The following is a 144,179-nucleotide window of genomic DNA, read 5'->3' on the forward strand; positions in this document are numbered from 1 at the left end:
AAGGAAGAGGCTTTAAAAATATGTTTATTATTACTCTCTGAGAAGCTGCCTTGAGACACACACACACACACACACACACACACACACACACACACTCTGGCTAGAGACTGTAGGAAACAGGAAGGATCCTTTACTCCCCATTTTATATAAAACTATCTCTAAACTATCTTTAAGCCCTGGTTATCTCATAGACTTTATCTCATGGTTATCTCATAGACTTTTTTCATCTGACACCAGATGAAAACCCACTTTTAGCGTTAGAACTATTCACCTTCTAAATTGATAAAGTAGCATACAAGAAAAACTGTTTCAAACTCATGGAGGAAATTGTGGCATATATCAATTTTTATCTGATATTCATAAGGTAGCTGGGTTCGCTACCCATGAGTTAAGCATGGAGGAATTTAGGAATGTTGGGTGGCACATGATTCACAATTTTTTAAAAAAGACACAAAAGACTTTGATTACACTTGTTTTTTTTTTTTTTTTTTTTTTTTTGCTGCTTTTGAAGTGAATACACTGAATTATAATGCTTCTCTGTAAAAGTAATATAATTTTATATAAAAGCCAGTGCATTTGAGCTGGACAGCCCCATGGACAATTTCTTGTAACATATACATCTGTATATCCATCTGTGAAATACATGGCATTTCCTAGCAACTACCAACTTCAGAACAATACTGTCATCAGTTTGGGCTCACAGTGAAAATCTGAAATGAAGCAATATTCAAGATCACGTTTCACTTGATCTTTACTAAAATATTCCCTTTCCTTTTTAACCTACATCAAGAGATATATGGATGATTATCTAGATAAGAATCCTCCCTCAGAAGTCACATAAAGAAACGAGTTGGAAAGCTATTCTTGTAATCACCTTATTGCCAGAAGTCTTACTGAGATGGTGTTTGAGGACATGATGTGTTCCTCTTGTGAGAACTAAAAATGATCTGCAAGCCTGGCTTTCACCTAGATGGGCCTATGGGGGCCATGCCTTTGAACATTAATATATCATTAATGCTCAATAGCAATTACCGTGCTGAAAAATAATTGGAAAAATGGAACTATCCAAAATTGTTTTCCCTGTGATTAAGCAGAACTTTTTAGCCTTCCAAATCCATACCAATAAACATGAATATCATGCTCTCATTAGGTTTAAAGCCTATGCTCTGACAAGATACATTATTTCATAACTGACATTATTGGCTAGTAGTCAGATAAAATGCTTGAGATCTTTTAAGATTAGAAAAAAATGAACAGTTACATGGTAACAGATCTATTACAAAGCGGTGACAACAGAAGAGCAGAGCCTGTTTTTCAATTGGGAGATTATTCTAATCTTCAGTTTGAACTCTGGGCCTAAATTTTAAAATGATTCTTCTTGATGTATATGTACCCCAGACATGTCCACTTTTGGAGTTTTGAATGTAAATACCCAAACAAAATACCCTATACTATAGAGAATCATGCAGGTACAGAGGGATGAGTGATTTCAGGTACATTGTGCCACAAAACTCTATTGACTATATTTCCTTGTACAGGGAATTAAATTTGAAAGAGGTGAAGACTAATGGTGAAAGCTGGAGAAAGCTATGAAAAATTGTTCTATGTTTTCAATTTCATCTCGTTCTCCACTCTTGGACTATGAAGTGATTTATTCGTGTGAAAAAAAAAAAAAGCCCTCAGATTCACATTTACTGATGCCCAGTTGAATTTTAGGGACTGCTTTTTTCCAAATTCCAACCACTGAAAGCAGATCAGGACACCAGACTTTAACAAAATCAAATACAGCAAGTATTTGAGATTCAAAGTTATTTTACCCATAAGGTTACATTCTTTTATTAATCATATTATCTATAGAGTTTTAAGAATATGGCATTTTATTTTTAAAGCCAAACTCCAACTTGTTTTTACTTGGGAACACTTTTTAAAGCAACTTTCAAATATACAATATAGTATTATTGACTACAGTCGTCAATACAGGTAAGTAGCTAAATAGTGGGGACACTTCTAAAAAACATTTTGTGTTCACTGATGTTGTGGTAGGGGCACATCATTTACATGCTCATGATAACGTTCCTCTTGATTTGCCTCTGCTGTAGTTATGTAATAAGAAATCAGAGGGGAGGGTTCAGATTGCCATCACAATTTGCATTAATGAAACAGATGTGTTGAGTGACATTGCTTGACATTGGTGTTTAAGTCATTGTTTATCAGTGGAAGACACAAGGTGTGTAGCCAGGTATGGTAAACATTGATTGCTCTCAGGGGAAAAAATAACTGTCAGTGAAGTTGAAAGGAACAGTGGGAACTCACAAAGGACAAAGATTCTATGACAATAATGTAGAATAAAATAGAGAATAACAAAAGCCAAGCCAAAGTGGATAGCTGTTACATATAGGTGGGTATACATATGTTTATGGTTTTCTATGGTCCCCTAAGAGGAGAATAATTTCATTTGCATTTATGAAATCTAGCTCTAAAATGACTCTCTGATTAGAAAGCGTTTTCTAGGAGAATGCAAAAGCCTTGAAATGATTCTTATCAGTTGCATTCTTTTTGAGCAACATTCCAAATATCAAATACCACTGTGATGCTTCAATGATGGGATACAATTATATTTAAGCCTCAAGGCACAATGAAAGTGCTGAATGGTTTAATCAAGTAGACAGTATTAGAGGATGTTTCTCAGCAATGTCTTCCTTTAAAACCTCTTCTACTTGCGTAGATCCCTACTGTGGTGTTTATCGGACTCTTCTCCATCTCTGAAAAACCCAGTGATTTTCCCAGAGTGATCTTATTTAGGTTGATACTCTTCGGAGGCTGATTCTGCTCTCAGCTAGATGTTGTCAGGAATGTCTACTAGTGAGCCTGGTTTATTTTCATTTGACTTTACTTGCTTGATTAAAATAATTTATATTTTCTGTTCCTTAGCCTCTGCTACTCACAGCTCCAGAAGATGGTAGCCATAGTCTCTTCTCTCAAGGTCTCACACACGCTTAGGGACTTGGGGAAAAAAAGAAGAAATCATTACTATTTAATGATAATTATTTAAAATGAGTGGTATATTTGTGATACCCTTCATTAATGAAGGAAATTTTTTTGAAGGTTTAAAAAGCACTTTTAGGATCAATGTAATTCAGGTTATTTTCTTAACACTAAAATATTTAAAATCCTTATGAAAAACGTATATGATTGGGACTAAAACAGCTTGGATAGAAATGTATTTGCTGACCAATACTTCTAATTTCAACATTACTCAACATTTGATGGAATATATCTATGGATATTATAAGATTAGAATACAGTACTATCTGTTTACTAAACTTTCTAAGATATTTATAAGTTTCTACCACGTATATATCATCCTAATAAAGGTAATAAAGAGGACAAAAAGTAAAAAAAAATTTAAGGAAGGCAACATTTGAAATTACATGGTTGTTCTGACACTTTACCCCATGCAATTTTATGGGAATCAGCATGCAGCCTGTAATTACATACCCTTAAAATCAAATATAACAAGAAATAATTGCCACACAAGGTCATTTCTTGTCATGAGGAAGGTTGAGCAAAAAATAACGTATTACTTGTGAAGTTTATAAGGAGTAGTCAAAAAACAGGATCCAAATACATATAGAAAACACAATAAATTAATTAGCAGTTGCCAAAAAGTGATGTGAATTTTATTCAAATTCATTTTTCTTTGTTTCATAATGAAGAATTATCAAGTAACTAATCAGGTATCAAACTGCTTTTAGTAATTACCACCTTGATAATTTCTGTGTAATGCTAGTGGGTCAGCTAATTCTAGGTCATAGTAATCTTAGCAGTGGATTATGGTACATTGCTATTATTTCTTCAGGACTACAAATGGTTGATTTAGTATAATAAAAGACTACATTCACTGAGCAAGGAGTATAGCGAAAGAATCAGGTTGTACTTCGTTACCTGGAATATTCCCTGATACACAGAGAAGTGAAATTAGAAGGCAATCCATAGAGCTCAATTCCAGACTCTACTTTGGCCAGAATTATATTGTATTTTAAGAATGGTAACAAAAGCTATTAGAAGAGGGTTTGAAAATATAAATGGATTAATGTGAAAATAGCTTTTCAAATTTCTGCTTCACTTTAGCTTAGAGATCAGGGCTCTGCTAGCTTGATTATAGCTTCCAGTTTCCCCTCCTAACTTGTATTTGTTGCATATATAACATAAAAAAGAAATATTTTAAAAGTTGAATAAATAATTAAAGCTTTCACTCCCTTAACAAGTCTTTGCTGATTCCCCTGTGAACCATAACATTTCCAAACATATTATATCATTATTTTTATTTATATTTTCAGACCTCATGATCTAAAATGTAGGGTGTCTCTGACCTTTACAAATAACTGAATTGATGTAGCAATTGCCTTCACTCTATCACCCTGATCTAGTCATTTTCCCCTGTCTCAGCAGCTACTAGTTTTATCCTGGATTGTGCAACCTGTTCCCTCAAATATACCAATGACATTACAGATCTTTGTTTTGGGTCATCCTACTATCTGTATTATGCATTGTTGTCCCATATTTCTCTAATAACTTTCTCTGCAACTTTGTTCCTCTCTTCAGAACCATAAGTTGATTCCTGAAATGGTTCTATCTAATAAAAACCTTTGATTCTTTTTAGGTTTGCCTTTAACCTCCAGGCTTATATAGAGATTGTTCCATTAAACAATTAATTTCAATAGGATTAGGTTGCATAGAAATACTTGACTAGGCCTAAGTGGCCTTTCAAGTCATTAGGGTAAAGCTATTTGCAAAATAGACCTCTTTCCTGATCAAAAGCGTTGTTTATCACTGGGACTCATTCTGTACCTGGAGGTCATTACTCATTATTTTTCTAATTACAGCTTCATTGTAGTCTGTTCAACCTTAGTCTACAACCCCATCTTTTCTCTCATCTGAACTTTTATCATAATCTTTTGTTCTGTAAGTAGTGTCCACACTTTTTCCCCTTTGAAATATTATGAAACCATTTTTCCTCCTAAAGATCTTAAGTTTTCTTCCATCTTTAAGTTTCTTTATGCTACTTAAATTATATTTCCTAGTATTTACTAATACACATCTTCATACTGATATTTTATTTCAATGTCCCTAAAATCAGAAAGAGGGAAGTGAGTCGATGCAAAGGGACTCACATACTTGTGATAATTGTGATTTATAATAAGAAATAGGTATTTGGTCTTTGTTACAGTAATGTGGCACAGAGCTCCTAAAACCACTGGAACTTCCAGTGATGAGAGTTATATAGGTTTTTTGTTATGTTAATGAGGTGACTTTTGGATCCCATCTAAGCATGGGGCTGCTTGCTAGGTGTGATTAGAGGATTGGAACTTCCAGTCCCATCTCAGGACCTTCTGGGAGGTGGAGAGAGAGGCTAGAGATTGAGTCCAATCAATCATACCTATGTGATGAAACCTCCATTAAAAAAACCAAACAAACCCAAAAGTCTGGTTTGGAGAGCTTCCAGGTTGGTGAATATGTGGAGATTCTGGGAGAGTGGTGCCCTTGGAGAGGGCATAGAAGCTCTATGCCCTTTCCCTATATCTCGCTCTATGCATTTCTTCCATCTGGCTGTTCCTGAGTTATATCCTTTTATAACAAACAGATTATCTGGAAAGTAAAATGTTGTTCTGAGTTCTTTAATTGCCTTTAGTAGGTCAATTGAACCCAAGGTAAGGTCTTTGGAACTCCGGCTCTATAGCCAATTGGTCATAAGTGCAGATGGCAACCTGGACTTGTGATTGGCATCTGAAGTGGGTGGGGTGTGCAGGTACGTTTTTGTGGAACTGAGCCCTTAACCCATGGAACCTAATGCTATCTCCAGGTAGGTAGTGTTATAATTGAGTTGAATTGTAGGATACCCTGCTGGTGTCCTAAAAATTGCTTGATGGTGTGGGAAAACTTCTCTCTCCTGACATACACTGGAGTTGGGGATCAGAATAGTTGGTTATCAAAAGAGGGATCAGTCAGCATCAGTGATATTTATGTCCTAACTCCCTAGATCTTCAAGACAAGTATGTGTTATTCCTATTGTTCAACCGTAAACCAGTGGTTCTTAAACTTTTATTCCATGTAAAAATCCAGGCTTCCAAATAAGGAGGCCTTATTTAAAATGTAGACTCTGTTCCATCTGTTCCATCTTCAGAAAGACTGAGAATTTGTGTATTTAACATCACTGCAAGTAGTCTTTGGGTTAAGACTACTCTAAGACTCATTCAAGGATGCTTGATGTCTATTGGAGGAAATGAGATTCAAAAAGGAAAGAAACAACTTCAAGTTTAATGTACATAAGGTATTCAGATGAACATATTAATACGTATATGTGTGTGTATATATATGTAAATCTATTGACTGCTTATTTTGGCACATGCTCAGTCAGTTTGCCTGCCTCATTTCCCTTTGTAAATTATATTTTCTTCAGAAATAGGGGATATTAAACTCTTTAAAAATCTTATGTCACAAAGATATTACGTATACAATGAGCTTTAAATACTGTAATTATATGGGCGCCTAGATGGTTCAGCTGGTTAAGCATCTGACTCTTGATTTCTGCTCAGGTCATGCTCCTCACTGAGCATGAGGTCTGCTTCAGATTCTCTCTCTCCCTGCCCCTCTGTACCTCCTCCCACTTGCTCATGCTTTTGCTCTCTCAAAAATAAAATCTTAAAAAAAAAATACTGTGATTTTAGTACTGACTTGCGTCTTGCTGAACAACTCTTACCCACCAAACCTATTCAATATTTTTTCAATAAATATATTGTCTAGTTGACCAAAGAACCTTGTAAAGTAAGTGTAACTTCATTCCACTTTTACAAAGAAATTGAAATCCCTGCAAGTTCATGAACATATCCTAAGTAAATAAATCTCCCAAGTAGCTGAGCCAAAATTCAAATTTGGCTCCTAATTCTATAATTTTCTTGTAATGTTGTGTGGTTAGTTGTATTTGATTGACTACTTTGTTATGTAAATTATGAGTTTACCGTAAGCCTTTTTCAGTGATGGAGTTAAGTATTTTTAAAATCATTAAATTGATTTATTTTCAAATTTAGGAAAATATAGACTTAGATAAGCCTCACATATCATACTGAAGAGAATTTCAAATACACTGAATTTAGTTTTTGTGGGGATCAGACCTTAAGGTGGCACCACAATCCCTGTCTCCTGGCATTCATGCTTTTTGTTTGTCAGCTCCTCAACAGTGTGAGTGGAACTGGTGATTCCAAAAGGTAGCATGTGCTGGTAATGTGTAGGTGGTTCCATGACATTGTAGTGCCTGATTGCCAGAGTTTCTTTCTGTTCTTGTCTTTGAAAAAGCAACTTTTTGTACCACTGCAAGGAAAAGAATTCTGCTAATACTCTGAGGGAGTTTGGAAGCAGCTCCCTCTGTCCAGCCTCTGATGAGAACCCAGCCCCGGCATGGGTCTAATTGCATTCTTGTGAACTGTAAGTAGAACACCTATTTAAACTATGACCTTTCACCCACAGCAACTGAGAGAGAAGAAGTGTACATTGTTTTAACCCACCAAGTTTATGGTAATTTGTTATGCAGCAGTGGAAACCTAATACAGTTTTGGTTTGTTTTCATCCTTTGCATCTAATGATTGATTATCTAACCAGACACTGCAGTTTTCTGCTGTAAGCGTATATATTGAGAAAGAAGGTTTTTTCTCCCCCTAAATACTAAAACCATTAATTGAAAGAATATTTCTATGTTATATTTGACTGCCAGTGGGTATCGTAACCAATTAATCTTTTTGTCTTTTTGCTCCTTTAGCCCCCATGAATCCTTCATTAATTGAACAGGTTGAGCATGGCTGTATGCCTCAGTGAGCCTATTTTACATTAGCTTTTTATTTACTTTATATTTCCCTACAGTGATTTTTAAAAATCGTTTTTCCAACTTCTGGTAATGGTGAATATATTACATTTTTTTCTGTTATTTGAGCTGACAAACATTTCCTTGTGTTCAATAAACTAGAGCTCGGGAGAGCTCTCATTTTTATGGCAGCTTTATAATTATACTTTTGAAATGACTGAGAGAGAAGATGCTCTCACCAATGATACTCCTGACCTCTGTCAACCTTTCTCTTGTCCTCAAACATTTCTCCAACATCTACCCGGTGGGATAGGGGATTTAGTATCCAAATAAAATGTGGGTGGGACATGCATGTATTTACTCTACATTAATCCTACAGTCTCTCACATCATCTAGTTTTTGGCCTGGGAAAGACTGTGGGCTAAATTTAAGGTGAAAAAAATAATAAAAAAAAAATGGCCGGCATAGAGCACAGTGAGATAAACCAAATAATCCTTCAATGTGGTTTTCCTCCACTACAATCCTTTTTCTTCTTGAATATCCTCTCTTTATATAACCTCTAAGGCCTATGCTTCTCAAACATAATATTCATCCCTACCCACATCATGGGCAAAAATGAAATACTAATGCATTAAGGAGGTTTTTTTTTTGTAAAAACTAAAATATAAAATCATCAGAGAAAATAAAGGCAAATATTTTGACCCTTCAGGAGTGGGAAAATCATAAGAATGTCTGTACACTCAGAAGACATACAAAAGATATACTAATTTGACTGCTTATTAAGAGAAAAATAGCAAAGGGTTAACAAAGTCAACAAAAGCAAGTCATAAAGGAGAAGGCTAATATCTTTAATAAACAAATTTTATAAATACATTGTTAAAGAGGAATAGGTTTCAATATAAACATAGAAAAGAAGTGTCCATAGATATTCATGGAGGAGAAAAAGCACGTGAGCAATAAATACATAAAAACATGATCAACCTCATAGTAGTCAGGGAAACACAAATTTAAGAAAAAGTTTTATCTGGAAGATTGGAAAACTATTAGAATATTTGCAAACATAGATGCTGATGGACTTAAGAAAAAACAATTTATTGCAGATCTGAATGTGAATTGCTATGACCTTTTTTGGAAGACAACCTGGTAAGATATATCATGATTAAAATTTCATATTCTTTGACTCAAATTTAAGGAGTTGCATCCACAGATTTTTCAGCATATCAGAATGTATGCACTTGGCTGCATTTGCTATTTTCTTGATTCCTGCTGATTCATTCCAGCTAAAAATAGGTATTGAGATGTTGGTAGGAATGTGTCGGTAGCGTAATACATTGGTAGTGTGATCTAAGGATGGAAATGGAGATGCTAGGCAGGGATTTATTTGGCCCCCTATGTTTACAGTTTATTAGGACATCTCTTTCACATGCATACCTGTTTTGTTTTGATGTGTTTTCAGGGGTTGGGGATGGAATCCAGTATGGCCTTTCTGCTACACCTGTAACTGTCAGCACCCTAAGACCTGTAAGACTGGGTTGCCAGTCCTAGGGACTCCATTTGTAAATAGCAGATTTCTTTTTAGATAACTTGTTTTTCCTTTCTGCACTCTGTTGTCCATACTTGTTCATTCTTACATAAGAAATTTTATAGGCCATGCCTTTTGATTATGATTCTAACAAAACCAAAAACAAAAAATAAAACTATGAATAAAAATATATTTAAGAAAAAATCTTCTTGAAAGAATGATACCTCTATCATTGATTTCATCCAGTGCTGTCCTAGAGTTCCCAGCCATTAAAGTGAGGCATGAGTAAAATTTTGTATAAATTGCATCTTCCAGTGTTAGCTTGAAAGTGTATAATAGTTTAGACTTCACTGATGAGATACTAACAAATGTCTGTTTTTTTTTATATTGTATAATAAACGTGCCAAAATTTGAAAGATCTAACTCAGTAAACTGTAAGTTGGGGAGCTGTGAAATGAAGAGGGAATCTGAAAGGTGTACACCATGAAGTCCCGAGACATTAGAAACCAACAGAGAAAAACTTGAGTTCTAAGACTGGCAAAGCACCAGGATGCTGGTGGGCCTTTCAGTCTGGCTTGAGATTTGAACGCCAGCCTGTACGTTTCCATGACTGAGTGTTCTCTGCAGAGATGCTTTTGTGTGTTTCATAAGCAGTGATAAGTAAAAAAAAAAAAAAAAAAAAGCAGTGATCATTTACTTAAAGCAACCAACAACTGCTCTAATCATGGAAACTCTTCAACGGCTCCTCGGTCCCTGCTTAATAATGGATTTCTTGGCATGGCACAAGGGCTTCTTTTTATCTGGTCTAGTCACATCTTCTGCCCTTTTATGTGTTATTTTTCACCCATTAATTTCTATTACTCAAATATTTTTCACTTTATCACTTGTTTTTTTAGTATGCCTTTTTTCTGCTTGAACTTCCATTCACTGTCTTTTTTTTTTTGAATGAAAAACTCCAGGTTTACCTAAAGCATCTCTTCTTTCTCTGTCATCTTTGCATATCATCTATTCCCCAAAATAACATTTACCTTAATAAATCTTATTTATCTTCACTGATGGACTGTAAGAATCGCCCAGGGGTAGTTCTTTTTTAGATTAGCATTCCTAGCATTTAGCATTATTTCTTGGTATATATAAGCAATGTACATAAATGAATAAGTCGATGATAGCAGATAAAAGGAGGGACATAGTGACATTAAGCTTTGGGATTCACTGTTGTCCACAGAGTCTACAAAGGAAAGATGTTGGAAGAGTAGGAATAGAAATTAGAAGTTGAATTTTCTCACCTTTCTACACATCCTCAACAACATCTAGTGGAATCAGGGATAATGAAATACTTGATTTAGCAGAGAGATCCTGCTGTCAAGTTAAGATAACAGAGAAAGTTGAATAAAGGAGGGAAAATTGGCTAGTAACAAATTGTTCCTTCTGAATAACAAGGTCGGATGATCTACAAAAAGTAATACAAAGGTCAGCAAAGTGTTTTCTCTAGAATTTAAGTTTTTTTAAGTTAGATTTTTATTTATTTATTCATGAGAGACACACAGAGAGAGAGAGAGAGGCAGAGACATAGGCAGAGGGAGAAGCAGGCCCCATGCAGGGAGCCCGATGTGGGATTCGATCCCAGGTCTCCAGGATCACGCCCTAGGCCATAGGCGGAGCTGAACCGCTGAGCCCCCGGAGCTGCCCTAGAATTTAAGTTTTATTTGGGATATTTTCTCCCCTTTTTGAATTTTAGTTGTAAGTATTCATGAAACTAAATCATATTTTTAAAATACTTTGATGTAATAATTACGCTGATTTGTGTTTTGTTTTCACTAGTTTTTCTCTCACTGAATTCCCTCCACCCCTCTCTTGATCTTCTTTTTCCGATTATAGGCCTCTATGCCATTTTTATTCTCATGTGAGCCTCTCTTTTTGGCTACTTCCCTAGCTCTTTTCCATTTGATACCTTTGATAATCTCAGGATTCCACCGATGGGGATATAATTGATATGGAACCAGTCATTATCACCTCTCACTGAGAGTTCTGTGATAGCTTTCCAAATAATCTCCCTTCTTTTCTCTCCCATATTTTGGAGAATTGTATTTTTATTCCAAATATTTGCATGCCTTTCTTGAGGACTTGTCCCTACTTGTGGGAGGATTATAGATGTGTCTTTTGACCCCATGGCTTGCTGTGGTCAATGAAATGTGATTAGAAGTAACTCAGAGCACTTTTGTACAGAAACTTTAAGAGCCAGCTCCTGGTCCAGCTTATCTTTTTTTTTTTTTTTCCCCTTTGATATAAGACCGGTATTGTCCCAGAGGGCAACTGTTCTATCAGAGGAAAGTCAACATGGAACAGAGCTATAGCTGACTCACAATGGCTGTGTGATGTGAGAGAACAAACAAACAAAAAAACCCTTATTTTTCTTTGCTTTTTAAGCCTCTGAAATTGTAGCGTTGTCTGCGACTATAGTAGAATTTAGTCAACACTGAGTCATCGTCTCTCGCTACACCCAGTCTTTTCTCAGTGTAGTAGCCAGAGTATTTATTAATTATTTATTTTTTTTTTTATTAATTATTTTTAAAGATTTATTTATTTGAAAAAAAATTATTTGAGAGAGCATGTACACACAGAGTCTTGGAGAGGGAGAAGCAGACTCCCCGCTGAGCAGGCAGCCCAGGTGAGCTTGATCCCAGGACTCCAGGATCATGACCTGAGCCAAAGGCAGGCCCTTAACCTACTGAACCCCCCAGGCGCCCTGCGAGAGTGAGTTTTTAAGACTAAATCAGTTTGCCCAGTTTACCTTATTTAAACTCTGACATGCTTCTCCATTCCACATGAGTAAAAGACAAAGTTTTGCATTGACGGAGGAGACCCCTCTGATGGGCCTCCTCCCTTTCAGCCTTAGCTCTGTGACTGCAGCATTTGTTTCTCCCCTCTCTCAGGGAGCATCAAGCCACCAGGCCCTCTGGTTCCTCCTTGAATAAGCCCCAACTTCAGGAATTTTGCATAGAGCGTTCCCTCTGCCTTCTGGCTGGCTCCCTCACCTGCTTCCTGCCTTTGCTCAGATGCTACTTTCTCAACGAGGCCGAGGGGGAATCATCCCATTTAAAATTGCAACCTGTCAACTAATCCCTCTCCCCACCAACTGCATATGCCATCTCCTCTTTAGCCTGATTGATGTTTATTTTTCTATTATTATTTATTATTTACTGTCTGTTACCAGTCTACAGAATGTAAGTTTTGTGAGATCAGGACTGTTGGTCTCTTGTTCACACAACAGTGAATAGAATATCTCCTGATACCATGGTAGGCGCTTTTTGGTGATAAGCATTGGGACAGAGGAAAAAAAAAACGCTAGCTACTCACTACTTATTTCACGTTGATCTCAGTTGATCTGTGAAGTCCTAATCTATCTGTCTTTATTAAAACCAATTTGCCAAAAACAAAAAACAAAAAACAAAAAACAAACCCAATTTGCCAGAGAGGAGACTGCGTGTGTAAGGCCAGAATATATGACACACACACACACACACATATTTGGCAATCTGAAGCCTGCTGTTATGACAAGAGCCCTAGAAAAAAAATGCCAGATAAGTGAAATGTGCATTTGGCTTTTCACTGCCTTCTAGGGACTCATTATTTTTTTTTTTTTGAATAAAAGAGGGAAGAATTGTAATTATTCAGGTGACCAAATGTGATTTTTTGATATGTTTTATATATGAAAAAATAAAGGGACCAGCAACACTAAGTGACTTTCATATTGCTCTTCTTTCCTTCACTCTAACCCAAAAGTCAAACAAATGAGTCAGGAAGCAGGGTGAGAAGAACAGAGTGGGGAAACTGGAAATCCAGTCATGGCCCTCTCACATTGAAGATTTCCCATCCTAACACAGGCCCAAGTGGAGAGAGCAAGAAAGCTTAGGAGTAAATGAACAATTAAAATCTTGATATTAGGTCTATCAGACTGGATTTTTATTACTAGAAAATAATTTGGTGGAGCTAGTTAGAAGGGCTATGATTTCAAAAAAAAAAAAAGGTTAAATTGTTGTCCTTGAATGCTGTTGATGCCAGCTTTCACTAATGCGGTTATATTATTTTAGAAAAGTATATTTAAAATTTTATTCTATTTAATGATGACTTTCGAATTGGTCTTTGCAAGTTAGTCATTGAACCTTCCTTTTTACAGACCCTCTTAAAACCAAATGTATCTGTAGAGGCCGCTTTTAGGTGACCCACTTGAACAATGGAACCCCGAGTGGGGTAGAAGGGCCCACGGTGACCCACCTGGAATACAAACACACCCATTAGGGCACCCACCTCCATTATCCAGAAGCCCTAGCTGACCAACGCGTTATTTATACCCAAACACAGTTATCAAGAAAGGAAAATTCCCTAGGTTTCCCTACTTCCTCACCTTCCCCCTTAACTGTAGCCTCCCGAAGTTCTCCTGGCAGACACAGGGTCTCCTCTGCTGTCCTGCCTGCTGCTCCCTGCAGTGTATTCAGTAAACTCCTATCTCCTTTGCCTCAGGTGAATTCTCTCACCACCCACACCACTGGCTTTCACCACATAGGGTCACCCCACAGTATCCTGTTTTAATTAGTACCTTGTATAATGATAGGGTGGTATTAATTTTGCTTGATTTTTGGTAATCCTCTGGGAATCCTTAGAGACTGTCTTCTTGCTTTTGGCTTTTGGCTCAGAGGAGGCAAAGGGGCAACTGTCTTGGGTCATCCTGCACCCGGGTTCATCTAACAGCAGCTGCCTCCACCATGCTGCCTTGGTCCAAGCCCCGTGAGATCGAAGCATGTACCTGAGACACTGGTGGCAGTGCCGGTGCCACATGTTTCCTGGCCCCAAAGATCGGCCAACTGCGTCTGCCTCCAAAAAAGGTTGGTTTGACTTCACCAAGGCAACCAGTGATTGGAAGGGTCTGAGGAGTACAGTGAAACGGACTCCTCATAACAGACAGGCCCAGATTGAAGTGGGTCCTTTTGCTTCTGCCCTGATTATCAAAGCCCTCAAGGACCCGCCAAGAGACAGGAAGAAGCAAAAACAAAACAAAAACATTAAGCACAGTGGGAATATCACTTTTGATGAGATTGTCAACATTGCCTGACAAATGTGGGCCCACTCCTTACCCTGAGAACTTTCTGGCACCATTAAAGAGATCCTGGGGACTGCCCAGTCTGTGGGCTGCATGTTGATGGCCACCACCCTCATGACGTCATAGGTGGCCTTAATAGTGGTGCAGTAGAATGCCCAGCCTAGGTAAGAACTACAAAGCAAAGCATTTCAATAAAGGATCATTAAAAAAAAAAAAAAAAAGTAAAGAAAATATCTTAATTTTCTTTCTTTCATCATGTTCCATTTCACGGTTATTTTTGGTGTGTAATCTCTCAATCAGATTATTTGAAATCCTGACACTTGTTCCTGTTACATGTTCCTTCACACGGAGGATGTATTTCACAGTATCCATTGCCACAGTAGTGCCCAGTGCCTTTAAGAGACCATTTTTTTTTAAGATTAAGGAAATGTCTCTGAGAAAATAAAATTTGATTGAGAAAGATGAATATGGGATTATAAAAGCAATTATAGGGGTATCTGGGTGACTTAGTGAGGCAGCTCATTCTTGATTTTGGCTCAGGTCATGATCTCTGGGTGTGAGATCAAGCCCTGCAATGGGCTCTATACTCAGCAGAGAGTCTGCTTGAGACCCTTCTCCCTTTGTCTCTCCCCTTGCTTCCGTGCTCATTCTCTCTAATGTAAATACATCTTTTTTTTTTTTTAAAGAGTAATTATAAAGATTTCTGACTGGATATAGAAGGAAAGTATTATTTAGCTAGTTTCATTTAGGTCTTTCTACAATGCACTTCAAGGCCCTTGGGAAAACCTAGTCATAGATGATATAAAAATTCAGAGATGTAATATTTTTATAAGAGAAGCTAAGGAGTTAGTTTGCTAAGCCATTCTTTTGCATAAAATCAGGAACTCTTCACATTTAAACATTTTTATTTTTATTTTAAAAATAAGAATGCTCTTAGTCTGGTTAATGATGACCTCTTCTATTTGTCAAGAATTTTATGATGGAAGGAACAATTTTACATTGGTTTCTGGGATTTATTTCATGACAACCAGATGGAGAATGGTTGTTTTGAAATTTACCTAAAGTCTAACAGGAACTCAGGCTTTGTTTTTGCCACACTTCACTACTTTCTTACCATGGGAAAGGAAAGTGGTGATCCCATGTCTTGCATTTGGGGAAAAAAAAAACACCACAAAATTTGACTCTCTCAGCCGTGAAATTTGAGGGCATCTTAAAGATTAAAGTATACTGTGCCTTAGAAATTCTAATACCAATCTGATACCAGGCCGAAGGATATAAAACACGATTTGAATATTACAATAACCTCAGGCCATTGGCTGATACAAAATGTTGAACTGTATTTGATTTCTAAAATATCTTCAACACGAAGTCATCTGTTTAGGTCTTTCCTTCCATAAAGTTATAATTTAGGTGAAATTTGTCTTTAGTACACTCTCCTTTTACTCATTTTTTATTCTAGCTAGACAAATTTTTTTTTAAGATTGCTCTTCAATTCGTTTTTCCCATATAAAAACTTACTCTGGCAAGATTTGACAAAAGTATTAAAAATGATATGTAAAAGCCTAATGAGACTTAATGCATTAGCTCTCCGTGATATCTGCAGTTATTTTAAGACAAAGAAATGTTAGGTATTAGCAAGATAGTTAAGAGAGATCTGAGGTGAAAATCAAGTCTTTATTCTCTGAATTTGGACAACAAAGTAGTTGCCTATTCTGCTTAATATTCCTGGCCCATGGGCAGCATGCATTCATGGTCCCAGGGGTTTGTTGGGGGCAGTCTGGAAGTTCAGAAACAGTAAAGGAAAAGAATTTAAAAAGAAAGATCAAAGATCCAGACAGAATCATACATGTACATATTATGAAAGACCCTGTATGATAATTGTATGGTCAACTCAACGATTGGTTCTCTCTTCCCTGTAATGGAGCACCTCTTAACTCATTGACTTTGCTTTGCCATGTAATGGTAAAGTAAGCAAGCAAACAATAAAAAAAGAAATAAGCATTAAGAAGGATTGGTTGAAGAATTTATGATAAATATATAAGATGGCATATTATGTAACTAGTTTTAATGAAAGCTAGATTTAATTAGATTTAATGAAAATTAGATTAGACATATTTCCATGAAGAGATGTCATTTGTCTATTATATGTGGGAAAAGAATCCATATTAGATGAAACTATATAATACAATTCATTTTATAGAAGAGTAGAAAATCATGATGTATTTATATAGATAAATATTTCAAAGAGCAGACACCATAGGGGACACTGATTACTTCAGGAATAGTGAGATTGGAGGAGGAAAGTTAAGATTACTAACATTTTCTTTTTACATCTTTGCACTGTTCACTTTCTTAAAACTATATTTCTTTCTATAATTAAAAAATTAATAAAAACAGGAACACACAAATAATAACTTGAAAAACTTTAAGTTGATATTTGCTGACTGACATGAACAGAATCAGGGGAGCAAATATGACCACATACCAGTCACTTCTTCCCATGTTGTTCCCAAGGAAAGCATTGGGGAAAATCTGGACGAAGACGGAAAATTCCATTCTGACCTAGTAACTCCCACCTAGTTCTGCAGGAAAATTCTTGTTTGCCAAACGGTTCTTTGTTCTGTCAGTTAAATTAGAAAAAAGAAAAAACAAGAGCGTAGCATAGGATTAAAGGCTGTAGGTTAAGGGGAAGTATGTGGGTTTGCAGGGAAGGATATTTGGTGTGAGCAGTGGTAAGGCCAGCTTACCATACGTGGAGAGAAGATGGAAGAAAGAGGGCACATTATTAAAATCCTTGCATTGATGAACATATCAGCCTCAAAGTGTTGGAGACGTACAGATAAAGATCCATAGTTTGATTCTTTGGCTTTCAGACTTCATGTTTTTTCTTTAATACCATGACTCTACTCTGAAGAGAGACCATCTGAGTCATGGCCCTGATGTTTTAAAAATAACACTTTTCTTAGATTTGTGTCTAGTCAAAAACCATAATGCAGACAACTTTGTAATATGTTGTTTTAGTGAGTTTTGCACGATAAACCTGCCTAACAAACAGCCCAGCTGGGCCAGTGATTTACGGTGAGAGACGTGGTCTTGATGTCTGGGATGTGGGCGGGGTGGCTGTTCTTCATTCAGCAAGTCATCTTCACATCTGCTCTGCAGATCTTTCATTCCGAGGCCCAGGCGAGATCTTCCGATGGCAGATGGCAGAAGCACAAAGGCACAAACCAGGCCACGCCAGCTGGTGTGACACTCTTGTTAGATGCGGCGCATGTTATATTCACATGGTGCTGGTCAGAGCAAATCCTAGAGATAAACCCAAAGTGGGAGTGACAGAGGAGTATGCTCCACCCCAAGAGGAAGGCACTGCAGAGGCTAATGGAAAAGGATATGAAGTCCCTAATTCTATTACAGGGAGAGAGTGGAGAGCTGATAGCAGCAATCCAAGCTGGGGCTGGATCACACGAGAGTTATTTCTTCTTAAACTAATTAGGCTTAAAAGGCTTCAGTCCTAACTCTATGGCAAAGATTGCTCTTTTCCCAAATTCCCCGTCCACTACAACCTCAAAGCCTTGGCTAGGCTCTCACCCACCATGATTTAAGGTGGCACAGGAGAAGCAGAAGAGAGAAACATGAGAAATCCTGAGAAGTCCAGGTTTTCCTGGACTTCCTGCCACTTACTATTTCTGTCCTGTGGACAGAGAGACAGAGTCGGAGTTGGAGAGAGAACCTTGTCCATGTAAAATGTAGAACCGCGTTGTGATTGGATGTGCTCCTGTCAATGTATTGGAAGATAATCCATAGCAACTATTTCTGGGATAAATTGGAAGGTAAAGAAAGTTTGGAGGCCCGAAACTTTTCTCTCTGCTTAACCAGTGCACTAGAGCACTAGAGGACATCTGTCCTTTTTTTTTTTTTTTTTTGGCTTGCCCAGCACTTATTTTCACATTTTCTGGCAAAACCATTATTTCCCCATTTGTATTCTATGTGTTTTGAGTGAGATTGATTCAAACTCTGTGGCCATGTGACCCAGGCTTGAGTAATCAAAACATTGTATCCCAGTGATTAATTCAGGGGTGAGAAGGTGACTCAGAGCCCTGGAAACTCTATTCTAGAACTCTTGTTGGAACAAGTGGAAAGAAAGCGTCCTCTCTACCTGCCTACTGGGGTTGGTGTTAGGATGATATATACGTCGACAAGTATAGGCAACCATCTTTCCATTGTGTGGAGGGGAGTTGAGAATTTAACCAGGCCCAGCTATATAGAAAATGGAATGGTGAAAGTGGTGAGCCCTTGTGTCATTATTTTATTCTCTGTATCCAGACATGCCCGAAAATACCCGAGGCTTTCAAATTAGATGAGTCAAGCTTTCGTGGTTTTGGTTGGTTGATTTTGTTGGGGTTTTTTTGCTTGTCATTTTACTACGAAATGGCTTCTTGACTAGTTAGTATTAGTGTCTACATTTTATGTAGTTATCATTAGTATCTAGCAAAACTTTATAAAGCCTATGCCTATAATAAAAAAAAAAAAGTGCACACAATTGGGAAGGAATTACCACAAAGTAGATTTTTTTTTCTTTTTAAAACACAATTTATCCTGATTCTAAGTGAAAAGGAAAGGGAGTGACAGTAACAAACAAAATTTCACTCCTGGATATTGTGATGTGACTAACGTGGTCTTAGATTTGAAATTCAGGAAGGAGACAACTGCATTTCAAAACAGTTAAATATGCAGATCCAAAAAACAGAGGAAGCTTTTTACACTGCCACATTCACTCCAAAGCTCATTCATCTCCTTCAGCGTCCCAAAGATTAAGCATATGTTCTGCTTAGCTGTATAATAAGGTGGCCAAAATGGTGTACCAGTCCCATCATAGGACAGCTGCCTATAAATCTAGACTTCAGACCCTGGGCTCCAGCTGCAACTTTCTTATAGGTTGTCATCTGGGTGAGCAGTTGTCTGAGCAACCTCTAGATTGTGCTCATCCTGTGTTGGCAAAGCTGAGTCCAGACAACGTCTGGTGGGGCAAGAGCAGTCATGGCAACCAACTCCAAGTTAGAGTCTCCAAATGGTTTTCTAGAAAGACAGAGGAAGGGCTTTTCAAAGTTGTAGTTACTTCTGGCAGAAATATCCTAGTATTATTGAAGGTTCTTCTTTGGGTGGAAGACAATAGATTTGGCCTTACCTGTCTTGTGCTTATTGTCCACTTTGTGGCCACACAGCACAGAAGGGATTTTCCACGTACTCATACCAGATCTCTCTGTCTCTATGCACATTCTTGTAAGCAACCCTTGCTGTTACATCAAGAGTTACGATGGCACACTGGGCTCGGAGGTGGTACCTACCACCCGTCAGCCTAGCACATTTCTCCTGACCAGCCATATCCCATACATTGAACTTAGTATAATGTAAATGTGATTATATAACAAATATTTTCTGTGATTGAAAGTTATAAAAGCATTTTTCTCAAAGAGAGATTGATAATTTACCTGCAGATTTGGGCCATTAGAGGGCCTGAGTTCTAGCCTAATTCCATGCTTTGTGATTTTGGAGAAAATCACCTAGCTTTTTGGCTAACAGCAACAACTACAGAATAAGGGGGCCAAATTAAATCACTTCTAAAGACGTTTCCATCTTTAAAATGCTATCATCTCTGCCATATTGCTTCTATTAGTTTCACTTTAAATATCATGCTTTCCTAAATAAATGGAATATTACCTTCATATTTTCATGAATGCTCATATACCCATAGAGCAAAATCTGTCATTTATTTCAGTTTTTCAGAAATAACTATGTTCTTAGGCAGATAGAACTGAGTAAGGGAATCAAAACATGACAAAGTGGTTTAATTTACGTAATGTCAACTTTTGTCTCCTAAGCAGAACAGAATGAAGATAATGCTGACCAAATTGCTCTGCATAATGCATTGTGTAACTCTATGGCTCGCGCTGACACACTTATTTATCTGAGAGAGAGAAAACTTATGCAATGTGTTGATGCCTTGAGAAGTATATTCTCAAACATTTTAAGTGCTTAATTATAAGTTAAACACTGAAATCATGGCACAGAGAGGTGACTTACTCTGGGACCATTGTAAACTTGAATTATTATTGAACAAACTGGAGAAGTTTGAAAGTGGATTACCGAGAGATTTCTTAAGACCTAATTTTCTATACTGGATTAGTGAAAGTTCTTATGGTTTATTAATTTGTATCCCCTTTAGAAATCTTTTTATTTATCTTATTTCTTACATTTGCTTGAAAAAATCCTTATGAGTATTTGAGTTAGAAGAAAAATAAAAGGGCTTTTAACGTTTTTCTTGTTGCCTAGTTCAATAGAAATTGCAGATAAGGAGAATGCTATTAAAATAGTTTTAAGTGTGTCTTTATTCCTGTACAAACTCATTGGGTATTAAAATGCACACATGCACATATGTATCATTAAAGTATTTAGATAAAAGTAGATAAAATAGGAACAAAGTTTCCTTTAAAAACGTCGTCTGATAATATAAATATTACTAATTTGTACTTGTTTAACAAAGGAATTGAAGCTGCTTAAAATAATGGGTACCATGAAAATGATTAAAATAAATAGTTGAGGGCAGCCTGGGTGGCTCAGCGGTTTAGCGCCGCCTTCAGCCCAGGGTGTGATCCTGGAGACCTGGGATTGAGTCCCACGTCGGGCTCCTGCATGGAGCCTGCTTCTCCTTCTACCTGTGTCTCTGCCTCTCTCTCTCTCTCTCTCTCTCTCTCTCTCTCTCTGTGTGTGTGTGTGTCTCATGAATAATAAATAAAATCTTTAAAAAAATAAAAATAAATAAATGAGAAATTAGGTAAATGAAAAATAAGGTTAGGAAGAAAACAAAAGCAGGGATTCAAAGAACACAGGTAGAAATGCACATCATAGGTCTTACATAGTTATTGGAGGTGGGGCACACATTTAACCCTGTTTTACTGAAAGCAAGATAAAAATACAAAATATGTTGTTAGCAAGGTAAATTTAAACCTACTGTTAATGAGAAAACAGGTGTTTCTGGAACTGAGACTCATGAGTAATACGTTTCTTTCGTGAAATCTTCTAGATAATGCACGAAATTAAAAGATGCTTTGTGTCATAATGGACAATATACTCAATGGAGCCTTATAAGTACGATCATGCATTTTGGTGTTTGTTTTGAGAGAGGGAGAGAGAGCATAAGCAGGGGGGAGGGGCAGAGGGAGAGAGAAAATTTTAAGATTAATCTTCATCTTAATCTTAAAATCACTAAGCCTGGAGCCCGACATGGGACTTGATTCCCATGACTCTGAGATCATGACCTGATCTGAAATCAAAGAGTCAGACTTAACCCCCTGAGCCACCCAGGCATCCCAATAAAATAATGAATTTAATACAACTTTTAAAAAGTTAATGTTCTTTTGGATTGGTTGATGACAAGACATTGTAGTGAAGTCCAGTAAGAGTGATTTTTTATGTTGAGCAGAAATAGGGCAGCCTGTTTGCATTGACTTCAAGCTATTAAACACTGAATATTTAACCTATTATGATAGTCTTTTGGACAAGGAGCTGTATTTCTGTAGATTATGAGTCAAACAGCATTCTGCTTCCTTCGTTGTAGTACGTGCAGTTTGATTTTTACCCCTGAGCGAGCTGGATGCTATCTTGAATACAATTAATTTCATAAGACACAAAGCTTGCTAACCTGTTAGGTAGTTGGTTATAAAGATGGAAACTCCAAGATGCTTTCTTTGTGCTTTGCAGGTGCTTGAGCTCTGGTATTGAACAGAAAGCTCCCAAAAGCTTGAAGAACGTGGTTGCCAATATGGGCTCATTGGCCATTTTGTGTGAGGTGGTGCATAAGACATCCAGAGGAAACTCCATTCTTCACGGCTGTCTTCCTAAGAGCTGCATTGGAAGCTTAATTCACTGGGAATTAAATTATAATCACACACACAATCTAATAATAATAATCTCTTTGAAAGATTTAGATAAAAATGGAGACGTGAAGTTTCTTCTGCAGTATAAATTAATCCAAGTGTACTATGAAAGAAATATAGTGTTCCTTACAAACTTCACAGAGGTAAAAAGTGGAAATGTAGCAGGAATGATGATGTATAACTGGTCTATGAGTTTGTCTTATTGAAAATATACGTGCTTAGAAGGAGTGGAAAAAAGTGGGCTGACAATGTTTGCAGTTGTTGTCATTTGCAGGATTGGAGGATTTGGACTATTTTTGTTATTGTTAATTTACGTTTTTGGAGTTTTTCCCCCATATGTTCTATACATTTTTTGAGTTCTCTATGATGAACATGTGTTCTGCAATCAGGGAAATTAATGATGACTTTTTTTTTTATGACTCTTACTTCAAATTGATCATCCTGAAAAATATTCACAGCAACCAGATTTTGTGAAGTCACTATTAAATTTATGATGATCTTTGGATCTTTTAGCTGGAATGCTCTAGAACTAGAGTATGCTTTTTTACATCAAATCAAACCTATGATTTTCTAAGTTGAAAGTAATGAAGTAAAAGAAATAATTCCATTACTTATTTAGTGGGAGATAAATGCAGTGCAAGCCAAAATACTTGTTAATGAATCTATTTCTGGTTCTCTTACACTAGGTCAGGGAAGAAGATCCCTAATGTTCGGCTGAGGAATGTTAATTTCATAGGAAGTAGAACTTTCATGAGGCCCAAGAAAATGGGTTAGAATTGAAAATCGTTCCTAAGATCTGCCTCACCTTTGTAGCAAAAGCCCTTTGTGATCTAAGTGTCAAGCCCCTATTTCTATTTTGGCACAGTCTAGATTTCACCTGAAATAATTAGGGATACTGTTTAGTAACTTCATTGGTTCTAATGATGGTGTTTCAAGATAGTGTTCCAACCCTCTTTCTGTTGGTGTCATCACAAGAAGGATGAGACGTGATAAATAAGTGTCATTAACTAAATGTGGTGCCTCCATATAATTCTTTAATTACATTGATCATTAAATATGAAATTTTCGTTTTAATTTTGTGTTATTAAGACCCTTTTAAGTTAACCAGTTCATGTGAAGGTAAAATTTTGTTTTTAAAATATTTATTTTTCTGAGTCTACTAATTATCATCTCTGAAATCTATTATTATTTTTATTTTTTAGATTTTTATTTATTAGAGGATAAGTAGGGGGAGCAGTAGGCAGAGAGAGAGGGAGAAGCAGGCTCCCAGCTAAGCAGAGAACTCGATGTGGGATTGATCCCAGGATCGTAACCTGAGCTGAAGGCAGACACTATAACCAATTAAGCCACCCTAGTGCCCCAATTATTATTATTATTATTATTATTATTATTATTATTATTATTATTAATTTTAGGATTCATTATATTTTGAGAGAAAGAGAGTGAGCAGAGAGAGGAGCAGAGGGACAGACTCTTATTTATTTATTTATTTTTTTTGGGACAGACTCTTAAGAAGACTCTCCACTGAGCTCAGAGTCCAATGTGAGTCTGGATCCCATGACCCTGAGATCCTGACCTGAGTCAAAATCAAGAGCCAGCCACTTAACCAACTAAGCATCCCTCACCCCTGCCCAGGCACTCCTGAAATCTATTATTTTTTTAAAAAATATTTAATTTATTTATTTATGAGAGACACAGAGAGAGAGGCAGAGACACAGGCAGAGGGAGAAGCAGGGGTCCCAATGCGGGACTCGATCCCAGGACCCCAGGATCAGCCCTGGGCCAAAGGCAGGCGCTATATTGCCGAGCCACCCAAGGATCCCCCAAATCTATTATTTTTAAGGCATAAATAAGCAAGTGTGTTTTCTTTAGAAATCTCATAATCTAGTTGGCCAATCTATTTATAATTAGTTACTATTTTGAGGGGGAGAAGTCACTGTGCCACAAATGCAACATAAAACCCGTAAGTGATTTTAATTAGAAATTTATATTGTCCAGGGGCACCCGGGTGGCTCAGTCTGTTAAGCCTCCGACTCCTGATTTTGGCTCAGGTCATGATCTCAGGGTCCTGGGACTGAACCCTGCTTCTAGCTCTATGCCTAGTGGGGAGTCTGATTGAGAATTTTCTCTCTCTCTCTCTCTCTCTCTCTGTCACCGCCCTCCTCCCAATAAATAAATTAGTCTTAAAAACAAAACACAACAAAGAAATTTGGATTGTCCAGAAGTCATTAGGAAGAGATCTTTGGGGTTTATTTCAAGTGCTCCACTTGAATAAAAAAGTGAGAAGAACCAGGAGGCTTCTTACCATACTAGATTTCTCTTGGTCACAGATTGTTTAAATCTTTAACAACATTTATTAGAATCCTAGTGCCTCTAACTTGCAAGGAATATGAGAAGGTTTTGTTTTTGTAGGTTTTTTTTTTTTTTTTTTTGTAAAATAGTGTGAACCAAAAGAAAAGTAAAAACACTCTCCATATTTATAATTAACATTTCCATACTACAAATAAGGCATATTTCACAATTATATAGTTGCCGTTCATTACCTCCTACTCACCAAGTTAAATAGTTTATTAATTCCTGGCTCTTAGATTTGATTTTTGAGATTTGATGCAGAATTGATGCAAAAAAAAAAATGGTTTGGCAAATCTCTATTCTATGTAGTATGATATAGCTAAGGGCCAGATCTTCGTCCTGTTAAGTATGTTTTTCAAAATCTTGCCTCAATACACGGACCTTACTTCTGGCGAGTGTAATTCATCAATAATGTAAGCTTGGGAGACACACGCGTACCTTAGGCAGGGTATTTGATATAAACAAGTATGAGAGGGTGATGCAGATGAATTCTATCTGGAAATTAACCTCTTTAGACATCTCTCTCTCTCTTTTTTTTTTAGACATCTTTTTTATATAAAAGCAATGGATTCACATTTTGGAGAACATTTTTGGCTTATGTTAATTGCTCTATCTTTTTCTGTCTCTGTAAAATTGTTTTTTATTGAATTGATTGCAGTCAACTCAACTCTACTACTACCACTTCTCTCGTCATTATGCACTCTACCTCTTTAAAAAGCATTTTGTTGTCTTCAGGATCACAGATATTTAGTAAATTGACATGCATTGAATTTTTTACCGTTCAGGTTACTGCTGTACAGGGAATTGTCACAAAGCTAAGAAGAGACTTTGTTCTGCCTTTAAAAACTCATTACCTAATGGGGATGATGGGACAAAAACAATTAGGAAACATAAACCATTCATGAGGATAATGGACAGAACCTTATATGAGACTCAGGAGGCTAGAGTGTCAAATTTCCCACCAATTAGAGAAGTATAAGGAAACAAGTCAGTAAACTTTCTGATTCTCAGTTTCCTCCTCTGAAAGGTAAAAGAGACAAAATATACATATTATTTCAGTGGTTCCTTTGGTCTCTGGTAATTTTATGATTTTATTGTAATTCTTATCTGTTCATATTTTCTGATTTCAATTACACTTGTAAATACCTATAATTTCAGAATAAGACTCTTCAAATTATAGAAAGAAGAAAGGCTTAAAATGTTAAATATTTTAGATGATTTTTCCCAAAAATATTCTAAAAACACAATGCATATTCATGTAGAAAACTTAGATTCATTCAAAAGGCAACAAAACCCAGAGAAGCATTGCTAGACTATGGATGTAACTATGTGATAAATTTTGCCTTAAGACACCGGTATTTTGCTTTTTTAGTTCATCTAAAATATTTTCGTCAAAAATTTATCCTGCTGTTTGACTTGAAACTGAGAAAATTCTGTGAATTTTAAAAATCCAGGACTACATTCTAGGAAGCAATACCAGAGCCGATGTAAAAAAAAATAAACCAGTGAGCAGAGATATTAAATAAGCACAATAATTGCATTAGGGGAGAGCAATGTAGGGTGTTATTAACCATTGACATGCACTTATAAACAAACAAGTAAAATACTAGAAAAGAGAGGTGAGGGAATATTCTTAGAATTAACAGCAGTGTTCTTAGGAAAAAAGTGAATTTTGTCCTGGGCCGGGGCCTATTTTCCTGGATACTTTTAAAGAAAGTATAAAGTTACAACCTGGATTATGCTATATACTGACCAAAGGAAGTCCTTGAAAAAGCTCAAGCTAAAAGAATAGTAGACTCCAGGAGGATTTTAAAGTTGTTAATAAGCCAAGTTAGCAGAATTTCTTGATCAATTTCCAATGTATTAGTTTCCGACCGCATTTACCAAAAATATTTATCTTGCTCAGACCAAAGAATACTTCTAAGTAGCTATTATTATTAATCATGAGCAAACACTGTGGAATAGGAAAATGCGAGTTGACAACATAACCTTTGCTCACATGCCATTGGCTTCAGACTTGGTTGTCATGGGAACTACGTTAAGGGGTAATGTTGGTTTTATTGCATCATGGAGAACATTTTCAAAGGAGACCATTCCCGTGTAGGCCAAGGGCAAGGTTCCATGGAGATGGTTGTCAATAAATCTGAGTGTTGTCAGAATTGTGTATCGCCTCCTGGATGTGGGGAGGCAGTGCAGGAGGGTCTGTTTTCCTCTGCTCTACCCAGGAGTTCTTAATACTCAAAAGAGAAGCCCACATGGAGTCAAGGAATGAAAGGTTTTTTTTTTTTTTTTTTTTTTGCCTCAAGTGAGCGAAGGGACCTATGGGAAGGAAGAGGGAATTTGCTAAAGACCTGATTAGGAATTATACCAGTGATTTCTAGAGTTAAAAACAGTATTCCTAATGTCTCCATACATCATTTTGACCATACCTAATTTCACATGCCTTTACTAATATTTATAATTGTGCAGTCAGCCTCTCTCATGTTTTCCTTCTTGATAGTATCTACCGAAGTTCTAGATATTACATAGGTAGTCTACGTCCCCGCCAAAAAGAGCTATTTTATTTTTAAAATATTTTTATTCTACTGACTTAATTATGTTATTTCTTTTTCTCCTGTTTCCTCTGGGGTTGTTATGTTTCTGACTCTTTAATTTTATCTAAAAACCTAATTTCATTTATTTCTTCTTTAATAAATACATCCAGTACCGTATGATTGTATTCTGAAACTTTAGTTTTTCATACATAGTTCATTCAGGTCTACATTCTTTATAATTCAATTTTGATGTCCTTGTTATCACCCATGTGATTTGGTAATATATGCTTGATTTCTAGACTCAAGGTTCGGGCATTGGTGGAGCTTTCTTTTTTTGATCTTCATTTTCTAAATGTATTGCATTGTAGTTAATGAGTGAGGTCAGTTGTAATTTAGAAACTTTGGATTTGTTGAGATTTCTTCTGCGGTCTAATCAATGGTCAATATTGCTAGTATGTTACTTGGTTTAAGATAAAACGCCAGAAAAAAAAAAAACAGGCAAAAAAAAAAATACAAATAAAAAAACAGGCACATGATTTCATATGATAAAAATCAAGCTACCGTTAATTATGCTATTCAAAACACGTAACAGTTTTTCTACTGAAATTTTGGGTTTTAAGGTATTCATCTGTTTTTTATCACCACATGCTTATTGAGCATCTGTGATGTTCTGCTTTCCTCTTTCCTTGTTTGCTTGTTCCTTTCCTGACTTCTTGCTCCTTGCTATCTTTCTTCATGGTGGGTTCTCTGGTCTCACATAGTAAATTCATTATCACGTGCCCACCTTCTTGGGCCTTCGGACCCCTTTCGCAGGTCCTCTCCCAAACATTTGGGGCATCACTACCCAATTTGCTGAGGAGTATCTCTGTGTCTGAGTTTGAAAGGCCTCCTGAAAGCATACCAAGATTGGCTCCATGTGACCTTTTTAAGAAATGATATTCTGGGTCATATTGACAAACTCCTATTGAGTATTTTATTTTTTTCTCCTCCATTCTAACATTCAAGCTCCACCCCCATATGTACTCCCAGGCCCTGCTGAAATTTATGAGTCAGTTCCTATAGCTCTTTTTTTTTTTTTATAAATCTTTTTTTTTTTTTTTTAATATCAGGACTCGGTTCTGATAAGAAGGGTGAATATAATTTCATGATAGGTTTGCCCAAGGGGTGTCGTTTTGTCATCTCTCTGCAACTGCAGAAACGGTACTTTATAGAGCAGGGAGCAGGTTACTTCTGCTCACCTGGGTTCTAAAGATTTACTTGTCACACGTACCCAAATATTGCCAGATCTCGGGGCCCTGGATGTAGCAGAGATGAGCTGCCGGGCTGTGTCTTCACAGTCCCTCCGTCTGTCTGTTCTGTAGTGCTACTGCCTTGAAACAAAATCCTGTTTCTGTTCTCACCAAAGCTGCCCTGTTACTGCAGAAGGCAAGGGTTCCTTAGGTATTATCATTAGGGTTTCCTGGCCTTTGTCACCATGCCCTGCATTTGTCGTTGGCTACCTCAGCTCCGTTATTCTCTCCTACAAGGCTTCTGAAGCTGCCACCCCAACTCCACAATCTTTATAATTACATCCGCTCCCATATGTTGTAAGTATGTGCACTCCATCCCCCATGCCTCACCCCACCCCACCCCACCACCAGTGAAAGTCTTGGTGTTTGGAGTGTTAGGTCGCGTGAGAGGTTACCATCACCCCAGCTCTGGTAACGACAGTCTCATTTTGGGTTGCCCTAAAAGCAGACCCCAAGTCAAGGGGTCAGTGCTGAGAAGTGATCCCAGGGAGCCCAAGCAGCACATGAGCACTCACACAGGGAAAGAGAACAATTCAATAAAGGGTGTATCAAGGAGTGGTTTACCATTGTGGGCTCCTCAATCCCCTAAGGAACCTCAGACTCTCCCACAGGGGAATGAAAGGTTGGGTCTCTTTATCCACAAAATCCAGTCCCATATTTTTGAGGGTCATTCCTGGAAATGCGAAATCCTCTGGTCTTTGGGGCTCCCCTGGATGTAGTCTGAGCAAGCTCCAGGGGTGCTGGAGAAAAACTCTGGGGACAGAGGAGAAAGATCCAGGCACTTGGTTAGAGAGAGCATCCATCAGATATGAGAACTTCATATCTGGAAAACTTAGAGGTGGCCCCAAATTAGAGGCCGTGGGAACATCGGAGCGTCTGGTATAAGGTGTCATTTGTTTTTTTTTTTTTGTTTTTTTTTTTTTTTCATTTGTTTTTTAATACACTCCTAGTATATAGCACATAGCTGGGTTTTTATTTACACTTTTAAAATAAGTGAATTATGTCCCCACCTATTTACTGGTTTCCTTTCTCACCCTTTATTGGATTTACTTTTCATTGTCTCCGTGGGTGGGAAGTTATGCATTCCTTCTCTCTAGATGTTCTGAAGCTAAATATTTTGCACCCAGTTTTTTATTGCTTGTACTTAAATGGCCAACGTACTTAACATTTTTCCTCAAGAACTCCGAATTAACCAGTGTTTATATTCATCCTCTTATGCAAATATGAGAAAATGGTTTTTCATGTATTGATCCTGTGTGGGTTATCCTCTGAAATTTTATTTATAGGCTGATATTAAAAATTGACAGTCAAAACTTGTTCTTATAGTGTACTAAATTATTTGATTGCATGTGAATCCTACACTGTCTCTTGAATTCATTTTTTTCTTTCACTTGATAGGTTACGTCCAGTACTGGTTTTTCAGAAGATATCTATGAATAATACATGTTTGAATAACTAAATGTTTTAATTTGCTCTATCCCTTGAATTCCATTTTGGTCAAGCATTAAATTCTGGGCTGGAGCATATTTTTTTTTTCATGCATGTGCACATGTGTGCAAATATTTGTATGTATTTGTAGGATCTTTCAATGAACTGCCTGAGCACCTTTGTCTTCAGTTGTTGGAAATGTTTTTAATGCTTATTTTCGTTATTGCCTTGCCTTCATTCTCTTTATTTTCTCCTTTGGACTTTCTCTTGGGTATCTTTAGGACCCTTCAGGTACCCTTTATAATTCTTACTCCTTTTTATGTTCCATCTCTTCTGTTGTTTTTAATTCTCAGAGAATGTTTTGGCTTTACTCCTCTCTGTGGCTTTGGTCCAGCTGCTGTTTATTCTATCAATTGCGGGTTGTCTTTTTGTTTTAACTTCAGTGATTATTTTCTTAATATTATGATTTCTAGTTGATTCCCATTTTTAAATGCATTTTTTTCACAACCTTGTCAGAAAAATAATTATACTAACTAACTTCCTGTCTATCTTCCTGTGTTAAATCTTTGCCCCACAGGTATCATTTCTGCTTCTTGAATTGCTTTCCCCTAAAGGTCCTGAGTTTCTATAAATATTTTCTGATTTTTGATTTGGGAGTCTATTTGTATTTAAGATTTCTTACTAGTTTTTTTTGTTGTTGTTGTTTGTTTGTTTGTTTGTTTGTTTGTTTTTTACCTGGTATGCTTGTCCCTGTTGTTTGTGGAGATAAATGATGTGGACTTTCAGTGATATGTAGTCCTCTTCCCTTCTCTTCCCTTCCCTTCCCTTCCCTTCCCTTCCCTTCCCTTCCCTTCCCTTCCCTTCCCTTCCCTCCCCCTCCCCTCCCCTCCCCTCCCCTCCCCTCCCCTTCCCTCATTCCCTCTTTCCCTCTTTTTGATTTTATTCATTTGTTTAAGGGAAGGAGAGCATGCATGAACAGGGAGAAGGTCAGGGGAGAGAGACAAGCAGACTCTCCTCTGAGCGGGAAGCCTGACAATGCTGGGCCATATCCCAGGACCCTGAGATCATGACCTGACCCCAAGGCAGATGCTTAACCAACTAAGCCACCCAGGTGCCCCCCAGTGTTCCAGTTCTTAAGTGAGAATGAAAGGTATGCAAAAGTTTTGTGTAACCTTGCCTTTGTTACCCACCTCCTACCTCCCCTGCGGTCGTCTTAGGGCGTACAATCAACTTACTTGACAAAGCCAGTGGAGAGAGGGATGCAATAAAAGACAACCGTCTGTATACCCTGTTGCTGTACCTCGATAGTCCCCTGGAAGTTACCTCTGGGTTACTTTCCTGTCCCTGGCATATACCATCTCTCGAGAACCCAACATGACAGTATAGATAATACCTTTTATAGGAGTCTCCCCATGTTGGTGTCCCTATGGAAGTTTTATCCAGTCTTATTTTCTTTTTAATGCCCCATTTTGTTTGCCAGATTTAGTAAATATACTCTAAAGATTAAAAATAGACTAAATCATTAAATATACTAAATATTAAATGCTGATAGTAAGTCTTCTGTGCAGGTAGGTCCTAAATATTCCGTGAAGCTTGGTTAGACTAAAAAGACATTTGTTGTTTATCTGAAATTCACATTTAACTGGGCATCCTGTCTTTTATCTGGCAACTTGATACGTACTTTTTTTTTTTAACTGAACGTATTTTTTCCTCACTTTCAGCATATTTATGCATCTATTTATCTTTCCTTTTTTTTTCTATCATTTCTAGACATTTGGAGTATGTGGCAGGGTGTGTGTGTGTAAATGTGTGTTTATGAGAGAGAGAGAAAGGTTACTCAAAATTTTTAAATTTTATCTTCCATTTTTAATGTTTAGGTATTTAACTCTACATGAAATTAATTTGTATGTTACGAGACAGGGATTTACTTTAATTTTGTTTCCCAAGGGATAGCTAACTATTCTTTTTAAAAATCATTTCTTTAAAAATAAGCTTTTTAGTTTACTTCCAGTGTAAACATAAAATTTTATAGTAGTTTCAGGTGTACAGTGCAGTGATTCAACAATTCTATACTGTATCAGTGCTCATCGTGGTAAGTGTACATTTAATCCTCTTCACCTATTTCACCCACTTCCCTCTGGTAATCATCAATTTCTTCTCTACAGTTAGGAGGTTTTTTTTTTTTTTTTTTTTTTTTGGTTCATTTCTTTTCCTTTGTTTTGTTTCTTAAATTCCACATATGAGTGAAATCATGCAGTATTTATGTTTCTCTGAATGACTTACTTCATTTAGCATTGTATTCTCCATATCCATCCGTGTTGTTGCAAATGGCAAGATTTCATTCTTTTTATGGCTGAGTAATATCCCTTTGTGTGTGTGTGTGTGTGTGTGTGTCTGCGCACGCATGCGTGTGGGCATGTATGTATATACACACACACATACTTCTTATCACTTCTTCAGTTTTTAATTTTTTGAGAAATCCCCCTTTTTTTTTTCACAGTGACCGCACCAGTTTGCATTCCTACCAACAGTGCATGAAGGTTCCTTTTCTCCACATTCTCATTCACACTTGCTTCTTGTATTTTTGATCTTAGCCATTCTGATAGGGGTAACGTAGATTTGATTTGCATTTCTCTGATGATGAGTGATGTTGAACATCTTTTCATGTGCCTGTTGGCCATCTGCATATCTTCTTTGGAGAAATATCTGTTCATGCTTTTTGCCCAGTTTTAATGGGATTATCTTTTTTTTTTTTTTTTTTTTTTTTTTTTGCTTTTGGGTTGTATAAGTTCTTAGTGTACTGTGGATATAACCCCCAATCTATCATTTGTAAATATCTTCTATTTGGTATTTTGTCCCATAGTTTCGTTGATTGATTCCTTTGCTGTGCAGAAGCTTTTTATTTTGATGTTGCCCTGATAGTTTATTTTTGCTTTTGTTTCCCTTGCCTCAGGAGACACATCTAGAAAAATGTTGCTAGGGCCAATGTTAGAGAAATTACTACCTGTGCTCCCTTCTAGGATTTTCATGGTTTCAAGTCTTACATTTAGGTCTTTAATCCATTTTAAGTTTACTTTTGTGTGTGGTCTAAGAGAGTGGTCCAGTCTCCTTCTTCTGCATGTTACTCTCCAGTTCTCCCAACACCATTCATTGAAGAGACAGTCTTTTTCCCATTGCATATTCTTTCCTGATTCATTGAAGATTAATTGGCCTTATATTTGTGGGTTCATTTCTAGATTTTCTATTTTGTTCTGTTGATCTATGTGTCTTTTTTTTTTCCTGCCAGTTCCATACTGTTTTGATAATTACAGCTTTGTAATATAACTTGCAGTCCAGAATTATGATGCCTTTGCTTTTCTTTTTCAAGATTGCTTTGACTGTTTGGAGTCTTTTGTGGTTCCACACAAATTTTAGGATTATTTATTCCAGTTCTATGAGAAATGCTTTTGGCATTTTGGTAGGGATTGCATTAAATCTGTAGATTGCTTTGGGTAGTATGGACATTTTAACAATATTGGGTTTTTCAATTCTTGAGCATGGACTATGTTTCCGTATATTTGTGCTCTCCTTAATTTCTTTCATCAGTGTTTTATAATTTTCAGAGTGCAGGTCTTTCACTTACACCCCTGCTTAAGTTTATTCCTAGGTATTTGTGTGTGTGTTTGTGTGTGTGATAGTAAGTGAGATTGTTTTCTTAAGTTCTCTTTCTGCTTCATTAGTAGTGCATAGAAATGCAATGGATTACTATATATTGATTTTTGAATCTTGTAACCTTGCTGAATTCATTTATCAGTTCTAGAATTTTTTTAGTGGAGTCTTTGAGATTTCTATGTATTAGTATCATGTCATCTGCAAATAGTGAAAGTTGTACTTCTTCCTTATAATTTGGATGCCTTTTGTTCCTTTTTGTTGTTTGATACCTGTGGCTATGGCTTCTAGAACTGTGAAATAAAAGTGGTAGGAGTGGATATCCTTGTCTTATTCCTGATCTTAGGGGAAAAGCTCTTAGCTTTTCACCCTTGAATATGATGTTATCTGTGTTTGTCATTTATGGCCTTTAGTTTGTTGAGATATGTTCCCTCTAACCCAAATGTATTGAGGGTTTTTATCATGAATGGATGTTGTACTTCACAAATGCTTTTTCTCCATCTATTGAAATGATCATATAGTTTTTATTCTTTCTCATATTGATGTTATGTGTCACACTGATTGATTTGTGAATATTGAACCAGACTTGCATCCCTGGAATAAACCCCTCTTGTTCATGTTGAATGATTTTTTAAAATATATATTGGATTTGGTTTGCTAATATTTTGTTGAGGATTTTTGCATCATTAGAGGCCTGTGGTTCTCCTTTTTTGGTTGTATCTTTATCTAGTTTTGATATCAGTGTAAACCTGGCCTCATAGAAGGAATTTGAAAGTGTTCTGTTCTCTCTCTCTCTCTCTCTCTCTCTTTTAAGAATAGTTTGAGAAGAATAGGCATTAACTCCTCTTTAAATGTTTGGTAGAATTCACCTGTAAAGCTCTTTGGTCCTGGACTTTTCGCTTGTTGGGAGTTTTTTGGTAATTGATTTAATTTTATTGATGGTAATCAGTCTGTTTAAATTTTCTGTTTCTTGCTGATTCAGTTTGGGAGGTTATATGTTTCTAGGTAATTTATTAATTTGTTCTCAGTTGTCCAGTTTTTTGGCATATAATTTTTCATAATATTCTCTTATAATTCTTTGTATTTTTTGTGGTGTTGGTTGCTGTTTCTACTCTTCCTTTCTTGACTTTGTTCATTTAAGTCATTTTTTTCTTCTTTAGATGAGTCTAAGGATTTACCCATTCTGTTGATCTTTTTGAAGAACCATCTGCTGGGTTCATTGATGTGGGTTTTTTTTGTTGTTGCTGTTTTTGGTTTTGTTTTGTTTTGTTTTGTTTTAGTTTCTATTTCATTTATTTCTGCTCTTACCTTGTTCTCCTCAATCTACTGATTTTGAATTTTGTCTGTTCTTTCTCTAGCTTTTTTAGGTGAAAGCTAGAAAGCTTGTTTGAGATTTTTTCCTACTTATGGAAATAGGCCTTTACTGCTATAAACTTCCCTCTTAGAACAGCTTTTGCTACCTTCCAAAGAATTTAGACCACTGTTTTTTTTCATTTTTCATTGTTTCCATGTATTTTTTTTTTATTTCCTCTTTGATTTCTTGGTTGACCCATTCATTGTTTAGTAGTATGTTATTTAAACCTCCATATATTTGTATTCTTTCTAGATTTTTTTCTTGAGGTTGGTTTCTAGTTTTATAATATTGTAGACCAAAAAATGCATAATATGACTTCAAATTTTTGAATTTGTTGAGACTTATTTTGTGGCCCCAAATGGTATCTGTTCTGGAGAATGTCTGATGTGCACTCAAAATGAAAGTGTATTCTGCTGTTTTAGAATGGGATGTTCTAAATATATCTGTTAGATTCATGTGGTCCAATATATCAAAGCCAGTGTTTCATTGTTGATTTTCTGTTTAAATGTTCTATCCATTGATGTAAATGGGGTGTTAAAGTCCCCTTCTACGATTGTATTAGTATCAATTACTTTCTTTATGTTTGTTATTAGCTGCTTTATATATTTGGGTACTCTTATGTTGTGTAGCATACATATTTATAATTGTTATAACTTCCTATTGTGTTCTTTTTCCCTGTATGATTATATACTGTCCTTTCTTTGATTATATTTGACAGGTTATATACTGTCTTTCTTGTCCCTTGTTATAGTCTTTGTTTTAAAGTCTATTTTGTCTGATTTATTGCTACCACAGCTTTCTTTGCATTTCCATTTGCATGATAAATGCTTTTCCATCCCTTCATTTTCAATCTGCATGTGTCTTTAGGTCTGAAATGAATGAGTCTCTTGTAGAAAGCATATAGATAGGTCTTGCTTTTTTATCCATTCTGTTACCCTACATCTTTTGATTGGAACATTTATTACACTTGCCTTCAAGGTAATTATTAGTAGCTATGTACCTATTTTTATTTTCTTACTTGTTTTATGATTGTTTTTGTAATACTCTGTACTTTCTCTTTTCTTCTGTCATGGTTTGCTGGCTTTCTTTAGTCATATATTTGGATTCCTTTCTCTCTCTCTTTTTTTTTTTTTGCATGTGTATTACTGATTTTTGATTTGTAGTTACAATTTGGATTATATTTACCGTGCATAGAACAGTCTCCATGAAGTTGATGGTTGCTTAAGTTTGAACCCATTCTTTACTCCTTTCCCCACCATGTTTTAGGTATATGGTGTTATAGTACACATCCTTCTATTTCATGAATCTCTTAACTGATTTTTATATACATACTTAATTATACTGCTTTTGTGCTTCCTACTTTTATTATTACTGCTTATGATCTTTGTTTTCCACTCAAAAAGGCCGATTTAGCATTTCTTGTAGGGCTGGTTTAGTGGCCATGAATTCTTTGAACTTCTTTTTGTTTGGGAAACTTTTTATCTCTCCTTCTATTCTGAATAATAGCCTTGCTGGATAAAGCGTCTTTGGCTGCAGGGTTGTTTTTTTTTTTTTTTTTTTCTAGCACTTTGAATAGATCATGCCACTCTCTTCTGGCCTGGAAAAGGCCAATTTCTGCTGAAATTTAGCTGATAGCCTTATGGGATTTCCCTTATATGTAGCTATTTTCTCTACTCTTGTTAAAATCTCTGACATTAATTTTTGCCCTTTTAATTACAATGTGACTTGGTGTGGATCTCCTTGGGTTGCTTTTGTTGTGAGCTCTCTATGCCTTTTGAATCTGGATATCTGTTTCCTTACCCATATTCAGGAAGTTCTCAGCTATTATTTTCTCAAAAAAAAATTTCTGCCCTCTTTTTTCCTTTTCTCCTTCTGGTATCCTTATAAACACAAATGTTATTATGCTTGATGGTATCTCTGAGTTCCCTAAGTCTATTCTCATTTTGTATTATATTTTTTCTCTTACCTGTTCAGCTTGATTGCTTTCCATTACTCTGTTCTCCAGGTCGCTGATCTGTTCTTCTGCTTTCTCTAGTGTACTATTTATTCCATCTAGTATAGTTTTAATTTCAGTTAATGAGTTTTTCATCTCTGGTTGGTCCTTTTTTATGTTTTCTATCTCATTGTTGAGAGTCTCACTGAGGTCTTCCAATCTTTTCTCAAGTACAGGGAATATCTTTATGACCATTTCTTTAAGTTTTCAATCAGCCATATTACTTAGTTTCATTTCATTTAGCTCTCTTAATGTGATTTTATCCTGTTCTTTCATTTGGGACATAGTCCTCTGTTTCTTCTTTTTGTCAAAATTTCTGTGTCTGTTTCTCTGTGTTAGGAAAGTCAGCTATGTCCTCTGCTCTTGAAAATAGTGGCATTATGAAGAAAAGGTCCTGTAGTGACCTGCAGTACAAAGTCCCCTGAACCTGGTGCTTCAGGGTGTCTCCTATGTGTGTTGCATTCATCCTACAGTTGTAGCTGAGTTGCATTTGCCTTCAGTCCAGTAGTCTTCAGTGGCTTTCCTTGCCTGCTCTGGGGGCAGGGTTTGATACCTGTGTTGTTCGTGGGCTCCCTTGGACTTGAGGTAGGTCAGGGCAGGCATTTGCCAGACATGCAGTAGCACTAACATGCAGCATGGTTTTCCTGTGTTGTCCACTGAGAAGCTTTTATTGGTTGGTAGGGTCAGACCTGATGTCTGCTCCAGCCCATTGCTGGGGCCACAGTCATATTGGTGTATGTGGTTATCTTCTCCCTCTCCCAAGGACGCTATCTTCTCCCAAAGCAGGAGTCACTTTGGAGTGGTGCTGGCCACTGTTGGGGCTGCTTGTGCTCAGCTGGGCTGGTGGCACCTCTTTGGAGGGCCTCAGGTCAAGTGCATTATTGGAGGGGGCCTGCCTGTAGACGAACTCCAGAGCAGAGTTAACTGGACTGTTACCTAGTTAGTTGGAGAATGTTGGAACTGAGCTGGTTCTGGCATGTATCTGTGTGTCTAGGATGGGGGCTGGGGGAGGGAAATAGCAACTGCCAGATCCTTCATTTCCAGAGAAGTCTCCTAAAGATCCCTACCCCTCTAGCACATGCTGTGAGATTTGTAAATAAATCTCCTTCCTGTATAGCCCAGGCATTGTTCAAACTGCTACTTCTGTGCTGTATCTCACTGGGGCTGTGTATTGTGCTGTTTAAGGGCAGGGACTCAGTTTCCTGTCATCCTCCTGGCTATCCCAGAGCTAAGCCCACTGATTTTTTTAAAGCTCCAGGTGTTAAACCCTGACAATTGTAAGAAATCGCAAAATTGAACCCCTCTGTTTTTCAAAGTCTAATGTTATGGGGATTTATCTTCCCCTTATGGATTCCCCAGGCCTGGGTTGCTGGGTGTAAGGGTCAGTTTCTCACCCTCCTCTATGCCCACAGCTTCTCTGCCTCCTGTGGGTCCATTTAGCTCTGGACCACGTCTCTGCCCTTTTTTGTTGTTGCCTCTTCTCTACATTTAGCTGTGGATCATCAGTTCTGCCCATCTCTGGGTCATTTTCTGGGTTATTTACACTGTTGTAGGTGTTATCTAGTTTTTACGTGGGTGAGATGAGGTTAGGATCTTCCTTCTCTTCCTTTTCCCCCAGAAGTTTGGGGTAGCTAATTATTCTAACACCACTGGTTGAATAATCTTTCATGTCCTCTTTCATTTGCATTTTTCTGTTAAAAATATTGATGTTATCTTTGAGATTCCTCTTTTCCTTACCCCTTCATCCAGTTAATCACAAAGCCCTGTAGAGTTTAAGCATTGACTTAAAAAGGTAATGAAGTTCTTTTTCACAATGTCTCCTCTCTCTGCTCCCAAAAGAGCTTTCGTATACTTCCTTGAATGAGTTATGATCAAGGGCAAATACAGACAGGTTGAGCTCGATTGTTTAGGAAATAGAACTTTCAAAAGGGATAGAGTTTAATGTGCACTGGGCATAGTATTTCATCTCTGTCTTCTGTCTAAGCAGCGAGAGTGGTAAATTGATCCTATATCTTATTTTGGGCGGGGGGGGGTGCTAAGCTGGACTTCTATTCTCTTATGTGTCATGGAATGGGCATTAGGGCAAATATATTCTCTTTTGCTTCATCATTCTGTGCTTTGGCACTCTGGATATTGCTTTCAAGTGGTACACTTGTATATTCTTACTTTCAGGGTTGCAGTTAGTGTTCAGGAGGCCATTTAGGTTAGGGTAGTGCTCCAAGCATCTTCTTGTATGAACAATGTGATGGATTGCCTGTGTCCTCCTTTAGAAATCAAGGAGTAATTACTCCATTTCCTGGGAGTATTGCTGGCAGATAGCCCTCAGCTATTAGTCCCCTTGGGTCATTGCTTCAGTCTTGCTCAATATCATGCCTACTTCCTGGGATAGCCCATTCCCAGTGGATAATCATTATAGGGTTATAATGACTTGGCTGTCTCCACTCAGGACGGCTTTGAGAGGTCACCACATCTTTAACATTCTCCATATGATTGGTTGTCTTAACCTGAGAATGAATCACAGTCAAGTTCTTTATCTGCCCAACACTCCTTCTTTCCCTTTCTCTTCCTTTCCTTTATTGTTGCTTCCCCTAGTTTTAATCCTGAGAGGATTCCCTGACAAATCTCTTTAATGTGATCTCTGTCTCAGAGGCTGCTTCTTCGGAATCCCAACCTGTAACAGTGTAGTAGAGTTTTGTTTTGGGAACATTATGACAGGACCACGAATTATAATAAAGTGATATATCGCTTGTACTGATTATTTGCCTGGACATGTATCTCCTTTGGGTACCTCTATGTAAGTACTGATATAGAGTAGAACTAGTATATAATCGGCCCTGAGCTCACATGGTATCTTCTAAAATCATAGTTCTGTTTTCTATTATTTATTTTTAATATTTTTAAGATTACAAAGGCAATTTTGGTATATTATGGAAACTTAGAAATTAGACAAAAGAGTAAAATGAAAAGAAAATATAATATGCCACAATTCATAGATGACCCCTGTTAACACTTAAAGTTATACTCTTCTAGATCTTCTCTGTGTATCTATGTAAATATATGTGTGTTGTTTATTATAAAGATGACATTTGTATCCGCTTTTTTATGGGCCGCCCTTTCCAGATAATGATCCCCACTGTTAACATGTTTTCTTAGAATACCCAGTCTGTATGCACATTTCCCCTGTTGCCAACATGCCCTTTAGTATTGGTTTGATTTAATCAGGGCCATAACTTATATCTGGCTATTTCATCTGTAAATATTTTAAATCAATTTGGTAAGATTCTCCCCCTCCTCATCCAATTATAGTCCTGATTTATCTGTCTTAAAACTGCATAACACATCATTATTGTCCTACTAATATTTTTAGTATCTTTACTGTAATTATTACCTCCCTCACCCCTCAGTCCTAGCTTGTGAATTGCTCTCTAGCCCCTCCATTATGTAATCTCACTATCAGTGCTTGCCTCTCTAATGGGGGCAATAGCAGTGGCTTCAGAAGTGAAAATCATATCTAGTAGTTTCCTTTTCCAAACGGTTTGCCACTTTGCAGCCACAATGATTTTATTAGCACAGTTGTGATGATGACATTTGCCTGGCCTAAATCTCTTTGATGGATTATACTGTAATCTTTATAATCCAAGTTCTGTGCAATATTGTATAGAACTAATGATCTAATCCTTCCATATTTCTAGCATCTCTTCACTCCCTTCTCAAAACTTTTCCAGTTCCATAGATATTTCTATACTCTCTCTTGCTTTTGGGCCTTTACAGATGCTTCCTTTCTTTCTTGCTGATCTTTGCCTGAATAATAGCTCTAGTCTCAGCTAGAATGTTAATACCATTGTAAGACTTTCTCTTTACTCCCTAGGCCTGTTTGGGTGTGCCCACAGTGCTCTGCATTGAGTCTTCTTTCTATGTCATCTTCTTCCTCTTTACCTCATTGTATTTGCTTAATTAATCTTTTGTCTCTACTTTTTTAAGGGTAGTGGAAATATATCTGTGTATACTTCATTGTTTCCCCAGTGTCTATGATAGTTCCAAGGCACAGTATATGCTCACTAAACACTTGTTATATAAATGAATGGATAAGTTATAGTTTTATTGATCTTTCTTTGGGCTTGATTTATTCTTGTTTTTCTCTTTTCTTGAAGTATAAGGTAAGTTGCTTATTTGCTTTCTTTATTCTTAGTGTAGGCTTTTATGACCATGAACTTGAGTAGGAGAAAATATTCGCAAGCCATATAGTTGATGAGAGGTTAATATCCGAAATGTAAGGAATTAAAATAACCCAAGAGCCAAAAACAGAAAACAAACAGCAACAAAAACCCAACAAAAAATCCAAAAAATTGATCATACAATGGGTAGCAGACCTGAATATCTAAATAGATATTTTCCTGTCTGAATACATATGGTAAATAGGTACATGAAAAGGTATATTCAACATCACTAAGCATCAGGGAAATATAAATTAAAACCATAATGAGAAGCCACCTCAAGTCTGTTAGAATCCTGTTATCAAAAGTGAAACAAACTGAAGACATACTATATGGTATCCCTTTTATGTGGAATATATATATGTTTTTAAAGCTGACCTTACAGAAACAGAGAATAGAATGGTGGTTACCAGAGGCTGAGTGATGGGAGGTGTAGGCCAAATAGTACAAACTCAGTTTTAGGATGAATGAGTTATGAGGATCTAACGTATAGCTTGGTGATTGTCGTTAATACAATATTGTATACTTGATATTTGCTAAAAGTATATTTTAAGCATTCTCAACCACCCCCTCCCAATAACTATGTGAGGTGATGGTTATGTTTGTTAACTTGATCTTGGTAATTATTTCACAATGTAGATGTATATTAAATCATAATTTGTATAATTTAAAAGTATATAATTTTATCAACTATTCCTCAGTAAAACTGGAAAAAATAAAACACATATTGCTAGGACACATTCCCCCCATTTGTTTTAACTTTAAAATTAATTTTCACCTTTATGATTACATTTAAAAACTTCTATCTTTAATGTTTCTGGCACATACTTAGGTATATTATGACAACAGTAGTCTATTATTTCTCTACACTATTTAGCCCTGTGGCCCAGTGCAACTTGTTTCTTCTAAACTTTTCAATAATTATGAAGATAATAATGATAATAGTAATTTAAATTTTTTTCTAAAATTTTATATTTTCATCAATCTTAGTACCATGGAGTGTGCCCAATCTAGCCATAAAGCTGAATTTTAATATTCTTGGTAATTGTTTGAATCTTTATTTAAATAACAAGAGAAGTAGGAAATAGTTTAACTCTCCTAAATTCATTTCATATAAAATTTTATAGAAAATTTTGTGACACAGTCATGGAGTAGAATTTTCACTTCTCTGTATGCATATCTTTATACTTTTTGAGGAAAATCAGAAAAGTTTCCTGCCAGAGAGACAGAAAGGAAGAGAGAAAGCAGGAAGAATAAGCATTTGTAAATTCAAATTTGAATCTTCAAGAAAGAGGCTTCACCATCTCGTTAATTTTGATTCAAATACCTGGGAAGATTCTGATAAGACATCATCCACATGCAATGATGATTTTTCTCCATGAATTTTTAAAGGGGCTACACTATATAGTGATGGTCCAGAGGCTATGTACCAGTGTCTCCTTCCTTCGTAGGGTTATTACCACTGTCAGATGAACTGATCAGATTGTTCCAATTTTAAACATTTACCTTCAGGGAAAAAGAAACCTGCAGATAACTGAATTTGTGGCTTTGCTCTGGAATGTATATATTAATAAGTAAAGAATCTCTGAACTATAGACAAAATGCATTTAACCAGTTATTTTGAGGGCTGCTCTATAAAGCTTTGTCACTTTGATGAAGTCTGTTTTTCATTTTTCTCTACAGAATCATAAGGTAGTTGGTATAATTATTCTCATCCTCAGCTTTCTCACAGAAATTCAATTCTGCTTTGTGCACTATGCTTGCTGGTATTTCAGTTTTAAGTCAGAATTAATAAACAATTCTCCACCTTCCCTGAAACATTCGAATTGAATGACTGAAATAATTGAAGGAGCAATGAAGAAGTTAGGATAGTCATTAGCCTAGAAAGAGAAGGAACTGATCATTAAAAAATTATAGTCATAGGAGACCGTTCTTGGAAAGATGATTAAAAGCCAGCCACTCATCTGCTAGTTTGTTCCTTTATCTCAATCCCATGAAATGATTGCCCAATCTCTGTTCTTCCATGGCAGAGAACTTGCCATTCGTTGTGTAATAATTCATAAAATTTTTAAGGCTCTGAGTTTTATAAGCTTTTTCATCTTGAGCTGAAATGAAATTCTTCTGTATATGGTTCTTGAACACTTGCCAAATTTCTGACCCACAGGCTCTACTGATAATCTACTCTGGCCCTGTAAGATATTGTGGCATAATGGAAGAGGCAGATGAATATGTACCAATACTGTCTATCTTATGTGAAAAATGAGAGAGTCCTGGAGAATGCTATATGGGATTTCTCTTCATTCGAGACCTCTTCTTCACTCTTTCTCATACGCTAGAGGATGACATCATTTTTCTGCCTACACGTTGGACAAATGTTTTTCTTTTTTTTAAAGATTTTATTTATTTATTAGAGAGAGAAAGCGAGCATGCACATGAGCAGGAGTAGGGACAGAGTAAGAAGGAGATGCTGACTCCCCACTGAGCAGAGAGCCCAGTGTGGGGGCTCAATCCCAGGATCTGAGCCTAAGGCAGATGCTTGACTGACTGAACCACCCAGGCACCTTGGACAAGTATTTTTCAATAGGCTTTTACACTTGCACTTGTGGCTTGAGATTTACCCTCATCTTTGAGATTTTAGGGAATCAATAAATAGTATCCATCTCTCCTAGTGAATTCAGAACCAGATGAGAGTCAGCCAGGTGGCCATCAATACGTCAGCTTTATTGCTAACAACACTAACTTCCAGGATTGAGGGAATATATCGTTTTAAGTGTGTAGCTAACAGCCTTGTTGTGTCTTATTACAGACCACCTAAAGTGGAAGTTTGGGTCTATGATTACTGCATCACAGTAGCCCAGCACACAGGATGGGAAGCAAAGACCGCATATCTCTAAATGCGTAAAACTAACAAATGGGGTTACTCCACAATTGAGAAATGTGGACAGACTAGTCTGTCAGAAGGAAGAGTGAGGAAAAGGTTGGGCAAGAGCTTAGATATTAGTTATTCCATTAAAATGGTAAAGATGAGATTCTTACTATTCCCCGATGTCAAAGGGGTTTGGTACTGGGCATTTATTTTAATAGAAATTTCATTATTCTCGTGGATATGTGTCAACAGTTCTTTTATTTTTACAACTTTGAAAGTTACTTATGATCACTTGTGAAAAGGAAACTTTTTATCCACTAACGCTGTAATAAGAGAATGTGATGAGTACAAGATAAATGTGTCAAGAAGATTCAACCACTGTCTGTTGATTGTCATCTGGGTGCCAGACACCATGCATATTGCTTTCACATTTAATTTAACTATCATAGTTTAGAGATGTAGGTATGATTTAGCAACTATTTCAGAAAAAACTAACCATCTTTTTTCCTAAGGTCGCACAAATATTAAAACCAGGATTTGAACAGATAATATTGGGCATATTTTCCCATATTCACTGCTCCCTTTTCCTTTCCTGTTTATAAAAGGTCTAACAATTAATATCCTGCTGTCTCCAAGGACTGAAATAATTATTCCTGTTTGTATTTTGGGGCAGATTTTAACTATTGATGAGCAAAAGGCCAATTACTGCCAAGACAACTCTTTGTCCTTTCAACTGCTCTAGTTTTAATGCTCTAAGATGTGTAAAGCAAGGTCACCCATTCACTTGACTTAGGGATGACTTTCAGGGTAAATGATAATTCTGTATTTTTAAAGAGTGAGTGCAGATTTAGAGGCTTCCAAAAAATTCCTCGCAAAAGTGCTTTAGAATGAATCTTAACGTGTTGTATACATATATTTTGGGTTCTTTCTGGAATGTATCTAAAATGAAGTTCTCATATAGCGCTTTATACTTCAAATGAAAAGATGCTGTAGATACTTTACGATTTCAATCCAGTGCAACCCCCTAAAACACTTAGCTGTCTTTAGAGAAAATCAGCCTTTCTGTTAGGGTTTGGCAGTTAAGCTGTAGTCTGCTGAGGCGGCAGTATTAACATCCTGCATCCTGCTCGGCAGCAGGCATTAAGCTTTGGCTGTGACCATGCAATCCCATTTTAAACTCTTGCCTCTAGATGTGTCGGCTATGACTTGGCAGCTGGCTGGAACAAACACTTAAATCTTTAGATCTGTGGATTTAATTAAAGTACTCTATAATAAAATGAAACCCTGGATTCCATGGTTTGTAAATATTCATTCAAAGATAAATAATTGCAAACATCTAAAATGATGGTATGTTTCCTTTGCTGTTCTGAATTGGAGATTGGAGTGCTTTTATATTGTAAAAACCTCACAGAAATTTTTATGGTATTTAATACTCGAAGTCTGTGCTCTTAAGTGGCCTCCAGCTTTCTTCAGTAAGGTCATTTGGTAGAGAACAAATGTGCAGCTCAGAAGAACTAGTTCACAGCTCTGTCTCCCTCCTGGACCCAGAGTTATAGCTCAGTCCTTTGCTGCTTGCTGGCTGGCTCAGCTCTGACATCTCACACTCTTCCAGTCTCTTAGAAATCACTCTCATGAGAATGGAATAAAAATGTACTGTTTCGCAGTTTAAGGAACCAGGCGTTCTGTGACCTCATGCTTTTAAGAACTTGCTTTTGTAAAGGTGCTATAGGCTTAGTAGGAGTTTGCAAAAGGCCTCCTTGGGACATTCTAGAAAAATTTGTTGGAAAATGTTCCTCTGCAGTGTCCGTTTTTTGGGGAAAATGACTATTCTTGCTTAATTTTGGAACTATGGAGTGTCAAATTAGGGACGGATGCAAGAGATCATCCATGTATTTTTGAGGAAGCAGGGAAAAGAAGAGAATCAAATTGGCGCATCATGACAAAACTGCTTTGAGAACCCAACCCTCCAGTCCCTAGTTCAGTTCCTCACCAACTCATAGCTCAGTACATTCAGAAAGAGCGACTATTGTTTAGAAAATAACTTTGTTATTCATTTCATCTGATTGGGGACAGTAAGTTCCATGTCCTTGTGGCTCATCATGATTTTAGTGGGTTTTTTTTTACAGAATTTATACCAATGAAGGTAATTTTCGAGTGTTTACATTTCAGCGTATAGGTAAGGCACACTGCAGAAGAAAAGCCTGGGCTTTAGTAGTAATACCTAGATAATAGCAAAGTGGCTAAGAATATGTACTGTAGAGCCAGATTTCCAAGGTTTGAAACCTTAGTTTGCCACTTTTCCAGCTTGGGCCTGGGGCATATCACAGCTTTACGGTGCTCTGTTTCCTCTGTGTGAAATAGAAAAAGTAATAGTAGCTACCTCATAGGATAGTTTAAATAGTAAAATAGTGTGTGTTAAGTGTTCCTATTATTAATTGAACAAACCTAGATAATATATTACTTAATATCACTGATACCCAGTTATTTGACTTATACACCATTGATATCTTAAAGTTTTTATTAACACTTAAGTTATATATAATATAAATCATTGTATATAATACACACAGCCTGGTAAAAGGGTGGACAAAAACCACGTAAATTGATAATTGAATAAATTGATAATCAATAAACTATAGTTCATTTTCAATAAAGGGATATATATATATCTTTTTACTTTTGAAGGTAATGAATTTATATGGGTCAAGAATCATAGCTCCAAAGCTACACAGTAGAGAGTCTAATACCTTAACTTCTTCCTAAAAAATCATGGTTAATGATTTTTATTGGTTACAAAGGTGTCTTTCTCAGATTGTTTTATGCAAATATAAACACATAGTTTTATTTTCTTTTACTCACATATATAGCATATTACACGAACTGTTCTGTACTTCTACTCGTATTTGTTTTCAAAATAAAGCACAGAATTATTGAGTGTTAACACTATTATAGGCACTGTGTAAAACTTTGGTACACATACTCAAATTTCTTACAGTAATACCATCATCATTACTGTTTCATAAATAGCAGAATTGCAGTGTTGAATGTTTTAGGTTAGGAATACGAAGACTCTTCCCCAAAGCCCCAGATATGCTATTGATGGAGGCAGACTTTGAACCCACCAGTCCAAATCCAGGGTCTGAGGGTAACAGCTCTGCTACAGTGCCTCTCTCCTGACCTTTATGAGGTCTCCTCATTCTAAGGCAACTACTGACCAGAAACATGTGGAACTCAAGACAAAAGAAAAAGAGAAAGCTCTCCAGCCTTGCTGGATTCCTTAAGCATTGACATTTGAGGGGATGTTATTGTGTTTCATTGCTTTCATGCTAAAATCCCTTGGAAGTCAGTAGAGCTCTTATTACCGTTCATTATCTGAAAAGTCACTGAAGAATGGCCTGGTGGCCTATTGATAACCAATGTATTTCTAGATTTTAGGCCTGCCCATAGTGGTCAGAGGTACATGGTGTCATTTTTATTAAAGAGCTGCAAGGATCCAGAAACATACACACTCTGTTACGAAAATGGCTGTGAGTCATAAAGACAGACTTTAATTACATTTACCCTAACTAATGAAGTTAGATTGTCCATCGCTCTTCTGCCTACAGTACAATTTAAGCAACCCCCTTTCCCATTCTGTCTCCTGTCCTGACAGGTGAGAGTGTGTGTGTGTTTGTGTGTGTGTATGTACATAATATTCTGAATTGCATAGTGGAAACACATTAGACTGAAGTACAGGAAGCAGGTTTTCAGGATTGGCCCACCTCCAGTGAACTGACACCTATTTTTCTTGCCCATAAAAATGAATGCCATCCCACAGATGGTAAAAGTCCCCAAATTCTGTCCTATAAAACCAGTGATAGATGGTATATTACAAGGAGAGAGGCCAAAAGCATAGCATTGGTGAGTAGGGGTTAATTGGAAGTTTATTGGAAAAATAGCTACTATTTTTTTTTAATGTATCTGGTATAATTGGTGAAACTAAAAACAGATAATTCTGTTCTGGAATTTTAATTGCTTTTTCTTTGCATTTTGACTTTTCATGAAATTCAGCAACTTAATAAAGAATAACAATATTTATTCTTATATATTGTTACAGACAAACATAGGAGAAAGTAAAATTCAGCTTGGACTCAAAGTAAAAGTCTACCCAACCGCTCATTGGGCTGGAATAACAGACCCAGAGACCGTTACCAGATTTAGCAGGATTCAGTATTTCTCCCAAGGATACACTACAGCAAGAAAGTGTCATAATGACCCCCTTCATTTTTTTTTTAACTGCTTTTTCACTCATTGAGAAATTTTGTCCTCTAAAATCCTATGTAGACAGTCCAGTTTCCTGCTTGAAATCACATCAAGAATTAAATACATCAATACTCTAAGTCACTTAGTTGTAGAGAAAAGAAGCTTGATATCCAGTCATAGAACCTCAGCTGTGGAGTTTCTGAACACAACATTTTACATTTATTATAGTTCATTGTTTTCAGGGAAACTGGATTTGGAATCCACTTCGTAGGCCATACATGTTTACATATACCTTGCTTTATGCCTATTAAAATTCTGCTTTATTTAAATTTCTCTAGAACTCCACTTTTCCCCTTAGTCATATAAAACTCTATATTTTCCTTTATCTTATGAAATGCCTCAGATCTCTCTTGGTGTGTAGTCTTCTCATTGCAATTGGTCAATAAGCCAAGTTTGTTCATGGTGCTTATGGACTGATTGGGCTGGGACAGGTGGTTAAAGATACTTGGAAAAGCCCCATCTTGTATATTAGGGAAAAGAGTGATATGACTGGTGGGCCTAAGGGATTCAACTTGTGTGAAAAATATACACAGAGTCAATTCATAAAATACGTGGCATGTTATTCTTTCCTTTTCTACAGATGGGCAGCAAACTGGACTCTAAGCATAGAGGCAGCAGAGAGAAAACAATCATTTTCAAAGCTGTAGTTGCAGTCCTTAAGTTAAAAACGAGCAATTGTCTGGGAAGAGTCAAACTCCCTACCACTGGGGCTTGTAAGAAGTGTGTCCTCATAGAAGACTGTGATGAAGCAAACTACAGTCACAACTGTGTCTCTAACTTCACGGAACAGTAAATAATGTAGCTGAAAATGCATTTTGACTGTAGTCACAACGTTAAAGACAAACAATTCAGTTTTATAAATTATTTCAAATATGTAGATTCAATTTATAGGTTTTTCATTTAGTTAGATATGCCTTTTTTTTTTTTTAATGAAATGTTAACTCACAAAAGACAGAGGTCTTTTGTTTCAATTGATGTGGCTTGAATCAATTTCATTATTTTTGTTCCCTCCCATTCTTTGCTTGTTTTTCCTAGGGTCCGGACTTCATATTGCTTTAATAGAATTAGTCTCTCTGTGTGGTATGTTTGTATTTCTATGGTTTGTGAATTCTGATTAAATTATTTAGTGGCCATTATGGAGTACTACATCTAAATTAATTTAGGGTTAACATGTGAACAGTATACCTATACCATATTCACTTGAGACCAAAGGATATTCAGAAGTTGTGATGTTTTCCTAATAAATAGGAATTATTCTCCAGATACTCAAAATACCCAGCTTTCCCAGAACCCTTCTTTGTCCCTGGAATGGTAAATAGGGTTTATGAATTGAATACGGGAGCTGTGACTTGAGAAAGCAGAGAACACTGCTCCTAGGGCTGCTAAATTTCAAATCATCCTCAATCTCCCCGGCTAAAGATCTTCTGTCTGAGTTTCAAAGGGTACAGTTTATCCAGATTATAATTTTTCACACAAATTAAAAATGTTTAGGAGCTCTAGGAAAAGGTCTTTCCTAAATTGTCTTTACCTCACATAGTGATAAGTGCTTATATTACTTGGTATCGATTAAATGTTTGTTTAAATAGCTAAAGAGACAAAGGGAGAGAGAGAGATTATGTCTGGTGGTGCTAGAGCCTCTAAATTATTTACCATGAAAATAAATGCAGTAATTTTAGGAAAACTGTCACTGGAGTTTATTTCTGGGACACACACATGCGCACGCATCCGCACCCACACACTAGGGATGTTTATCTACTTCTTATATAAGCTCTAAGGAATCGGTGGAAATTCATTACATTGTAAAGATATAAAAGTATTCTTTCCTAATGTGTTTGCAGTGTTGGTAAAAGCAATGCTGATAGTAAAACAGTGTGAGTGTTCTCTTGACATTTTAAACAGGGTAAACCTTGGCATAGAGCTATTTATCATAATAAACTTTTTTACAGGAAATTTTCTTTTTTTATAGTATTTTTTTTTCATTTTATCATAAATGGTTTTCAAGGAATTGTTCAAGGCATCTTGGATGTGTTGATATTCAAAGCATAAATTTAGATAATTACACTTAAAATGCTCAAATTTTAATAATTTAAAATATTTATTTAGACTAACAGTTTTCAAATTAATATATGCTTGTCCCTGTACGAAATATGCAATTTCAGATATAATGAAATAATACTTTGAACTTAGTCCATGGGGAAAAATGAGCAAATTAAAGATTTAGGTTGTATTTAGGTGATAAACCTCTGCTTCAGTGAAATACAATGCTCTTTGAAAAAAAAATCTATAGACTTTTACAGCTTAGAAAAGCAAATCTTACCATAAGTAGCTGTGTCTTGTAAACGGCTCTTTCAGTTCGTTTTAAATGACAAAATAAACTACGCTTCGATTTATCTTTAAATTTCATTTTTTTTTTTTAACCTAGTGGAATCACAGCAAAATAGCTCTTAATCTACTCAACCTAGTGGACTTCCGGGATTATACAAGTTTCCTTATTTTCTATGCTTATAGGGGAAAATCAATCATAACATTTCATTAACAGATTAACCATTGACCAGTCATAATGCATGAACCCTGTGCTATGCCTCCCAGATGTCCTCTCCAGAAAGCCACCTTTCTGGCTCAATTTTCATCCAATAATGAATTAATGGGGGGTGGTGGTGGTGTAAAGGTTAAGTCCCCTTCCCCCAACTCAGGACTATTCTGAAGTGTTATCCATTCCTCAGCACTCTGAGGGGTTGGCCGAGGCCTTTCCTGAGACTATCAGCCCAGCACAGACTCTCCATCCACCCAATTCTGCTTCCCTCCGTCTCTTGTTCTTCCATAGGAGATGATCCCAGAAGTCTCTAGTAACTTCTCTTGCTCACCTCTGTATGATTGGGCTTCCCTGGGAATGCGCTGGCCCCCCCGTCTGTTCTTGAGCATGCCCACACGTTTATCACTATTGGTCAACCATGTGTAATTACCGAGTGTCAGATGTGTTTCGCCTATTATCAGTTTATTGTAATTATTTTTGCATTTATATAATTTGATTGAAGAGTATGTCAGCAAATGAAGTATGAATGTGAAAAATCCTCTTTGCTGAGTATTGTTTCCAATGAACAAGTTTGTAATGGAATTAAGTATGTGTGAAATAACTATAAAAATTTTTTAATTGCAAAAGATTTGTGAAATTTTTACCAACATGATAAATTCACTTAAATAAAATTTTTTAAGTCCTCTCTACTTTATAGTTAAAAACAAAACTGAAAGTTATGGCTACTGTATTTTAGATGTATTTTAAGTAAGAAAAATTATTAAAAATAAAACCTCTTGTCAACACACCTGTACTCAAAGAAAAGATCTTGAGTCTACATGAAAATATTGTTAAAATGCATATGCACATGTAATTTTATATTAAAATATTTAAATTAGGAGTGTGGATCATTTTTACCTTTCCTTTTCTTTTTAAGATTTTATTTATTTATTCATGAGAGACACAGAGAGAGAGGCAGAGACACAGGCAGAGGGAGAGGCAGGCTCCATGCAGGGAGCCTGATGTGGGACTCGATCCCGGGTCTCCAGGATCACGCCCTGGGCTGAAGGCAGCGCTAAACTGCTGAGCCACCTGGGCTGCCCTTACCTTTTTTTTTTCTACTTAGCTAATAAACTTAGTCTCCAATGCATTAGGTAACAAAATATAACTGTACTAGTAGTATCTGATAAACAGAGACCAATGAATAGTTCTTTATTTAAAACAACTATTAATTAATCTTGTACCTTTTGTGTCTCACCTATTATGAAAAAATATTTTTAAAATATTTGGCAAAATAAATCATTTTGATAATAAAGGCTGCATGTCCTTTCTGTCATTTATGTCATGAAAAGTCTATTTTTTTAATTTTAAAATATATTTTAAATGCTTTCCAAAGAAAGAACACATAGAAAATTCAGATCTAGCTTACTACCTGTCACACTGTCCTATGTATACAAACAACATGGGGAATTTGGTGAAATGCAGATTTGGATTTAGCCTGTCTGTGCAAGGGCTGTAAGTTCAGCATCTCTAACTAGCCTGTGAGTAATGTGGATGTTGCTGCTCCTAGAACCAGCAAGCTTAGACCTAGCTCAGTCATCTCAGTGTTGTTGTTTTTCCCCTTGGTTCTGCTTCAAATCTGTACCTTACCTTTAATAATGGCTAAATTATAAGGGCTATTATTTGTTTCTTGTTTGTTAGCACCTTTTAAAAAAAAATTGTAGTTCTGATTTTCCTATCCTGTGTTTGCATGCAAAAATCGAATGATATTTGTATTAGGTTCACTCTTATGTCCCTGCGTGGTGTGGCTGGATAGACTATAATTCTAAACCAATTTCTGTTAACATCTGATGGGATAAATGATCCTTCATTCCGACAGCTTCTGTCACTGGCAAGAAGTCCTATTGTAGAAATGAATAGCTAATAGTGCTGAGCAGTGGAATAGAGGTATTGGATGGAATTGAATGAGTAGAAATGTTGGACGACAAGATCTGGTTGCGACGGGAAAACACGTTTCAGCCTAGTGCAGATAATCACAGATAAAGTGGTCTTTTTCAGAGAAGATAGGATTGGATGTATGTGACTGTCAGAAAATGATTATAGAGCTAATATTGCGTTTTGGTTGGAAGAGAGTCCTGTCTTATTTGTGACATTTTTTTTTTTTTCATATGTTGCAAAGCTGGCAATAGAAGTATGGTGGAAAGGCTGTCCTGTTTGGGGGACATTTAGCATTTTTTAAATTTCTGGACATATATATTGGCTTGTAACATAGTATGCCATGAAAAGTTTGCACATACTAATTCAACAAACTTTTTCTTGCAGCCAAAAGAGTGATTTCAGGATTTTTGTTAAAAAATTAGCTTTTTAAAGTTGGTTGAAAACAGTTTAAATGAAGCATTTCCCCTATTAATCGTGTTTGTTAATAACGATAGTTTTGTTTTTGTTTTTTTAGTTTGTGAAGAACAAAGTGTAATTACTTTTGTGTTTTTCTTAACCTTGTCCCACATTTTTAACTTTTTAAAAAACTCAAGAGAAATTTATAGCTCCAATTAAACAGCAACAGCATTATAAAGTTATCAGAGGAAATAATTGGAAAGTATTTAAAATATATTTTAAAAGAGAAAACTAGACTTTTCATGATATAAATGACAGAAAGGGCATGCAGCCTTTATTAACAAAATGATTTATTTTGCCAAATATTTTAAAGATATTTTTTCATAATAGGTGAGATGCAAAAGGTACAAGATTAATTAATAGTTGTTTTAAATAAAGAATTACTCATTGCTCTATCAAATACTACTAGTACTTCCTGGAGGGGACTCGGTAGTTCTTGTTGACTTTATAATGCAGAAATATCCTAGGATGTTAAAAGGGTATCTTGTCTTCATTTATGATACAGCATCACGGGTGTTTTTGACTTAAATAATACACCAAAGTTGGTAATCTCAAACAGCAACTTTTCAGGTTGAAAAAACAATTTATAATGAAAATAAAACAACCTTTGCCATGTCAGAAGTGTTATGGCTTCAATATCATGTTGATTCAGAAAATAGTTTTGAGACTATAGAGTTGCCCAAAAGAATGAAAGTCTCATAAATTGACTACATAGACATTAAAGATATCTTTATGGGGGAAAAAATAAATCCTTTTTTTTTTCTTTTCTTTTTTTTTTTTTTTAAGTAGGCTCCATACGCAGTGTGGAGCCCATTGCAAGGATTGAAACACAACCCTGAGATCTAGACCTGAGCTTAGGTGAGGAGTCGGAGATTAACTGAGAGAGACCCAGGTGCCCCAGGGGAAAAAGATAAAAATCAACATTCCTAAAGTAAAAAACCAGATATTTTTGAGCTATAATTCTACTTTTACTCTAAAATATATCTCTTTACAAAACTCAAATAATTGTTTGCTTTTTCTACCATAAGCTTTAATATCGTTTGCCACTTTTTTCACAGAAAAAAAGAAAATAAAATATGGATGTGATGCCACAGTTTATCATGGCATTTGTTGGCCAGTATGTCCAATAACTTCTAGCCTGATGATTCAGTGTACTTTAAAGAAAGCAGGAGAGGGATCCTGCAGGGGTAGGTTATACCTATGGCCTTTAAATCTAGGATCATGTATTTGGGTCAAAATACACCAGATTTGAAGTACTAATTTGTAGCATTTCTTTTTCAAGTAGCCACTAAGGCTTACTGCTCAATGCATGTGTTTGATTCAAAGCAGTAAAACTGAACCTTGCCTTCATACCATTATAGCTAAGAGCATCATATTCAGAATGTTCACCTTAAAAAACAAAAGAGCCAATTATTTTATCAGCAAAATGAGTTCAGGAATAGAAGAGAAATTGCAACTCAGGAGGAGCAAGCTATGACAAATCCTCGCATATCCTGACAACATCCAAAAGAGAGAGGGGGGGTGGTGCTAGCTTTTCTGGGGGAAACAAGGAGACTGAGAGGGGTTCTTTAGCTGAGTTCTCATTGGCTGAGCTGTTGCTGGGCAAGGAGAGGTTCTTCCTCCTGGAGGGGTGTGTTAAGTAAATTTATTTTGGGAATGCAAAGTATGCTTTTTTAAATGTGAGTGGTCGTTTATGGGAGCTCCCCCTTCAGGGCCTCCCAACTCTATTTGATATGACATTGCCTTTATTTTCATAATGGCAATAATGGAAAATAATAAAAAAGATTTTCACATTCTGAGAGAAGCTAAACATACATCACATCTTATCTAGAGTTAGTTTCCAAGTAAATGCAGATTTGAGCCCATGTCAGTTGCTAGCTTCTTAACAAAAACAACATTATCTCTGACTTTTGCAACACTGACATCTACAGATGTGTGACTGTCCTTACAGATAAAACACAGATGTGATCACATTGTGGGGAAAACAAAACAAAACAAAAAACAAACACCATGTTGCTTTCCCCCACTATGAACCCAATGACAATACTTACGGTTTTTTTTTTTTTTTTTTTTTTTTTTTTTATCTGTTGTACCTTTTTGTCAAGGAGTCAGTTCTGAAATCTGGACTCTCTTTCCAACCTCTTCCAAATTTAGTTATAAATACAATTTTTTTATTTTCTTAGTGATTTTATCTATGGGTTTTCCATCCAAAGTTGGAGGTCGGTCCCACCAGAACGCTCAGATAGACTTAACCACGGAGTGGGCACATACTGACCAAGATGTCTAGCTCAGGTGCCACTCATATGCAGGTCAGCCTTTTCCAGCTCCAGGAGGAGTAAATCTCATCATTCCCAGATAAAAGTTCCTCTCCTGATGATTATGTTACTGTTTCAGATTCTAATTCTGTTTCTGTTTCTAGAGTGTGCCTCCTTCTTGATTCTCTTTTGTAGCTGGTTGCCAAATCATGACATCTGCTAGTGGTAAAGCAGTAGGAGCCTAGTTTTGATTGTGGGATCTGTTTAACTGGTCTTTGTCAGTTAACAAATGACAGAAAGGGAGGGTTTTTCTTGGTATAGTCATTTACACTAGTCTCTTTCTTAATTCTATCACTATCTTTAGGAATGCCCATATCCTTGCCACTAGGCTACATGACCTGACAGGAGGTAAGTTTGGCAGGACCAGTGGACAGTGTCAGTTGTGAGGTTGAAAAGTTGCCTGTGTCACATTTTCTTTTTCATATGGAGGTTATTTTGTCTTCTAACTTTCGATAGCATGCTTTTTGGTGCTTGACTTTTTGTGTATCATTAAGAGCTTAAAACATTTAAAGACAACAAAAAAAGTCCCTAAAAACAAAGCTCTGTGCCCGCTAGAGTGGAGAGCAACCGTTGGGTCAAGGAACTCATAACAAATGCTTCTTAGATACCCTTTGTGCTTTCCAGACCTTGCTGTCATCCAGCTGAAACAAATAATAGGTGAGTTTTTGCTGAAAAAGTTATGTGTGCTGCATTTACCCTTGGTTGAGCTTGTAGAACTGAGCCTGATAGTTTTCAGTATGTGAGTAGGTGTTAAAAAAAAAAAAAAAAGACTTCTTTTTCTCACACAAAAAAATATTTTTATGTTGGTTTTTATAATTACAGGTTTCTTTTTTTTTTCTTTCTATTTTTTTATGTTTGTGAAAAATCACTGCTGGTTTGTTCAAAGATTTTAGCCTAAGTGTAAGTTATTTTTTTTTCCCTCTTCTTTCTATTGAAAGAACTGGAGGAGTCCGGTGAAGTAAATAAATGAGACAAATAAAGATCTGATCAAAACAATTTTTTTTGCTAACAAGAATAAAATGTCAAATAAACATTTGTTAATTAACATTAATTTATTAAATTTATTTATTAGAGAAAGAGAGCATGAGAAGGAGGAGGGGCAGATGGCAAAGCAGACCACTGAGCCGGGAACGCAATGCAGGGCTTGATCCTGTGTCCCTGGCATCATGACCAGAGCCCAAGGCAAATGCTTAACCAATTGAGCCACTCATATCCCCCAATTAACAGTAATTTTTAATAGATGTTTAATAAACATTAAACCTTAAAGTTAAGCCCATATCTTGATCCCTAGCCTATTTGTACAAAAACTAGAGAAAACAATGGAACAGCTTCTAATAATACAAATCTTCATGTTGATGTTTTCTTGTTACAGCCTCTACACCTGTGCTATGACCTCTACCTTGGGCTCTACCCAGTGATAAATGGCTTGCATCCTATAGAAAGCAACGATTCCCAAATTCCCCTAATTATTTGAGAGTTTAATAAGAGCCTTCTATTATATGTATGAAATCTTTGATGAAGGGATTCATATCCCTTTGCTAACTCTGGGAAAAGTAATACATTAGATAATAAGGCCTCTTGGGGTTCCTGTTTTTTTTTTTTTTAATTTTTTTTTTAATTTTTATCTATTTATGATAGTCACAGAGAGAGATAGAGAGAGGCAGAGACACAGGCAGAGGGAGAAGCAGGCTCCATGCACCGGGAGCCCGACGTGGGATTCGATCCCGGGTCTCCAGGATCGCGCCCTGGGCCAAAGGCAGGCGCCAAACCGCTGCGCCACCCAGGGATCCCGGGGTTCCTGTTTTGATTGACTTATGGAGACTAAAAAGCACTCACATAAATCAAAGATAAAAAAAATAATACCAGCAATTAAAAAAAAATCCAAATGATTTAAAAGTGTTGGCTCTTTAAATTAAAAATCAAAAGCAAAAATTAAAAAAAAAATTAGCTCAGAGAAATGATCCAGTGACTGGTATAGACTGCTTACCAGGATACAGCACAAGAAACAAAGAAATTAAAATTAATAGAAGAAGATTGAGAATTTTGATAATGTTAAAACTTGAAGTTTAAACTTCAAGTTTAGATTAGAAACATTGCATACATTACAACATACATTGCAATTAGAAAGTAATATTTCTAATCAAAGGGAATACTTAATCTGGTTAGCTAATTTTTATGTCATTCTGATTTTATCAAAGTGCAAAAATATCTTAGTGTAATATAATTTGTACAAAGTTTGGGTGATTTTTCCTAAAAAATCATAATTTGAACTCCCAAATTCCTTATAATACTTACATGATTCTATTAAGTTGTAATCATTTCCAAAAGTATTTAAAATAACACAAGTATAAAAACATATATGTTTAAATTTGTATTGACTTTTAGGATAGAAAATCCTTTTTTATAAAAAAAAATTATTTATTTATGATAGTCACAGAGAGAGAGAGAGAGATTGAGAGAGAGAGGCAGAGACATAGGCAGAGGGAGAAGCAGGCTCCATGCAGGGAGCCCGACGTGCGATTCGATCCCGGGTCTCCAGGATCGCGCCCTGGGCCAAAGGCAGGAGCTAAACCGCTGCTCCACCCAGGGATCCCTAGGATAGAAAATCCTATAAAATATTTAGTTCACTTATAATATATGGATAACATACAAATTATCACCTTGCAAACAAAATCATGTCAATAATAAGTGCTTTTCCATAAAGACCAAAAGATAACTCCCAAGATCCTTAATAACACCACCGTAGAATATTAGTTAATTGAGTTTATTCACATAGAAAATTTGCCTGAACAGTTTCCAAAATTATAGATTATAAAAACAAAACCTCACTGGATTGCCAAGCTGCATATACCCTTGCTTCTTATTTTTTCTTATTTTTATGCGTTGTTAATTGACCATTATTGAATAACTTGTAAAGAATGCATGAGTCATTGTAGCATTTTAAAAAATATATATATACATTGCATATATATATATATATATATATACACACACATACACACACAGACCACACTTTCTGAGTGTTGTTACCAGGTGACACACGGAAAGTTAACTATGTGGGGTGATGGAAATGTTAATTAACTTGATTATAATAATTTTACAATGTATATCAAATAATCACTTATATACTTTAAATATATATACTTTTAATTTGTCATTTATATCTTAGTAGGGCTGGAAAAAAGCATGTACACACATGCTATGAACTTCTTCCCCTCAAGAAGTAGATCTTTATTCTCTTTCCCCTGAGCATAAGCTGGATTTAGTGACTCACCTTTAAATAATAGACTATGGAAAAAAAATGGTGAGATATCACTTCTGGGAAGGATATACAAAATCTGTGGCTCTGTCTTGAACACACTGACTTTTCTGGAGCCATCTGCCCTGGGGAAGCCAGCTGACATATTATGTGAGCGGCCCCATGGAGGGGCCCACAGGGCAACAACTTGACGGTGTCTCCTTTAGACACCCCAAGCCGGAACCAGTCAGTTCAGTCACTCCTGTATTTCTGACCCTCGGAAATTGTGTGATAATAAATGTGCATTGTTTGAAGCTGCTACTTTTGGGGGCAATTTGCTGCACATCAACAGAGAAGTAATAGAGTGATGTTCATACACTTATTTTTTTCACTTGAAGAAATATAAAAGTGATGCATAGTTTGGTCCTCTGGGAGGGTTACCTCTAAGAGATGTGGGCCCTGGGCATAAATGTTCTGTGAGTCTCCCCAACTATACAATTTAATTAAAAAATGAATTACAAAACTCATGGCCCCGGTCAGGTATAATATATTGTAATTTATCAACAAAGATTTAGACTAATAGAGAAATGCACTTAAATATTTCCTGACTGTGGATGTGAAGATTTTTCAGATTGTTCGGGCATCATCTCTTCCTCTTCAAATCCGGAAATTGTCTCTCCATGTCCTTTATCAATTGTGCATTCATAGCTAAGTTTCCAACTCCCAGCAAATGAAAATGGTAGCAGTACGGGTACTACTTACAAGGCCGTGGCTCTAGGGAAACCTTGTAGTGAAATAACATAGATCTTGCCTCCACAGTTCTCCAAGGCCATTACTTAGACTTGGCTCCATCATTACTCATGATGCTGCCCCATCCATCATCCATTGTGCCTCCCATTAACTCTGCCTTCCAATAACTCTCTCTGATTGTCATTGTGCTTCATTAATAATAACCACAAATGCAACACTTGCCCAGGGAATGCAGCAAAATGGGAATGGACTTTGTTTCCTGGTCATGTTAAATTTCTCACTCGGATTTTTATAGTGTAAGTGTAGGTTGGCCTCTTATTGAATCATGACTTTTCATGGTCCCTTTAGGATGTAATTGCTGCATCACCAGACTGTGGTCGCTTTCAGTCTTGACTGTACAAACACCCCTACCTTCTGCAGGCCCTGCCTTCTTGAGAGAGGTAGGCAGGGGGCCATGGGTGGAACAAGATTAGTACCATTCATTCAAAGAATGATTATCCCTCCTCAGGTTTGGCTTAAGACCAACCTTAGAGAGCAGGGTGTTGCCATTTGAATAAAGACAAGAGGACAGTCATTGGAAGAACCCATGGCATTGCAGAACAACAATCTCAAAAGTCCTTAGGTCATTGCTGGAAAAGGGTGCAACCACCTCTGGAGGACAACTTGACATGTGGTGAGGAGCCATGGGGGGGATGAATGGCTAATCTGAGCGCCAGTGAAATGAGCAGGAGTGGACACACAGGGTAAAAGACGCCTCCTGTCACCCTTGCTGCCTTTGGCTGCTCTAGACAAGTGGTGGTACCAGAGTGGGAACACTAATAAGACCCCTGTGTGTGGCTTGGAGTCAAGGTTCGACAGTGGAATATATGAACTTGTGCCACGTCCCATGTTAGTAGAAGTATCCCAACCACCGTTATCATCGATGTCTTCACCTTTCTGGTGATCCAGTCTTGTCTGCTTCTATGAAAGAAATGTTGTAGTGGGCCACGGTAGGGAATCCACTGCCAGGGCCAAGCCACAAAGCCTAGAGAGAACACCACAGAATTATCTTCCAGGGATCTGGAATCCATGCATGGAGTAAAGGGTATGAGAGTGCTCTGGATGGGGAAAACAGACTGGGTCCTGTGCAGGAGCAGATCTGGCCTTGGAACGTCTTGTCTCACACCACTGCTGACCTTTGCTGAGCCTAGGCAGAGGGTGGCAGGCACTTCAAGTGGGGGTGAAGGGGGGGCCTGAGGTTTAGGGCACCGAGCAGGGATCTGAGGGTCTGAGTAGTATACTAGGGTTGAAAGTGTAATAGGTTCAGTCATAGCAAAATAACGGGGCAGCCTGGGTGGCTCAGTGGTTTAGCACCTCTTTCGGCCCGGGGTCTGATCCTGGAGACCAGGGATCGAGTCCCTTATCGGGCTCGCTGCATGGAGCCTGCTTCTCCCTCTGCCTGTGTCTCTGCCCCACCCCCTCTGTGTCTCTCTCGTGAATAAATAAATAAAAAATATTTAAAAATAACGGACACAATTTTGTCTACATATTAAGCAAAATGTTAGACACTTAATATGATTAATTCTCAGTAGTATAAGCATTGTATTGTATATTAAGATTAACATATTTTAAACACTTTATTCACCTAATTATATGTGGATATCTAATATACATACGTAGAATAATTAAGCCATTAATCAAAGAAAATTTATAAATGACAAAAGAGTTTAGAAAAAAATGGTCTTTGAATAGACAATATTCTTAACAAAACTGAGTAAAACGTTGAGGCCCACCTGTACACAGCTTAATAATGTTCGTATAAACGTGGATCTGTGTCTCAAGTTCTACTTTTTTGGGAGAAGCAAGGCTAAGGCAAATATACAAAGGTCCATTGTTGAGTTACTTTCCTTTTGATGGAAATGTATTTACATACATTCGATAAGAATCTTTTCTCTTTCCCAACAAGATGTAACTGGACAAATCAAATTTGTAACCATGTCCATGACAGACATGTCACACTTAAGTGCATGTATCATTCAATTAGATATAATAAGCCTGTTATTAAGGAAGACGGATGACATAAACTGTCTTAGGAAAATGGCCTCAACCCTTTTGTGTGGCTTATAAAAACCCAAGCTTCATAAGCTGTGTGGGGAGAAAGAATTACCTTCCGAGTGGAGCCTCTTGAAAGACAACATCAAATCATGAAGAAACTGTAAAAAACACATACCAGACGTAATTAGCATTGTATTGTGTGTTCCAGCAATTTTTTTAGTATGGTCTCTTTTAGATATTTTTGTAAGTACACAACGGTTATTTACAAAAAAATTTTTTATAAGAATATTCATCTCACTATTGCTTATTACAGCAATAATCTGGATATAACTTAAATATTCATCATTTTAAAAACTTGGAAATATCTATACCTTGGAAATCTACCTCTATATGTATCTATATGCATATAGAGATGTGGATACATATATATGAAATGTACATATATATTTCATAGATGTGTATGTATATATGTGAAATATATATGGAATTAAGGTATGCATACATATACATTCACAACTTACATAATTTTCAGTATTATTCATATCTAAGGTACATAAGAATATGAAGGTTCTGTTGTTACTACCTGTAAAAAATGGTTCAAAATAACCTGTGTGTGTCTGTGTGTATGTTATGTGTATAGTTTGTATTAAAAATAACTGTAATTATGTAAATGTATAAAATAGTCTTGAGTAAAACAGATGACAGAGTTACATACACTAGGTATATACTATTTTTACTTTGTCTTTCCTTATGTTCTATGTTATACCACTTTTTTGCAGCAATCATGTATAAGTACCTTATTCTTATGAAAACCTGATAAAAATAAGTTCAATAAAAATAAATACCAAACGTAGCATTTCAGAGGTATATTTAGAGCTGGACAATCTTGTTTCATTATCATGTGAATGTTGTCTACCCCAAGCACTTACAAAGCTTAGGAAAAAATAAAGCCCCCCAAAAGTACATTTTCTGAGTGGTATCATTCTGCTAATCCATCCTTTGTTTTCCAGGAGTGTTAATGAGGTAGGCTAACAATCACACTTTATTTTCTGCTTCTTTTCTAATACTTGTGCTACCCTTTGATATCAAGAGCTATTTAACAAAATAACATAGTTTATTGATTTTTTTAAAAGATGTTATTTATTTATTCATGAGAGAGACAGAGACACAGAGAGAGGCAGAGACAGAGGCAGAGGGAGAAGCAGGCTCCACACAGGGAGCCCGACGTGGGACTCAATCCTGGGTCTCCAGGATCACGCCCTGGGCTGAAGGCAGCGCTAAACTGCTGAGCCACTTGGGCTGCCCTAGTTTATTGATTTTGCCATTTTGATTTTACAGTCTTGGTGTATGTTTTACCTTATTATATGGATAAGTTGACAGTGGTTGATAGACTTGCATTTTGTATTTGTTGGTAATACAGAGCTGACTCCTATATATGTGGCAGGACACACTTACCTGAGTGTACATGGATACAGACACACAAACACGGCTTTAGATGTTTTGAAAATAATACAAAGTGAAATAAAGTTTTGTAGCAGAGAAGAGTCCTATCCTTTACATTTGATAGGATGTTTTCTCATATATGATAATAACTATTATTTTTAATTTTTTATTATAGTATGTATATTTATATAATATATATATAGTGTGTGTGTGTGTGTGTACATACATATATATTATTGGAGGATAAGTATATCCTTATCACATATACAGACCTACCTCAGAAATCTTGTGAGTTTGGTTCCAGACCACTATAATAAAGTGCATCAAATGATTTTTTGGGTTTCTCAATAAAAATTATATTTATACTATCCTGTAGATTATTAAATGTATTATGTGTAAATAAAAAAACAGTGACGATACTTTAATTAAAAGTATTTAATTGCTAAAAAAGGGGTAATCATCATCTGGCTTTTCAGTGAGTCCTAATCTTTTTTGCTGGTGTAGGGTCTGGCCTCAGTATCGATGGCTGCTGACTGATCTGGATGGTGGTTGCTGGAGGTTGGGTTGGTTGTGACAATTTCTTAAAATAAGAAAATAATGAAGTTTGCTGCTTTGGTTGATTCTTTCACAAACAATTTTTCTGTATCATGAGATGCTGTTTGATAGCATTTAACTCACAGAAGAACTTCTTTCAAAATTGGAGGTAACCTTCTCAAGCCCTGCTGCTGCTTTCTCAGATAAGCTTGTGTAGTGTTCTATCTAAATCCTTTGTTGTCATTTCACCCATCTTCAAATCATCTTCACCAGGAGTAGATTCCCTATCAAGACACCACTCCCTTTGCTTACCCAAGTGAAGGACGTCCTCATCTGTTCAGGTTTTGTCATGAGATTACAACCATTCAGTCCCATCCTCAGGCCCCATGTCTAATTCTAGTTCTCATGCTGTTTCCAACACATCTACAGCTGCTTCCTCCGCTGAAATCTTGAACCCGTCAAAGTCGTTCATGTGGGTTGGACTTAGCTTCTTCCCAACTCCTGTTAATGTTGACATTTTGACCTCTTCCCATGAATCATACATGTTCTTAATGACATCTAGAAGAGTGAATTCTTTCCAGGAGATTTTTAATTTATTTTGCCCCGATCCATCAGAGGAACCATCATAGCAGCTCTAGCCTTACAAAATGTATTTCTTAAATAATAAGATTTGAAGGTCAAAATGACACCTTGATCCATGGGCTGCAGAACGGATGTTGAGTTAGCAGGCATGAAAACAACATTAATCTCATTGTACATCTCCATCAGAGCTCGTGGGTGACCAGCTGCATTGTCAGTGAGCAGCAAAATTTTGCAAGGAATCTTCTTTTCTGAGCGGATCTCAATGGTGGGCTTAAAGTACTTAGCCGTGTTGTGAAGAGCTGTGCCATCATCCAGCCTTTGTTGGTCCGTTTACAGAGCACCGGCAGAGTGGGTGTAGCATAATTCTCAAGGATTTTCAGAATAATAAATGAGCACTGGCTTTAATATAAAAGTCTCCAGCTGCATTAACCCTAACAAGAGTCAGTCTGCCCTTTGAAGTTTCGAAGACAGTCAATGACTTCTCCTCTCTAGCTATCAAAGTCCCGGGTGACATCCCTTTCCAATATAAGACTTCAGGGAACATAATGTTATTTAGTGTGGTCACCTTCATTAAAGGTCTTAGATCCTCTGGATAAGTCACTGCAGCTTCGACAGCAGAATTTGCTGTAACATCTTATACTTTTAATGGTACAGAGTTGGCTTCTTTTCTTAAAAAATCATGAATCAAACTCTGCTAGCTTCAAACTTTCCTTCTGCTTCTTTCCCAGTCTTCATATAATTGGAGAGAGTCAGGGCCTTGCCCTGGATTAGTTTCAGTGTAAGAGAATCTTGTGGCTGGTTTGATCTTCTATCCAGACCACTACAGCTCTCTCCATATCAGTGATAAGACTCTATTGGCTTTCTTATCATTCATGTATTTACCAGAGAATGTTTTTTCTTTTCTTTCTTTTCTTTTCTTTTCTTTTCTTTTCTTTTCTTTTCTTTTCTTTTCTTTCTTTTCTTTTCTTTTCTTTTCTTTTTTTTTTCTTTTCTTTTCTTCTTTTCTTTTCTTTTCTTTTCTTTCTTTTTTCCTTTTCTTTTCTTTTCTTTTTTTCTTTCTCTTCTCTTCTCTTTTCTTTTCTTTTTTTCTCTTCTTTTCCTTTCTTTTTTCTTTTTTCTTTTCCCTTCTCTTCTTTCTTTTTTCTTTTCTTTTCTCTTTTCTCATTTCTTTTCTCTTCTCTTCTTTCTCTTTTTTTTTCTTTCTTTTTTTTTTTTTTTTAAAGAACTTTTCCTTTGCATTCACAAATTGGCTGTTGGGCACGGGAAGCCTACTTTTCGGCCTATCTTGGCTTTTGGCAAGCTTTCTCCACTAAGGGTCAACATTTCTAGCTTTTCCTTGAACACTTACAGGACACTCTAAGATTATTAATAAGCCTAATTTCAATATTGTGGTGTCTCAGGGAAAAAGGAGACCTGAGGAGAGGGAGAGACAGAGGAATAGCCAGTCAGAGAAGCAGTCACAACACATACAACACTTATCAATTAAGTTTACTGTTAATATGGGCTCGGTTTGTGGTGCCCCCAAACAATTACAATAGTAACACCAAAGATAACTGATCACAGATTGCCATAATTTAATAATAATGGAAAGTTTTGCAATATTGTAGGAATCACCAAAATGGGACACAGGTATACAAAACAAGGAAATAAACGCAGGTGCTGTTGGAAAAACGGCACCAATAGACTTGCTCTTTGCAGAGTTGCCACAGATCTTCAGTTCGTAAAAAGTATAGTTATCTGTGAAGCATGACAAAGTGAAGCAAGATAAGATGAGGTACGGCTGCATGTTGTATCTGATTCATGCTTGTCTATGTGAGCTTTTTCAGTTGTTTCAACTTATAAAAGTTTACTCTGTTCAGGCATATTTTGCTCAATTGCTTACAACAAAGTGGCTGAGAAGGCAGTTTTAAGACCATAAGGTTAATTAAGATACAGTTTGTTGCATGACCACTGAACGTGTCTCTAACTTTTTATATTCAGTGAAGCCACACTGAATATAAAGTACATGCTTTCAAATTAAACACTGAGGACAAAGGCTTAGAACACATTTGCTCCATTTGTGGTGAAGGGCTACAGATTGGCTTGATATTTATGAAGGAATTTAAATGTATGCTTAGATGTTATCTACAAATAACATCATAGAAACCTAAAAATTACAAGTGCCCTGGGCCTCCCTTAATACCCAGGAGAGACAGATATCTTAGTATCTGTTGCTATTATAAGAAATCAACGTGCAATATAGACCAACATAGAACTTACTCCTCTTAGTACCTTAAGTTTGAAAGAATCTTAAAAATCAGTCATATTAAAGGAATGTCTACTAAATAAATGTGACGCAATGGTAGGACATTGCTTTAAAATATGATGGCCATCATCATGTTGGGGATTCAGAAATGAAAATCAACATTTCCAGTATGAATTAGAAGTTACCAGTAGGAGTAACTATCTGTAGGCAGATGGGATCTTGTATGACTTTTTCTCCATCTTTTTTTTTTTAGATTTTATTTATTTATTCAAGAGAGACACACACACACACAGAGGGGGTGGGGGGCAGAGACACAGGCAGAGGGAGAAGCAGGCTCTATGCAGGGAGCCCGACGTGGGACTCGATCCCAGGTCTCCAGGATCACGCCCTGGGCTGAAGGCGGCGCTAAACTGCTGAGCCACCCAGGCTGCCCTATTTTTTTTTTTTTTATATATTTATTTGTGAGACAGAAGGAGCATGGTCAGGGGGAGGGACAGAGACAGAGGGAGAGGGAGAAGGAAGGAGCCCAACACACACTGGGGCGCGATCCCAGGGCCCCACCATCACAATCTGAGCTGAAGGCAGACACATAAGCAACTGAGCCACCCAGGTGCCCTGAAAAATGTATAATCTTTATGAGAGTGTATAATACACTAAAAATAATTTTAAATTGCGAACCAAAAAGAGATGTGTCTCATTTCGGCAAGTAAATAGGACTCTGATATATTACAGTTAAATAACTAGAAAAGTATCAATTGAATGTAAATTGCAGTGGAGACCTGCTATATAAAGGGACCCAATTCAAAAACTTCTACAAAGCAAACGCTCTTTTTGTAAAATGGTCATTTATAATTAATATATAGGTTTTTATATACTACATATAAAAGAAGGACTCTAATGGCATATAAGAAACACTGGTTCTGCTAACTACATTAATGTGCTATTAAAATATATATACCAAAGCCAGGAAAGATAATGACAATGGCACAAAGGGATTGTGAATTCCACAAGATCTATTTTATGTTTACAGTAATATATATTTATCTATAATGGGAATAAAATCTGTTACCAAAGATTAAGCTCATACTTTTGTTTGAAGTCACCTGTGGACTCTTGAATTTCATAATGTAGTGATACTTCATTTTCTTTTTTTTTTTTTTAATTTTTTAAATTTATTCATGAGAGATACACAGAGAGAGGCAGAGACACAGGCAGAGGGAGAAGCAGCCTCCCTGGGGGAAGTCTGGTGCGGGACTTGATCCCAGGATCCCGGGGTCATGACCTGAGACAGATGCTCAACCCCCCAGGTGCCCTTGGAATGAGCACTTCATAAATATATGAAGTATCTGGAATGATACTTCATAAATGTTTGAGAGAGAAAACCACTGGGTGTAGCACTATTAGAACCTACACAGATTAAAACACCTACACAGATTAAAAACAAGCAAGTAAACAAACAAAAAGCAACTTGAAATTGATCATGGACCAATCAGAGCTCGATTTTGCAAATGTATGTTTGAGAATGTGAATGTCAGGGTAATAAAACCTGTAAATGGGGAAGTCCGGGTTTATTTTTATTGTGCCACCTGGTGGAGTTTTTATGTCATCGTAATAGGAAGACTGATGAAGGCAAACTAAAGCAAGTGCTTTTTAATTCCTGTTTCTGGTTTTGTTCTGTAAATAACATTTATTTTCCTGCATGGCTACCATGCCCCCCCCCACCCCGTTTTGACTTATGATTGCTTACTGCTATTCGTGTACAGGACAAATGCATTTTTACTTTAATTGTACCCATTCTTAGACACTATTCTGAGATCAATGAGAGTGGATTCCAGTGTCCTAGGGTGATGCCCCTGGTGTGTCTGAGAACCAGAGAAAAGGAATCAATATGGATTCATCTTATCCAACCACAGCTTACGTTTTCATTCTAATGAAAATTTGTAACAAAAATGTTGGTTCACCGGACATTGCGGTTTATATGTCCCTTGTCTATGACTCTGCTATTTTGTTATGTTTTTTCCATGCAATCATTGTTTTTGGCCAAAATTCTAAATGTAAGATATCTCCATGACATATTAAAAATTCATACCATTATTGTAGTATGTTGTACTTCCAATGGTTATTAAGATACATTATTCTATGTTTTTTACTCATTTTCTTAGATGGGAAAATTAGAGAATCTCTTATAAAGATCGAGAAAAGTGTAGCCCTAATTTTTATTTTATTACTAGCACAGAGAGTTGGTTTTAAATCAATATTGCATAGTCATTAAAATCATGTATTCTGGAAACAGCAGGCTGATTCTGACCCTGGCTCGGCCACTTACTCTGTCCCTTATTTTTTTCATTTGTAGCTTGTGTATCATAATGATATCTTTAATAGGATGAATGTGAGGATTAGTTATTATATGTGAACACTTAGAAGATCATAGCGTGTATGGGGTGCCGGGACGGCTTAGTTCATGGAGCAGGGACCCTTGATCTCGGGGGTGGTGGAGTTTGAGTCTCATGTTGGGTATAGATATTACTTAAATAAATATTTTAAAAAAGAGAAATATAGTGTGTAATTGGCACTTGTTCCATACTTCAGAACTGTTAGCTTTCTTATCATCTTGATCATTACTATTATTATTGTTATCTAGTTTAACCAAAGTATTTTGCAAATGAGTTAGAAGTGTGACTCGCCAATGGTCAGACATCTAGATTAGTGACTGGATTTTCTATTGAAGAAGAAGAGATGGGGAGAAAAAGGGGGCAGAACCAGGGAAAGTGGGAGAAACTAGCTCCCTCAGGGGTTAGACTGAAACATTTTTTAAAATGCCAGACATCAAAAGTATTGTGCATTTTTTTCTATTGGTTCTTGCCCTCCCCATTTTTTTTTTTTTTTTGGTCTTGGAAAGGGTGAAACACACATACACATATGCTTACCAAGGCTTCTGAACAAAACTTGATCTTTGGTTCTCCAAAAAAAAAAAAAAAAAAAAAAAAAGTAAATCCCCTGGAAAAAAGTAATATATCAAAGTCTGAAAATAAAGATTCAACCATTACAACCAAGCAAGAGCGATGCCTCCAAGCAGGGAGTGTGTGAGCACACAGGTCCTGAGATCTAAATAGGAGCCAAAAAGGTGACCTTGATTCCATCAAATCATAGCTGATTTTTCTGCTTCAATATCGTCAAATTAGTTAAAGCCTGACTGTTAACAGCTTCAGATTTTAGCCTTATCGTTCATTACCTGAGGGATACCAGGCAAGTTCCTTTCCTGAGCTGCTTATGTACTCCTCATCTATAAAATACCATCCTCATAAACGGGTTGTGAGAATTGAATCTAGGAATCCATATAAAAGATGTGGTACAAGGCCTAGCATACAATAATTTTTCAGTATTTAACTTTATTACCACACACCAACATAGAGTAATTAGATATTTTACATATTATTACTTTGGGCAAAATAGACTTTTTAAAAAAAGCGAATCTTTCATTTGAGTAATTCAACTGCAAAGCTTTGAAGGAAATTTTGACACACGCAACTATGTAATATCTGTGTCGCTAATTCTTGGAAAAATATCCCTGGGTGATTAGTTTCAAGGAATATTGCTGAGTTTGCATATCACTGTCCTTTATAGCACTTTTGAGAATAATTAAATACAGCTCAGAGACAGGTTTTCTTACCACAGATTTATATTAATACATTAATTAACATAATATATCATTAATTTAGTGCTTAGCAAATGACACTGAGAACCTTCCATTTTATGTGCTGCCAAGTTTCTCATCTCTTGGGGATTTCTCTGTTCCTTATCAATGACTGAATCTGAAGCAAATCTCGTCTGCTTTCCCGACATCGGTCTTCTATTTCAGAGTAGCCTTACCTGGCCACGTGGACTCTGAGTTTCAGAGGATAGAATTTTTCAGTGTCTCCCCAGAAAAGAAATTATTATTTTCTTCTCACAGATTGCTCATGTTTTCCTGCTTATTCCTTGGTGTCCTGGGCTCTACTCCTTTACTAATCAGAATATCACTTAAAGATTTTTTTGCTAATCAGGGGTAGGACTTACTTTCTAGTGGTACCTTCCACAGAACTTGCTTGTGGCCTTTCTTTTTTTTTTTTTTTTTTGAACATATGTAATTAAATTGGAACCAAAATGTTAAATGCAGTTGTGTGAGATTTAACCATTGAAAATCAGGGTGCCTGGGTGACTCAGTGGTTGAGCATCTGCCTTTGGCTTCGGGGTATGACCTCAGGGTCCTGGGATCAAGTCCTGTGTTGGGCTCCCTGTATGGAGCCTGCTTCTCTCTCTCTCCTCTCTCTCTCTCTCATGAAGAAAATAAATAAAATCTTTAAAAAGATAAGAATAACCATTTGAAAATCTAGTCCTCTGGTCAATGAATACTCTATCACCAATAGAAATGAAAGCTGTGGTTAGAAGTGTTGGGAGGTGTGTCATAACTGGGATTGAATTAAGCCCTGGAATCAGGAGATTGCAGTTTAATTCTGGATCCATCACTTACTTTGTCATCTTTGGCAAGTCATTTGGTGTAGCTGAGGTTCAATTTCCTCATAGGTCAAGTGTGGTAATGTTTACTCAAAAGCTAATTTTAGGATAAAGATTCTCAAAACATGGATTGGGAAACGTGGCCAATTTCAGAGATCCTTTCATGAGTCTTTGAGGTCAAAATTCTTTTCATGGTCATACTAAGACATTATTTGCCCTTTTTACTTCCATTCACTCCCAAGTGTACAGTGGGATTTTTCTAATGGCTCTATGACGTGTATAACAAACTGGAAGTAGAAGCAGCCGTCTTCTATTAAGCCAGAAATTAAAGATGTTGTAAAAAAAAAAAAAAAGTAAACTGTCACCATTATTACTATTTTATTAAAAAGTCTCCTTAGTTAAATTATAGGATGTTGACCTATAGTGAGTTAATTAATTCATTTGAAATGACATTTTAAGTATTTACCGGTTTTATTTTATTTGGACTTTATTTATTTTTATTTTATTTACTGGAAAATATTGATACAATCCCCATAAACAGAAGTTCTTTGGAGATATCAATAATTGTGAAGAGTGTAGGGGGTCCTGAGACCCTGTTTGAAGAGTTTTGAGAACTACTGTTCTCTAAGAACTAAATGAGATGTTATCTTCTGGAGTATTGTCTAGAGAGACCAGGCCTTCAATAATAATGCTTTTGAAAAGGACATACACTGGGATATGGCAAGACATAATAATTTTATTATGCTGGATTTCCTGTCTTTATAAGTTGTTAAGTCAAACAGTGTAAAGATACAAAAAGGGGAGAACTGAAGTATAAGTAATTTCTGTGTTGAGTAGAGGATGGCCTAGATAAATATTATGATGACGTGTTGACCAAATAAAAAATAAAAACACTGCAGGTCTTGTTGTTTCCTCCTGGGAATGCTGAGGCGTGACAAGCTATAAATTACTTTTCGGATAGAGTCGGTTTCATACCCAGTGAAGAGCTTGTTTGACAAATGAGAAATGTTAAAAAGTAGTAAAGATTATCGACTTCCATTCTTTTCATTTTTATACACTTATTTAGTATTCAGTTCCCTTGGCTGTTCATTTATCTGTCCTTGCAGTCCCCACATATGCATTGCTGCCCTACCGTACGGCAGGTGCAACGATCATTTCTGGCGTGCAGTGATGAGCAAAACCTAACTCCTGCCCTCAGCAGCATTACAGTTAAGCTAAAAATAACAATAACGTCCAAAGAAGGTGACCGTAACCAAGGGTAAGGTATAGTCTCTAACTTGTTGCCAAATTTAAAAATAGAAGATGTAATTTCGTTTTATTTCTTCCCCCAGTTATAATTCTGGAAACCACAAATATCATGAAAAGAAACTAACGTGGGGTAAGGAAATGGGATTAAATGAGAAGGAAGAGGATGATGGCAGGACAGCAAATAATGTGCTTTTTCAAAAGCATGAACACGTGAAATAAAATTATGACTGAAAAGAGCCTGGCTGTTTGCAATCATTAGCCAGGTGTGGCCCTGATAGCGCTTGGCAAAATTATCTGTAGAACAGAAAAGGGAAACTTTGCAGAGGATTCTAATTTAAATGGAACAGCTACTCTGTGTAGGGAAAAGTGTAAATAGGGAACAGTGTAAATAACAGCTGGCAGCAGTTATGTGTCTCAAAAATCCAAATACTGTTCTGCTTTTGAATATAGGTTAAAGTGGATCTGATATGCTAGTGCTTTTTTTAGGCTCTGGAGTCCTAGAATTCTGGAGGGAAGGGAGCCTGGTGCGATTCTGTGCTCTGCAGAAGGTAGGCGCTCTTGGTTTATGGATCAGTACAGCCTAAACCCCTGGGAAAGTGCTATTTCGGAGCCATTGGATGGATTCAGCCTGGTTCTTTTCCTGTATCAGTTTTTTTTTTTTTTTTTGAAGTTGATTACTCTTCTTGTTAATAGGAAGAGTAAGTCTATCACCACGTCTATACCTTAGTGATGTTATCATAGCTGCTCTTCCAACAGAGAATGGTGGGGCCACTGGAAAAGCACTTGGAAATTTTGTGAATATTCTCCTTTCACTGACAATGAGCGGTATTCCTAGAAATAACAAATTCTAATCTATAAAGGACTGTGAATCCACATAGAGGCCGTTTGTTATTCCAAAAGAATATGCAGTTTCAGGTTCTCTATCTCATGATTTTCAGGCATGTTGCTACCTTGCAGTTTGTTACTCCTGTAAAATATGGGATTCTGTGGTGATCCATAGAGATTTTGCTCGCTAAGCAACACTTTAAGGATCTCAAATTATGTTAGGAGACATCTTTGAATGTGATAGTTTCCTAATTTAAGGTACAGAATAATTGGTATTATGGGCATTTGCCTGGGGAGTTTGGAAACTGCTCTTTTTACAGATTGTGACACTCCCATTGTTTCAGAAAAACCAATCAATAATCATGCAACTGGCAAAGATTCTCTACCCTGGAAGGAAATTCAAAATTCCTCTAGCTTAACAATTCATATTGCAGTTGGTACTATCTAGTATTGAACATGTTTGTTGACAGCGAATTCACTAATCTCTAAGACCCCTAATTCTATCTTGAGATGTCTCTTGTCATAACTTAACAAACTCAGCAGTTGGCATTTTCTCTGTCACTACAGTGGGTTGTGGTGTCTTTTCTCTGCTTTCTTATAGCACCTTTTTACACATTCCCCAAAAGTGGTCCAGAACATTCTTGGAATTTTTTATACTCACATAATGAAGAGAAATAAATTTTTCTCTCTTTGACATTTTATATTGTCATTTTCTTGGCAAAAATAACTTTAGTGTTTAGCTTTCTTGATATATTTGCCATTTTTTATAAATCGACTCGAGTCCTTTTAGTAGTCTTTGGTCACATGCATGCATTTTCAGAATTATTAAAAAAAAAAGTCCACTGGAAATCTTTCTAAGTTAGCTCTATTACATATTTTGAAAAGTTACATCTTCTCTTTATCCTCCTTGGAATAAAAAAGTTTTTTTTTTTTTTGGAATTATAGGTTTTTTTTTTTTTTTTTAGTCTAATGTGATAGAAACAGATCTAGAAACTTTTAAAGAAATGTGTCCCCTAAGAGTTGAAGCTCATACCTTTGCTTATACATCTGTGCCCCTGCCCTCTCTATGAAAGAGTTTGTTTCTATTTCATAACAATTGATTAGCTTTAAACAGTGATTTCTAATGAAAGCATTTTTCCCACTTGTAGGCAAATAAAAATATTATAACATATATTTCATAATTATGGTCTACTTTAACTGAGATTCTCCAACCCACTAGGTTAATTTATTTTCCTGCTGTTTGAGAGCCACTGGAATTTTATCTCGTGTCTGGCTCTTCAGGAATGCCACACTGCAGTATACAAAGCCTCCTTTGCTAATAGGCTTTAAATGCAATTACATTCTACCTGGGAATCGTGGTAAAAATATCAAATAAAGAAATTTTTTTTTCCTTAAGTATTCAGTATGTTACTTTCATGGTGCAGCTGATTTTTCTGTTATTGTCATTGTTATTGTTTTTAAAGATTTATTTATTTTAAAGAGAGAGAGAGAGAGAGAGAGAGCAGACGTTCTCTCTAGAGCAAATGGGTGGAGGGGCAGAGAGAGAATTTCAAGTAAACTCCTGGCTGAGTGAGGAACCCGACACAGGGCTGGATCCCACCACCCATGAGATCCTGACCTGAGTGGAAAGGAAGAGTCAGATGCTCAACCAACTGAGCCACTCAGGTGCCCCTTGTTGTTTTTAAAAATCAAATAGTATTTTTCAGGTGACCAAACATGTCAATAGAATGATAACTGACCTTTTTTGGGGTAATTCATCTCCTATATTTTCTTCTACCACTTTCTTCTGCTGTGTGATATAGCAAATTAAAAGCTCGAGATCGCATTTTAGAATGTGGTCACTTCTATGATAATGTTCAAGATATCAATTATGTAGTAAATGTCATCCCTGAATACATTTATTTAATATACAAAGCAATTTCTTTGCCTTAGACTAAGAAAATTAATGCAAAATTATAGCCTCTTTTCATAATGCAATATGGACATACTAAAATATTAAGTCATGCATCTTTCAATGAGTTTTTTTGTTTTTTTTTTTGTTTTTTTAGTGGTTTAGTAAGTAACTTCTAATCATTCAATGTAGGAAGTATGTGAACAAGCTTGTATTAATATACCAACGCCTATTTGTTCTTCTATGTGAATTCTGATAGTGAACTTGTTCTTGTAACTCTAATTTTGTTGGACTGTTAGGAAAGCAGCAGTTGAAAACAGCTGTACATTCATTTTCCTATAGCTATATGAAATAATTGCTATCACTGTACTTTCCAGAGAGAATATAATGTGCTTTTCGGTTATCATCTGACAATCTGAGTCTAGAATTGCTAGTTCTCCTTGATCCTTGACACATTTCTACTTTATACAGTATTGTTCCACTCCAAAGAATCTTTAAAGATAGAATAAGTAAGTGTTACCCGCATTTGTGTGTACAGAAAACACAGGAGCCTTTATTACTCTCAAGGTCAAAGAAAGGAGCATTGCTACCTTTCAGCCAAACAATGTCCAGTCATATGGCTCCCTGCCACTCCCCACCTCACCCCACTTGTGGAAATTCAATTCACTTTCTTTCCTTTTAGGGCTTAGGCAGAAGTATGTGTCACAATTTACTGAAAGACTCTCGGTAAGGACTTCCATTGGAGAGAAGTCAGGGTATAGAGGGAGAGAGAAAGAAGAGAGAAAGGGACTAAGGAAATTAGGAAGAAGTGGTTTTCTTTTTTCTCACAGGACATGATTATTTCAGTGGGCAATACTCTGGGCTCCAGTGACCATCTTCTGAGTCTTGAGATAACTATGTCCAAATACTGAAGGTGACAGGGAGAAAGAATGAACCGCATCCTTCCCCAGAACTGCTCTTAGTACTTACTAATCTATGAAGTAATAAATCACCTTATTATTTTAAGATATTTTGATTCAGGTCTTCTGATATTTACAGAGAGACATCCAACTATTTTTATCATATGGATAAAATTCTTAATTTCTGTCACCCTATTCATTACCCCATGATCAGAGCTTCCATATTGTTTAAATTTCTTTCCTTTAAACATCTTCCTGTTGAGCTTTAATGATTTCATTTTTATTTCCTTCTCTCCCTATTATAGTAGAGAAGATGAGAGGCACTAAAAAGTAAAAGAATGATGAATTGGAAGGAGGGATTTGGAGTGATTATAGCACTCTACTTCAATTATAGTTAATAGTGTTGACTCTGTGAAGAACATTATAGAAATCGAGAAATAGAAGGCAGTGAATTTTTATCATTTTTCATATCACTAGCCAATATACTAAAGGTATATCACACTAAATATATATTATTTTCTAGAAATGGGTATATAACTTCCCAGAACTGTAGTAAATAAAAAATATAACACTAAAAAAGTATTTGAACATTTTTATGGCCCACAAAGTCAGTAATACAAAAAATATTGCTTTTTAAATTTTTCTGAAAACCAAGCTTAATCTCTGCCTTGGGCCCTGTTCCACTTAGTGGCAAAAAACCCAAACCAAAACAAAGAACAAAAACAAAAACAAAACAAAACAAACCCTTCCTAATAGCTTTTAAGAAAATTCATTGGTAAGGTAGTGTAAATTCAGGCATTTTCCTCTTTTTAAATTTTTTTTCCTGTTGTAGAGACTATGTCCCATAGATTTCATGACATTGTGGTGTTTCATGAAGGGATATATCCACGCTCATTCTGCAGTATTACCCAACTATGAATGTTAGTCATTAGCACCTCTTCATATTGGCCCTTGCCAGTAGATCCGTCATCTGTCTTTGGATCTTGATGATGCTCAGCTACATTCTTTAACACGATTCCCAAATCCACTTGAGTTACTGGTTTGCCATCAATACCTCCTGTACTCTTCTAGTGGTCTACGGGATAGTTTACTGCCTTTCCTTCCCCAAGATATTTGAGGATATCCACAAGTCCTCTCTATGTCTAACATTCCATGTAGTAGTCTTATTCTAGACCAGAACTCAAGACACATGGGTGAGGCTGTCTCCTGTTCTTTGCCAAATCCAGAATTACATTTTAAGAAAGAAAGAGATATTTAATATGCTCCCAAATATTTAGAAAACTTGAAAGCAAAGTAAGTACAGCATAGCAGGTAAGTTGAATATACTTATTTATTATTAACATGTTAAAATGCAACTAAGTGGAAACTTTTAGTGCATTAATGTTGCCACCACATGCATTTGCTTGAAATGCATGTTTCCCAAGAGTGAGAACTGCTAGCGATAGTTTAAGTAGAGATTTACTCTCCCTCTCTCATTGCGACCACATCTGGATCTTAATCAGCTCCTTTTTTATTCTCCCACACAAATACATTTCCTAAGATACTTTTCATTACAACCAGGTCTTCATGACTAAGCCCTGTTTGTAAAGCAGAGCAAGTATTCTCACTTGGACATCTAGGAGAGATTCAAATTTGTAGTTTTTTCCATGGTAAATAGATTAAATAAGTACACAGTCCTCTATGTAGTATTCTTACAAAGTAAAATATGATGTTTATGTATTTTATTCTAGCCTAATTTTAAAGTAAAAAAAAAAATCTTAGGGATGGTTTCAATCTCATATCTTACCTGCATGAATAATTTAAAAAAATATTCCTAACAAATTATTAGTCATGATTCTAGGATACCTCTGCTCAAATTACCTTTTATAGTCCTGTAATTTCTTAAACCTCATCTTGTAATTTGTTTTTTTCTCAGGGAAAAGTATGAAAGAAGACATGATTGTTAATTCCAGTTATCCAGTAAATAACATCATCATCTATGTGCATTTTTCTCAGAAATATATTTCCTATTACAGCAAATGGAACTTTGCAAATAATTACCAATTCCTAGAAAAAAAATTAAGATTTTATTTATTTTACTCATGAGAGACACACAGAGAGAGGTACAGACATAGGCCGATGGAGAAGCAGGCTCCCCTGGGATCATGCCATGAGCCGAAGATAGATGCTCAACCACTGAGCCACCCAGGCATCCCCCTGCCTGCCCAAAAATTGTTTTTTCAAAAATTATACTAGTTAGATTTTTATTTTTGCTATTAATTAGTTTTGAATAAACCTTGAAAGATATAAAGGCACTGGAATTGGACATTAGCACTACCCATCATTTCTGCCTCAGGAAAGAAGATTTTAAAAAACAAAACAGCATTCTCCTCTTGAAAGATGCTTGATAGAAAGAAAGAAAGAAAGAAAGAAAGAAAGAAAGAAAGAAAGAGAAAAAGAAAGAAAGAAAAGAAAGATGTTTGATTTGAGGCAAAACTGGAATTGCCCTGGTCATCTACAGCTGACACAGTGTGGCGATATTTGAACTTTGCATTATAGTTTTTTGAGCCACTGAATTCTCTCTTAGTCTCTCTATTCTTCTACGTCATTGCTTATAAAAATAAACAAAACAAAATTGGGCTTGGATTATTGAAGCTGAACCCGATTTGGGCAAACTCCTTTTATATTCAATTTCTGAGAACATTTTGTTTTTAGAGTTCAAAATACTTAGTACTTGTATCATCTGATTGCTATCTTCCTATGATAGTTGCACAGGCTTGCCTATATTCTCTCTGGAGCAACAGAGGAAACACACATTATCTTCTACATTAAGTCTGTTTCTGGAAAACTATATACCTCCTGGCTACTCGATGAGTCTTTTTCCTTCACTAGAATGCAATTCTTTGTTTGTTTTTTTTTTCCCAGTCTTATCTGAAATATTGGCAGGCTTCTCATCATTTTCAATAGTTACTATGTTGTTGACACTTTAGGAAATACTCTAAATGTAGATTAATATATAGACATGGAATTAGATCTTTTAAATGCAAATAAACATTTCAAAATATGTAAGAGTTTTTTAATCTTTTCTATTAGAAAATTTCTCACCTTTTTTCTATTCCTATCAAAATAAAAAATAAACCTGAATGTCTCTGTACCTGTATGAGTAATCAATTGCCACAACAGTGCTGAGTAACAAGCCACTATAAACCTCATCGGCGTAGAACAATAAACATTGATTAATTGCACATTTGGAGTCGGCTGGGGAGTGGTGAGATGCTTCTGCTGATCAAGGCTGGGCTTGATCAAAATTCAAGAGGTTCACTGACTATTGGTTGCTTTAGGTTGCTGGGGTGACCAGAATAGTCAGCTTTACTCCCTAATTCATTTCGTTCAAGCTAAGCCAGAATCTGTTTTGGCTATTCTTGACATATTCACAGAAGTGTGGCAAACACAAGAGCATAAGAAGGCAAGTGCAAATGTGTAAGCATTTTTTAAAATCACTGTATGTACATTTACCAACATCCCACCATCTAAAGGAGTTCACATGGCTAGGCCTAGAATCAGAATGACAGGACACTACAAAGTTACATAGCAATGGCAGAGGGTACAGAGAAAGGTGAAAATTGGGGGCCAGTTTTGCAGTCTATATATAAATGCTTAAATCAAGAAGCAATAAGACAGCCTGTGCATTCAGCTCTATACCAGAAGCTCTGGAAAGTTTAAAATAATAAAACATGGTTTCTATAGCAGACAAGCTCGTATATACTGTTCATGGTGATGATAAATTTCAAATACTGGTAACTGCTATTTTCATAGGCTACTGACATATTACATGCCTGTCAATAGTTGACCTAAATTTCAGCGTGGTTGCAATTTTACTATAAGGCATTATGAGCGGGTGAGAGAAGCAAAACTGCCAGGTATTCAGTTAAACTCAGAGTTGAAAAACCAAACAGACCCCAAAAAACTATACCATAGAGAGTGAATGACCCTGAAATTATGTTAAATATCTTTAGAATGGTTCTGAATCTCTTCCTGGTTTTCCATGTTTTAGGCTAGCAATTTTATAATATTTATGGAATAAATCTAGAAGCATGAATTCTCCCCTCCCTCTCTCTTAACACCCCTGCCCTACCCCACCTTGTGGATTATGGAGGAAGAGTAAGTCACCATTCTGTAAAGGTAATAGGTAAGGTGACCAATAAGCTAGAAAGACAGGTTATACCCTAGGGTTCTAGGAATCTCAGTGACAGTTGTTATGTCTCCAGATATTGAGGTAGGCATCTAGGTTTTATTGTTAGTCTCAAGTTAAAAGTAAATAATGTTTCATATTTCTCACATTAAGAGTAAACAATACATGATGTACCAAGTGTTTCATCTCAAAGGGGGAACATATTGATGTAAAATTAGCACCAATTTCAGTTATCTTTCCAGAAGAATGATTCATTTTCCTAAATAGAGTGAGAGATGTACACATCTTAGGATGCACTGAGAATGACCTCAACATATGAGAAATATAAAATTCTGCTCTGAACACAATATTTGAAAGAGAGTGGATCTAAGGAAAGTGACAATAGATGTCAAGCAGTCAAATATAGGTTATAAATAAAAGCCTCTGGAAATAATTCCTTTGAATGGTGATTTTTTTTATGTGTCATTTTTACTTTGTTTGAACTTTATCCTGTAGATGATTTGAAAATGTCCTGCATTTATATTTACCTAAAATTTATGGAGATACAGTTTTAAATATGCTATTTTTAGCCCTTTAAAATGCTGTATTCTTTAAGATGTTTTAAAGATTAACACTAAGTAATGTTAAGCCATATATCTACTAAATATCAACAGTATTAGCCACCAGAGTAGCTCCAGATTTACAATGAAAGCTTTGTAGCTAAATATTTTTAACGAACCCTTTTTGGGGGGCACAATTTAGATAAAATAATGTGCTCAAGTTTTCAGTATTAAATTAGGAAATTTTGACATATATATTCATGTAATTGTTGCTGAAATAAGTAAATTGAATATTGACATTACTCCAGAAAGTTCCTTCATGAGTACTTGCAGTTAATTCTCTACCACAAAAAAACCACTAATTTCTATTACTATTGCTTAGAAATTTCATATATGTGGGACAATCAGTTGTGTCCGACTCTTGGTCGTACCTGGTCCAATTGACCAGATCTGATCTCAGGATCATGAGATCAAGCCCCATGTTGGGCTCTGTACTCAGGATAGAGTCTGCTTGGCATTCTCTCTCCCTCTTCCTCTGCCCCTCCAGCTAATGCTCTCTATAAAATAAATCTTTAAAAAAAGAAATTTCATATATGTATGTACTCTTTTGCATGTTGCTTCTTTCAGTCATACACTATTTTTGAGGTTAACTTATTTTTCTTATATCAATAGTTTATTTGTATCATTAAGTAATATTTTCATTTATAAATATATCCCTATTAGCATTCACATGTTGATGAGTACATGGATTGTTTCCAATTTTCTCTATTATGAATAAAACTGTTATTAACATTCTTACACTAGCCTTCTATGGACATATGTTTTCATTTATCTCTTAATAACAGTGAATTATAACTCATATTGGGTTTTTTTTTAAAGATTTTATTTATTCATGAGAGAGAGAGAGAGAGAGAGAGAGTGAGGCAGAGACACAGGCAGAGTGAGAAGCAGGCTCCATGCAGGGAGCCCGACATGGGACTTGATCCTGTGTCTCCAGGATCAGGCCCTGGGCCAAAGGTGGCGCTAAACTGCTGAGCCACCCAGGCTACCCTCATATAGGATTATAACTCATATCTGAGTTATAAGAACCTACCAAATAACTTTCCAAATTGATTAGATTTTATACTTCCAACAGGAAAATGTGTATGCTCCAGTTACTCTGCATCGTTGGCATTATCAATTTAAAAATTAATGGGTATAAAGTGGCACATTGTTTTGATTCTAATTTGATTTTCTCTGATGACTAACTAAGGAGATATTTATATATTTGTGGTGCAATTACTTTGCCAACTATATGCATTGTGAATATTTCCCCCTAGGCTGCTATTTCTTTCTCATTAAATAAATAAATAAATTTATTTGAGAGAGAGGGAGAGAGAGAGAATGAACATGAACAGGAGTAGCAAAGGGAAAGAGAATCTGCTGAGTCTGGAGCCCAGTATTGGACTGGATCTCATGACACTGAGATCATGACCTGAGTCAGCCAAAACCAAGAGTTGGATACTCAACTAACTGCACCACCTAGGCACCTGGCCTTTTAATTTTTTGAAATTAATTATTATTATTATTATTGTTTTTTTAGAAAAAGAGAGACTGAGAACTGGGTGGGTGGTAGGGGGGGCGGGTTGCAGAGGGAGGAAGAGAATCTCAAACAGGCTCCATGCTCAGCACAGAGCCCAGTTGGAAAGACCTGGCTATCGGGCAGTGAAGAAGAGTGATTGTGCAAGGATGGGAAACAAATGAGGGGAACCCAGATTGCCTCGATTATAGCCTTAAAAGTTTTCTTAGGCAATGGTGTGGGGAGGGGAACGCCGGGTGGAAACCAATGGACTTCCTGAGTTAAGGACATGGAGCTGAGAGTTTGGAAGGACGGGGTGACCATAGTTCACAAGATAGAATATCAGGAAGGAAAGAGCTACCCTGAGAGAGTTCTGGAAATCTGCAGATGCCACCCTCTTGAATACTTAGCTCAGTACTAATTAGTGCGTTTGTGTGAGAAAACTACCTGACCTAGGGGAAAGAACCACCTGAAAGCATTAGAGTAACAGTGCTCAGTACTCTCCAGGATTGGAATGGTACCTCTTTACACCAGACAGACTGAAAAACTTTACGTTTCATGGGGATTTGGGTAGACTATGCAGACTATGCAGAAGGGAGTAATTAGCTCTAGAATGAGTACTGTTTTATTCTCACTTAAAAGCAGGACAGAGTAAATAATTTCTACGTAACTATGTCCCAGAATAAAACTAGAGAATATTTGTTGGGAAATAAAACTATCCAGTACACAGTAAAATAAAATGCGCAATGTCTAACATCTGATAAAAATTGAAAAGGCACATAAAGCAGGAAAAGTGTACTCCATAATGGAGAGAAAAGGCAATCAGTCAAAATATACCTAGAACTTATGCCTAGTTTAGAAATAGCAGGAAGGGACATTTAAACCATTATTATGCTTGCATTTCATATGTTCAAAAGTATGTGTTGACATAAGTAAGACATAAAATTCAAATAAAAATTTCAGAGATAAAATCTATATAAGTGTATGCTGAAAAATGGATGAGATTAAAGTCAGATTAATTATTACAGAAAATATTGAATTTGAAGTCATTGTAATAGAAATCCTCTACAATGAAACATGGAGAAAAGAAAATAACGACAATGAAGAACCATCAGTGAGAAGTGGATGAATCTTACTCAGCTTAATATCTGCTTAAATGGAGTACCTGCAATAAAGGAAAAAGAAAGGTACAGAAAAAATATTTGAAGAAACAATGGCTGAAAAATTTCAAATTTGATAAAACATGAAAAAATTAAACTAAGGTATATCTTAATTAAATTGCTTGGTAACAGTGATAAACAGGAGATCTTAAAAGCAGCCAGAGAAAAAGTTATACTATGATCTAAGGAACAAAGACAAGATGACAACTGATTTCAGACAAAAGAATGCCAGAAGAGAGACTAAGAATCCACATATTTAAAGTCCTAAGACATACTGTCTAAAAAGGATTTTATACCTAACACAAATGTCTTTTTCTAAAAGAAGGTGAAATACCCTCATGCACATACAAAAGTTGAAAGAATTTATCAACAGCATATCCACATTAAAATACTTAATGAAGTTCTTCAGGAAGAAGGACAAATGATGCCACATGGAAGTATGGATCTATGCAGAGGACACTGATCATCAGAAATGGTAATTATATGGATGGATATAGGCTTTTTTCTTTTTATTTAAATCTCATTAAAAAGTGGCAACTAAATAATAATAGATTTGTGGTTTATAAAATGTGAAAGTAAAACATATGGCTGCAATAGAACACAAAGTAGAAATGGATGAATTATAATGAAGAAATAGTATACAGTATACTATTTTAATGTGCTTATACCTAAAATGGTTAATATCACTTGAAGATAGATTGTGATACATTAAAAATGGATAATATTGATTCTGAAGCAACAAATAAAATAATACACCGTTTTAGTTGGTAACCCAACGTGGGAGGTAAATAAAAGTAATAAAAAAGACAGTGCAGGACAAACCAGAAAAAAAAGAAAAAGAAAAAATGGAACAAAAAAAAAGAGGGAACCAGTCGAAAATGTATAGCAGGATATTAGATATATACTTAGCCATATCAATAATTAGGCTCTATAGGGCAGCCCGGGTGGCTCAGCAGTTTAGCGCAGCCTTCCACCCAGGGTGTGACCCTGGAGACCGAGGATCGAGTCCCACGTCAGGCTCCCTGCGTGGAGCCTGCTTCTCCCTCTGCCTGTGTCTCTGCCTCTGTGTGTGTGTGTCTCATGAATGAATAAATAAAATCTTTAAAAAAAAATAATCAGGCTATATATAAATAGTATAAACAAAAATCAAAGGGCAGAGCTTGTTAGATTGAATAAAAAGTACTGCATAACTGTGTGCTGCCTCCAAAAAAAAATGAACTTCAAATGCAAATATGCAAGTAGGTTAATAATAAAAGGATAGGAAACTATAGCATGCTGAACAGTTACAAACACATTGCTGGTGGCTATCTTAGTATATATTCATGTGCCTCTAATGATATAAATCTGAGAAGGGTAACAAGTTTGGAGATTTTGATAGGATGAAGAGTGTATTGAATGTGAAAAAAATAATACATCGAAGGTTAGAGGGAACTGAAATAAAAAAATAGATTACAGAGGGATATTTTTTTACTTTAAAAGACATTGATACATGACTGCATGATACTTAATTTTATCTAAAATTTAGCAATGTAAAACAGTCCATTTGAAATTTAAATAACTACCTTTGAAGAACACTGAGTTTTCGTATCTGTCCTCTTTAGATCCTTCAAAGAAAAGAAAGGTTGAAAATGTACATGTTTTACTCCCTTTGCTCATTAATTTTTAAAGTCCTATCTTTGAAACACCTGCCTTACAATGATGTTTCACCTGATTGGTTATGGCAGACACATTACTGTCATGTCACTAAAGATGATGCTTCAGAGAGTTGATTAATTTTGAATATTTGGATAGAAAGAGAAAACATAGGTAGGTTGATTTTAGGATAAAGAATCTATGTGAAATTAATAATGTAATCTGCAAGCTAAAGCAAAAATTGCCTATATGCAGCATTTATGTTAATCATAGAATCACTGGGGTGATTTGCCCAAAAGGCATTTTGGTAAAGTAGCTAAATTGTTTTAGGCATCAGGGACATAATAATTAATGTTTCATTTGTTTTTAGCAAGCTGAAAAAAATCACTCTAAGATCATATTTGGACAGCATGGAAAATATTACTTCATATATAAGTAATGGGTATTTTTGTAGTTTTAGTTTTAAGAATAATCTCACCTTTTTAAACTGCAAAACACACAAAAAAACACAATAACATTTTATAGTTTTCAATATTTTTTCCAAGTATACGCTTTGTATAATCATAGTATCACCTCACAATCTTAATTCTGTTTATGTCTTAAAATATGGAGCTTTCTTTTGTACGTTGGTAAGCAGATGTCATGACGGAAAAGCAGATTTATTAGCAGGAACTAGAAAGTTGCTTTGCATTATGATATTTTAAGCTCCATTCATATTGTTTAAAAAAGAATGAAAGAAAAAAAGAATGAAGGTGTGACAAGGAAATTAAAGCGCTCAATTTAAAGTGAACAGGAGATGAGGAAAAAAGGAAGGTGTGATTTGGCGTGTCAATTCCTTCCCTACTCCAAAGTCAACCTAACTTTTTTTTTCATTCACACCCGTCTTTTGGTTTATTCTTCATTCCTCAGATTCAGAGATGAAGACCCTTAATCTGCGCACAAGGTTCAGAAATGTTGTGGCTACAACTCTAAGGTTGATGCGCACTCCTATTCAGTCAACTTCCTTAAGACTCAGACCAAAAAAAAAAAAAAAAAAAAATGTTTAGCTCCCTTCACTGAGATATTTGTCTTTGTTGTCAATATATGACAATACTTAGAAAATTCACTTTCTGTTTGTTGCAATTCATTGAAAAGGTAGTGCTATTTGAGGATAAAATACATGTAGTGTGTAAAGTCTTAAACCAATAAGGCCTAGTACCATATACCAGAGAGAAGACTTCACGCAATAGTGTAGATATATCCTAAAATGTGCCTCAGACCTTAAAAATACTGATCTGATATATGGTAACTATCCTGAGCAGCATGTTTGATCCTGAAACATGTTTACCACATGCCCACCATATTTTCTGTTTGTTATCAATGCTCTGTAGCCAAAAGCTACCAGGAAGTCACCCATAGTCGAGGAAGTTGGCTCTATTACTCATTGCAGTTAATGAGAACGCACTTGAGGCACAACCATGGGGTGCTTCAACGAGATGCTAGAAAGGACTTAGAGGATTGAGGCTTTGGTGGGGTGATTTCTGGGACAGCCTGATGAAGCTGGGGCTCATTCTGAATTGGGAGCTTACAGAAAGCAGGAAAAATTGAATATGGGATAGCTCAACAAATCTTATCTATAGATTGAGACTAGAGCAAAGCTAAAATTTAATTGATAAATAAGCAGCGGTCTCTCTCCATCTAATAGTCTCTCTAATAGCTAAAGTGCGAATGTTTGGAATTTTGTGGTTTGAACGGTGTTGATGTTTTGTCTACGTTCAGACACGATAGTAGAATGTTCTTGTTTTTGTCTTGAGCCATCACGGTCACAGAGTAACCTTGTCTGATGTTGATGTTTTGTAAAATTTCTTATTTTCAACAAGGGAACACCAATTCCTAGCAGTGATGCTAGGTCAAAGCCTGGATGTTAAGGGCTGTTTTTCTTTCTCATTTTAAACATGTGGCCTGGGACTTAGTGTACAATTATTATTTTTTTCTTCATAACAATGGCAAGGACATATTGTTTATCTTTTCTTTATTATATCATAAAGCTCAGCTTCATTACAGGCATTCAATAAATAGCAGATAAATAAAAATAAGTAAATAAATATTGAAATAGACATAAAAATCAAAATTAGACTAAAAATGAGAAGGGAAAGGGATGAAGAATTAACCCAAATACTTTGGTCCTAAAATGTCACTGACTTGGGCAAATTTTATTGAAAAGAGAATGACAATGATTATGACAGATAATTAACATTTTTATTAAGCATCTATTATATTCTGGGCACTTGGTTGCATTATCTATTCAATTACTCAATAATTTTTTGAAAAATTTTTTGGGGAACCCCGGGTGGCGCAGCGGTTTAGTGCCTGCCTTTGGCCCAGGCCTGATCCTGGAGACCCGGGATCGAATCCCATGTCGGGCTCCTGGTGCATGGAGCCTGCTTCTCCCTCTACCTGTGCCTCTGCCTCTCTCTCTCTCTCTCTCTCTCTGACTATCATAAATAAATAAAAATTAAAAAAAAAAGAAAAATTTTTTGACCCATAAGATTTTGAGAGGTGTTTAGTCAATAATACAAGATCCTATGGATATTAAGGAGGAGACTCAGGATTCTAACCCAGGAAGTCCTCTCAAATCCTTACTTCTTCTTCATCCTTGAACTGTTACATTTCTCTTTTGTTCGCTGCCAATAAAACTATACTTCTGATAGCCACCCGATTGCCATATTCATTAGCCCCTTTACAAACATAGTGCTTTCACTACTCTGCGGGTTTCATACCATCCTGGATTCTTACATCCCTCACCTCCTGCGAACTCCACAGCATCTAAGTTATTTCATGGCTCTCTTCCTGCCTCTTTATTTCTTTCATGACTTATTTTTTTTAATGTTTCATTTTTCTTTCTAGTTCTAGTCTATCTGCTAAGCTGCCTTCTTTTTATTCTCTCTCCACATATAATTTTTCTCTAACAATTTGAATTACTACCTATTTTTCCAATTCTGTGTCACCAGATCTGATCTTTATCCGAGGTCCAGCTCTACGTTTTTGGGAGCTTGTTGCATAGTTCCAGATACATTTAATACAAGCTTGTCAGTCTCTTTCTCCCTATCTCCACCATCACTAAACTTCTTGTATTTTCTGTCTTCCCATTTCTCTTAAATGAATCCACATAGTTGCCTAAATGAACACTTAGAAGCAAGGGCAATCCTGTTCTACCTTATTCCATTGGTGGTCAGAATCTATCATTTTGTATCTCACATGACTTCCTTCATTACTGAACATTTACAAGGGCATCCTTACAGATCTTCATCTCTTCAATAAAATTAACCCTCTTGGGATTCCTGGGGGGCTCAGCGGTTGAGCATCTCTGCCTTCAGCTCAAGTTGTGATCCCAGGGTCCTGGGATTGAGTCTCGCATTGAGCTCCCCGCAGGGGGCCTGCTTCTCCCTCTGCCTGTGTCTCTGCCTCTCTCTGTGTGTCTCTCATGAATAAATAAATAAAAATCTTTAAAAAAATTAACCCTCTTGACCATATTTAAAACGCAGAGCTGATAATTCAGTTTGTTCCCTTTGAAGTCTAAACCTTAACTATTTGATCCTAACCTGACATTTCAAACTCACTTTTTCTTCAAATTATGCTTTCATTTTCTCTTTACCATTTCCATCAAGTGGATTTTTCTTTCTTGACTTGGCCTTTTGGAAAATTCCTATTCATGCTAAAAAACAAGATTTATTGAATACTTCTAATTTTCTGTCATTGGAGTAAGCCTTTTATGTGGATTTTCTCATTTCATCTTCAAAATAATCCTGTGAGGAAAACACTTTGTATTCTCATTTCCCAGAGGAGGAAATTAAGACCTAGTATAGATGAATACCTTGCCTTTCACGATCAGATAGTGAAGCTAGTATTTGAACCCATGCTTTTCACTACAAGCTGTATTATTCACCTCATGTTCCAGCTCATATAACTTCTCCTCTTAAATCCTTTCATATTTCCCATCTGCCCATAGTCATTACCTTTCTTAGCCCCAGAACATACATATAGACTTCTACTGTGGAATCTGAATACTTAGGTTGTTGTCAAAATGTACATATAACTCCTGTGTGGAGTAATTAAATTAAGCCTCTTGATGCAACCATTGTATCTTACTCATATTCAAGTCCATTATTAGCTAATGGTAGATAGTGAGTCTTGTTGAATAAATACTAAAAAAAGAGATGACTTATAAGAAAAGCAAATGTAATAACTTTGTTTGCTAACATGACAGTTATCATGTATTTTCTATTTCATAAAGTGGTGAAATATTAGAGAAAATATTGTTTCCTATAAGAGTTCTTATATAAATTATGAATTCTCTGATTCCTTTTGTCCAACATTGTATCCTCCCCACCAAATCCATCTAAGAATAGAACTTATGTAAGTAGAAGAAATAGTGGGATGCCTGGGTGGCTCAGTCAGTTAAGCATCTCAGGTCATGGGCTCAAGTCATGATCCCAGGGTCCTGGGATGGAGCCCAACATCAGGCTTCCTGCTCATCAAGGGGCTTCCTTCTCCCTCTCCTCTGTCCCCCTCTTTCTTCCTCTGCCTCTCTCATGTACACCCTCTTTCTCAAATAAATAAAATCTTAAAAGAAATAGTGCCTTAAGAATTTCTAGAATTAAAAAAAAGAATTTCTAGAATTTATTAATATTATGACATATATTTTTCATTAATTTTAAAATGTTCAATTATCTTTACTATTTGAGAATTTTCTTAGGGCATGAGTTTTCTTTACAAATAATGTGAAATTTATGGTAAAAAAAAATAGAGGAAATCCAGACTTGCAGTATCAAGTTGCTTTAAAACATTTGTGAGTAAAAAAAAAAAAAAATTTGTGAGTAGATAGACAACCCACCCCACCATGTTCTTGTAGTTTTCATCTGTTGACCAGTGTATATTTATTATGTAGGGAGAAGATTAGCCATGACACAGAAATATCACTCTTTTCAGTAACTCTTTGCAAAACCTTAGACGTTTTCAAACTCTAAATTACCTAGAAAGTGGAAAACCAATTTTTCTCTCAGGTGACAGGCAGGTAACTTCTCTAACATGTTCAGGAATCAATACAGAAGTTATCATCCAGTGTATAAAGTTTCTCTCTCTTCACTTACCTCAAAAACTTTATCTTTACTTGCATGGTATTGGGTAGTAAAAAAAAAAAAAAAAATCAAGGGACCAGGACCTTCACAAAACCACCTTATATGGCTGTAAAGATCTAAAATGGAAGGGTAGAAGACATGAATAAACATTTTTCCAAAGAGGACATACAGAAGGCTTACAGACACAGAAAAGATAGTCAACATCACTCATCATCAGGGAAATAAACACAAATCAAAGCCAAAATGAGATCACCTCACACTTGTCAGAATGGCTAAAATTAACACCAGAATCAATAGATATTGATGAGGATGCAGAGAAAGGGGATCTTACATCGTTGGTGGGAATACAGATTGGTGCAGTTACTCTGGAAAACAGTACAGAGGTTATAAAAAAAATAGGTGGGTATTTGTCTGGGTAGTCTGGGTAGTGGGTATTTGTAGCTCCACTCAATTGTAAAGATATGGAGTAAATTGATCAAAATTCCTAGAACAGTTCTGGGTCTGTTTGGGAGTTGTTTTTTGATAAATTTCTTGCTGGTTTGGTAGGAGATGAAGAGGAGTGTACTGATAGCATGGGACAAAGGACAGCTTCTTCTTACACTTGTTTGGTAGCCATTTTGCTGATAAATTACAAAACAGGAATCATCCATTACTGCTTCTGACCAATAGTTTGATGTACAAAAATCTCATTAATCAAAGATTTCTAATTTAGAATACAGTATAACTGAGATGAAGTCTATGGACTTTACAAATAATACAAATTACTTTGCACTATCTAGAGATACATATTTCAAATATCTAAAGTATTTTTTTGACCAATAGTCACTTATTAATCATGTTGTTTGTTTTCTCTAATAAAGCCTATAGATTATCTCTAAAAAATGTGATTTTGTTGGTGGAGTTAAAATTGTTCAAGAAGGCGAATATTCCAAAAATTTATAACACAACTAGTTGTTAAAATTAGTAGAAGAAACTATTTGCCAGTAATTCCTATACATTCATTAGTGCATCCTCTTTGGGAACATATTCTGGACAGCATTTCTACACTTCATATTTTGGCTAATCTTTTTTTTTTTTTTTTTTAGAGAGAGAGTGAGTGTGTGCTAGTGGTGGGAGGAGGGGCAGAGGGAGAGAGACTCTTAAGCAGGCTCTACACCCAGCATAGAGTCCGTCATAGGCCTGGATCTCATGCCCCTGTCCTTGAGTTGACCTGAGCCAAAATCAAGAGTCAGGCACTTAATTGACAGAGCCACCCAGAAGCCTCTTGGCTGTTCTTTATATTGGGAAATTAAAAATCTTAAATATACTGTGTAGAATCTTAAAAATTATTATTTCACCAGTTTGCTGTTTTTCATTTTCAAATATCAGTTTTCTAAGCTTTATATTTCCTAATATTGGGAATGTTTATGATACGTGATATGATATTCTAAGTTTATATTTCAAGATTTAATATTTAAAAAAACCTTCATTAGTTTGTTGGAGTTGAACAAACTCATGGTAGATGAGAAATATGCCCAGCTCCCTTTGGGTATTGTTCTAGGAAGTAGTGGGAGCATTTGTGATTGTTTACTTCTATGATCTGGGCTTGAGATATTTCATTGCCCTCTCCCGTGATATAGAAGATGTCATCTTGCATCAGTAAACTTTCCTATTCTGCAAGCCAGAGTAGCCCTGTTCCCCTAGGATCCCAAGTAGACATTGCTAGAAAGTAAACATGTTTTTACTTTTCATATTAAAGTTCAGTTCAGAATTTTGTCTTTGATTGTTCTTCCTTTTAGTGGTTGCTTGAATATAATTATGTCCAATGTTAATTGAGAGAAATATTGAACAGGCTAACATTCTAGCCAAATGTTTTTAAACATTATTTCATTAATATTCACAATATCTCTGTTAGGGAGAAAAAAGTAGTTAATATTATTTCTTCTTAAATCTCTTTGTGTGTGTGTGTGTGTGTGTGTATAATGGATGAATTATTGCCTTAGGAAGACACTTTTAAGCCTGTATTGTTACATAGCCTTTAGGATATTGAACACAGTGACAACGTGACGTTTATGTTCCTTTGAAGTATTGACTCTCACAAGACAAAGCAATGACATAACATTTCTTTAAAAACACTTATTTCATGTTTTCCTTTTCACTCTTAATCCATTTGATCAGAGAAATCAAGTTTGCAATCTTTCCTGACATGACATTTTATATTCCTCGAGAATTTTTTATGAGTATCTGAAATTTTTAAAATGGGATTTTAACTCAGTTCTATGCTTTGGAAGATGGAAATATGATAGAGCTCTCTGAGATCACTGTGGATATCTTGCTTCATTATTTAACTGAATCCATTTTCACTGAGATTGTGTCTACTTTCTCCTGAATTTGGATTGTATCACAATTAAGTTACAGATTTTAGCTAAGAATAAGAGTTAAAATTATATGTAATATGGCAGCAAAATGTTTAAAAATAATAGATTAATTGAAGAAAAAGAAACAATTCCCAACTAAGTGTTAGAGAATGTTAGAAATGACAATTGGTCCTTTCTTTCTGTTGACAATCTTGTATAAGACATAAGACATGAACCTTCCAAGACCCATGACCATGATCCTATTGTTTTAGCCCTGTTTTCTCTTCAAAGTTTTTCTCTCATATCTCATCTTATTTAAGCTGTGAGTTCTTTTCTTGGCTCTAAGGTTAATTGGAGAAAAATGAGAACTACCATCCTCTTATTGATAGAATATAGGTATTTCTCCAAAGAAGGCATACAAATGGCCAACAGACCCATGAAAACATTCCCAAAATTGCTCATCATCAGGGAAATACAAATCAAAACCACAATGAGACAGCACCTCACATTGGTGAGAATGGCTAAAATTAACAACACAAGAAATGATAGATGTTGTTGAGGATGCAGAGAAAGGGGACCTTTCTTTAACTTTCTTACACAGCCTCTTACACTGTTGTTGGTGGGAATGCAAATTATCGCAGCCACTCTGGGAAACAGTATGAAGGTTCCTCAAAAAGTTAAAAATAGAGCTACCCCACAACCCAGCAATTGCAAACTAAGTATTTACCCAAAGGATAAAAACATACTGATTCAAAGGGGCACATACACTGCATGTTTATAACAGCAATGTCCACGATAGCCAAAATATGGAAAGAGCCCAGATGTCCATTGACATATGAGTGGATAAAGATGTGTACATGGGTGTGTGTATATATACACACCCCACACCACATACACAATGGTGTATTACTCAGTCATCAAAAAGAATGAAATTGTGCCATTTGTAACAACGTGGATGGAACTAGAGGGCGTTATGCCATTGGAATAAGTCAGAGAAAGACACCACATGATTTCACTCATATGTGTAATTTAAGAGACAAAACAGATGAACATAGAGGAAAGGAAGAAAAAATATGAAAATAGGCAAATTGTAAGAGACACTGAACTCTAGGAAACAAACTGAGGGTTGCTGGAGGGGAGGTGGGTGAAGGGAAGGGGAAACCGGGTGATGAGCATTAAGGAGGGCACTTGATGTAATGAACACTGGGTGTTATATGCAATTGATGAATCCCTAAATTCTACCCTTGAAACTAATAATACAGTATATGTTAACTGAATTGAATTTAAATGAAGAATTAAAAGAATGTAGGTTTATTTTTCGTCTTCTACTGTTAACCTTCTTTCATACTATGTCAGGGAGACTATTTGTTTTATCACCCGAAACATACATTTTCATGGATTTGTAAACTAAGGAGAAATATCTGCTGTGGATATGAATACATTGTAATGAAAAAGACTTGCTAATTGATTGGATATAGAATGGGTGATAAAGTCAAGAGTGATGTTTATATTTCTGGAACTGGCACTTAGTGCTGTTTATTGAGATAGATGGTACAGCCAAAAGCACATCAATTTTTGGATGCATAAATTGAACATAGCAATTTTTGAAGTATTAAATAGATTACCATAAGGTTAGGGGTTTTACCCAGGTGGGCTATAGATGAGAACGGAGCAAGGGATTTGAGAGTAATGGTGATGGAACTGTTGGTTGACGCAAGGAGCAACAAAGTCTAAGCTGTTTAGGGAAGGATGTGAAAACCAGACAGAAATAATGGAGAAAATGTAAAAGGGTAGAGGGGCTGAATATTCCAGTTCATTTGAACAGCAAGTAGATAATGTCAGAGTTGGATATTAGTATCAAGATTTTATAAGTACTTCTGGGAGATGACAGGGTGGGAGTGGATAGCTGATTTTACTGGTATTAATTACAAAGGTGAAGGGAGTAAGTAGTTGATAATCTGGACATGTATTCACATTATCAAAGGCCACTGAAATCATGGCAAAATTTGTTAGAAGAGAAGAATTTCAAGAATGAGGATCCAGGTTATTGACAGGTTCTTTGGTAATGAGTGGAAGGGTTTCAGTTATTGGACTGACCTGAGTTTCAAAGGAGGGTATTTTATCCAGTGTTGGGGGAACATTACTCTTGTGGGCGTGGTACTGTGGAGTCAGAGGCACAATAAGCCTCACACAAAGAGTTCGTGGGGGTTTGGAATGAGTTGGAAGGGCACCAGCTGAGAGGGTAGATAGGAAAGTAATCCATCAGAAAAGATCCAAGAGGCAAGATCCATTTAATGGAAAAAAAGAAATAGAAGAAATAGTACAGGAATGGATTAGTGGTTTACAGACTGTCTTTTCCAAGAGAATGATTTCAGAGAGCACAGAGGAAAGATTGGAAAGGTGGCAGGCCATGGAAGGCTGGACTGGAGACAAGGAATCACAGGTAGTATAAGGAAGAATGTGGGGGTGGGGGGACATGGCAGGAGTGGGAGAAACAGTGAATGCCCAGGAATGGTGGTGATTCGAAGTTTGCTGCAGTGATCTGAACTTAGGTCAGCACTCCTTTATCATTGTCCTTTACCTTTCCTATGTCACTTCTCCTTTAGCATTCTTCTAAAGGACAGGGAAAGCTCAGTGCTTATTGAAAAAGGAGTCTCACTCTGGTGCGGGCGGGTAACGAAGCCAATTATTTTGTAGGAACCTCACCATAACTTGGAAATGACTGCCCTACCTAGGCAATCTAGATTAAACATTCACTGGTCCATGAGTACGAAGAAATCCTCCCTCCCAGACACCATTCTGGAGACAACTGTTACAAGTGTTAAGAAGAAAACCACAGGCCCCAAATGGCATCAGTTAGGCCAACTCACCAAACTGGGGCTTAATATCTAATCTAATTGAAGTTTTGAGCTCCCCCAGAAATGTAACACTCAACTGGTCAATCAGGAATTTTATGATTAGCACCAAAGAGGCAAATCTATTATATGAGCCCTCTTCATCCTCCTCTTTCCACTAAAGGAAGATGAGGTAATCTGCCTAAGACCTTCTGCTCTCCCCTCTGGGAAAGTGACCTTGCCTGGAACAATCCTTTCCTTTGTTAATGATATTCTTGGTTCACCCTCCCTCCTATAAAATCCATCCATTTTGTGCAACTCTTCAGAACTCCCTTCTACTTGCTAGATGGAATGTTGCCTCATTCATGAATCATTTAGTAAAGCCAATTAGATCTTCAAAGTTACTCAGATGAATTTTGTTTTTAACAGCAGTGAACCAGGCAAACAAGGTCTTTGCTCTCATGGAGCTAATCCTATGAGCTCATATTGATGCGAAAATGGGCCCTCTGTCAGGCAGGGAGTTGGAAAGAAGCCATTGGCAAAACTCCTTGAGTAAGGAGAGACTGATTTTTTGGGGAAAAACTCTCTGGGCCCACTAAGGAGGAATTATTAGCTAAACACTTTCTCATGTTGAAATGAAATTAGTTTCAGAGAATGGGAAATCTTCAATTTACGTTATGTTTCCTATTCCTAAAAAAGTGTTCAGTTCAGTTATCTCAGAGAGGTAAGACTAATACTTCGGGTTTTTGTTTTTTTGTTTTTTGGGTTTTTTTTTGTTTTTTGTTTTGTAGCACTCTTGACTTCTTTTTTTTTTGTAGCACTCCGACTTTTATTAAAAGATAGAAAAATAATTTTCTTATTTTGGAAGGTACCAAAAGTTGATTCTAGATTTTGGAGACATTGATAGGAATAGATGGTGGGAGAGGAAAGGTCTGTATTTCTTTATGCTGTTACTCAGCCAAGTATACAGAGACGTGTAGGTGCTAGATACCTCCAGTGGGTCCTAAATATGTACTAGGATACATGCTAATTCCTTATTATGTTATCATTCAGACATTTGTTTGACTTAGTCAACTTTTTTCTTCCATGTTTGTTTCTTACAGAATCCTCACAGAATTTATTGTAAAGATTTATTGGAGAGAGGACAGGGGAGCAGGGGAAGAGAAAGGGAGATAGAAACTTAAGCAGACTCTACACAGCATGGAGCCTGACACAGGGCTTGATCCCATGACCCTGAGATCAGACCTGAACTGAATCCGAGAATATGATGCTTAACCGACCGTGCCACCCTGGTGCCCCCAGAATTTTTGAATACAAAAAGCAGAAATATTTTTTTCTCTATCTTATTTCCATACAATTTCTTTTTTTCTGATATGAAATAACTGGTTTATTGCTATCAGATACTTTCTGAGTGAAAATTATGGATTTGTGCAATGGAGAACAAAAACTTATATTAAATGGGTACTGGTTATTTCGTGCTTTGCTTTAGAGATGACACCATGACTTCCTTCATCCTTTCGTTGCAGCCACACTACCTCTCACCCTTGTCTCGCCCTTCTTTCTGAAATCTATAACTTGGATAATATATGAAGAGTAAGCAAAATGGTGCTCCCTGTATCCCCATATTATAATAAATTATCAGACCTTTTGTATAATAGTTCCAACATTGAGCAGCATTAGATTTCCACTTGAAAATCAAGGTGAAACTTGAAACCATCATATTGTGTCTATCAACTTTGATTAATCCACCGATTTTTCTCTTTTTAAAGCTGGAAGTATATTCTTGGTATTTTTTGTTATTGATGGCATTTTTCAAATTTTAAAGAATTTCTAGGGGAGGAGGATATTTTAGTCTAAGAGACTCAAAGCCCAATTAGTTTAGACATGTATTGTATTTTTACATAATCCCTTATTAATTAAAGAATGAAAATTCTCTAATACCTGTGTGTGTGTGTGTATGTATATGGATATATATATGTATATATATCCATATACATGAAAAAACTGGGAGATGTGAGTAACCTCAAATTATGCAATATTTCTAACTCATATTTTGATGTAAATTTATTGCTGACTTATTACTAAAATTCAGTTTTATAAAATGGTCATTTATTTTCCTCGCTCTTAAGTACTCATGTTTACAAAAAGAGTCCCATGCTCTTAAAAAGGGTATGTGCTTATCAGCAACACAACAGCACTGGCTTTGACCAGCTAAATTAATTATTAAATTTTATGCTTTTAATTCTGATTAGAGAGAAATTTCAAAAAACTTTAACAATCAATATAGGAAAAGGCACAAAGATAGCTTTAAATGATTTTTGAGATGATGATTTAGGGGAATTTAGTGGAAGCACGTTCTGTAATTTTTAAAAGGCTAAATTCTCTTTATTCCCAACCTGTTCATGAATGTGAAACACTACTGGAAATAGCTGTGGCTATTGTCTTTGTTACTGGGGTTCTATAGACTGAAAGCTTCTTGAAAAAAAAAATAAATCTATATTTGAATTTAACTCTGTCTCAAGTAGAAGCTTCATGGTATATAAACTGCACAACTGTCATATGATAGATGTAATGAACTCTATCAATGATGTGTTAAAAATTTCAAGTAAGTATTTAATTTTATTCTCAGATGCATATATTTCCTTCACAGGCAGGAAATATTACATAAATATATAAAGATGTAGACAGGTAAAAGTAATAAGAACTGATGGTAACTATGCCAAAGTGAGAGCACTTGCCTCCTCCTTAAATACATTGGAATTAAAATTTAAAAAGAAGCATTCTCCTAGTCATTTATAACCCCTGATTCATCACTTTACTAATTCTATATCATCCTTTACTATTTTGAAATGGTTTCTTTATGAAGTGGCACTTATTTGGGAATTAAACCTTCTAGTTGAAAAAAATTGATATTTTTCTGACCTGAAATACAGATGAATACCCTCGGATGTCATTCTTGTGAATATATATACAATTAATACGAATATAAAATAAAAATAAAATTAAGTAAAATATAAATAAAATACAATTAAAATATAACTAAGAATAGCATATTTTAAGAATTCAGAGAAAATATAATCTCTGTAGATAATTGGAAGACAATATTTCATATAGAACTCATATTTGTGCATTTCACCAGTGAGGCACTGATTGCCCTTTGTTTTGGACTGTCTTTTCAAGGATATTTATAGAGTGCATGGCCTTGGGAGATAGGGATACTGTTTACTTCTGGAGTGAAGTGCTCTTTTGTTTATAGCCTCGGAAGATAGAGATAGTATTTACTTCCAGGACAGAGAACAAGCATGCCTACAGTTCAGTGTATTAATGCCTTACTCCAGAGAAAAGTACAGGCTTATAAAACAAGCATTTTATTTAAAACTGCTATTCTAGGAAGTTCTCCTATAATGCAACCCACCGTGTGTGTGACCTTCGGTCTTCTTCAAGTTACCCTGTTTGAATTGGGGAAGAGAGGACTAGTGTAATTAATAATTAATAAGAATAAGTTATTGCTATTTCTCTGAATAATAAATGGTTGTCTCTGACCCAGAAGTCTTCTGTCTCTACCAGCATCCATGAAACTGTGGTGAGTTAACACAATAACTTGCAAGCAGAGTACATTCTCAGTCCCTTCGGAGTCTTGGTCTAGGCCTTCCTGAAGTTGAGTATTTACTGCCATTATTTATGTTTGACAATGATTAACCATCCTTTATTACTACCTTTTCCTAGCTTTGAGAATTTTCATAGGTGGATAAATATAATATTTACTATACATATAATCATTACTAAGTTATATATCTTAATGAAGGCATAATCACCAGTAGAATTGTTCACTTTGGGATCAATAAAGAATTTTTATGAAGAAAAATAGAGCAATGAGAATAGATTGGTGTAGAAAACTCATTATGGATTTAGATATTGAGCCAGATTTACATTTTTAGCAGCACAAGTAAATTCAATGATCTATTTTATTTTTATTTTTTTAAAGATTTAATTTATTTATTCATGACAGAGACATAGGCAGAGGGAGAAGCAGGCTCCTCTCAGAGAGCCCAGTGCGAGACTCCATCCCAGGACCCAGAGGTCATGTCCTGAGCCAAAGGCAGATGCCCAACCACTGAGCCACCCTGGTGCCCTACAATGATCTATTTTAAGTACACAATTGAAAGACCATTTTGATGCTTAATTGCATAAACGATATATTTGTTAAAATAAAAGAGAAAGTTTTTTTTTTTTTTTTTTTTTTTTTTAAAGAGAAAGTTTTAAAACAATGTGTATATCTGGAACTTTAAAAAATATATTTAGATGATAAGGTTTAATGATGATTTTATTTTACTTACTAAATTATGGAAAATTGTAAGCATGTGTATTCCTCTGTGATGAGAAAAGAAAGTTGTTTTCAAAGAGTTTCTGTGTAGAGACTATTAAATCTTTACTCATTTACTGCTGTGGTCTATAGACCACAGATCATGGCAGATTCTCACATTGAAACTGTGAAGCTAAACATTATTGTGAATTACTGCAACCCAGCATATTTTTGTGACCTAGTCTCCCACCTCTAATAATAATCTTGTTATAATTGCACCGCAAAGGTGTTAGTTTTAAAACATAGGATTATGAAGAAAAATTGCAGTTCAACAATCTAACTTTTTAAAAATACTGACATTTAAAAACCATAAAGTAAGTTCCAAAATAATTTTTCTTTTAATTTTATTTTAAATTTTCCCTTTTTTTTTTTTTTTTGGCCTTCTCGATGGAGTACTAAATATTTTGAAGCAGTATCACTAAGGATGTTCTTTTCAGGTCACTCTGATTAAAAAAGTCAATAATAATACTACATTGTGCTCATCCTACATTCCTTTTAAAGAGCTAAGAATATATAATTTATATGTATTTAACACATAACCTCTGTGATGGCAATCATACAATAATGAAGAAGACCAGGTTTTGGGCTCTTCCTCCCTTGCATTCAATTCTCTTTTTCTACTAAACTATAAAATCATGGGGGCAGAGTCTAATGTCTATGGAACACTAACTCCCTTCCAGGCACTGTATAATCATTTTCTATGCATTACCTGATAGCATGGTATATTGGGCCTGCCCAAGACCATATTCAGGCTTGATGATTTAGTAGAAAGACACACAGGCCTTTGAGAAGCTCGTCTACTCATGTTTATGGTTTATTAAAATTAATATACGTTGGTCAAAACAGCAAAGGGAAAAGGTGCATGAAGCAAAGTACAGGAAAACCTGGGATGGTTCTAAATGTCCCCTCCCCATGAGGCCATTCGTGGATGTGCCTAATTATCCCAATAACACTGTATGACAACCTGTGTGAGGTGTTGGCATCTTGGGAAGTCACACAAGCTTTGGTATCCAGATTTCTGTTGGGGGTTCAGTCATGTAGGCATGACTCAGCGACTCAGACTCCAACACTTTACCTTCTGCTCATCCTTTCCCTGGTGCCTTGAGCAGGGGAAAAAAGGGGGGGGGGCGGGATTTGCCATAAATCGCGTTGTTGGAAAAACATTCCCATTCAGAAAGTCTAGGTATCCTGCCCCGAGGTACCTAGCAAAGATAAGCTTATCTTATGACATCAACTTGTTGACTTCATTATGGCAAAAATAATCAGAATATCTTAGAAGAAGTGATGCTGGCAAAAAAACAAAACAGCAACAACAACAAAAAACCCAAACACATCACTTTACATTAAAGGATCTTAAGGTATTTCCTGAAATTGGAAGTGCAAAGAATAAAATGTTAAGATGATCCAAACTTATAAGAAGTATGACAATTGGTCGTGGCACAGAAAAATTCTCACTTCCTTGTGTGTATTACATGATGAGCACTTACAGCTTAAGCACAACTCAAAGTACTCTTGACAATTTTTTTCGCAAAAAAACTATTTTTTTTATGGTACCTGATGTTTTAAACTACAATGTACTAAGTAAGCATTAGTTTTACTGGCATTTTTATTTGCCTATACATTTATGATGGAAATGTTTTTTTAATGTCTTGGCAAAAATTGTTAAGTTGTGGAACAGTTGTAATTTTTCACACATTATTTTTATTTTTTTTGTTTTTAATTGTGACAAAAACATAAAATTTACCATCTTAACCATTTATAAGTGTACTGTTCAGCAGTGTTGAGTCTATGCACGTTGTTGTGCAATAGCTCTCCAGAACTTTTTTATCTTCTATAGCTGAAACTCTGTGCTCATTAAATAACTCACTATTTTTGCTTCCTCCTAGTCCTGGGTATCCACAATTCTACTCAGTTTCTGTGTATTTGACAACTTCAGTACCTCACATAGATGAGTCGTATGATATTTACTTTTTGAGGCTGGCTTATTTTACTTACCATTATGTCCTAAATGTTTATGAGCAATCAGGAATCAAACTCAATAAATATGCAACTTTACACAGAGCCTAACCCAAGCCTGGGGTGGCCAGTGGGACTGGGAGTGAGGGAGGCAAGGCCAGGAGAACAAACATCCCACCTGGGGCCAGATAAGGATGGAGGTGGGAAAGGCCACCCCAGAGCCTGGCCCAGAGGACTGGAGCTGGTGACGTCAGGCAGCAGGGGACCCTGTGGGGCAGGGAGACTGGTGTAGGGGGTGTGGACAGGTCGGTGAACATGGCCTTGTGGGGAGGGGGTCCTGTGTATAAACATTCAGGACAATATAACATGTGACTAAATCTTTGTTCTTAAGGCTCAGTGATATTCCACTGCACACATAGACCACATTTTGTTTATCCACGCACCTGTAGATGGACATATGGTTGCTTCCACCTTTTGGCTATTGTAAATAACGCTGCAGTGAACACTGGAATGCAGATATCTCTGAGACCCTGATTTCAATTCTTTTGGATTAATAACCACGATTAGGATGGATAAATCATATGGCATTTCTATTTTTTTAAGTTTTTGGAGGCATCGCCATCCCATTTTCCATCGTGGTTGCAGTGTTTCCCATTATTTTGATTATACGGCTTGAAGTTGCATGTTTTTTAAAGCTAATGGTTCCACGGTTCTAAGCAAAGTGAGGACTGTGTATTCAAATAAGAACATGTATGTAAACACATACACACATTCATCCAGAGGTGTGCGGAAGCCAGCTCTTACGGCTTATAAGAATTGATTATGTGAATCTTTCCCCATTTCTAACTACACTCACATCGTGTTAATAGATTCAAATAGTATTTACATCATGAAAATCAGCAAATCCTTGCTACACGTAACGATTTTCAGAAATCGTTAGTTTACCAGCATGCATTCCTAAGGAATATATTTGGAAGTTCTCTTGAATGTTCAGGTGGCCCAATGGGAAAATTTTCACATACAGACACATGCATGTATACATATTAAGATGATTGTAGGTCCATAAATATTTCATAGAAATTCCCTTTACTAATTTGTTAACAATGTTCATTTCAAAATTAATCACACAATCATCACAAGATGGATTCATTTATCACCATTCATGTTTTCAGGATTAATGTTCTCATCTGCTATTTTGAATATTGATCCCACCAATGTTCACCTGACTTCTACGTGCTGGGTACTGCTCTGCTCTGGTCACTTAGAAAATAGGAGTAGTCAAAAGAGATGAAGCTCCCTGTCTTCTTAGAAATTACATTCTAGCTTGGGGAGACAATAGATAAGTAAAGCAAACCAGATAGTGTAAGATGATAGATGCCCTGGGAAAAAATTAAAATCAGGAGCAAGATAAAGCATATTAGACGTGCAGAGGGGAGGATGGGCAAGATTCATTGAATAGTAGAATGGTCAGAGGAGGCTTCAGTGAGCAATAATTGAAGGTGCTGAAGGCTTTTTTCTTGTGGATAGAGGGTGAAGACGAGCGCAAAGTCCCAAGGCAGCAACAGATCCCGTATGTTCAAAGACAGTAGAGCAGACGCACCAAAGCTGAGAGGATTGTGGCTTTTACTCTGAGGAAGATGGCAAGGAGGACAGAGTAGGGGTTTGTGGAAGCCTGACGTAAACAGACTTACTCAAGGACTCACTTTACCTGCTTGGTTCAGAAAAGTCTATAGAGGTGATGGACAGACCTGGAAGTGAGGAGACCACACTGGAGACACTGTAGCTATCCAGACAAAAGATTAAGCTGGTCATACTTGAAATGGTGATTATTCACCAGATAGTGGATATATTTGGGAAAAAAAAAAAAAAGGATTTCTTAAAGGAATGGATTTGGCTTGTGAGTGAGTAATAAAGGATGCTGAGCATGGACTGCTATCTCAAGAGGTTTTTCTAGGAAAAATCAAAAGCAAAGAGTTGGGTCTTAGGTCATGGTGATTTTTTTTTTTTTTTTTTTTTTTTTTTTGGTAAAGGATGTGAGAAATGTCACTAATAAATGAGTATTTGTTATAGTAGTTATGAATTTTGGCAAACTTGCAGCATCCTACACAGCTGTACGTGGAAAATGAATGACTGGATGATTTGCACGTTGTTGGTTATTGAGTTTCTTTTTTTGTTTGTTTGTTTGTTTTTTTTTTTGTTTGTTTGTTTTTGGGGTTTTTTTGGTTATTGAGTTTCTTATGCTTATTTTAGAATGTGGTGATGATGGGGAGGCCTGGAGGGCTCAGCAGTTGAGCATCTGCCTTCAGCTCAGGGCGTAATACTGGGGTCCCAGGATCGAGTTCTGCATGGGGCTCCCTGCATGAAACCTGCTTCTCCCTCAGCCTGTGTCTCTGCCTCTCTCTGTGCGTCTCTCATGAATAAATAAATAAATAATTCTTAAAAAATAAAATAAGAATGTGGTGATGAAGTCAAGGCAGCTGGCTTGAACATTCAGATATAAATGAATCTTAGCCCCTAACCTCAGAACGTATCACCATGCTTTAAAGGACCCCAAATTCCTCAGTGGAATTTTACATAACAAATATGATTTTACTCAATGAGTAAGTACATGATTATGTTTTTATTTTATTTTTTTATTTTTAAAAAAAATTTTTTTCATGATTATGTTTTTAAATAATTTGGGCATCCTCTGTTTTATTTTATTTTATTTTTTATTTATTTATGATAGTCACAGAGAGATAGAGAGAGAGGCAGAGACACAGGCAGAGGGAGAAGCAGGCTCCATGCACCGGGAGCCCGACGTGGGATTCGATCCCGGGTCTCCAGGACCGCGCCCTGGGCCAAAGGCAGGCGCCAAACCGCTGCGCCACCCAGGGATCCCGCATCCTCTGTTTTAAATGAAATCCTTTGGACATAATAAGTGGCCTAATAATCTATTCTTTCTTTCCCAAATACACGTTCTCCATCATTAAACATAGTCTTCATAGCCCTAGGATATATTTTAATGGAAGATACAGTAAAATTATGTGGTTGATATTTCTTCCTTCAGTACCGGTAATGTACTAATACACCTATTAACTCTTTTCATAGATAAATTAGATAGACATTATAAAAACTCAGTCCACTATGTCAAAGTAAATTTTTTTTTTTGGTTTTTCTTTTAAAATCTTCTTTATTAACAGTATCAGCAGCTTTTTAAGTTTTGTCTACTACCTACACACAGTGGAGCCTAGGTTAAAGTAAACCTAACAAAAAGCAGTTATACAATGGCAGTTATACTGAGAATGTACTGAAGAGTCTCATTTCTAAACTTTCTTCATCACTATTGACTTTAAAATGAATAGACCTTTTTTTCTAAATACTTTGTAAGGAGGTGCAAGATGAAAAGCATGGATAGCAGATGCTGCAAGGTGGACTACATTAAATACAAAACAAGAGGTGGTGGTAGTGTAGACAGGATGTAAAGGTCAATACTCTTTCGGGAAATAGATTGCTTACCAAAATAATTCTAAAATTAAGTTTAATTATTTTTAACTATGTTATAGTCCATTCTTCTGAGACATAAACATCACCTGAGACATTTATTAGATTTTTTGAAGATTTTATGTTTTTATTCATGAGAGACCCCGAAAGAGAGGTGGAGACACAAGCAGAGGGAGAAGCAGGCTCCATGCGGGGAGTCCGATTGGGGACTCGATCCCAGGACCCCAGGGTCATGACCTGAGCCGAAGGCAGATGCTCAACCCCTGAGCCACCCAGGTGCCCCTATTTATTAGACTTTATGTAATGATACACATTTTAAATACAAGATTGTTTGTATACTAAATAATGCCTCGATAGAAATAATTCAATGATGGTAGTGACCATATATCAGTAATATTCTTACATTAATATTCTAGTGTCAGAAAAATATGTAGTGAAATCTAGTTCGGAGGTAAAGAATCTAACTTATTAAACTTGCATCAATCATTTTAAAGCTCAATTATATCTTGGATATTGATTCAAAACAGTCTTAATAAAAAACAGTAACCAAGGACATTTGCCATTTGCCTCCTTCCCAACCTCCTTTCTTTCTTCCTTCCTTCCTTTGTCTCCTTTCTTCCTTTTCCTCATTATTTTTGTGTGTGTGTGTGTGGGGGGGAATATCGTATTTATCTTGGAGATGTGTTCTCTGAATGCTCTTTCTATGTATTTATATTTATTTTGTTGGCGTATACAATGTAACATTGTTTATTTCTGTATTCTTTCAAAGAGCAATTTTTACCTCAATTATGATTTCAGATGGTCTGTAAGAGACAAAAAATTGTTATTGCTCTTTTGTCTTAACCTCCCCAGAGTAATCTGAATGGTTATCATGGGTTGTTTTGATAAAGTGGAGAAAGGTAACTATCAGCAAGGTTATGATTCGATTATACTCATTCTTACTAAATACTCCTCACTTTTAGAGAAATGATAAATATTCCGTATAATAGAAATAGTGAATGATGGAACCAAACTACTTTATTTTGAAAAACGTGACCAGTTTATAAGGTGACTTACATTCTACTGGTAAATCACTTGATGAGTCCATGTGGGTCCGTAAATGCATCATGTGTGCCCTTTCCTCAGCGCTCCCAGGGGTCCCCAGAAGTGTTCTCCTTGTTCCCACAAAGGGAGGTGCTCAAGAATTCTGTTTTGAATGAAAACTTGTATTGATGTACATGAAACTATTAAGTCCTGTGTCCTCATAAATATTTTACATCTTTTCAATTTTGAGGGAGAAAAAAAAAGCAGAGACGATGGATATTCAATCAGCGAATGTGTTTTAATTCTGACATCTCCACGTTAAGTTTGAATTTAAGATTTCTCTAATATAGCAAGCCTGACACTTCTGTGTGTAACGAAAATACCCCAGATTCCTAAGACTTATAATTTAGGCTCATTTCCTCTATTTTCTTTTAAATTGAAAGCACTCAACCCTGTATCTAAAACTCTCTTCCTTCCTAAGAAATAAAATCAAAATCATGCCTGTCTAAAAGCTGAAAATTTAGTTATATTGTGAGTGCGACCCATTTAAAGCAGCTCTATTTTATGCCTTGCAGTTTTAAATGGACAGAATTATTTAAGTAACCGAACGTAGGGAGCTTGGAAGGGAAACCTAACAACTGGAACAATGTGGTGATGATGTCTTGTAAATTTCCTTCCTCCATGATCCATTGCTTTGTCTTATCTTTATTTTTATTTATTTTTATTTATTTTTTCTCCTCTGTGGAAGTTATTTCCTGTAGAGACAGTAGGAAAAAATGAGGGTTGTTTTTATGATCTTGCTATTACAAAAAAAAAGAAAATTCTCTGTTCCACTTTCAGTGATTTTACTGCTCTAACTATCTTAGGTGATATGCGTTTCTACTTTATAGTTATCACCCATAGCATAAAATAATGTAAAACAAAATTCATGAAATGGATGAAAAATAACTCTCTTTTTTTTTTTGAAGAAAATATCCATGTTTATGAAAATAAGAGTTGACTGCAGTAGCTAGATCAGTTCAAGTTGGTTGTTTTGTTTTTGTTTTTTTGCCTAACAGAATTACTGTTGGATGAACATCGTAACCAGAAGCCTCCACGCTACAGGTCTTTCTAAGCCTACAAGTGATGCCAAATTAAGAAGTGTGTGCTAATGTTCTGGGGCCTTCTGTATAGATAGCCAGCAAAAGGGGCCTCGGTCAACTGCGTGGTTCTTGCTAATGTTAGATGGGCTGTATAAGCTTTGCCTGGCCAGCTTGTAATATCATCTTTCCAAAAGAGACAAGAAGGGTGGAGATGTTATTTAAATAAGCATCAAAAGTACCCTCTGCTTAGTTATTCGGAGCCAAAAAATTAGCATGAAAAATCCTAATGCTGTGAAAAATGTATGTTTCCTCAAACAGCATCGGGCAACCCAGAGGCTTAGACAAACAACTGGCACATTTAATCTGACATGAAAAATGATCCCCAGTCAGAATAATGGAAAACACACACCAACTATCCTGCTTGTCTTCTCATCATGGATCGCAGCCTTGGCCTGGAGTCTTCATTGCTCTTTGCTGAAGCACCAGCGATGAGAGCAGCCAATATCTTGGGGCTTTCAGTGGTGTTCAAGTCTTAGTCATGGCCCCGTGTAGGCAAAAATGTGTCAAAGTAGTTGGCAATATAATGACCCAGGAGTGTTATGCCTCTTGGCAAAATGCAGGCTGGCATAAGGTTGCTCCATATGTGCTTCCAACTCAGTGCTGATTTGCTGGATTTGTCAAGCAGCCACCCAAGCTTTGACGGCCTATGTGAGCCTCACTGGCATCGGAAATTTATAATGATGGAAAATGAAATGGTAAAATAACCACCTCCCCCATTTGGATTTAGGATAAAATTCTAGGTCATTCAAGTGCCTTATTCTGAAATCCAGTCAAAATCATTTATAATTTATATGATTGAGTTTTAGGTCAGGAGGGAGTATTTGGCATAAATTCATTTTAATTTCCTCATTTTTTGGATGAGGAAACTGAAATCCAGAGAAATAAAAATGTACTCTTCATAAAACAAAGAACTTGAAATGTAATTTATGCTCCCCAAACCCTGCATTATAAACTCTTCTAACTGCACGAAGGCCACTTTTAACTGCTGAGTGTTGAGCTACAGTTAACTCAGTTATTCAACGAGCACCAATTGGAAGTAACCATCTGTCAGTTACCGAACTAGAAATTGTACATACAAAGGTAAATAGGGCAGGTTTCTTAGAGTAGACACTTTAGAGTGGGGAGACAGACAGGCTTGTTATTTATTTTATTTTATATTTTATTTTATTTTATTTTATTTTATTATTTTATTTTATTCTATTTTTATTTTTTTAAAGATTTTATTTATTCATGAGAGACACAGAGAGAGGCAGAGACACAGGCAGAGGGAGAAGCAGGCTCCATGCTGGGAGCCTGATGTCGGACTCGATCCCAGGTCTCCAGGATCATGCCCTGGGCCAAAGGCAGGCGCTAAATCGCTGAGCCACCCAGGGATCCCAGGCCTGTTATTTTAAATAACAGACCTGTAACTTTAAGTGAATATGAAATATATGTATATATTAAAAATATATTTATGTGCTTATGTTATATGTAAAGTAACTATATTTTCAAAAATATAAAGTAAAATATAAAGTAATTAACATAATTTCATATGAGGATAAATATTCCTAAATGAATGAACCAGTCAAATAGTGCAAAGACAAAATGAGGAAAACTATTTTTTTTTGAAGATTTTATTTATTTATTCATGAGAGACTCAGAGAGAGGGTCAGAGGCACAGGCAGAGGGAGAAGCAGGCTCCATGCAGGGATCCCGATGTGGGACTCGATCCCAGGACCCCAGGGTCACGCCCTGAGGCGAAGGCAGATGCTCAACCCCTGAGCCACCCGGTGCCCCTTGTCATAAGTATTATGATTGGGAATATACACATGGACAAGCATTTCCGTACCCTAGCTTCAGAGTCTCTGGACCTATCATGACCTCCTCCTCCAAGATACCTATTTGCTTAGTTACTGTCTGGGTCTTCTAACTCCCCCTGCGGACTCGAATTTAAGCATTCCGTGTTCCAAACACCATCTTCTGTTTTTATGTCTTCTATTTTTACTCTTCCATTCTCTTTTTATCCTTGAGCTTTATTAAGATGCAACTGACATATAACATTGTATACATTTAAAACAGTACAACCTGGTATTTTGAAACATGTAGGTGTTGCCAAAGGGTCACCACCCTTCTATATGATGCTGTATTGTTGACTGGAGTCACCGTGCTATGTATTAGGGCCTGGAAACTTATTCATCCTATAAGTGGAAGTTTGTACTTTTTGACAAACGTCTCCTCACTTGCCATACCCCCAGGGCGACCTCTGTCCTACTCTCTGTTTTCATAAGCTTGTCTTTTTTTTTTTTTTTTTTTTTAGATTCCACATGTGAGATCATACAGTATTGTCTCTCACTGTCTGACGGACTTCACTTGCATCAGGTCCTTACTGCCCACCCATATTGTAGCAAATACAAGGATCTCCTTTTCTTTCTTTTATTTTTAAATGCCTGAATAATTGCTTTCTGTGTATGTACCACATTTTCTTGATCCATTCATCTGTTGATGGGCGCTTAGACTTAGATCGCCTTAGCTATGGTAAATATTGCTGCCCTAAATGTGGCGGCACAGGGAACTCCTCAGTAGACACCCAACGTGGGATTGCTAGGTCATAGTGTAGTTCTGTTTTTAATTTTTGCAGGCACTTCTATACCGTTTCCTATAGCGGCGATCCTAATTTACGTTTCCACCAACATTGCACAAATGTCCGCTCTCCTACAAATCTTGCACCAACAACATGCTCTCACTTGTCTTTTGATCATAGCCCTTCTAACAGGTATGATGATTTGCATTTTCCTGATGGTTAGGAATGTTGAGCATCTTTTTGTGTACCTGCTGGCCATTTATATGTCTTTTTTGGAGAAATGTCTATTCAGGTCCTCTGTCCATTTTATTTTAAATTGGATTATTTGATTTTCTGCTATTAAATTACGGGAGCTCTTTATGTATTTTGGACATTAATCCTTTAACTGATATATGCTTTGCAAATATTTTCCTTCATTCTAAATTGCCTCTTTATTTGTTGTATGTTTTCTTTTTCTTTTTCTTTCTTTCTTTCTTTCTTTCTTTCTTTCTTTCTTTCTTTCTTTCTTCCTTCCTTCCTTCCTTCCTTCCTTCCTTCCTTCCTTTCTTTCTTTCTTTCTTTCTTTCTTCTTTTTTTTTTTTTCTAGGCAGGTTTTTAGTTTGACATAGTCCCCTTTGTTTATTTTTGCTTTTCCATGTGGTGTCATATCCAAAAACAAAACAAAACAATAAGAAAAAAAAACATACTGCCAAGACCAATACTATGCAGCTTTTCACCTGTGTTCTCTTCTAGGAGTTTTACAGTTTCAGATCTGACATTTAAGTCTTTAATCAATTTTGTATTATGTTTTTTTTGTAAGTTGTGTAACATAGGGCTTCAGTTTCATTTTCTGTATGTAAATATCCAATTTTCCTAGTACCATTTTTTTTCTTTTATTTTTTTTCCTAGTACCATTTATTGAAAAGACTCTTTTCCCCATGGAGTATCATTGGCTCCCTTGTCTAGTCCTAGTTCACTGTATATAGTGATGGGCTTACCTATGGGCTCTTGATTCTCTTCCACTGGTCTGTAGGTCTGTCTTTATGCCACTGCCAAACTGTTCCGATTACTGCTTCATGGCTTTGTAGTGGAGTTCGAAGTCCGAAAGTCTGACGTCTCCAGGTTTGTTCTTCTCAAGATTGCTTTGGATATCCCGGTTCTTTCTGTGTCTCCAAACATTTCAGGGTATCTGTTTCTATGAAAAATGCATTTGGGATTTTAATACAGGTTACATTGTATCTGTATGGATAGTGTGGACATTTTAAACCATTAATTCTTATGCTCTATGAACTTAGAGTATCTTTCCATTTATTTGTGTCTCCAGTGCCTTTCATCAGTGTCTTACAGTTTTCAGCATACAGATCTTTTACCTTCTTGGGTAAACTTATTCCTCAGGGTTTTTTGTTGTTGTTATTTTTGATACTATTATAAATGAGGTTTTATTTATTTCTCCTTCAGCTATTCTGTTGTTCGTGTATAGAAGTGCAACTAATTTTTACAGTTTGACTTGGTATCATTCAAATTTACTGGATTTGTTTATTAGTTCCAGCAGGGTTTTTTTTTGTTGTTGTTGTTGTTGTTGTTGTTTTGTTTTGTTTTGTTTTGTTTTTTGGTGAAATTGTGAGGGTTTTCTATATATAGGATCATGTCAACTGCAAACTGAGACAATTTACTTTTTCCTTTCAGATTTAGATGCCTCTATCTCCCTAGCTGGCTAGCCTCATCGCTCTGGCTAGAACTTCCAGTACTATGTTGAGTAGAAGTGCTGAGGCTGGACACTTTCATGTTATTCCTGATTTTGGAGGAAAGGCTTGTAGCTTCTAGCTTTTCACGTTTAGGTGTGATGTTAGCTGTGGGTTTCTCATAGATGGCCCACATTATGCTGAGGCATAGTCCCTCCACATCCAGTCTGTTGAGAGGTTTTATTATCCAAGAGCAGTGAATTTTGTCGAATGCTTTTTCTGCATCTCCTGAGGGGACATGATTTTTATCCTTCAATTAATGTGGGGTATCACGTTCCTTGATTTGTGTTTATAGACATAATCACGATATTCTTGAATCTGTTAAAGCTTGCTTTGTGTCATTTGGCAGATTAAGATTTGCCTGATTCTTAGCGGCCCATGTAGCCTTGAGTTGTTTTCTGTGCATTTGAAAGGGCAAACTCCTCTTTCAGTCTTTTCAGACTGGTTTAGGCAGGTAAAGACTTTTCCTTTTGGTGGCCCAGGACTCATGGGATTATCTCCAGAATCACAGTCATGCTGGTTGCAGGCTGTTCCTGGGTCCATAGTGGGGTCCGTGGATCTCGTATGGTCCTGGGATGGACAGGACGCCTTCTAATACCTCGTTCAGTAGAGTGGTGCTGGGACACGTATCTGCTTCAGGGTGCAGAGTTGGGTTCTCCAATAGCAGGCCTATTAGGCAGGTAGGTGAGGCTCCTGCTAGGTCCCTGGCAGGGATCCTGGCTGGCCAGTGGATGGGTCCCTGAGTGGCAGGACTGGATGAGAGGGTTTGGAACAAAGTCTCAGGGCCGTTTCAGGTTCTGTAGCCCAAACTGGGGTCTGCAGACCTGGCTCCGGAGGCTCGGATAGGCCTGTCTCCTGTTGTAGCAGGAGAGAGTGAGAGCACCTGGGCAGGGGGTAGGGTGGGGGGATGGGAACCAGACCAGGTTCGGCCACTCACCGCGGACAAAATCCAAAGTCAGAGAAACAAGTGGCGGTGAAACAAGAAAGGAATTTATTTCGGTGAGACCAACGCCAGGATGACAGCAGACTGGCGTCCCAAGGAGTGTCCCCAAAGTGCCAAGAATACTTCCAGTTTCATAAGGAAACTGTGGGGCAGAGGTGGGTGTGTACGTGCAGGTAGGTCGGGAAGGTCAGAAAGAGCCTGGTCTTGGAGTCGGTGTTGGCCAGGGCCTTGCTGCCTCAGGACGGCCCTTGCTGCTCCAAGAGGTGGGTTCAGTTCCCACCGGGGCTGCTGGGCCTGAGCCCTGAGGCGGGGGCGGGGGGTGAAGAGCCCAGCTAGCAAGTCTGGGGTCAGCTCCCAGCAGCCAGTCCCTGTGCCAGCAGAGCTGCTGGAGCTGGAGCTGGGGGTGCAGGCCCGTCTCCCCAGGGATGGTGCTGGGTCATGGCCCGCACTCGGGTCTCCCAGCCTTACCTGGGTGCTGGGCCCCCATGGACGCCTGGGCCTGCAGGTGGGCGCCGATGCTGTTGAGCTGGTGACATGACCCAGGGGATTCGCTGCGCAGGGCTCAGTGGATCGAATGCGACCCAAGGAAGGGTTGAGAGCAGAGGACTTCTTGCTACAAGCGTGGAGATGGGGGTACGGAGGCCCTGGAGGGGGGGCGGCTAGGGAGGGAGCCAGGGCACTGCTCTGTGCTGTCAGCAGCCGCGCGTGCATGATGTTCGAGAAACCATGGAAAAGCCCACCCGTGGATGGGACCTTGGTGTTACCATGAATCCAAAGTGACTTCAGGGAGACTCCGGAGAGCTTGCGTGCAGGTCCTCAGCTCCGATTCGGCTCAGACTGGTTCTTGTAAGGGGCTGTTAGGTGAGACACAGCTGGCGGGGGGCCATCGGGTGAAACCTCAGCCAGGGGTCTTCTTGGTCGAAACTGTTTTGTTTTCTTTTTTTAAAGATTTTATTTATTTATGAGAGACACACACACACAGAGGCAGAGACACAGGCAGAGGGAGAAGCGGGCCATGCAGGGAGCCGGATGCAGGACTCGAATCCGGGTCTCCAGGATCAGGCCCTGGGCCGAAGGCAGGTGCTTAGCCACTGAGCCATCCCATTGGGTGAAAGTGTTAATTCTCCAAAGCAAAACACGTTCCCTCCCTGCTTTTGCCCCTTTCCCTTCCTCCCTTGCCCGGATAGTTTAGCCTCCTGATCCGAGTGACTTCCTACAGCCTCCTAGCTCACTGGGGGGGTGGGGGGTGGTGGTGGTTGGATATGAGCAAGGATGTGTCCTTTAGTCACCATGCTCTCCTGGATCACCCCCGATCAGAGCTCCCCACCACCCATCTACGCACACAGCTCTTACGTAGAGCCATCCAGGACCCCAGGTTGTGAAACCCAAGCAGTGAGGATCATTTGCTCTTCATCGAAGCTTGGCGTCTGGGATATTACTGCCTTGAGAGCCTCCTCAATCACCCCTTCTCTGCCTCCTGCATTCGTTCCTTCTGGTTTCCACTTTTAAATCTAGAGTATTTGGGGGCTCAGTCTTTCTCTGAGGTTCTCTTGTGTATCGACACTAATCTCTTTAAATACCCTCTGTATACTACAAATCACAAATTAATCTCCCCAGTGCGGATTTCTTTCCGGGACTCTAGATGTGGTACAGAAGGTTGTGTACGTTAACACCTTTATTTTGACAGCTCACACAAAACAGTCAATCAAGCACACACACAACGCCCTTAAACATTTTGTTGAAAATCAAATACCTAATTTTATCGTAAATTTGTTCCATGCATCCTCTTCTCCTCAGTTAAGGGCACCACTGTTTCTTGGGTAGTTCTGCCCAAGTCTTTGGAGTTAACGGCTCTCTTTCCCACATATCCCAAATCCAAATCATCTTCAAATATCATCTCCTGTTTGTGTTAAAAATCTTACCAATTCTCAGTCCAATACCACCTTGGTTGAAACTGTCATGTTTTTTGCCCATAGTGTTTTCCAGTAGTTTCCTAAATGGTCTCTCCGATTTCTACCCCTCTATTGTCTGTCCTCAACATGGTAGCCAGGCTATCCCTCTTTCAAAGCTGAGCTTAGGTCGTGTCACTTTTCTTCACGTCACTCCGCAGTGAAACCAAGGAGTTCAGGATGGTCCTGCAACCCCCCCGCCCCCATAATTTCTCTGCTTCCTTTTCAGGGTCATTGGCCATTGTGGAGCCTCTTGCTCACCCTGCTTCCACCATCTGGACCTCCTTGCTCTTCCTTGGGCAGGCAAAGCATGCTCTCATCACACAGGGTTTGCAATCTTTCCGGTTTCTCTTCTTTCTATTTCTGTGTGGTTTATTTACTCCTTCACTTCCTTAATGTCTTTTTATCAGAAAGTTTCTCCTCGAGCATCTAATATAAGGACCAGTCTCCTTAAAGCTCCATCCCAGAATTCCCTCTTTTCTTTAATATACCTTATTGGTACCTATAGCTGTTATTATATGGAACATCATATATTGAATTTTTTTTTTTTTTACTATCTTTCCCTTCAAACTAGACTATTAGTGCCATGAGGGAAGGACTTTTGTCTGTTTTGTTTCCTGCCATATTCTTCGTACCTACAAGAGTCCCTGCCCCTTAGTGGGCAATTTCACAAATCTCTGTGTGTAGAATGAATATTCATGGATTTTTAAACCATGGTTATTAAGGCAGTGTTTTCTGACTTTGCTCTAGTTTAAAAGGTAAATGGAACTATTTCTTAGAAATTCTGATTAAGTTATTCTTTTAATGCAGCTAGGACCCTGCATTTATGATTATACGGGGATCCTGGGGGTCTTCTAACATGAAGAATTGAACAGAAAAGGCGGATCTAGCCATGGAAACTGTTCCATTTTGGGACATTATCTAATAATGCCTTTTTTTGTCCATTGAAAGATGAATGGATAAAGAAGATGTAGTCTATGTATACAATGGAATATTCCTCAGCCATTAGAAACGACAAATACCCACCATTTGCTTCAACGTAGATGGAACTGGGGGGTATTATGCTGAGTGAAATGAGTCAATCTAAGAAGGACAAACATTATATGGTCTCATTCATTTGGGGAATATAAATAATAGTGAAAGGGAATAGAGAGGAAGGGAGAAGAAATGGGTAGGAAATATCAGAAAGGGAGACAGAACATGAGAGACTCCTAACTCTGGGAAACGAACTAGGGGTGGTGGAAGGGGAGGTGGGCAGGGGGTGGGGGTGACTGGGTGACAGGCACTGAGGGGCCACTTGACGGGATGAGCCCTGGGTGTTATTCTGTATGTTGGCAAATTGAACACCAATAAAAAATAAATTTATTATTAAGGATGCCTTTTTTAAATATATATATCTCCTGTCACTTTGAATTTTTTGCACAACATGGTGATAAACTGGATTCCCAAACTTGAAACTCAGTGACCGATATAATGGATACAGCATTTGTTTTTCATATTTAAGAAAACTGTGATTTTACTTTTGTCATGGCACTAATTAAGCAACTAAGCAGGCAATAATACTTAAGCAGTTATGCAAATTATTTATTATGTGCTTAAGCCTTGGCAGTTTTATTTTTAATTAATGGCAACGTAAATGAAAAATTAGAAATTTTATATATTATGATCAGATTCTAAATTCAGTCATCACAGACATATTTCATGTTTTTTTGCAAAGTCTTTATTATATTTCGGGTAGTTGGTTTTATTTAGAGAGTATTCTCTTGGCATTCAGAGTAACACTGAGCACGCCAGTTTAATGAGCTTTTTATCCTTAATATAAAATGAGAAGCTATACTTAAAGGAAGAGATACTTAACCTGGTGGCATAATGCAGCCTTGGAGATAGAAATAGAATAACTATTCCTATGAAATATTCTTCCATTTTTCATCCATCTGAGACTTACTGTCAGGATTTCTTGGGTGTGAGATAGGTAGGTAGATAGATATGTAGATCTGTGTACTTTTTTTTCCTGTTGTTCAGTTTACAAATTATGAGAAAACAGTTATAATTGCCTGAAAACTGAATCACCATGGCTCTATGGTAGGGTAAAAAGTGGGAGCTGCAAGGACGACATTGTAATTCCAGATATTCCGTAATGTTTCCCCTTCCCCGTAAATTACAACGTAAGTAGTTCTCTCTTTGTCATTACAGCCCAACTGCTGATTAAATGTCAACTCAGAAAATATACACCAGGTAATGTGGAAGTAGTTCACTCACAGCTGCTAGTCTTTTGGATATGCAGGTGATCTGAAAATCTAGACCTTGCAAAAGACTTGCAGATATCTACCAAAGGAATGACAATGCATTAATTTTCACTGAGATTTCTTGTTTTATTATTCTTAAAAAAAATAATAGTCCTATCAGTCTAATTTATTTAAATTTGTAATTCTTTAAATTTATTTAAACATACTAGACATTCATACCTGGATCTTCTCAAAATAATTTGTGACAACTCTATTTGGTCAAATGTTCCTTGTATAGAATATGATTACTTTATTCATTTGACCCAATTTATATTAAGCTAGAGGGTCAATGAGATAATACCTAGCTAGCTCACTGTTACTAATGATAATTGATTTGGGAGGAATCTTTACATACTATATTTTAACTTTTAAAGCATTTGTTGAATTTTTATTCTAAAATTTACTATTTTTGGGTCATAAGCTTTAGGTGACTTCATATAATGGGTCAGTACTGATTAAATTGTTGAAAGCATTATGAGAAACATCTTGCGTATCTTCATGTTTATAATAATACTCATTATATAATATTTTCTCCACTTATGTCATATATTGATGTTGGTTACTCCAGAGTATACTGAAGTGTACTTTTAGCTATTTAATTTATACTAATGTAGTATATTTTTCTTATTTTTATAAATTTTTAAATTATAAGCTACAACTTTTAGAAAAAAATCATACCAATAAAATTACCCATAATTATGGACACAACAACCCATATTTCAGGCATTTCATTCTACATATAATTCAGAACTTTAGAAGACAGTCTAAATGAATGAAATATTTTCATCCCATGGGATTTTTCTCTATAGAAAAATTCTCATTTATCCCTGTTAACATTTTTACTGTACATGTGAGTCAAGCATCTCTCAATCAGTTGACAAAATGTCTGAGTCAGTAGTATCATGAAGCCCCTAGATATTTACAGAGATTGATAGTTTCTTATGACAGTTGTTGGTGAGATATAATGATCGAGGCCACCTTTTTAAAATGTGTGTTTACTACAAAGAAGGAAAAAAATTGCTTTGGGTTCCCTTCTCTGATACGGACCTATTTGAAAAATGAAGTTATTGAAAATGATAATATTGGAATATAACCAATTTACATAACCAGACAAAATCGAATCTTGAAACTACACAGGAAAAATGTGGCATATGGGACGCCTGGGGGGCTCAGTGGTTGAGCATCTGCCTTCGGCTCAGGGTGTGATCCCAGGGTCCTGGGATCTGCTTCTCCCTCTGCCTGTGTCTCTGCCTCTATCTCTGTGTCTCTCATGAATAGATAAATACAATCTTTTTAAAAATGTGACACATATAAGTATATATATTTATTGAAAGGACAATTGAAAAAATATATATTTATGTAGAACCTGTGGTGTAGCAGGTGGTATCAGAGGCCCCCCCGCACCCCTCAGAACCATTCACTATTTTCACATGTCTGCTATGACGCACTCCCTCTCCCAGCAGCAAATACCTGCATCTCCTTGTCGGGCTGCCCCAGGCTGCCACAAGCTGCTTGACCAACTTACACGGAGATCTGCCCCCTGACAGCTGGAAATGTTTTAGACTATTTAGAATATTTTAAAATATTTAGAATCTACGAGCCTGACTGGCACCAGAGCATAAATCCTAGTGCTCCCTTGTCAACTATGTTGTGACCCACCTTTCGTTCAGAATTGCCCTGCGAGACGGGCCCAAAGTTACCTTTCAAAGACTTCAGCTGGATAACCCATCTCGTTCTAACAGGCTGCTGGGTTGGCTTTGGGAATCCAGAAATTGAAGGAGGCTTAATTTTTAATGATTGCCTCCAACGGATGTTGAGGAAGGAGATGGAAAGACTAAGAGAAATAGGCATGTGAGAGAAAAGCTGTCCTATAGGAGCTGCCAGACTCTCGCTGGCTGCTCTTTGGAAGTGTGAGCAGGGTCCTGCTGGCCCAGTTTTGCCACAGGTGCTCTAGTTCTCTGCACCTGCTGGCTGCCAACTCCGCCTCCTTCCCGCATCAGGCCCAAGGCACCCTGGACTTAGAGCTGATCTCCTCCTGCCTCAGTTCACCAGCTGCCCCCTCCTGCAATTCAACAACTGACTGAGGACAAAGCAGCACCCAACCCCATAGAGTATGATTTTTACTTCCATGGATTTAATAAAAATTTACCAGCTAATGACAAAAAAAAGATGGGCCCAGAGATTTTTTTTTTTTTTGAGATTTTGTTCCTTAGGTAGATAAGGAATGTACCCATCTAGGTTGCCCCGTCATCACTAAGTAGCTCCATTGTTCCCAGCTTCTAGGGCCATGACTGACAGCAGGAAAGCTTTTATGGGATTGGGCTTCTTAGTCTCAGTGAAGATGATAAGATTCCAGAATATACTTGTTTCACATTCATTTAAAAAGTATCCCTTTCCTGCGTAAAAACGTAAGTGCATTGGCAGGTTTTTCAAAAGCCATTTAGAGATGTCATGCTTTGTCTTCTAGTTTCTGTCCTTACTATTTACTGGTCTCATAGTGGATACACATCGGGAATTTTCATGATACTGCACGTAGTCTTACATTATTTTTTTCTATTTTCTATCCTTTTCTACTTTTTGTTCTTTATCTGGGTATTTATACTCTTGATCTTTCATCAAGTTCATAAAAGTCTTTTGCTGTACATAATTCACTATGATTCTTGTCTATCAAGAGCTTAAATTTTTTTTTTTTTTAGGTTTAAAGTTAATACTTCTTTCACTGATTCTCTGATGAACTCTCATTATTATCATCAATTTATCTCATTTTTAATTGGTAATACCATTTTCTTGTGGATGGAAAAAGGTATTTTATATGATTTCAATATTAAAATGTATTGACTTATTTTGTGAGATAACATATAGTCTATTCTGGAGACTGCTCTGTATGCACTTGAGAAGAGTGTATGTTCTCCTGTTTGGGGTAGGGTGTTCTGTAAATATCTGTTAGGTCTGGTTGGTTTATAGCATCATTCAAGTTCTCTATGTCCTTCTGTCTCCTTGTTCTGTCCATTACCAAGAAAATGTATATTTAAGTCTCAGCTCTTATTATACAAATATTTCTTCTTTTAATTCCGTCAATTTTTGCTTCATATATTTTGAGGCCCTGTTGTAAGGTACATATAGGATTAGAATTGTTTATTCTTTGTTGAATTGAAACCTTTATCAGTATACAATGATACTTTTTGTCTCTTTTAACTGTTTTTAACTTAAAATCTTTTTTGTTGATAATAATAAATTAGCTCAGGGGCACCTGGGTGGCTCAATTGGTTAAGAGGTTAAGTGTCTGCCTTCTGCTCAGGTCATGATCCCAGGATCCTGGGATTGAGCCCTGCCTTGGGTCCCTGCTGAGCCGGGAATCTGTTGCTCCCTCTGCTCCTCCCCCTGCTAATTGTCTTTCTCTCAAATAAATAAATAAATAATACCTCTAAAAAATAAAAAATAATCAATTTGCTCAGGTTTCTTTTGGTTACAATGTTTAGGGAGTATCTTTTTCCATCCACATAAATTTAATTTCTTGTATCTCTGTATCTCATAAGTCCCTTGCAAATAGTACACAGATTAATCGTGTTTTTTAATTCACTCTGCTAATCTGTTTTTTCATTGAAGAGTTCGATCTATTTACTTTTTAAGGAATTACTGAAAAGGTAGGACTTACTACTGCCAGCTTGCTTTTTATTTTCTCAGTTTCTCCATTAATGCCTTTTTTTGGTAACTAGTTAATTTTTTGTAGTGTAGCATTTGATTCCCTTCTTCTTTCCCTTTCTGTATATTTTTAGTTGATTTCTTAGTGGATTCCTGGGAGATTACAACTGATATCTTACTGTAACAGTGTATTTTGAATATTAATTAAATTAAATGTATTTATTTATTTAAAGATTTTATTTATTTGAGAGAGAAAGAGCATGAGTGTGGTGGGAAGGGGCAGAGGGAGAAGGAGAAGCAGACTCTCTGCTGGGCAAAGAGCTCAAGGCAGAGCTCAATCCCAGGACCTGGAGATCATGACCTGAACCAAAGGCAGAGGCTTAACCCACTGAACCACCCAGTCATCTCCTTAACAGGTTAATTTTAATTGTATACAAATACTCTGCTCCTATACATCTCTAACCTTCCCTTTTATTTTGTTATTGTCACATATGATATTTTTATAATGTGCCAATTAACATAAATTGCAGTTATTCTTTCTTGCATTTGTCTTATAAATCATAGAAGAAAAAAGAGTTAGTAAAAAAGTTATCAAAAAAGTACAATCCTACTGATTTATTAGAATTATCACATGACCCAGAAATATCATCATACACATACACGCAACAGGAATTAAACAGATTCGTGCAGTGAATGTTCTAGCAGCTATTCACAATGGCCAAGACGGTCACAAATCTAAGGGTCTATCAACAGATGAGTGGATAAGCATAATATAGTATATACATATGCTGGCGCATTATTTAACCATAAGAATAAGTGAAATTTTGACATACTGTACAACATGGATGAACCTTGAAAACATTATGAAAAGTAAAATAAGCCTGATGCAAAAGAACAAATGTATTATGATTTCATTTACAGGAAATGTCTGGGATAGTCCAGTTCATAGAGACAGAAGGTAGATTGGAATTTACCAGGAGCTAGTGGCAGGAAGACATTTGGAGTAAAAGAGAGAAACTAATTCTTCATTTCGCTTTTGGAGTTGTTCACTGCAGGAGGATTGTGCTGCTCCGAAGCAGTCCCTCAAAACCAGAAAAAGAAAAGTTGGTCCATGAGGATTAGGAATTTAAGAGAAAATATCTAATTATCCCAGTCATTCTCTCTCTCTCTCTCTTTCTCTCTCTCTTAAATCCAAGCGGTCTTGGGTGGGTAGAAGAGGGAAAAATCCATTAAATTTTTAAACTTAAGACCTATATGAATATAAAATAGAATGGCTTAGAATACGAAGATTAGTCCTTTTAGATGCCAGCTTCTTGACAGAGAACTTATGTATTTACCATCTTATCTCAAGAAGGCATCTTGGAACTTCTACCAGCCCCTAGAAGATATTAATTAGATGGGTAAGTGGATGAATGTCATTCACAAGTGTTCATAACCTGGTTTCAACTTTTTAAAAGTAATGTGTTATTGGAATACAGCCATGCTTATTTAAATCCGTATCATCTGAGATTGCTCTCATTCTCCAATGGCAGTGTGGGTAATTGCAGCAGAAACTATATAGCCTGCAAAGCTTAAAATTTTTCTATCTGGTCCATTATGGAAAAAAATTTGCTGACTCCTGTCTGACTGTATCTGTTTCATGATATCTTTCTTTAATATTCTTACTCTCCATGATTTTGTCTCAGGTTCATTTCTATCTTTTAAGTGTCTACCTACATTCCTCAAGCTATATTTGAATCTGTTCCAGATTTTCCTCATTGGAATTAACTTTTCCTCCTTTAGCTTTGGTTTTTATCCCACGTTGACTTCTTGTTTTACTCTTACTCCAGTCCCTTAACCATTTATATTTTTCTTTCCTATTGCAAATATCTGAAGATAGACATAATGTTGTATTTAGGGGAGAGTCCATATCACTTAATCAATAATTTGCCTATTGCAGACACTTGATTCCGATACTTAAATAAATCAATGTGATATACTGAAATTATCTGAACATTTATGTGGTATTTTATAAGTCTTTGGTAATAAATGGATTTTGCTAAAAATATACTTTAATAATACTTTACATGTAATACATAATTGTAGAAAAATTTTATATTAAAAATAAATATTACTGAATAATTTTTTGAAAAAGAACATAAGTATTCTTTGTATCTTCGTATAATGCATTTATTTTCTTTCATTTACTTTTTTTTTTTATGGGTGAAAACTACATCTTCTCTGTAGAAGTTTTACTTTTTACCTAAAGGTAGAATGAGTATTTTAAAAGACTATCCAAATTTATATACTGGGAACTACATTTTATTGTTTGTAGGTTGTGGTTTTGAGAACTGCTTCCTTTTTAGATGTGTTCCTTTAGATACTAACACTAATTTTTTATCACTAAAATGTGTATACTCACAGGAATTTCAGAGCTGCATTTTTTTCTCTCAACCAGATGTTCATTCTAAAATCATCCACTAACACTGAATAAATGTATTGCTTTTTCTTTTCTGTGTTTATACATATTAATGCAGTGGAGATTTTGAATTGGACATCCAACCCATTAAATAAAAGTATGTGTACAGAACTGAAGTAATGAGGTTTTTAAGTTAAAATGATCTGGGTTACTATGTAGCATTTACTTTACTTTCATGGGGAAAGGAAAATCATATGAAAATATCAAAGTATGAACGTTGCTACCATGCAAGTAACACGAATGTTTTCCCCAGATTATACTCCCTGTGTAGATTTTTTCTGTTTTTCTCTGTATTTTGTTTCTTTACATATGGTAATTAAGAGAGTAACACCTTCTATGTTGACAGAAAAGGTTATTTATTCTTTTCACTTGGATTTGCAGAATTTTCTCCACTCAAAATTTTTAGATCACTTAAAATATAATCCATATGCTGTCTCACTTTAGTAGCATTAGAAAACCTCATATCTGAAGTGGCTGCAAGTATGTATGTGACTAAAATTAGTTTCAAATATTCACTGTATCTTTGGAAGACATTTATAAATACAGTAGTGCTTTTTAATCTTGTATAAAAATAAAAAACTCCAAATAGGCTTTATGGTATCTATATATTACTTTGGCCTGATGGACTATTCCTTTAGAACTTACGTCTGTTATTGAGATTAATAAAATTCTCTGTGCTTTTAGTGTCAAAATTGCAGATCTTAAATGTTGAACTAAAATGTCATATCTTTCAAAGACTTTGAAACATGGAATCCCTTAAAATTATATGTGTGTCCTGAAAGTTCCACAAATCATTCTTTTTCAATAAATAATTCAGTTATGATTTTATTCACTTACAAAAGAGAACCCAAACCATTAATAGGATAATTTTTAAAAATGAACTGAGTCCAGAAGGCCTACAAAGCAATCTTTCTTCCCACCGAAATTTCTAGGTATGCTTAATTAATATTAACTGAATAGGTACTTTAGGCATCATGTGTTACTTAGGTATGAGATTGTACTCTTGAAAAGACAGATTTATGCAGCCAGAGTAGCAGGTAGTAGAGATAGCTACTGTGAAGCTTTAAATTAGTGACTTTTTGATAAAAGAGCAAATAAAAGACATCAAATATTCAAACCTGAAGTGAGGAAAATTGTAAGTGAAATATTTATTTTTCCCAATTCAATATTGGCAACTCAGAAATCTCCTCTTCTTCTTATTAATGGTAACCATGCTCTTTAGTACTTGATTGTTTATCTTATTCTTTGTTCTCTCTGATTTCACATCTATTAGCTAACTAAAATTACTGTATTGAATTCTAATCAAGTGGCTAGTCTCATTACTTAAGAGGAAAGAATAGTGAATCATGTTGAGCCTAGAGTTAAATGGGAGTGGTTGGAATGAGGAAAATAATATTAGGACCGCATAGGAATAGTAACTGATTAATAAATAGGTCAATTTATAATCTATGTGCTCTATTTTTTTTAAGATATTTTATTTATTTATTTGAGAGAGAGAATGCAAGAGCGAGAGCGCACATGGGCAGGTGTGGGGGGAAGGGCAGAGGGAGGAGCAGGCTCCTTGCAGGCAGCCTGACTGGGGCTCCATCCCAGGACCCTGGGATCAGGACCTGAGCTGGAGGCAGACACCCCAGGGCCTGAGCCACCCAGGCACCCCCACGTACTCTATCCAGAGGAGTATGGCAACCCAGTCAATATCCGGGGAGTCCTTTCAGGTGGGAGGGACCAGGATTTTAGTAACAGGTTAACTGAAACCATGGCCCTGGCCAGAAAGTAAATTTACAGTATTTCAGTAAGAAGCTGGAAGGTCTATGGAGTAGAAGCTAGTCTCCAGTAAAATGATACAAAAGGAACAAATCCTAGTGGAATGTCTCAGGTCACTGGATTGTTGTGCAATACAGTGCTCAAGCCAAGCTCCAGGGGAATTGAGGAAATTAGGTCAAATGATGGTTAATAGACAAACTCAACATGTGCACTATAGGCAGGCTTGGTTGGAACATAGGTGGTAAGTACTTGCCTCTGACAAACAATATAATAGATTAGAAATTAATGCCAATATAAATCCTAATATACTTTCTATAAAGGATTGAGTTGTTGGATTTTTGTGTCTAATATGATAGTCACATGTAGCTATTTATATTAAGTGTAAATTAAAATCCAATTCCTTAGCTATATTAGACATTCTCATTTTCTCAATAGTTTCTTATGACTTTGGGGACCATATTTTTCAGTATGGATATAGACGTTTTCATCACTAAAATTTTTATTGTTACTATTTTAGGAAAATGCCTTAGTGACACAATTTTAGATGGTCTGAGGCTGTCAGAGGTAATTTTCATGATTAAAAAATAAATTATGCTAATGGAGAATATAACCTATTGAAGGCCCAAAAGACAAATACAAATGAAGCAATGCAAGAAAGTTATATAAAAAAAAAAACTATAAATATGGTTGTCCATATTTCCAGGAGAAGCTTTTAGAGGATAAGCATTTTTTTTTCTCACAACCCACTAAAAAGAACAAAATATAAAAAAGAAACTTCTATGTTGAAACTGTACATTTAAAAATAATCTTGAAATTAGAACCAAACAAGAGAGAATGCTGAGAGTTGATCTATCCAAACCAGAAATCAAATAGACTGCAGTACTGTTTGGCACATAACCCAGCAGAAGTTTTAGGCCAAAGGGGAACTGTTTATCTTCCTGCCAAGACTTTCCACCTGACTTTTGCTGAATACAGAATGGGAGACTGGAATGGGGTGAGGTGGGGGGGGGGATGTCTGTTCTAAAGAAAGAGGGAGGGAAGGGGAGCGAGGGAAAGAATATGGATGAACAATGGTTTGAAACCTCCTTGAGACCTTCCTGGGTGTAATGTGACACCGGCCCCATATATGGAGGTTGGTGAGAGATCAAAGAAACAGGCAGGTCATTCCATATTTGTAGGGGGCAGGCTTACTAAGCCATGGAACTTGTTGCAAGACTTGTATTGGGCAGCTGTCAGCCTGGTAGGTCAATACACCTACCTGCCAAACTTTAAAAGTTCATGTGGAGGTCTTAATTAAGTTCAATCATGAGTGTCATCCAGATGGTCTTAACACCATATCTCTATCTCAAAGCTACATCCTTGAGGCAGCTTCTGGGAGTGGGACCGAGACAAAGGGAATTCACATTCCAAGGACAGGTGAGGAGCTTCTCATTGCCAGTGTCCAGCTCACACAGCAACTGGTGGTCATGTCTGCTCAGAGAGAGACCTCCCCCAAGTGAGAGAGAGAAAGAGAGTCTGAGATTTTCATAACATTATAATACTTAGATACAAAAGCTCTGCTGGAGGAAGTGTTCTATCACATACCCAGTACAGAATCTGCCCTCAAGACAAGGCAGAGGTAAACCTAATTTAATTATAACAAATCCTTCATCCAGTAGAACTCCCGTATAAATGAAAATGGTCAGCATCTTTTACTATCTGATGAACAAAGGAAAGGCACCAATTGGGTTTTCCTCAGCGGCATTATGGGGTATTGCAAGAGAGAAATAAGCCAAAGAATGAAATGTTGTTTGCAAGCAGAGTTTAATGGCTTAGAATATTAAATAATTTCTTGTTTTCAATTACTCCAGAAGGCAAAAGATTCTCACAATAAAAAAGGTAAAAATGAAAATCCAGAGTTTGATTGAAATATCGATTATTAAGAACTCTGAAATGTTTAGTAGACTCTCTCGGCTAAATAAAGAGTTTCTAAAAAATTTTAAGGGCATGGTCCCACAGTAAGCTTACATGAAAAGGAAGCCTATGTCAGAAAAGATTGCAAATATGGATTCTGAGGTCAGGAATGCATCGCCATTCACATTCATAGAAAAAATACCAAGGAGTTACATTAGCGTGAACTAAAAAAATAGAGTCCAAAATGAAAAGAGCCTCCTGGGCCACAGGTAGGAGACAATTTCTAATCAGGCAGTGGGAACTATTTGGAATCTTATCCCCAAATCCCATGTTTGCAGTAGTTTTACCCACTCTAAAACAATACAGAAAATAAGCCTTTCAAAGAAAGTCTGGATATCTCCAGTCCAAAAATAGAATGAAAGCCTGGCCACTTTTATGCTAAAGGAATTTTGTTGCAGAAGTCCTAGCCAAGAGCCCAGATGGGACAGCAAGAAGCAAAATAGTTGAATTGATTAGGAAATCACTATAGGGAGCAAAGCCAGACTCTTACCAGGGAACATTCCTTTCCACAAAAGTACTGAAACTGAGGAGAGGTGCTTGGTCAAATTTCCAAGTAATTACATACCTGTCGCTGCTGTATAGTTCCAGTTTTTAGCTTTCTGAAAGGTGGAAATTATCTTGTCCTTCGATAACACTCGTATGTTGGGTACCTGTGTTAGATGGGGGTACAGATGACTTGTCTTTTTAACTTGGAAGTTTCTGCTTGATTACTTTCACCCAAAGGGTCCCACCTGTGTGACTATATGAGACGTGCCATTTACACCTGGATATGGTTTATATGGTTAGGTCCTAAACTTCAGAATTAAGCCTGGTATTGTAATAGGATGAGACTTCTTGATAGTCTTAGGGAGGGATGAGTGTGTTTTATGTAGGAGGAATATAAATAGTGTGCAGAGGATGGGCTGTCAGTAGATAACATGATGTAGGGTTCTCTGCCCTTGTTCCCTTTAAGAGGTAGAATTGAAGTCCCGTCCCACATTGTCACTGGGCTTGGCCATATGACTTGCTTTGATCGAAAGGATGCCAGAAAATGTAATATGAGGAGATACTTGGCAAACACTTGCCTATAGGGCTAGCCATGTGAAGAAGATTGGCCAGGCCCACGGAATGATGAGAGGCCACTAGTAGAGAGAGACCCCAGCTTCTCAGCAATCTTCATTAAGGCCCCAGAGATGGGAGCGAGGTCAAATTATACTACCCAGTCCCACTGAATCTTCTGGATAACTGAGGCTGCATGGATATACCCAGGTGACAGCATGAGCCCAAACATACTGTATCAGCATATTTTGAGAGATAATAAAAAGTTAATTCAAGTCACTGAGTTTTGGGATGGGTTGTTATGTAGCAAAAATTAGCAGAAAGAGTTGCTAATTCTTATTTTATAAACAAATTATCTTTTATGATTAATTGTCACATTTGTTGGTATGGAATAACAAATAGTAAATATTCCTTATTTTTAGGTCCTTTGTTGTGATTATATTCCTTTTCAACTTACCAAAATTATGAACATATATCTTACCTTTTAAAAAAATCATTACACTTCTTATTTATCTCATTATTGTGTCATAACTTCTGATATTCTGTTTTATAACACATTATTTTTAGTTTTTATTTAGTGTTCTGTTCTTGAGTTTTTGATAGTCTTTTTCAATTGTGTATTTATTTTTAAAAATTCTTTATTATAATGAAAGTTTTAACATCCAGATCTACTTCTCTGTACACAATTTTAGCCACTTACTATAGATTATTTTTTTTCTCTGAGTGATATAATTGTTAGTTTTTCTTTGGTTCCATTATTACATAGAAAACTTTTTAAAAAATATTTGTCTTTTGTTTGTTCATTTCTACCTCTCTCTTCTAGGCCCATATACACAATTACTTTCTTATTTATTTATGTCCTCAAATTTAGCATGTCTAAAACTAAACTCTTGATTTTAAAATTTTCAAATCAGGGAGTAGAAATTATCTACCAGCTTTCCCCAAAGTCCTGTGCTTATACTAGCTTTACACACCTGGTTAAAGTCCTGATGTCCAACAGATAAATGGATGAAGAAGATGTGATCTATCTATCTATCTATCTATCTTTTCATTAGGTGATATTATTTTAGAATTTCTCTTTATTTTCCTAGCAATGATATAAATGAATTTTAATTATACAAGATAATATATATTATATATATATATACCTCAATGGATATGGATATTATGGAATATTATGGAATATTACTCAGCCATCAGAAAGAATGAAACTTTGCCATTGGCAATGATGTGGATGGAATTACAGGGTATCATGCTAAGTGAAATAAGTTAATCAGAGGAAGACAAATACCATATGGTTTCACTCATTGTGGAATTTAAGAAACAAAACAGATGAACCTAGGGGAAGGGAAGACAAAATAAAATAAGACAAAAATTGAGAGGGAGGCAAATCATGAGAGACGCTGAACTCTAGGAAACAAACAGGGTTGCTGGAGGGGGTAACTGGATGATGGGCCTTAAGGAGGGCACTTGATAGAGTGAGTACGGGGTGCTGTATGCAACTGATGAATCATTAAATTTTACCTCTGAAACTAATTAAAAAAAAAAAGTTTTACTCATCTGAAACTGAGTATGGAATTAAAATTTTCCGAAGAAATCTTAGTGTTCTTCAGTCATGAAATAAAATGAAAATCATGGTGACTAAAATAGACATTTAAGTAGAAGGTGAACATTCTTAATCATTCACTCCACCCATATATTTTGTCTCCCTATTCTGCACTAGGTATAGTGCTAGTTATAAATGACAAAATTTGGTTCAGGTATCCTGCCATTAAGGGATCACACACCAACGGCGATGGTGACACCATGTACCAAAGGCTGTGAGAGAAGCTTGAAAGCAGTTCTATTAAAGGAAAAAGCAGGGACATCTAACCGGGCTGTGGGGTAGCAATATCAGGAAACACAAATCTTATTTTGACTTAAAAAAAAAACAAAACAAAACACTGTACTCTTCTCCTTTAGGCATAAGATAAATTATTCATCACAGTTTTCTTAAACAATAAACCATAGATTAGTGGTTGAAAACGCAGCTATAAAAGCAAACTGCTTTGTTTTAAATTTCAACTCCACCAATTAACTAGCTTTGTGAGCATGGACAGATTAATTACTTCTTTATGCTTCAGCTTCTTCATCAGTGAAATGGTGATAATAATAGAAACTTATAGGGTTGTTAAGCTAGAGGCTGAAAAATAGTAAGATCTATTTAAGTGATCACTGTTATTGTTAAATAATTAACTCAAATATTTGGATCAAGAAAAAGAATTAAAAAGTGGAAGCAGTAAAGCTCAAATTTGAAATTAATGAATTCAGAATTCCTGTAAATGGTCTTCTGTTATAGTATACTGTTTTAGTATCCTTTTAATCCCCTTGTAACTTAGCCTTGTATGTTTGTAGTCACATCTAGATATATTCGAATAGTACATTTATGTAAAAAGAGACAAAGACATGGCACCATTATATCCATTTCTTAAAATTCTAGAGGAATTCAGTAGAGGTATAAACACTCTATTAGTTAAGTATTAATTTTCTTTTCATTAGGTGACATTACCTTAGAATTTCTGTTTACTTTCCTAGCAATGACATAAATGAATTTTAATCATACAAGATGATTTATGATGTCTTGATGTCGATGTGGCTTACGTCAAATTTCTATAATGATTTAAAGTTTTGTATTTTTCAGCAATCAAGGGCAGCAGATTAACACTTCCCTGACACAAATTTTCTGAAATTGTTCTAAGCTGACATGTCCTCTTTTGTCCAGTTGTCTGATTAGATAGCATATGACTCTGTAGCTGGTGATCTCGGCTAATTAGCGCATTGTACTGAGTCAAGGCTGATTTCCCACATGGGAGCTCTTGGCTCTGCTCTGATTCACATCCAGAGGCAACAATCTGCCCCACTAGGAGCCTGACAAATAGTATATTACTGGTCAGAAGAGGACCCTGAAAAAGGAGTAAGAGTGCATTAGTACAAATCTGTCATTGTTACTGTGGGGGGAAGAATCACCACCCATGACTGGTGTGGGCGTATTGACACTATCGTCTTTATTTATGAAGGGCAGCACAATTGGGTTCACATCCAACAATTAAGCTTCTCTATGACCTCTGGTTCTTGCTCTGGTTTCAGAAATGCCTGGTTTTATTTGAAATCGCTGAGTCAAGAGCATAATAAACTTTATGTCCTCACTATTCTAAAAAAAAAAGGAGAGGGAATATTAATGGGAACAGCCCTTGATTCAATTCTCAATCTGGAGGGAGTGGCAAATATTGGATCTACACTGGAGAAAAGCATCCCCCTTAAGACTTTTTTTTTTTTTTTTTTTTTTTTTTTTTTTTTTTTTTTTTAGTGAATACCACATTTTGTGAAGACTGGGAAGCCAACTAGGACTGCCAACTGCCCACACCTTTGAAATATTCCTCTTAAGGCAGAGATGTGCAACTATCCTGTGTTGGGATATTTGGAAATTGCCATTCTTTCCAGATCAGTTTCACATGTGTGTGCACACACACGTAAAATAAATGTACTTGTAATGGGAAATAGATATGATAGAAACTGTCTTCAGTTAGCTGTATGGAGACTGTGGCACTAAGAAAACCTCCTTGTATTTGGAAACATTTTTTAATCTAATAATTACGGTCCTATATTAAGCAATGTATAGAAATAATCTATAGCCTTTTCAGCTTCACCAATGCAGCTTTTTTTTTTTAAAAGAAGTTCCATTTTAAAATTAAAATTAATTTCTCCACACACAGTTAACAATGGCATGCTTCAACATAGTGCTTCTCAATAGTAATGCCCCAGATGAAGAGTAGGGCCTGCTGAACAAGCAGAGAGAGGCTTGTGGATGTATCTCTATCCTAAGTTAGTTGAAAAGTAGCAGTTGCATCATTATTTAGAACCACCATTTTGTTTTAGCATTCTTTAGAAATGGATGCTACTCATACTTTAAGATATGTTCTTCGGGAACCTTATTAGAAATATTTTCAGTGCAAAAACAAAACAAAGCAAAAAAACAATGCTTATTTTTTGATAATATCAACAAGTAGATCATCTATATGTTGATTCTCAAGGATTAAATATGAAGCCAGAATAGTCACCTAAACAAAGTCCCTGCTTCACACTTTGGCCAAGGATGTAAGTAGAGTACTCAGAGAAGTTAGATTATCATCACCCAAAACACAGTTCTGTATCACCAAACACACAGGATCTGGTGTTGTATAATTGCCTCCAGCAATCATTACCAGCGAGTTGCCAAAGGTGACCCAGTTAGTTACTATTTAACTCTCTGAGACTTAGTTTCTGCATATGTAAAGTGTCTTTTTGTGAATGTATGTGTTCTGTTTTGACGAGGTTGTATAAAATGATTAAGGGTATGAGCTGTGGAGTCAGATACCTGAGTTCAATACCCAGACTTGCTGTCATTCAGCTTGTACCTTGAGTAAGTGATAATGTTCCTATACCCCCAGTTTTTCATTTGTAAAATGTTTATTATTATTTATTTAAACTTATTTAAGATTATTGTATACTTATATATATATATATATATATATACATATGTTGACACACATATAGTGATTAGAACTGTATCTCGCACATAATAATCTCTAGAAAAGTATTAACTGTTATTATTATGGAAGTAATAATTCAGATGATTCTAAATTAGAAATCCATGTGTTCCAACATAAAGATCAAACTCTTGGGAACTAAAATCCCATATTGTTTACTTTTGTTTTCACCAAATATGATACAATGCCTGACACATAATCATCTGACAGTAATATCTGCGAATCAGTTAAATATTATATTCCCACTTTTATGGTTGCTATGAATATGTAGAATTGGAATTCCCTCATTTTTTATGATATATGCTAATATTAAATATCAATATTAAATATCAGCATTTGTTGAGAGCCAACTCTGAGCCTGGGATTGTTTTATATTAATCATCTTCCTGTTTTATATACATCATCTCCAACATACCCCCGTAACTCTACATGATAAGAGATATTAATTCTGTTTACAGATAAAGAAACTGCTATATAACCTTTGGGACTAGTATTCTCTCCCTTTTTTTTGGAACAGTGAAGTCCTAATGTTTATATAACCTACACCATTGCATACATTATTCTTTATCAGACCTCAAATATGGACATGAAATAAAATAGTATAATATTTTATTATGAATAATTACATTTAGGAAAATAAATATGTTGGGAAATAGCATCAACAACAGATCAAAAAATAATCAGATATCTCTTAAATAATAAGATAAATAAAGAAGTATTCTCAGTGACTAAACATGTCTCCCTTTTTTTCTTTTACCACCAATTACCAACTATCAGCCTCCAGAGAAAATGAGCTGCTGAGATCTTTTTTACAGTTGGAAACCACTGAGAATGTGGGTTCTCTTTTCTAGGTTACATTGTTTTCTCATAGCTGGTGTTGGAAACCCAAGTAAAAGGAACTGAAGAACTCCACAGGTGTCTGTTGAAACTAAGAAAGTTAACATTGATCCTACATGTCTGATCTTTCTGGCTACTCAATTCCCAAGAAGAGGTTTAGGAAGCTGGAAAGGAGATTAATGGGTGGACTGATTCATCTCTTCCCCTGAACTTGAGAATGATGGGACGGTACAAGTCATAGTGGCATCATTCCTGTACTTTGTTGCATCCCGAATTGAAGCAGTAGGACCTGCCTCATCATCTATTCTTAGATGACTCCAAGTTAATAGAGACTGAGTGAGACAACACTGTTCTAATACAGAATTTCTCCCTATGCTGCAGGCCTAGAGACTTTAGAGCTTTACAACTGGGGCTTTCAATAAATCCTAGAAATTTTCCATGGGATAGATTTGGCCACAGTTTACCACTTGGCATGAAAGGCTCTTGTTAATACAATTGTCCCTTTTCTTGTTCTAACCTCTGATACACAAGTCCCTTTTCCAGCCATACCAAACTACTTGTGTTTCTCCAAATGCCACTGTCTATCTTGCATCTATAATTTTGCACAAAAGATTTGTCTGCATTGTGTACCCTTCCAGCTTCACTCTTCATCTCTTATCTTCTTATATTGAGGTCAAAATCCATCTTCTTCCACTTCTCTGACCCCAAAGATACCTCAACATCCAATGTACATCTACATCATCCTAATTACTGACTTGTTTAGCCTTTAGCCCAGAATATTTCGAGCCCTTAAGTTTAGTTTTATACCTATCAGTCCAGCCTTGTTTTAGTGTAAAGGACATAATTGGTCTCCGATAATAAAGTGTAGAGCCAGAATGCCTGTTATAAAATCCCACCTTTGGGCAGCCCGGGTGGCTCAGTGGTTTAGCGCCGCCTTCAGCCCAAGGTGTGATCCTGGAGACCTGGGATCGAGTCCCACGTTGGGCTCCATGTATGGAGTCTGCTTCTCCCTCTGCCTCTCTCTCTCTCCCTCTCTCTCTCTGTCTGTCTCTCATGAACAAATAAAATGAAATCCTTAAAAAAAAAAATAAAATAAAATCCCACCTTTGACAGTTACTAGCTGTGTGGTGTTAGCAAGTCCCTGAGTGTTCTTACCCTCAGTTTCCATGTGTGTAAAGTTGTGATAATAATGAGTTCAAACATAGAAGGAACTTAGAATAGTGTCTGGCACATTGTACACACTATGCAAAAGTTTACTATTTAACTATTATAAAATAGGTTTTCCTATTAGGGTGCGTACCACATATATATGCAGAAATGTGGAACTACTGTAGTTGGAAGGAAAACCTTGGGGCTAGGTAAAATAAAGTATTTCCTTATAAGAAGAATAGTCAGTATATGGTACTTTATGACTACAAACTGGACATATAAACCATGTAAAAATGTTAAGTTAATTTATGGCAACCAGATTCACAGTGAACTTTTAAATGCAATTTTCAATTGTCAAAAAAAATTAGGTTCATCTTCACTATCACTGATGAAAAAAATACATAGTATATTAGGCTGAATTGTCCACTTGTGACTTAGCATAACAGTCCTTCTATTTTATTGTGTCATGGCTTTGGTGTAACTGCTATGACACTTTGGATTTAGATCATTTCAAGAACATCCAGAGGGTAGAGTGTCACCTAATGAATCATTAATACTGCTGTAGCAGCATGATTTTCCATTATACTTTCTTCCTGAATGGTAACCTGACTTGACCTTAATGAGTTCTGGGAACTAATAGAATCATAGCTCATCTGGCTGTACATATGATAATAGGGATAGATGTACATAGACCATTCTTTCCATTTTATCAGCTATGGAATGGATCCATTTGGTGATGGCCGTTAAGATGAGCAGATATATGCTATATCCAATCATTCATAAGGCTCCACTCAACTTCCTTCCTCAATTGCCTCTGTGTGAAATAGGTGATTCCTTCACAACAGAAAACTCAAGGTAGCTTTTCATGTAATCCAATATGAAGAGACTTTTAAAAATATGCTATGAGGAGGCAAAATATAAGTTAAGTACTTTCTAAGAAATACTTTAAAAGATCACAGGCTATTCTAGGTGAAGTTCCTTAGGAAACAGACCCTAAAATGTACTTCTGCAAGTTTACTGGAGTGTGTTATCCACAACAACAACTGTAAGAAAACAGAGGTACCATGATGGGTAGAAAAAGGAAGCCACCCGTGATGCAGTTGTGTGAAGGTTTTAGCTGCTCTAAAGATACTATCATTGTACTGGTTGTTCTGAAGCTGGCATGGCCTTTCAAAGATACCCCCAACTGAAGGAAGGGAACCAGGTTTCATACCCTCTTATCAACTGGTCATTGAGGACAGGGTGCCCATGGAGGGAACATAAAATGTAACAAGGTCACTGGGAATTAGAACTGAGCTGTCAACAGCATTTCAGACATCTGAAGAGATGGAGATATGGGTGGCACACCACAATATCTATGCCTACAGACAGCTCCAAAGATCAGCCATAGTAAGTATGACAGATGACATTGCCTGAGTTCATCCATGATGTGTTAATGTTCCAAATCAAACCAAAAGAAGCACATTGAGGCCAAGGGGAGGAAGGGAGGAAGAAAGAGAGCCAAAGCATAGACAGTAGTAATACAAAGTTCCTATTTAATTACAGAAAGAATGTGAGAGGATAGCAAATGTCTAAATTGTATTTAAATAATCAAGTATTTGCTTTAGCTTTGGAGATTATCAGAACTCTAAAGTGATATTCTTGAAAATAATAAAAATTATTAAGTGGTTGCAAATTATTTATAGTCCTGTGAAGAATGTTAAAATATTCTTTTGACTAGAAAAAAAAATTCATATACAGAAAATACCATAGTGATTCTTTCAGCTAAAGGTTAAGTATGAGTAATTGTGATAATTTGCAAATATAATTTTTATAAAAACGTCAACGTTATTACTATAATTCACTTTCTTAATTTCATAGAATACCCATTTTATTTGCTGTATAGTATTAGAAAGTATTGGTAAAGCTAAAGTTGTTATTTTGCCATTTATGTTTTTCAATTAGTGAAGAATCTGGCTCCTTGAAGGCAATTTTAAAAAGGATTACCTGTATGAAAAAGTTAAGCAATCTAATTGAGCATATCAAATAACGTATACTAAATAAGGAAAAGAAATAAAACGTACCTATTGATTATAGCAGCTGAGCTTTCCAAAACCAAGTTTTATGTCATACTGCCTAAATTATATCTGACTGTTCAATTAGGCTGAAAAATGCAAAGGCTAAGAGAAGGAAATCACTGCTTTATTTTTGGGTCTGGATGAAAGGGGTCAGAGAGAGGCAGTTTTACCTGATGGGATGAAAAACAAAATGAAACAAACACTTGTAGTAAGAATTTAGGATGAAAAGAATAGGTCTACTTTAGCCTAAAACAGAAAGAGCTTGTGAAGTTGTATCCTTCAAATAGGTAGGCTTAGTTTTTTTGTTTTTTTGTTTTTTTTGTTCTTGGTCTTCTCCTTGTTTTCCTTCTTCTTTCAAGGAGAGAGAAAGTGCATATGGGCAAGGGAGGAGGAGTAGAGGAGTAGAGGCAGCGGGAGAGAAAGCATCTTCAAGCTCCATGCCCAGTGTGGAGCTCAGTCTCACCTTTTTGAGACCATGATCTAAGCCAAAATCAAGAGTTAGACATGTAACTGGCTGAGCTACCCAGGGACCCCGTAATAGAAATAATTTTCTTCAAACTGAAATGACTCTCCTACTTCCTCATTTTCCAAAAATTAGTTATCCAGTTACAGAGTTATAAAATTAACATACTTGGTTATTGCGAAAATTCCAAAAATGAAGTGAAATGTAAAAACAATAAATATAATCCGATTCTAAGAGGTAACCATTATTGATGTTTTGATTTATAAATATCCACATCATTTTTCTATGTGCATATATACACATCTTTGTGTTGTGTGTGTGTGTGTGTGTGTGTGTGTGTATGATTTGTACATCAAGATAGTCAGGGATCCCTAGGAGGCTTAGCACTTTGGCACCTGACTTTGGCCCAGGGCATGATCCTGGAGTCCAGGGATCGAGTCCCACATCGGGCTCCCTGCATGGAGCCTGCTTCTCCCTCTGCCTGTGTCTCTGCCTCTCTCTCTCTCTCTCTGTTTCTCATGAATAAATAAATAAAATCTTAAAAAAAAAAATCATACTAACAGTGCTTTTCTGTAATGTGCTTTTCAGCTTAAAGCATTTTTTTCCCAGTCAATAAATGGTCAAAGATCTTTTCATTTGCTCATATATATATGTGTCCTTATATATGTATCTATTCCCAATTGTTTGTAATATTTTATTTGTAATCTTTTTTAGACTTGCAATCAATACTATAATAAATGTCCTTGTATTTATATCCTACTTAATTCCACATATTTTTCCTCAGAAAGGATATTGTAAGGTGGCCATATTTATTTATTTTTTACATTTATTTTGATACACATTTTAAATTGACATTAAGAAAGGTCCCACTGAGGCACCTGGTGATGCAGGTGGTTAAGACTTGGACTCTTGGTTTCAGCACAGGTCCTGATCTGGGGGTCATGGGATGGAGCCCCATATTGGGCTCCATGCTTATTGTGGGCTCTGCTTGAGGTTCTCTCTCCCTCTGCCTCTCCCTCTCCTCTTCCTGCTCATGCTCTCTTTCTCTCTCCAAAATAAATGAATAAATATAAAAAAAAATAGGAAGGAAGGAAAGTTCCTACCATTTTCACTCTCACTGCTAGTGGAGAATGTCAATTTCTCTCTACATTTTTTGTATCAGTATTCACATCTCTTTTAAATCTTTCTCATGCTTTTAGGTAATTAATTAATAAGAGAGATTCCCTCCATTATCTTAATTTGCATTGCTTTGACTACTGCTTATGCTGAATAGCTTTCATATGTTTATAGGTCACTGTAGTTCACCATTAGCAAATATACTCTGACGATTTTTCAATTGTAGGGCTTTCTTTTCCTTAATTATTTTTGAATTTCATTTGTATCCAAGGGGTATTTAAATTATTGATCTGTTGCTTCTCTGTAATTTTTATTTTCTAGTCATTTGTCTTAACTTTGTTTAAGGTATTTGTGATGTTTTTGTCGTTGATTTTTATTACAAAGAAATTTTTAATTGTTTATGTGGTCAAATATTAGCATGTTTTTAAAAGAATTTGGGCTCTGCTGCTCGGTTTAGAAAGATCTCTGCTTCCTGGCTTTCTGTTCAAGATTGATGTTGGAACATATACGTGTTATCTAATCTTTAAAAATTTACTTGAAATGCCAGGCACTATAAAAGAACAAACAGATTGCAATACTCTAGAATCAAGAAAAGCCTCCACTACCTCCTAGAATATTGAATTTCTTGAGGATATCAAGCTAATGAGATAAGATGGATATGAAATTAGACAGCGATGAGGAAACCTGTACAACATAAAGCTAAAGAAAGCTCTTCCGTTTCCCACTAGTGTTTTCCAGCTTTGAGATGATGCTGAGAATATAGAATAGATGCAAGTGTAGGTTTGGGAAATTAATAGAAGAATTTATCATGTTCATAGAATAGTTGCCCTTGTGCTTAAGCATAAATTTTCATATCCAGGACATTTCTCAATAAAGCACGGCTCTCTCAATAAATTGGAGCATCTGCAGTGAGCATTCGATTAAGCACTGGGGCCACAGAGACAAAAGGGTGATCTCTATGTAAATTCCAACCTTCAAGGTAGACAAAACAGCCTTGAATTCGGAATGCAAATCCCTTTTCAATAGAAAAGAATTAGCAAGGAAATCTAGCTGGGATTTCCAACAGGCAAGAACTTCAGAATCGGAGTGTTTAAGCCTTCCAGCACAGCGCATTTCACATATGTGGAGGAAGCTCATCCGTTCCCGAAGCTGAATCTATGCCCTCACATGTATCAGCAAGAATCACTAGGTTTTTTTCCTTTTCTTTTTCAAGAAAATCAACGCTATGAAATTGCAAAACTGGGCTGCAGAAATAGTGGAACTGAAATACAGAACATTTCTGAAATATTTATTTTTTGACATTAGAGAGTTATTAGAGGACACCAAATACAAAAATAGACAACACAGAAGAAATTAGGGATTTCAGGGATTAGACATCTCTACTCCAAGATTATTATTTAAAAATATTTATGTTGGAACGCCTGGGTGGCTGGGAGGTTGAGCATCTGCCTTGGGTTCAGGGCATGATCCTCCAGTCCCAGGATTGGGGGGGCTCCCTGCAGGGAGCCTGCTTCTCCTTCTGCCTGTGTCTCTGCCTGCCTCTCTCTCTGTGTCTCTCATGAATAAATAAATAAAATCTTAAAAAATATATATACATATATATATTTATATTTTTCTTTTTCCTTCTTAGTTTTGTTGAGGGAACAGAGGGCTAGCCTAGGACAAAGCACATCGCCAGGACAGCACATGGACACGTCCTGGAAACAGGCAGAGGGACCTTCCTCTGCAGACTCAACTGCCTCGATGTTCATGTTGTGCTCAGGGCAGAAGGCAATCTTAGCTCGACCCCCAGGATCCTGTAAACCTACTTTAGCATTGAAAAAATCCTTTAGAAACTTCCTTTATCTCTACCCACCAAGATCCATGTTGGCGACACCCCCCAAGAACATGGCCCACGACATCCTTCTGAAGGGCCTCCTGACTCAGATTTCATTAGACGGTCATCAGTGACCTTTTCCCACCAGTAGCTGACCCCCTCAAGGTCCTGGAGACCTGCTTCCAAAATCCCTTAGGGAGTCTGCTATCCCCAAACCCCTTCCCTCTCCCAGGGATATAATCAGCCCCCTCCCAGGCCTGGGGCAGATGCTCTTCCTGCCCTGGGTCCTGTCCCCGGGCTTTAATAACACCACCATTTTGCACCAAAGACATCTCAAGAATTCTCACTTGGTCGTCTGCTCCGGACCTCACCTATATTCCAAAACTTCATCATTTTTTAACAAGTTAATCTTTGATAATGCTGATTTGGATTTATTTTTGACAAGCTGATCTTTAATAGCACTGATCTGAATTTAAGATAGGAGATAGGCATCTAAGTGTACTATATTTTAACTTGTTAGCCTCTTCCTATAATAGTATCTACATCTGTAGATGGTGGGATGATATCTCATCTATCTTTATGTTAGTATCAGAGTGTTTTAATTATCCTAGTTTATAATGTGTTTTAATATTCACTATAAGAAATCCTTTATAACCCCTGTTTTATTTAAATATACTCCCTCCTAATTACATTTTATATATGTGTAACATGGTTACCTCACTTGTTGGATTTCCAACAACAAAAAAGAAGAGCCACACCTTATAGTTTTTATATGACTGTATTAAATTTTTTTGATATGTATCAATAAAATATATTTTGATATCTGATATTCTACATCAATAATATGACTTCTGTGTATTTATTCAAATGTACATGTTTGCACTTCAGTAAAATATTGTATCTTTTAAGGAATGGAATAATTATAGTTTTAAGGTCATTGCTATTAATTGAATATTTGTTTTTACTATTTTCAATAACCTATTTTTCCAATACATAAAACACTGGTGTTTAAGGAAACAGATCTCTTAGCAACAATGACAGAATTTAATAACAGTACATTAGAAGAGTTCTTTATATTCTTCTTTAGATTCGGTCATATTATCTAAAATGTGTATAATTTTTCATTTTCAATATGCATATCTTTTATTATCTTATTAAAATTTGTAGCTTGTGTTATTGTTCAGTATCATGCCTATAATACAATGATTTTCAGATTTTCTTTAGTTTAATGAAGTAAATCTGGTAACTACAGACTTTCACCCTTAAAAAAAGTATTTATAAGAACTCCAATATTCATGTTCCTCAATAAACCAATATTGAGAGGCTTGCTTTAATATTTCATTGCTAAAAATAATATTTGTTAGGTTCAGATAGGTTCCTCTTGTTACATTAAATAAATGTCTTTGTAATACTTGTTTACAAAATGAACAAACTTTAGAACAAATATGGGAATTTGAAAAACAGTTTTTTTTTTGGTAAGTATTGGTTGTGATTGTTTACTTTATTTTTTTTTTGTTTTTTTTTTTTTTATTGTTTACTTTAAACGATAATAGAATTATATGACGAATTGCATTACTAGCCAATCCACTATTGATCCATCATTACTTTCCCCAAATAATAATACTATTTATTACATAGACCTCATTTTTTGATGTTTTCTTTTGAGATTTTCCAATAAACTATCTGTATCCAGACCATCGTAGGTAGTTCTTTACTTTTTTCTTTTAATAAAATTATTTAAATTCAATTAATTAGCATATAATGCATTATTGGTTTCAGAGGTAGAGGTCAGTGATTCATCAGTCCTATATAACACCCAGTGCTCATTACATCTTGTGCCCTCCTTAATGCTCATCACCTTGTCCCCCCACTCTCCTCCCCTTAGGTAGTTCTTTAAAAATTTTAGAAGAATAATTTCAGGTTGTCTGTGTTTTCTTCAGTCACTGATTTTAATTTATCCCTTCCAAGTCATCCTCTCAAATAGTCTTAAACCTGAGGATTGCGAGAAGCACTATCAAATCCTTCTTTGTGTTTACCCTCCTTGTTCATTCATCCTCATCTACATTCCTAGAACAATCAAAATGTTAGTTGATGTGGGAAACAAAGGCAAAAGAAAAAAATTAGTTTTCTTACTATTTATAGTCCATTGATAAGTCCTTGAAACAGGTACAGTGACCCTCACCTGGGAGCTCAGTTGCCTCAGTGTTAACACTGTGCTAAGGCAAAAGGCAGTATTAGCTTAACATTTTCCCAATTCCCTAGGATCCTTATAAGTCTTTCTTCTTTCTTTCTTTCTTTCTTTCTTTCTTTCTTTCTTTCTTTCTTCTTTCTTTCTTTCTTTCTTTCTTTCTTTCTTTCTTCTTTCTTTCTTTCTTTCTTTCTTCTTTCTTTCTTTCTTCTTTCTTTCTTTCTTTCTTTCTTTCTTTCTTTCTTTCTTTCTTCTTTCTTTCTTTCTTTCTTTCTTTCTTTCTTTCTCTTTCTTTCTTTCTTTCTTCTTTCTTTCTTTCTTTCTTTCTTTCTTTCTTTCTTTCTTTCTTTCTTCTTTTCTTTCTCTTTCTTTCGAATTTATCTATTTTTGAGAGAGTGAGAACATGAGCAGGGGGAGGAACAGAGGGAGAAGGAGGAGGAATCTCAAGGAGACCCCATACTGAGTGCAGAGCCCTATGTGGAGCTTGATCCCATTACCTATCAGATCATGACCTGAGCTGAAGCCAAGAGTCAGATGCTCAACTGACTAAGCCATCTTGGTGAGTAGAATTACAGATTCTACTTTAACATATAAAAACATGTAAACATTCCTTTGGATACTTCCTTTATTTCTAATCCTCAAGATATATTTTGGCAGTTCATTCCCCAAGCATATGGCCCACCAAAGTACATCTGAAGTGTCTCACGAGGAGGATTTTACCAGACAGTAATGAAGTACTTTTTCCTAACAAAAGCTCACCCTCTCAAGGTCCTGGAAACCTTGCCTCCAAAATTTCTTAGAGACTTAAACTATCCCTAACCCCTTCCCAACAGAAAGTTCTTTCTGACCATGGGTCCTGTCCTCATGCTTTAATAAAACCACCTTTTTGCACCGAAGACATCTCAAGACTCCTTTCTTGGCCATTGGCTCTGAATGCCAACCATTTTCTACATCATTAGTGACATTGTAGGAGAGTAGCTCTACTTACCATTAGCCTAATTTCCTCTTATTTTTCACTTCACTTTCATTTGTGCCAGTTCCTCACAAAGGGCTTAATGTTCCATCCTCAGCAAGAATGCAATCCTCTTCTAGTTTCCAGTGAGATAGAGGATTTTTACAATTATAATTGTTGGTTTCTTTTAGGGAGATGTTGAGAGAAGGCATGGAAATCAAACTTTGAGAACTATCTTAATTCTTTTGTCATCTTTAAGTATGTTGTTGTCAAATAAAAAGGAATCAGCTAAAAAAAAAAAAAAAGGAATCAGCTAGAAGCTGTATAGAATTCCTCCATATTTTACCATGGAAAGTTCCATATTTCTTCAATGAAAAGGAAAATAATTAACTACATCCAAAAACATACAAAAAATACCCCCAAACCCTTGAACTGGCTTATAAATTAACAGGATATTATAAGGGATAAAACCATGCTAAGGATATAAAAAAGATAGAAGGTAGGAACTGACTGTAAGTCAACAGACAACTCTGGCTTTTATGTAGGGTGATGTTCCCTCTGATTGGGTGAACCATGTTAAGCAGATGGTCTGTTCTAGCACTCTTCATTCTCAGTAACTTCTTGCAAAGCTTTCATTTTTTTCTTGATGTTAAATCACCAATGCTAAAATAAATAATATCTTTATGGGTAGTCCATTTTTTGGAGGGGAGGGGTGTTCAGTTTTAGATGGTAGGGCATAACATTTCATTTTTGCAGCCTCAGCCTATCTTTCTTCAATGATAAAATTGGCATTAGCTATAAAAATTACTCTCAGAAAAATTACCAAATCCATTTAATACTGCATATCTATCTCCAGATTTGTCTTTTTTCTTGAATAAAAGATCACTTTCCACTATTTTTCAATTTGCTTCCTATGTCCATTTGGCATCCTTTTTCATTTCTTACTCATTTTTGATCACTGACTGAGATGACCTTGCAATGTTCATGGTGAGCTTATCTTTTAATCATTTTTATTATTATGTGAGTGTGTGTGCTTGAGAGAGAAAAATCTGGAGACTTTTTTCTTTTTCAATTTTCTAAGAAATGTGAACATCAGTAGAGATGGTAGTTTATACTCTATGCCTTCAACTTATCAGCAGTATGTTATATGTATCTCTTTAGCTGAAATGTTAATGTTTAAGTGGGTTTTTATTAGGATGAGGTCTCAGAGTTTCTAATTCAGATGTCAGAGGTTGGCAGCAATATCAATAAGAAGCCATCAGCATGGCCCTTATTCCTAATTCTCATCCTGACATGTTACAAAAATAAGCATGATAATTTTATGGCTTCTTTTTCTGCCTAAAATGTAACTACATTAATCTGAAAGACAGCTGATTTTTCAAGGTCAAAAGTGCTTAGTTACAAATTGATGAGCTATTATGTGTGTCTGTGGTTTTCTTGATGGCACTGTATTAATAATACGCATGCAGAACAGGCCATAAAAATTCCATTTAAAGGTATTAAGGCATACTGGGACATTTAATCAGGTTAAAATTCCTGTCAGTTGGCTCCAGGCACGATGTTGTTCAGTCAATGATTAACAAAGTATGTGGATTATAAATATGCATGTATATTAC

General features: G+C 36.4%; 1 pseudogene; it reads right to left on the reverse strand.

Moving 5' to 3' along the window:
* Positions 1 to 19,404: 19,404 nt before the first annotated feature.
* Positions 19,405 to 64,153, reverse strand: LOC112934884 (GTP-binding nuclear protein Ran-like; annotated as a pseudogene).
* Between the last annotated feature and the right edge of the window lie 80,026 nt (positions 64,154 to 144,179).

This window comes from Vulpes vulpes, chromosome 3 (assembly GCF_048418805.1).
Source record: "Vulpes vulpes isolate BD-2025 chromosome 3, VulVul3, whole genome shotgun sequence".
NCBI lineage: Eukaryota > Metazoa > Chordata > Mammalia > Carnivora > Canidae > Vulpes > Vulpes vulpes.